This window comes from Euleptes europaea, chromosome 7 (genome assembly GCF_029931775.1).
Source record: "Euleptes europaea isolate rEulEur1 chromosome 7, rEulEur1.hap1, whole genome shotgun sequence".
In the NCBI taxonomy this organism is placed as follows: Eukaryota; Metazoa; Chordata; class Lepidosauria; order Squamata; family Sphaerodactylidae; genus Euleptes; species Euleptes europaea.
In genome coordinates, this window is record NC_079318.1 from 95359730 (window position 1) to 95503908 (window position 144179).

Below are 144179 nucleotides of genomic sequence, written 5' to 3' on the forward strand. Positions count from 1 at the left end.
GATAGATGCCAAATGTCTTTTTTTTTTTAATCATTTTTCAAACAAATATTACAAAACTTACAGCCCATTCCTGACCCGAAAGGAAGAAAGGCCTTAGGAGGCCAGGAAGGGGCTGTGCCGGCGTTCATGCCCTTTGCGCTGGCGCCTGTGCCACTTATGCCATCCAGGATGGCGTGGATGTGGCAGGGGGACCCGGACGCCATTGTCCTGGTGCTGCGGCAGCGCTGCTCAAGGATGCCGGCTGGGCTTTCCACCCCGGGGGTTGTTCCCGGGGAGTGCCGAGAAGCGGACCTGCTGGTTGGCAGTTTCCTGACCACTTTTGTTCCTGGATATGTTGATGGAGAGAGCAGCATTGCTGTGCCAGCTCTTTGCTGGCGCAGCCTCACTATTTTCAATGGGCAAAATACTCCGTTTTAAAAGCAACGCTGTTCATCCCGATAGAGTACCCAGGGCGAAAGGAAACAGGAGGCAGCCTGCCGCCTCTATAACTGCCCCTAAATTTTGCATCCCTTTTATCATATAGTCATTTCCCTGTTCTGTTTCAGTTTCATCCTGTAACAACAGTTTATAGATTATCCCTAACAAGCGACCTGAATCTCCAGTTATTAGATGTTCAAAATGTATTTTTCTCTCTCAAAAGTCTACCTTCTTTTTTAAATTGTTCTTTCGTTATTGAAACCATTTTGTAATATAACAGCCACTGAAAGCTCTTTCCTTCATCTTTAATCCTTTGCCAGGTTTTTATCTTGCCCCCTTTATCCATCATATTCTCAAAAGTCTTTCTGGTTCATGTATGAAAAAAAATCATGTAATTATATAGAAATTAACCATAAAACCCCAGTGCCTTAACATATCACTAAAACAATAATGTTATAGCAGGAAAACAAATTACTTCCTCACAACAGACGGTATAATGGTACAGTGACACAACAGCACAACAAGCTACGTCCAGGAAGAGAAAACTAGGGGGAATAGGGTTGCCAGGTCCCTCTTCGCCACTGGCAGGAGGTTTTTGGGTTGGAGCCTGAGGAGGGTGGGGTTTGGGGAGGGGAGGGACTTCAATGCCATAGAGTCCAGTTGCCAAAGTCGCCATTTTCTTCAGGTGAACGTATCTCTATTGGCTGGGGATCAGTTGTAATAGCAGGAGATCTCCAGCCATCATCTGGATGTTGGCAACCCTGGGGGAAGGGAGAGGCCTGCTAGATGGAATACTTATGGAATACTGTCACTGTCCTAAATAGGGTTGCCAACCTCCAGGGGGTGGCTGGAGATCTCCTGCTATTACAACCAGTTCCCCTGGAGAAAATGGCTGTTTTGGCATTTGGACTCTATGGTATTGAAGTCCCTCCCCTCCTCAAACCCACCCTCCTAAGGCTACACCCCAAAAACCACCCGCTGGTTGTGAAGAGGGACCTGGCAATCTAGTCGTCAACCATATGCCTGGTGGAACAGCTCAATTTTACAGGCCCTGCTGAACTGCTTTAAATCCCACAGGGCCCGAATGTCACTGGGTATTGCATTCTGCTAGGCTACGGCCAAAGCCAAAAAGGCCCTGGTGGAGGACAGCTGGATGTAGGGTTGCCAACCTCCAGGTGGTGGCTGGAGATTTCCCACTATTACAACTGATCTCCAGGCAACAGAGATCAGTTTCCCTGGGGAAAAAATGGCTGCTTTGGTAATTGGACTCTATGGCATTAAAGTCCCTCCCCTCTCCAAACCCCACCTCCTCAGGCTCTATCCCCCATATCTCCAGGTGATTCCCAACCCAGAGCTGGCAACCCTAGTCAGATGGTTTTTGGGCCAGGGATCATTTGCAGCCCTTCATAGGAACAGGTAGAATAGAAGTCAATTGAGCAAATCCAACAAATGAATGCCTTTTCCTGCAGATGTCATTATAACCCCACACACAATTTCCCCTATGTTCAGCATACTGTCCTGAGTGTTGACTACAACTATTTCCATCTTGACACAAAAGCACCTGAAATTGCTAATTGCATTTTTTACGTCCAAAAGGAAGACCTCTAGCAACACAAGTCAAATGACCTTGAAACAGCAGTGTGTGACGAATAACAACATTCCTTCATCATGGAGTCCTCAGGAGAAGGACATTTAATATCCATTCAGCGTAGGTATCTTATGTTAAAATGACTTCTCTATGTGCCTTCTGGTGTTGGAATTACAGCGTTACTAACTGAAGATCATTTTAATCATATACTGCAAGAAAATGGCCCCGTAATGAGAAGCATGACTTGAGTCAGGAAGCAGAAGCATACAGGCATGTGGTCTACATGGTGAACGAAGAATCCATCATTCCATAACCATGACTCATTTCCTAAGGGGAAGAGCAGACAGTATAAAAGGGTACCCCTCTTTCCAGAGTTCACTGTTCTCTCCACTGAGTTCACTCCTACCATAGCTGTTTCCTGCACAAGGTAAGTTGTATTGGATTGATGATTATTGATATGGCAAAAAGTTGCCTTTTTTCATAGAGCTGGAGCTTCTTTGGATCCAAATTATTGGTCTGCTTCATGAATGCGTGTCTGAAGATTTTCTGGGAGTTTTTTACTGGAGGATGAAATGGACTTTTTCAGAGGATTTTTGTTGGGTTGTATCCTGCTTCTAACAATGGCACCTCCCCTTGGAAAGAGCTTCTTTGAATCTGGGGAAGGTTTCTTCTTCTGAAGAAGGCACCACCATTAGAGCGATGTATCTGAAGGATCCAACACAGTATTAGGATGGACAAGCTAAGGATCCAAGAGGAAACACAGGAGTGGAAAACAATTTGGAAGTCTCTCTGATCACAAGATCCCTTCTCCAGTTGTCTATCTCAGGAGTTTGGGCATACTAATGAATCTTTTGTAGGGTTGCCTGCTCCAAGTTGGGAAACACCTGGAGATATTTTTTTTTGGGGGGGGGGAGCCTAAGGAGGGTGGGAGTGTCTTCACTTTTATCCCTCTTTCATAATACCAGAACACTGGGTCATCTGCTGAAGCTGGAGGGTGAGAGATTCAAAACTGATAAAAGGAAGTATTTCTTAACACAATGCATAGTTAAATTCTGGAACTCCCTGCCCCATGATGTTGTGATGGCTGCCAACTTGGAAGGCTTTAAGAAGGGAGTGGATATGTTCATGGAGGAGGGGGTTATTCATGGATACTAGTAAAGATGGATGCTCGTCGTGATGCATACCTGTTCTCTCCAGGATTGGAGGAGCATGCCTAGTATATTGGGTGCTGTGGAACACAGGCAGGATAATGCTACTGCAGTCGTCTTGCTTGTGGGCTTCCTAGAGGCACCTGGTTGGCCACTGTGTGAACAGACTGCTGGACTCAATGGGCCTTGGTCTGGTCCAGCATGGTTTTTCATATGTTCTTATGTACAATGGGGTATAATGCCATTGAGACCACCTTCGAAAGCAGACATTTTCTCCTGGTGCACTGATCTCTGTCTCCTGGAGATCAGTTGTAATAGCGGGAGGTCTCCAGCCACCATCTGGAGGTTAGTGAACTAAGGAAAAAAGAGACCTCTGCTGAGGTTGGCAACCCTAATCTTTTGATGGCCTGGTTTCATTCCTTTCATGTAGTATGGGGATCATTCACTTTACTTTCAGATGTAATGATTTTACATCCAAATCTTGGCCTCCCCTAATGCAGAGTAGTGACACCAGCGTGGTTTTTGCACTTCTAGAGATTTGTTTTGTTTTCAACCAAGATTTTTTGTAAGGCCCATGCATCCATATCTCCATGACCCTGACTCAGGAAAAGTGCACCCATGTGGCAATACAGACACAATAGTAATAATGGGAAAGAAAACAATATTTTTATTATAAATGTACACCTTTGAGACCATGTCTATGGTGCCTATGGACACTGGAAGTAAGTGTTTTCTCCTTATATTCTGTTCCTTGAAACTTGTTGGAAGATTGTTGGGGTGAAAGCCTAGGAATAGAAAGAGAACATCTCCTACTTGAGACAGGACTGGAAGAACACACTCATCCTAACTAGTAGCTGTGATTTTTCCTCCCTATGGTCTTTCTCAAGGTGGCAACCATATGTTCAAGTCAAGGACATAGCTGGTTGAGCAACTTTTTGGGCTGCAGGGACTCAAGAAGCAGGTGCTAGGAAAGAGCTTTCTCTGCCTGAGAACATGGACTCACAGTCGAAATAGGCAACACGTAAATATGCAACGCCTAGTTGGCCACTGTGTGAACAGACTGCTGGACTTGATGGAATTTGGTCTGATCTAGCATGGCTTTTCTTATGTTTTTATGTTCTTATGATTACGTTTCAGGATGGTCACCTTCATCCAGTCCCTCAGTACCCACAATCCATGGTTCTGAATTTCAACCACCTCCATGCACTTGGATTAAAAGGAGAGATAGACTAGGGCAGGGTTCCCTCATGTAACGCCCATGGGTACCATGGTGCCCGCGGACACCTTTTCTGATGCCTGCCAAGTGTTTTTAGGAAGTGGATGGGGCCAGGGAGGGCTTTTGGAGATCTGATTGGCTATGCATATATTTTTTTAAATGTTGCTTTGGTGGGAGCTGCCACCACAGCACAAGGATCTACATGATATTACTGAAGTTAAGCTGTAACAGTCATTTTGTGGCTGGCTCTTGCAGAAACAATTTTGTGGCAGCCATTTTGTTGCTGTGCCCACCATGCCGTGTCAGAATTCCAAATGTGCGCGCAGGCTTAAAAAGGTTGGGGACCCCTGGATTAGGGTGCCATCAGCTCACTGACGACGATGATCTCTCCGAATAGTTCCACATCCTGACCTCCTGTAGTCATTATCTTGATCATCGTGCTTAAAGAACAGCTCAGAATCGGAGTCCAGTAGCTCCTTAAAGACCAGCAAAATTTTCCAGGGTATAAACTTTCATGGATCAAGTCTCGCAATGTCCAGAAAAGTTCAGGCGTTGGTCCCTCTTTTTTTCATCTAGCTGTTCACTGTTCACAAATATATAATAAGTTAACAGACCGGACACATGAAGCTGCTTTATACTGAATCACGCCATCAGCTCATCAAGGTCACATTGTGTACTGGTGCTAGCAGTGGCTCTCCAGGGTCTTTGGCTGAGACCTTTCACATTGCCTACTGCCTGGTCCTTTTACCTGAAGGTGCCAGGGATTGAACCTGGGACCTTCTGCATGCAAAGCAGAGGTTCTTTCACTGAGCCACAGCCCCTCCCTAAGTCAATGTCTCACAAGGGACTCAGGAGATGGCTGGATTCTCATCTCAACAATGTTGCTGAGGACCTCAGCTGCCACAGTGTGCTTTATGTGGAGTTCAGGGGGTTCCATTGATAGTCTTTTCTCCAAAGTCAGCGTGGTGTAGTGGTTAAGAGCGGTGGTTTGGAGCAGTGGACTCTGATCTGGAGAACTGGGTTTGATTCCACACTCCTCCACATGAGCGGCAGAGGCTAATCTGGTGAACTGGATTTGTTTCTCCACTCCTACACATGAAGCCAGCTGGGTGACCTTGGGCTAGTCACACTGTCTCAGCTCCACCTACCTCACAGGGTGTCTGTTGTGGGGAGGGGAAGGGAAGATGATTGTAAGCTGGTTTGATTCCTCCTTGAATGGTAGAGAAAGTTGGCATATAAAAGCCAACTCTTCTTCTTCTTGTTCTTATTTTTCTCCTTCTCCTTCTTCTTCTTCCTTAATACAGTGTGAAGAAAGATCGCTTGTTGATTCATGTGAAAACTTTTATTTCTTTCAGCTTTCTTGTTGCCCTTTAGTTCTCAAAGATGGGCAGTGGCGGGTCTTCCGGTGGCGGCGGCGGCGGAGGTTGCGATTGCTGTGGTGGCGGCGGCGGCGGCTCAGATATCATCTGCTGTGATGTGCCCGCCGGCTGCTGCCCCCAGGGTTGCTGCAAGCCCTGTTGCCCGATGAAGTGCCCCCCAAAATCTTGCTGCGGCTGCAACTGCGGTGGTTGCGGAGGAGGAGGAGGAGGAGGAGGCTGCTGCTGAGCTCGCAGGCTAAAGCGGGTTCAAGTATTCATCCAGTGGAAGTTTCCCTAAGTGCGGCACCGTTCCCTTCTTCCCCTTTGCCTCTTGAGCTTTGCAACTTTGCCAGCTGAGCTGCTCTCCTTGGTCGCCATCCCGAGCTTTGCTTCTCTCTATGCCATACCTCGAAAAACTGCTGTAACAATGGGAACTGTAAATACGCGTCTTCAGCCTGCCAATTCAGCGCCTGATATCGACATCCTCATCCACACTGATGCAGTGCATGCTGGCTAGCTTCCGATGTCCATCTTGCCAAGTTGGGCATATGAAGCTTAGCATCTCCCTCTTTATTCTGATCCTCTCCCGCCCCAACACCCCCATGCTTGCTTTTCTTCCCTTTAATTATGGAAACATCTAGCGATGACGATATCCTGAAAAATTGATGTCGCTTGCAATGGCTAGATGGATCTCTTTGCAATTCTCTTCTCGGAAGTGGGGGTTTCTTTCCTCTGTCGCTTCGCCCTCCAACTGGATGTGCCAACCACAATAAAAAACTTTCAACAGCAAAATACACAGCTGGTGTTAAGCAATTTTTTTTTTTAAAAAAATGCTACTTCTCACAACATACACATTAACTAGGGTTGCCAGGTCCCTCTTTGCCACTGGTGGGTGGTTTTGGGGCTGGAGCCTGAGAAGGGTGGGGTTTGGGAAGGGGACAGACTTCAATGCCATAGAGTACAATGGCCAAAGCGGCCATTTTCTCCAGGTGAACTGATCTCTATCGGCTGGAGATCAGTTATAATAGCAGATCTCTAGATAGTACCTGGAGGCTGGCAACGCTAACATTAACACTGTTTTGCTTATTGAAAATAATTGGTAGGCCTCTTCTTCATCAACATTCCCAAAGAAGCTCTCAAGATAGGTACTAAATGAATGACAGCCAACAGCAATAAACAGGTTCAGCTACTAAAATAACAAAAAAGTTGGAAAGCTAGCTGAATACTAATTGGCCTGAACCAACCAGGACATGCTCAGTATTTCTAAAGGGTGTTCAAAGGGCAGTCCCATGTAAAGGGTACTGTAGTAATCAAACCTAGAGGGATCAGAACATTGATAACTCTGCCCAGATTTTGCGCTTTGTTGACAAAGTTTTGGACACCAACTGGCAATGCTGCCCTAAAGCCATAATGAAAGAGATAAGCAGGAGTATTTATGAAGATGAAGCCACCTTGGTGATGCTAAGAAGGTTTGTTACTGGTCAATGCATGGATCATAGGCCTGTTTAGGAACCCCAATGTAGAACCAGTGCGGTGTAATGGTGAGGCCTGCCAACAGCCACCATGCCCCCCCAATATAAGTTTGACCCCTCTCAAACTTGATCCAAAGTTTCTCCCTCTGAGTCATTCTGCTAGTGGTTGGAATATCAGACCGGGGCTAGAGAGACCCAAGTTTAATTCTCCTTCCTTAAGGCTTACTAAGCAATTTGGACCCGTCCCCTTTCTACCCTAGCCTACTTCCGTGGCATTTTACAAGTAGGTTTGCCAAGCTCTAGGTGGGGCCTGGGGATCTCATAAAATCAGAACTGTTCTCCAGATTACAAAGATCAGTACACCTACAGAAAATGGCTGTCTCGGAAGGTTGAACTGTATGGCAATATACCCCTCTGAGGGTCCTCCCCAGATCACCAGGATATTCCCAATCCAGAGTTTGTAACCTTAATGGCAAGGCTGAGATACTAGAGGAAATGATAGGATTAAAATATAAGGGGGGTATATACTGCTTTAGTTCTGTGGGAAAAGATAGTATATAATTGAAAACATCCTAGTAATTTTTCCTGGCATGGCTGGTCTCCTCCAAGAGCATGGGGAACAGGCTTCTCCAAGAATTTGGGTCTTAAAGATGGCTGAAGATGAGAAAATAGGTGCTTACTGTGTGTACACAAAGTACCGCTTATCAAAAAAATGGCATTAAATACAACTATGGAATTCTGACATCAATCTCTTTAAATTAAACAAACAAAACAGGTTGAGATGTAATCAAAAGAGTTTCCGTCTAGACATTAGGAAGAATTTTCTAACAGTTAGAGCAGTTTTTCAGTGGAACAGGTTTCCTCGGGAGGTGGCGGGCACTTCTTCCCTGGAGTTTTTAAAGAAGAAGTCAGATGGCCATCTGTGATTCTATGACCTTAAGCAGATGATGAGAGGGAGGGCATCTTGGCCATCTTCTGGGCATGGAGTAGGGGTCACTGGGGGTGTGGGGGTAGGTAGCTGTGAATTTCCTGCATTGTGCAAGGGGTTAGACTAAATTACCCTGGTGGTCCCTTCCAACTCCATGATTCTATGATTCTATAAAAAAAAATACAAGCTGTAAATTCCACAGGTAGAGTTCAGGTTCCACATTATATAATAAGAATTTATTTTATATATCATACACAGGGTTTTATTCCAAGACACTGAAAGACTGGACAATTCTACCAACTATTTTGTCAGATTGCACAGAGAAGCCATTGAAATTCATAAACATCAGCACAACTTTAACAGAAAAGAAGAGAGTTTAAGAATGAATAAGGCTTGGCTTCCTGTCCTGAAAACCTCCAGACTAACAAAGACTACATTCCACAATAGCCATGCGGATTAGCTTTGAATTCCACATGTTAACAGATCACTTCAGGATACAATGGTTCCACATTAACATACCACACCCTCATTAGCACATTATCTTGATACTTACAGGACAATTCACAGTGTATCTGAAGAAGTGAGCTGTGGCTCACGAAAGCTCATACCCTACCAGAAAATATTTTTGTTAGTCTTTAAGGTGCTACTGGACTCTTGCCCTTTTTTCCTACTAGTTCTACCAGAAGCATCTTTGTTCCTTATCTTCCCAAGGAATTTCACAGCTTCTTGTATACAAAGAACTAGAGATCCATTCCTGTTTGCACAACTTGCAAAAACCGCATAGCTCACTCCATTCATAATGTTTTTATAGGGTCTCTGGCCAGCAGAGGCTATCATATTTTGGTCACATTATGAAAAGACCAAAGTCACTGGAAAAGACAGTCATGCTAGGAAAAGTTGAGGGCAGCAGGAAAAGAGGAAGACCCAACAAGAGATGGATTGACTCAATAAAGAAGGCCACAGCACTCAATTTGCAAGACCTGAGCAAGGCTGTTAAAGATAGGATGTTTTGGAGGACGTTGATTCATAGGGTCGCCATGAGTCGGAAGTGACTTGACGGCACTTAACACACACACACTCTGCCCAGCACACTCTGTGGGCTAATCCCAAAGGAGGCATTCAGTCATATTTTTTTCCTCATATGATAAGCATTTTCAACATATCTTTGACAAAACGAAAATGACTACCCTGTAAAATAGATCAGTAAGAATGCCTGAATTTAATAACACACTGCATTTGGGTGTTATTTATTTCAAATGTTACACGTTTTTGGTATAGAATGTAACCTAACAATTCAGTTTAATAATACATTAACAGAGAGGCAGATGGATACCCAAATCCTTTTATTATTATAGATTGCAGGCCAAATTAGGCTTGAGTCTGTACGTTTCACCGGATGGGGAGCAAGAAAATTTCTGTGCATTCTAGAATGGCTTCTGGTTTCCCCAACAAAAAGCAAAAGCCAGTAAAATATTCAAAAGGGCACCACAGTCAAAGGGTTGTTGGAATCTGTCAAACAGCCAAACATGCACAAGCATCTCGGGAGGTGGTAAGCTCTCCTTCCCTGGAGGTTTTTAAGAAGCGGTTAGATGGCCATCTGTCACCAATGCTGATTCTGTGACCTTAGGCAGATGAGGAGAGGGAGGGCATCTTGGCCATCTTCTGGTCACTAGGTGTGTGTGTGGGGGGGAGGTAGTTGTGAATTTCATGCATTGTGCAAGGGGTTGGACTTGATGACCCTGGTGGTCCCTTCCAACTCTATGATTCTAGTAACAAATGCATTGATTTTGAGAAGTAGAATGCTTCCTCAAACAAGGGTTGCCAGCTCCAGGTTGGGAAATACCTGGATAGGCTTCAATGGGGTATAATGCCACAGAGTTCACCATTGTAACGTGGACATTTTCTCCAGGTGAACTGATCTCTGTCACTTGGAGTTAAGTTGTCTTAGCAGGAGATCTCCAGCTATGACCTGGAGACTGGCAGCCCTACCTCAAACCCAATCTCATCTTTGAAGACTATGATCCATATTCTTTGCAAGGGAGACTATAACGTTATGACTATAGAGTTCAGGATCAATCTGGGATTGCCAACCTCCAGGTGGGGTGGGGAGATCTCCCAGAATCACAACTGATCTTCAGACTACAGAGATCTGTTCCTTTGGAGATGATGGCTGCTCTAGAGAGTGGACTCTATGACATTATACCCCACTGAGGTCCCTCCCCAAATCCCACCCTCCTCTGGCTCCATCTTCAAGTCTCCAGATTTTTCCCAGCCTACAGTTGGCAACCCTAGTTCAATCTCCAGTGTAAGGATCTCAACTATTAAGAATGGGAACAGCTTGGGGGAGGTGCTGAAAATGGAGACAACTGTCTGGATGGAATCAAGATGGAATCATAATCTTTCTTGATAGTTGGCAGATGCTTTTCTCTCTGGCACAGCAGCAGCCCTATGTACGTTTGATGCATAATATTTACAAAGGTTGTGCATATTGATATACCTGAACCAAAAATAAACCCGATATTAGCCATTTTGGCAATATTCGGGTTTCAGGTAGACCGAATATCAAAACCTGGGAATCTGCCCAAAGCCAAATAGGTGATCCCATAAAAGCTGAGTAGATATTCGGCTTTTTCGAGTTCGGCTATTCGCCTTTGATCAGAGGCACAGCTCAGTGCTTTCTCCCATTTTTCTATCTTTGACTGGCTTTGTTAGGGCCCCATAGTTGGGGTCGTGCAATCAGAGCCAACTTGGTCTGACCAACCATCATCATTCAGTGGGTTAATCTGGACCAAGCATAAGCGTTATTTAAAAGACGGGGCTCACCCAGTCCCGACTGGAGGAATATACCCTCCCACTAAAAAGAACTGGCTTCGACAGCTGCTCACACCACCAGGCTTCTGAAGGAGACTTCCTCACCTGTGCAGATGAGAAGTCTCCTTCAGAACAGCCCCCAGGGTTGAGACTTCGGCTTGCTCTGATATCACAACCCACCCCAAATGAAAATCTGCTTTCAAAAAGAAGGTCACCTCGAGTAGAGGCTTCATTTCCCTGCACTGTGATCATCTCTTGAAGACAGATTTTTGATGACTATAATAAAGGACTGTCCACAGGATGTCATTTGCTACCAAAAGAAATATTTCCCATGCTTTATTTTTCTTGCATTTAAGCCTTTTCCCTCCGTCTGGAAGCTAATTTGCATGGACATCATGGTATGCACCCTAGATACGAAAGGAGTCCCCAGACTTTGAGGCGCCAGCCTGCCAATCTCTTTCCATCAGTCCTCGGCAACGCTGAACTTCTGAACCTGAAAATCGATGGACAGCTCGGCTCACAATTGCCTGGAGGATGAAGGTGACCCCTTTGCTAGCCCATAAAATTGGGCCCTCTGTCCCAAAGTATCACCAACCTTCGGGGACCATCTAAGGAGAGTTCCTTGCTGCAAATTTGGTGACTCTACCACCAAAAATATTCCCATGGGAGCTTCAAAAAAATCCTCATAGACTATAATGGACCCAATTGTTTTGGGTAAACCCGGAAATAAAGTCAAAATACCTCTTTACCAGTATGGCTATTTGGCTTATTCCAGGTTTACTGGAAAAAAAATCAGGCCCAATAAATCCAAACCCAAAATTTACTATTTTTTGTTTGGTTTGGTTTGGTTTTTTATCACAACCTTAATATTTACTCTGGGCAGGCGGTCACCATGAGCAAGGTGAAAGGAGTAAGCAACAGATATGACAGTAACTCAGAACTGTGAGTCAACCCAAGTCTAAGACACTTGGGGTCAAAGAATCCCAATAAAACAGTTTTGCGGCTGTTGTAAAAACAGTTTCGTTAGTGCTGGGGATTTCTCTGAGGATTACTCTGTGATTATAAAAATATTATTTTGTTGATGGCGTGAAAATTCTTGACTGATGAGAAGTATGAGTGAAGTTAGAAAGCTTCAGCCAGAGGCTTATACACAGGATGGAACCATCGTAAACAGAGGGAACAAGGTAATAGTAATGGCAGTGGTGGTAGGGTTTCCAACCTCCAGGTAGTAGCTAGAGATCTCCGGAGATTACAATTGATCTCCGGCAGACAGAAATCAGTTCACCTGGATAAAACAACCACTTTGAAAGGTGGATTCTATGACATCATACTTCACTGAAGTCCCTCCCCTTCCCACACCCCACCCCATCAGGCGGCACCCCATCTGAATATCAGTAGATGGTTAAAAAAATCCACTTCAACCGGGGGTGGAAACAGTGGGAAATGACCAAAAACAGCCCCGAAGGATGGAATAGCGAGACAGGAGTCCAGTATATCCTATTTCATATTACTTTCATCAGTCGCCTTCCAATAGTTCCAATCATTCCTTCAGTATTTTGCTTCACCAATGCCAGGTATCCATATATGCTTAGCACAAATCTATAAAATGATGGTGATAATGCCACTCTTCCTCAACAAGCATCCTGATCGTTCCTCAACAAGCATCCTGATTGTAATATGAAATAGGACATACCAGGAAGGATGGCAGAAGTTAGTCAGCTCCCTAAAATGCTTCAGGCGAGGGACACTTCACAACAGCAGCAGAAAGTTATGTAGTGAAAAAACATGCTTTAGCCCATAGGAGATAACACAAAGTGGATCTTTAACTGGTTGAAAGATTGTACCCAAAGAGTGCTTGTTAATGAATCCTCATCAACTTGGAGAGGAGTGACAAGTGGAGTGCCTCAGGGATCTGTTATGGGACCTGCGTTGTTCAGCATCTTTATAAATAATCTGGTTGACAGAATACAGGGAATGCTTATTAAATTTGCAAACGATACTTAATTGGCAGGGGGTAGCAAATATCCGACTAGGTCTGTCCAGTGGCTGCAACTGAGAATAATATGCCATCTTGTTTGTTATAGTATGAAGTATAGAATTTTAAAGTCTGTTTTAATGTATGTTTTAATTGGTATTTTATGATGTTTTATAATTATGTTGTGACTCTCTCTGAGCCTGGCTTACTGGGAATGAGAGTGGGATATAAATACAACAAACAAACAAATAAATAAATGTAAAGTTCTGCATTTAGGTAGGGAAAATCATAGGCATAATTATTGGATGGGGGAGACTTGTCTTCGCAGTAGTATATGCAAAAAGGATTTAGGGGTCTTAATAGACTCCACAATGAAGATGAGTCATAGAATCATAGAGTCAAGCAGTGTGATGCAGTAGCTAATAAGGCAAATGCAATTTTGGACTGTATCAAAAGAAGTCTAATGTCCAGAACACACAAAGTAATGTTATCACTTTGCTCTGCTCTGGTTAGACCTCACCTAGAGTATTGTGCTCAGTTTTGGGATGGAATTTGTCCAGAGGAGGGCAATGAAGTTGGTGAGGGGTCTGGAGACCAAGTCAGACCAGAACCAACAGGCTGAAATGAAATCAAAAGAGTTTTGGGCTAAACATTAGGATGGACTCCCTGACAGTTAGAATGGTTTCTCAGTGGAACAGACTTCCTTGGGAAGTTTTAAGCAGAGGCTAGATGGCCATCTATCCATCTTGTTGGAAGACCCAACATTTAGTGATCTTGTTGGAAGACCCAACAAGAGATGGATTGACTCAATAAAGGAAGCCACAGCCTTCAGTTTGCAGGATTTGAGCAAGGCTGTCTAAGATAGGACATTAGGGCTGTCAATTCGGTTCGGCCCGAACTGAAAATCAGCCGAATTTCCCCTGATTCGGTGGTTTTTAGTTCGGGAGGAACCGAACTCTAAACTGGCAGGCAACCGGGGGGGCCGAATTCAGCGAGTTCGGGAGTTCGCAAATAAATTCGGCAAATTCGGCCGTCAGTAAGCAGCATTCTCCTCCCCCGGCCAATCGGTGGGCAAGCTGGGTCTTCTTCTGGCCAATCAGTCAGGATTGAGTACTGGAGGAATCAGCTGATGTGCGGCCCGGCCAGGGAGAGAGAGAGAGAGAGCGAAATCCTTGTGTGTGTGTGTGTGTGGGGGGGGTGCTTGTGCACATTCGCTCCTTTCTGTGGCTGCAGGGGGCGTATTTTTGGGGGTACAGACACAAAACTTTCACTGGAGTTTCAGACCAGTGTTCTTAAGATACCCCCCAAGTTTTATAAACATTGGGTCAGGGGCTCTCCCCCTTTTCCCTCCCCCCTTTTTCCATTTATGTGGCTGCAGGGGGCGTTTTTTTGGGGATATAGCCCCCAAACTTTTAGCATAGCTTCAGTCAATTATTCTTAAGATACTACTCAAGTTTTGTAAAGATGGGTTCAGTGGGGGCAGAAATATCGCCTCCCCCCTTTTCTCTTTCCATGGCTGCAGGGGGCGCATTTTTGGGGGTGCAGATCCCAAACTTTGAGCGGAGTTTCAGATCAGTGTTCTTAAGATACCCCCCAAGTTTTGTGAACATTGGGTCAGGGGGTCCCGAGATATGGGCTTTCCCCTTTCCCCTTTCCCCTTTTCCCTATTGGGATGAATGGATCAGCCGATCCTGTGCATCTCCAGAGCAAAACGTTCCGTGCCTAATTGGAATCATCTTGGATTACAAGTCCTCTTCAGCCCCTCTTGATGGAACAGAAGACAGCCACAGTAAGACCCCTTTGGGGGCTTTAATCTATAATTTTTCTCCTGTGTATGTGTGTGTGGGGGGGGAAAGCAGAGTCTGTGTGTGTGTGGGGAGGGAGCAGTTTCTGTGGGTGGGGGGGAAGCCAAAGGGGGCTTTCGTCGGTTCTGCCTGGGGTGTGTGTTCCCCCTCGAGTCTCTCGCTCCCTGGTTTGAGGGGGGAGGTTTCAGTTGTGTGTTGCAAAGGTGTTGTTTAACAAGGTTGTGTTGTTTTGCAGTTGTTTTGCAAATTTCTCCGCTGTTGTCGGGTCTGGAAGCTTTGTGCGTGGGCGGCAAGCTCTGCTGAGAGATGCACATTAAGGGTGGGGGGGACCCCTTTCAGGGCCCATATCTCAGCCCCCCCTGACCCAATCTTTACAAAACTTGGGGAGTCTTTCAATAAACGTCCTTTGAAGCTCTGCCGAAAGTTTGGGACCTCTAACCCCAAAAATGCCCCCCCAGAGCCGCGGAAAGGCGCAATTGTGTTTTTAATGGCTTTATTCGGCCGAATTTTTTTCCGAACTTTGAATTCCCGCCGAATTGAACGGATCTGAAGTGGGGGAGTTCGGACTTCGGCACGTACCGAACCCACAAGGGCCAAATTCGGCCGAATCCGAACTGTACCGAATTTTTTTTTGACAGCCCTATAGGACATTTTGGAGGACTTTCATTCATAGGGTCGCCATGAGTCAGAAGTGACTTGACAGCACTTAACACACACACACAGATGGCCATCTGACAGCAATGCTGATTCTGCAAACTTAGACAGATCATGAGAGGGAGGGTGGGGAGAGTTGTGTCAGTGTTTGGCTGTTGTGGTCCATTCTTACATGCCCAGGGTAATGCCAATAGCCACTTTGAGGTCAGGAAGCAATTTTCCTCAAGGCCAGATTAGCCAAGGATCCTGGAGGATATTTTTTGACCATTTTCTGGGCATGGGGTAGAGTTCACTGGGGGGTGTGGGGAGGAGGTAGCTGTGAAATTCCTGCATTGTGCAGGGGGTTGGACTAGATGACCCTTGTGGTCCCTTCCAACTCTATGATTCTATAACTAGAGGCTCAACTCGACAGGGCAGCCATATGCTGAAGGGTTAACATGGTCCGGGAATGCAGCAGGGCTGCTGGCTGTTGCTAGGCCAGCTGGAGGGGGGTTATCTGCACACGAGAGGGGGACATGTGCCATGATAATGTCTCGTCCAGGTTTACATAGAGTTTTTTTAGCTATGTGCTAGAGTGTCCCCATCACTTCTGGGGTAAATTCGGAAGTATTGTTATCACGGTGTGTGCTCTGCATGCGCATGGATCTCCCCTCCAGCCCCACTGCAACAAAGCTCCTGCTGGGGGCAAAAGGGCACCTAGTCAACCTATCTGTCTGTCAAAACAATGCCGTCACACCCCTTCCCATTTTGGGGCCGTGACAGCATGGTCACTGTGGATGCCAGCACATTCGCTGCCCATAGAGCCATGCTTCTGGGTTTTTTCCGGCTGCCTCCCTGCCTCTATTAAAAGGTAAAGGTTCCCTGTACAAGCACCGGGTCATTCCTGACCCATGGGGTGATGTCACATCCCAATGTTTCCTAGGCAGACTTTGTGTATGGGGTGGTTTGCCAGTGCCTTCCCCAGTTATCTTCCCTTTACCCCCGGCAAGCTGGGTACTCATTTTACCGACCTCGGAAGGATGGAAGGCTGAGTCAACCTTGAGCCGGCTACCTGAAACCAACTTCCGTTGGGATCGAACTCAGGTCGTGAGCAGAGCTTGGACTGCAGTACTGCAGCTTACCACTCTGTGCCACGGGGCTCCTCTATTAAAATATATAAATTTTAATATGGTGCACAATAAAGTTAAAAACATAAGGCCTACAAGATAGGCAAGTCAATCACAGTCAACAAATACATGAAACTCATACACATTTGATGTAAAATCTTACAATGACCCAAGTAGTACCAAATAAGGACCAAACACGTTTCGGCCTCAAAAAGATCTTCCTCAGTGGTCAAACATAGAATTGTAGTCTTGTACACATCCTAACAATGTAATAATATCATAGTGCACGGTGGAAAATACATACAAGCCCTTCTAGTATAATGAGGCTTCTTGTAAAATTATTTATTCCTCGTATACTAGAACATGGCTCCCATGTCCCACCTTGTGTTTCATACCGGGCTTCCAAGGATGTGTATACTTCCAACTATGTGATAGGTCAATGGTTAAGAGGGCCGGATATGACATAAATGTCACTTGTTTGGGCCGGCCCATGCCTCACCAGCCCAGATTGAGAGGTGGGGGGGTAGGATTGCCAGGTCCCTCTTCGCCACTGGCAGGAGTTTTTTGGGGTGGAGCCTGAGGAGGGCGGGGTTTGGGGAGTGGAGGGACTTCAATGCCATAGACTCCAATTGCCACAGTGGCCATTTTCTCCAGGTGAACTGATTTCTTTTGGCTGGAGATCAGTTGTAATAACAGGAGATCTCCAGCTAGTACCTGCAGGTTGGTAACCCTGGGGGGGTGGCTGCCTCGGCTGGCCGGAAAGAGCTCTCAAGGGGCTGGATCCAGCCCTCGGGCCTTATGTTTGACACCCCTGCTTTAGGGAGTGGACTAGAAGCACCACAAGTGTTCCAGCAGCCAGCCGCCAGGGCGGAAGGGGCCCTCAGGACTGAGCTGCCCATTTCTCATTCCTGTATCAAACAAGCAACATGTAATATTGTGCAACTTTATTATCTCGTTGGCTTCATTTCCGGAGACAGAGTCAACATCGTTTGCCGGTTGCCATTTCAGTTAATCTTTTTTCAAACAGCCTCGAGCTGTTTTCTCTCCGGTTAATCTTTGTAGCATGCAGATTTGCAATGCATTCAAAGCGAGGCATTCCAGACTTTCTGTTAAAGTCGCAAAGACAAAGTTAATGTGGCTACCAGTAATCCGCATTGCTGACAGATGGCCATCTAGCCTCTGCTTAAAAACCTCCAGGGAAGGAGAGCCCACCACCTCCCAAGGAAGCCTGTTCCACTGAGGAACTGCTCTAACTGTTAGAAAATTCTTCCTAGACCAATAGGAAAGTGTAATAGGAAGATGGGTTTTCCATGAAGCTTTGTGAAGATTCTGCATTGTTGCTGATTATCTTGTATGGATCCAGGAGTCTTCAGTGATAATGGCACGCCACTAGGGTTCCCAGGTCCCTCTTCTGAACCGACGGGAGATTTTGGGGGCGGAGCCTGAAGAGGGCAGGGTTTGGGGAGGGGAGGGACTTAGAGTTCAGTTGCCATAGAGTTCAGTTGCGAAAGCGGCCATTTTTCTCCAGGTGATCTGATCTCTATTGGCTGGAGATCAGTTGAATTAGCAGGAGACCTCCAGCCCCCACCTGGCAGTGGCTACATTATTGTTGGTTCTCGTAGGTTATCCGGGCTGTGTAACTGTGGTCTTGGTATTTTCTTTCCTGATGTTTCGCCAGCAGCTGTGGCCGGCATCTTCAGAGGAGTAACATAGGAAAGAAAATACCATGGTTACACAGCCCGGATAACCTATGAGAACCAATGAACTCTGACCGTGAAAGCCTTCGACTACATTATTGTAATTTGCTCTTTATAGGGATGCCCTTGAAGACAATCCAGGAATTTCACATGAACACATGAAGCTGAGTTATACTGAATCAGACCCTCGGTCTATCAAAGTCAGTATTGTCTACTCAGACCGGCAGCGGCTCTCCAGGGTCTCAGGCAGAGGTCTTTCACATCACCTACTTGCTTAGTCCCTTTAACTGGAGATGCTGGGGATTGAACCAGGGACCTTTTGCATGCAAAGCAGAGACTCTGCCACTGAGCCACAGCCCCTCTCCATTTCCATTGGTGCAGATCATTTGGTTATTAGCAGAAGCAGAAAAGTGGCATAGACATCGATACGCTATATAAATAACTCAATGACTACCGTATATAAATAACTCAGTGACTGTTTCCACCCTGATATTTTCTAAATGCTCTTATATTATTGTAAATTCCACCTGGGCTGGTCTAACAATTACAGTGTGGACGGGATTTGGGTGTGATCATCTGCAATAGGAAAACTGCTTTTTAATGATGGAAGTAATTGAATCAAGATATGTGATCTGGAAGCTGGTGTAGCTGAAGGACTTGTGCCTCGAAGATGAAGGAAGAATTTACCGTTCTTTGGTGATGTCTCACATCCCGGAAGAAGAGTCTGTGGAGCTAGATAAATAGGGTCCACCATTCCACACTGTTCAGTCACTTGGTTTCTTTTGCTAAGCACGGTAAGAGACATTTCACTGATGTTTTATTTTTTTGTGGGACTTCTAACGTGCTAGAAATTTGTGTTCTTATTCATCTACTCATTGGATTGGGTTAAGGAAAATTGTGGTAAAAGAGGTCAGAAATACAGTTTGCTATCTCTCTTAGGGTTGCCAACCTCCAGGTGGGGCCTGGGGATCTTCTGGTGTTACGGCTGATCTCCAGACGACAGAGATCTCTTCTGCTGGAGAAAATGGCTGCTTTGGAAGATGTATTCTATGGCATTATAACCTCCTGTGGTCCCCCTCCTGGATCTACCCCCCCAGGGTTGCCAATCTCCAGGTAGTAGCTGAAGATCTCCTAGGACTACAACTGATCTCCAGCTGATAGATATCAGTTCACCTGGAAAAAATGGCTGCTTTGAGAGGTGAACTCTATGGCATTATACCCCACTGAAGTCCCTCCCCTCTCCAAACCCCACTCTCCTCAGGCTCTGCCCCCAAAATCTCCAGGTATGTCTCAACCCGGAATTGGCAACTCTAGCAATAAATCCAGGTATTTCCCAACCCTGGGCTGGCAACCCTAATCTCTATTGGTTTGATTTCTGTAAAAATATATATACATCTGTATGGAGCTGTTTTGTGGGATAGTGAATGATGGTGAATGATGATTATTTGGCTTGGGAATTGATTGACATTTGTTTTGTGTTCAGTTTTGGGTACCACAATTTGAGAAAGATGTAGACAAGCTGGAACGTGTCCCGAGAAGGGCAACAAAGATGGTGAGGGGTCTGGAGACCAAGTCCTATGAGGAAAGGTTGAAGGAGCTTGGCATATTTAGCCTGAAGAGAAGACTGAGAGGGGATATGATAACCATCTTCAAGTACTTGAGGGCTGATATAGAGGATGGTGCCGAGTTGTTTTCTGTTGCCCCAGAAGGTCGGATCAGAACCAACAGTTTGAAATTAGATCAAAAGAGTTTCCGCCTTGACATTAGGAAGAATTTTCTAACAGTTACAGCAGTTCCTCAGTGGGACAGGCTTCCTCGGGAGGTGGTGAGCTCTCCTTCCCTGGAGGTTTTTAAGCAGAGGATAGATGGCCATCTGTCAGCAATGCTGATTCTATGACCTTAGGCAGTTAATGAGAGGGAGGGAATCTTGGCCATCTTCTGGGCATGGAGTATGGGTCACTGTGGTGTGTGTGTGGGTGAGGTAGTTGTGAATTTCCTGCATTGTGCAGGGGGTTGGACTAGATGACCCTGGTGGCACCTTCCAACTCTATGATTCTATGACATGACCCAACCACACGAAACTGGAGATGTACAATATAGCTGTAGAGTGGCCTGTAAGTATGGTTGCCAAACCTGAGTTGAAAAATGCATGAAAATTGAGGGGAGGTGAAGCCTGGGGAGGGTTTGGAGAAGTGGGGGACTTCAGTTGGGTCAGAGCCGTAGAACCAACCCTCCAAAGCAGCCATTTTCTTCAGGGGAACTAATTCCTGTAGTTCGGAGATAAGATGGAATTCTGGCAGATCTCCAGCCCCACCTGGGTGTTGTCAACCCAACCCATAAGTAGTCAGTTGGCCTTTTCTCATTTAAAATCATGCTATAGGGGAAATATGAATGAGACCGGGATCCTTGCAAATAGTGAGCTTGAAAATCAGATGTGCCCTGCTTGCAATGCCTGCATTCTATCCAGCTGATGATTTTAAAGTAGGATTGCCAACCTCCAGGTAGTGGCTGGAGATCTCCCACTATTACAACTGATCTCCAGCTGATAGAGATCACTTCCCCTGGAGAAAATGGCTGTTTTGGCAATTGGACTCCATGGCACTGAAGTCCCTCCCCTCTCCAAACCCTGCCCTCCTCAGGCTCCACCTTCAAAATCTCCAGCTATTTCCCAACTTGGAGCTAGCAACTCTATTTTAAAGTGAGCAGCACTTTAAAAATACAAATATCTAGGGGGACAGGGTTTGTCATTATATCAGGAGACATTCTAGTGATCCCCCTAAACTCTATGGTAAAACCACAGAGCAACACTGATTTCAGTTACATGACTAGAAGTGATGTCATGGTGTGGCACAATGTCACATGATGCATAGTCAAATCCCCAGAAGCTCCAATGGACCTTGGCTGTTAACCTTAACAATATCCAATGATAGAATGAGCCTTCCTATTGAAAGTTTGGAGATATTTAGATAGAGGCCTGGCTTGAAATAATGTTTAGACAAGACTCTGTTTAAAGAGGTGTTCAGTGTAGTGGCAAATATGATTGTCTTCTCCATGGACAACACAAGGCTAAAGTACATTAGAATAATGGCATGTATCCAGCCATGCAGTTCTTCTGATGTTATGGCATTTCCCTTCATGGAAGAGGCATGGCGATTTCTGTCATTTCCCCCTTCCCCCTGAAGATCACCCACTTTTTCCTCTGTGCTATTCCTCATGACCCCTAGGAATAGGATTGGCAGTAGGGGGGGTTGCCAGCTACAGGTTTGAGAAATCCTGGAGATTTGGGGACAGATCCTGGGGAGGACAGGGACCTCAGTGGGATGCGATGACATAACCCCCACTCTCCAAAGCAGCCATTTTCTCCAGGAGAGCTAATCGATTTAGTCTGGAGATGAGCTGTAATTCTGGGGGATCCCGAGGTCCCACCTGGAAGCTGGCATCCCTACCTAGGAACTACATGTTTTCAGGGTAAGTGGACTGGAGAAGGAAGAGGAAGTCCAATAGTCATGCTTTGCAAAGTTCTTGGATGGTTGGATACCCACCATATTGGATTAGCAAGTACCCACATAAATCTCTGTTGGTCGTCAACTTAGTATGGATACATTTTCTCATGGGAGTATTCAAAAACATCTGGGAATTTTCAGAGAACTCTCTCTTGACGCAGGATGTTAGCAGATGTGATATCAAGGCTCTGCATACATTATCTCATTAGCCCCTGGGAAAGAAGGTTTGGTTGCATACACTGAAGTACTTGAAGGACTGTCACTTAGAGGAGGGCTGGGAGCTGTTCCTGTTGACAGCAGAGGATAGGAATTGTAATAATGGGTTTAAATTTTAGCTGGAAAGGTAGGATTTTTTTTATAGAAGAGTTGTTTGACAGTGGAAACAGCTACTTAGGGAGGTGGTGAGCTCCCCCGTACTGGCAGTCTTCAGGCAGACTTGTCAGGGATGGTCTAGGCTGATCCTGCATAAAGCAGAGGGGTTAGACAAGATGGCTTGTATGGCCCCTTACAACTCTATGATTCTATGATTCACCATTCTGAGCTGAATGGCTGGGGGACCCAAGCCTTCCACGCTGGACGTGTTTATAGATTCCATTTGTGAAGAGTTATAAATAGCTAGGAAATCCCACCCAAGTACTTGCAGTGGGTTGACGGATAAACTCTGGTTTCTTTCAGCATTACCTGCATTCCACAAGATGGGCTGTGACTGCGGAAACTGTAATTCTTGCAATTGTTGTTCAGGCAAGGGTGGACGTCTGATCATCATTTGTTTCAGAGCACCCTGCTGTCGCTGCCGGTACTGCTGCTCACCATGCTGTACCCCTAGACGAAGGTGTTGTCCTCAAATGCGGTGGTGCTGTTGTCCTCAGCCCCAAAAATTTTCCTCCCCCTCTGCCCCTCCTCCTCAATCAAGCTGCCCTCCCCCTTGCCCTCCTCCCCAATCCTCAAAAATCCCTCCTCCCCAACCATGCTCCTCCCCCTCTGCCCCTCCTCCCCAATCCCCAAAAATCTCTCCTCCCCAACCATGCACCTCCCTCTCTTCCCTTCCTCCCCAACCAAGCTCCTCCCCCTCGGCCCCTCCTCCCCATTCTCCAACCGTCCCTCCTCCCCAACCATGCTCCTCCCCCTCTTCCTCTCCTCCCCAATCCCCAACCCTCCCTCCTCATCAACCCAGCTCTACTCCTGTGAAGGCAAGCTGTGACGCAGTTGAGAAATCTTAAGGGACATTTTCTGAGCATTAAACCCAGTCTTCAAACAGCTAAACCCAACAAGAAGAGTCATGCTTGCCACCAACAACCAAGGAACGAAGGCCTGCTGTTTTAATTTCCAGACCGCATCTCACTGAGAAAGCTCCTTGGGACCTCTCCATCCTCTTACTAAAATGTTCATCTTTCTAGTCTCACATTTAATGAGTGTAATCCTCTTGAAAAGTTGCATTGAGTGCTGATGGTAAGCTGCCTCCTCCATCTCCTCAATATGCTCTGGTTGCTCCTGCCTTCTATTGGATGCCAAGAACCTATAAACTTTATAGTAACTTCTTGTTGGTCTTAATCCCCTGCAAAGAGATCGACTAAGATTCAGCTAGCACTGAGAGAAGCCATGGTGGTCTGAGCACTGTACATTTGAAGTCACTTGAATCTGGTTAGCTTGTGATGGATTATCTTAGTATTTCTACTTTGGTGATCATTCCATTAATCTGTTAAGGTTTTCATCCTCTTCTTAAGGATCTACAACTTGAGATGTTTTATTGGATTTTATCCTGCTGTTCCCACAAGGATCTCAAGGTGGCATATGTAGCACTCTGTAAAAAAGAGAGAGACAGTAGAAAGGAATTATGAGGCCACATTGTCCTCATAATTCCTCTGACTGGGGACAGGGGCCCATATAATTACAGAGATAACAAGGGTGTTGTAATAGCATCTTATGTACCTACTCTTTAAACTGATGACAGAGACTCCCTGGAAGAGTCTATGCACTCCCAGCTCATATGAGCATAGGAACACATGAACTTGTCATTGACGCATTAGTCTCTCAAGCTCAGCATTATTTGCTGCCTGATTCTTGACCCGGAGATACCAATTATTGAACCTGGAATGTTCTGAGTGAAAAACACGTGGTCTACTAATGAATCACAGCCCATCTCCTATTTCACAAGCTCTATACAAAGGGGTGCCGAATGGGCTTTGGATTCTCCCATAATGTGGTTGGGAAAGAATCTTTTCCCATCTAGAACTGAGTTCAGTAGCACAACAGAGACCAACAAGATTTGGGGGGTATGCACTTTCAAGAGTCAAAGCTCCCTTTGTCAGATACTCTTGTAAGCTCCTCTCCCCCGAAACTTGTTGGTCTCTAAGGTGCTACATAGGATTACCAGATACCTGTGAATGGTGGGCAATTAACAGGCCTGCCCACCACCCCTGCGCATGAAAAGAAGGGCAGCTAAAGGGGGGGGGGGACAATTGGCAAGCACGTGCAGCGGCGTATGGCACAATAATGTCCCTTCTGGGGTAAACCTGGAAGAGACAGGATGCTCTAGCACATCCCTCAAAAAAAAATCTATGGAAACCATAGAGTTTTTGGAGAAATGTGCTAGAGCGTCCCCGTCACTTCCAAATTTACCTTGGGATATTACTGTGCGTGCCTGCTGTGTGCTCACGAGTCGCCTCCACCCCTCCACCCCACAGAAGCTCCCGCAAGTGGCAAAGGGGGACCTAACAACCCTAGTGCTACTGGACTCAATTCTAGCCGTTCTACTGCAGACCATCACGGCCACCCTCTGAAACAATCTTTTTTTCCCCGAGTGGATTAATAAATCATTTGACTTTGCTCTGATGTCCAAATTAATCCATTTGATGAAAATGAATTCAATAGACGGCTTCAAGATAAAATGGCAGCCATTATATGATCATTATTCATGTGCTCCAAACTTGTTTGTTCTTTAGTGAGTAAATATGAAGATTGTTTAATCAGTAATTAGCATCAGAAACCTGTAGTCTTAGCTCAATTGATGAAGAAATGTGTATGTATTATACTGAAGCAGCGATTATATGATCATTATATGATCATTACTCATGTGCTTCAAACTTTTCTGTTCTTTAAGGTGTAAATATGAAGATTGCTAATTCAGTATAGAAACCTGTAGTCTTATTACCGTATATACTCGTGTATAAGCCGACCCGCATATAAGCCGAGGTGCCTAATTTCACCCCAAAAATGGGGAAAAATTAGGCACCCGTGTATAAGCCGAGGGTCGGCTTATACAACGGGTCGCCCTCCCGCCCGGCCTCCCGGGCCCTCCAGACCAACCCCAGTGCCACCTCCTCCCGGGCCCTCCAGACCCACCCCGACCCCAGCGCCACCCTGGGGGGGGGAGGGGGAAGAGCCCCTGAACCCCCAACTTACCGGGAGAGGTGGGAGGAGGAGGCCCGCTGATCAGCTGGAGGCGGCAGCGGAGCCCTTCCAGCGCTGGAGCCGGTGGCGGCGGCTGGCCACTTCCAGGCGCTGGCCACTTCCCCGCTGGCCGCTTCCAGGCGCCCAGAGATCGCGCCGGCCGGCGGCGGAGGCGGCGGCGGGGCCCAGCCTGCGCGCAGGCAGGCCCCGCTGGCCGCTTCCAGGCGCCCAGAGAGCGCGCCGGCCGGCGGCGGAGGCGGCGGCGGGGCCCAGCCTGCGCGCAGGCAGGCCCCGCTGGCCGCTTCCAGGCGCCCAGAGAGCGCGCCGGCCGGCCGGCCGGCGGTGGGGGCGGCGGCAGGGCCCAGCCTGCGCGCAGGCAAGCCCCGCTGGCCGCTTCCAGGCGCCCAGAGAGCGCGCCGGCCGGCGGCGGGGGCGGCGGCGGGGCCCTGCCTGCGAGCAGGCAGGCCCCGCTGGCCGCTTCCAGGCCGCCCAGAAGTCATGCGGGCCAGCGGCGGCGGTGGCGGCGGTAAGTTCCACTTCCCTCCTTCCCTCCTCCCACCTCCCCCCTCCCCCCTCCCACCGTATTGACCCATGTATAAGCCGAGTTTTGGTTTTTTCAGCCCTTTTTTTGGGCTGAAAAACTCGGCTTATACACGAGTATATACGGTAAGAGCCTGATGAAGAAATGTGTATGTATTATATTGAGGCTCGGACACAGATATGGATATACCTTTTTTGACTCTTCCCTTTTTCTTCTTTCTGTACCCCATTATATAAAAAATAAATAAAAAATATATAAAACATAAAATTTACAAACTGCAACAACTGCTTTCTGTCTGAAATTATGGCATTTGTTATTCATCAGCAGGGGCTTCAAAAAAAAGCAAGTAAGGCTCCTTATCTCGATCCTGACTTGCCTCTCCTATGGAATAAAATCTGGGATTTCCAAATGTGTAACTGGCTTTCATTTTTCCTGGGTTAGTTAGGAGGTTCTATTAACAAGGAACAAAAATAAAAATAAAAAGCAACAACCCATCCAAAATCTGTTTAAGAGAGGCCCACTCAAACCAAATGTAATGGTTCATGGAATCATGGAAAAGTTCACACATTCATAAATATCTTTCACCTATTGTAGGAAGTCAAGTGAGTGTGAATGAGGCAATCATTTATTCAAGGGATAATTACCAAAGGGTGTAGAAAATGAACACAGCTTCATCTGAAGTATTGTGTCCAATTCTGGACACAACAGTTTAAAAAGATATAGACAAACAAGAATGAGACCCAAATAAAAGAAAGCATTGGAATTAGGAATACCAGACTCCAGATGGGACCTGGGGATCCTCCAGACTGCAGAGATCAGTTCCCCTGGAGAAAGTGGATGCTTTGGAAAGAGGGCTCTATGGCATTGTACTTCACTGAGGCCCCTGTTCTCCCCAGGCTCCATCCCCAAATCTCCGGGAGTTTTCCATCCTGGACCTGGCAACCCTACCCCCATCCCTCGCCACTTACTGGGGAGGGGGCCCCTGACAACCCTTGTTGGAATGGAACTTCCTATGTGGAAGGGCTGAAGGAACTGGGAATGTTTGGCTTGGAAAAGAGAAGACTGAGAAGAGACATGGTTATGCTCTTCAAATAACCAGAGGACTGTCACATCAGAGACAAGGGCTTCTTCTCTGGTGCTCTGGAAGGCAAGAGTATATCTAACAGGCTTAAGTTATGGTTAACTTAACTGATTATTAGCAGAAAATTCCTACTTATTAGAGCAAATCAGTAATGGGACCTATTACCTGGGAGACAGACTGTGATCACTCCCTCACTGGAGATCTTGAATCAGTGGCTGAACTGCCATTTAACTTTGGATTTCCTACATGGAATGAGGGCTTGATCTAGATGGCCTAGATGGCCATTCCCAGCTTTATGATTCTATGAAATCAGTGGGTAAGCTAGTCTTCTGCATTCCTCTATCAAACTGCAGGGTGACTACCTAGAAGAGATAGGTTACATGAATTATGGGTTTTGTGCTGTGTTCAACTGAGGTGTATACGCACTCAAAAAAATTATTCAAAAGGAATCTTGATATGATTGTGTGATATTTCCCCCGCAAACAATCGGTAAATATTGTTTTAAAAACATTGTGCAGACAATTGAGTTGATGCTTTCAAACATTTATTATCTTCCAAGTAAAATTGGAGGTGGAATAAAATGAATAGAATATTTACAGTCTAGAGATATTGGGAGTGTCCTTATAATATTTATTGTACATAACAATATAAAGCTCAGAACGTCACACCTTACATAAAGTGGGTATCACCATGAAAGTGGATTGCAGAGATTTCAAGCATTAAAGTCGGTAACTTTAATACAAATCAGGAGGGGGAAAAGCATATTTGAAGTCTCAGGAGATAAAAGTTATCTGAATTTTTTTTTTAGATAGAAAAGTGTTGAGAAGATATCCATTTGGTTGAAACGAATAGAGCTGAAATTATTGTCGAAGGCTTTCACGGTCAGAGTTCATTGGTTCTTGTAGGTTATCCGGGCTGTGTAACCGTGGTCTTGGAATTTTCTTTCCTGACGTTTCGCCAGCAACTGTGGCAGGCATCTTCAGAGTAGTAACACTGAAGGACAGTGTCTCTCAGTGTCAAGGGTGTAGGAAGAGTAATATATAGTCAGAAAGGGTTTGAGCTGAGTATTGTCCTGCAAAAGTAATGTGCTAATCATTGTCCTGTAAGTATCAAGATAATCTGCTAATGTGCCATATTAACATACCATACCATCATTAGCACATTATCTTGATACTTACAGGACAATGATTAGCACATTACTTTTGCAGGACAATACTCAGCTCAAACCCAACCCCTTTCTGACTATATATTACTCTTCCTACACCCTTGACACTGAGAGGCACTGTCCTTCAGTGTTACTACTCTGAAGATGCCTGCCACAGTTGCTGGCGAAACGTCAGGAAAGAAAATGCCAAGACCACGGTTACACAGCCCGGATAACCTACAAGAACCAAAGAGCTGAAATTCCTTTCAATGATCTTGATCTAAACCTAAATTGGACATATTAAATTTGAAATGCCAAATTTCCAAACGTTGTTAGTCCTTACAGTGAGGCTGGAAACTAACACAGACTCCCCTCTACGGACTGAACATAGCCTGTTGTGGCAAAAATAGAATTTGGTTTGTATTGTGGCAACTTATTGATTTGCAGAATTTTCCTCCCAGCACAAGATTTCAGCAAGGACCCGACTCATCTTGGAGACAAAGTGGGCTATTGTCCATCAAGATTTATATGCTAGGATTTTTTTTTTAAAAAAAGATTTTTCCCCTCAAAATTTCACAAGATTTCTGTTAGATTTCGAAGTGCAAGCTTCAAAGATTGAATGCAGACCTTTGAAAACCAGATATGCATATGTTACAAATCACAGTGCAAAATCCACAATATTTGGCATGAAAATCAGCTCTAGTCTTCCACTTTGTGGCTCCCCAGAAGGAAGTTACTTCAAAGACTGGATGGGATATGCATAGGCTTGCTTATATTGCGAGTACATTGGATAGGACTGAAGACAGCGCTGTGTAGGGAAATATCTTTCCCCTCCCCCATGATGGCAACAAGATCTTGAACCACAGCAGCAGCATCCTGAACTATGATGGGAAGATCTGTGACAGCAACCTCCACCTCCATAGTATCCCGACTGCTTCTCCATACAGACTTCCTGGCTGTGGGATCCATGACAATGGGAACCTCTGTGGCAACAGGAGCTGTCTCCATGGCAGCCCATCTTTCTGTCCTCAAGGTGATGCTGAAAGGAACAGTCAGAATTCAGTGGTGGGGTAGTTTGAAGGAGAAGCATCCCAGCCCTTTTGACAAGTGTTATTTCTGCAGAATTCATTATAATGCATTGTGTCGCTCTACGGCTGTTGTTGGCGTTTTGACAGAATTTTTTTTGGCTTCTACCCCATTCTTGCAGAACAGTTCTGAATTCAGGTTTAACAACAGGTAAACCCACCAAATACACTTCAGTAGCTTGAAAGCATTGTTAGAGCAGGACAGAGTTAGGCAAAGACTACAATTAAAAACAATTGAATTAACATATTGTCGAAGGCTTTCACGGTCAGAGTTCATTGGTTCTTGTAGGTTATCCAGCCTCTGAGATTGGGGACGGCAGGGGACGATGAACTGCATGCTGGGCTCCAAACCTCGGAGGTGGCGGTGGCGAGGACTCAGCCAGCAAGTAAGTGAGGAGGAGTAAGGGATGGAGGAGGAGAAAGAGAAAGGGAGGGAGGGGGGAAATGGCAGCAGGGCCAAAGTGGCATTATTTGGGATCTGCTTTCCGTAATTGTAGCATGCCTCGATTGTTAATTCAATTGGTTCTTGTAGGTTATCCGGGCTGTGTAACCGTGGTCTTGGAATTTTCTTTCCTGACGTTTCGCCAGCAGCTGTGGCAGGCATCTTCAGAGGAGTAACACTGAAGGACAGTGTCTCTCAGTGTCAAGTGTGTTACAAAGGCTACAGTCAACAATAGCCATGCAGATTAGCCTTGGATTTCACACATTACCAGATCATTTCAGGATACAATGCTTCCATATTAACATACCACACTCTCATTAGTACATTATCTTGATACTTACAGGACAATGATTAGCACATTACGTCTGCAGGACAGTACTCAGCTCAAACCCAACCCCTCTCTGACTCTTCCTACACACTTGACACTGAGAGACACTGTCCTTCAGTGTTACTCCTCTGAAGATGCCTGCCACAGCTGCTGGCGAAACGTCAGGAAAGAAAATTCCAAGACCACGGTTACACAGCCCGGATAACCTACAAGAACCAATTGAATTAACAATCGAGGCATGCTACAATTACGGAAAGCGGATCCCAAATAATGCCACTTTGGCCCTGCTGCCATTTTCCCCCTCCCTCCCTTTCTCTTTCTCCTCCTCCATCCCTTACTCCTCCTCACTTACTTGCTGGCTGAGTCCTCGCCACCGCCACCTCCAAAGTTTGGAGCCCAGCATGCAGTTCATCGTCCCCTGCCGTCCCCAATCTCAGAGGCTGCAAGGGACGCCAATCTAAGTGCTGAGCTGGAGCCCAGTGCACAGTTTGCTGTCCCCTGATGCCCTCAATATCGGAAGTGGCAGGGGACACTGATCTAAGCGTTGGGCCATCTCTGAAGTCCAGGTGTCGCAGGACTGATCCATCCATCCATCCATCCATCCATCCATCCATCCATCCACCCACCCATCCACCCACCCATCCATCCATCCATCCATCCATCATCTATCTATCTATCTATCTATCTATCTATCTATCTATCTATCTATCTATCTATCTATCTATCTATCTATCTATCTATCTATCGCTGTCAAGTCACAGCTGACTTATGGTGACACCATAGGGTTTTCAAGGTAAGTGACATTCAGAGGTGGTTTGCCATTGCCTGCCTCCGTGTCATGAGCCTGGTTTTCCTTGGAGGTCTTCCATCTAAATACTAGCCAAAGTTGACCCTGCTTAGCTTCCGAGATCTAGGTAAAGAAATGTGATTCTAGAAATGTGATTCCTCTGCTGGTATACTAAAGTCCATTCCGTTTCAGATCTCTGCTACCCTCCTCTGTACTACATACATAGCCTTGATGTTAAAGAATTTAGGTTCAGGTACATATATGGACCAGACCCTATTGTTTTGTATAAGGCATACAAATATGGTTGGCTTAGAAGTTCATTGTATGAGAGGCAATAAGTGAAGGGCCTGCAGGTCATATAAGCCAGGATCCTCTCTTAGTCTTCTGTTTACTTGTTTCACGTTAAGGGAGGGAAGGCTGGTAGCAGCAACTCACACACTGCCTTAGACATGTTTCCTTTTGCAGATCAGCCATTAATAGTTAAATAAACTAGTTAAACATATTTTCATCTCTTGTGTCTTTACTGGGGGGGGGGGGATCTGATAAAAAAAAATCCTGCATAAAATCTGGCATTTGAGATGTGGATACTCATTGTCCTCTTGCAATCTGCTATTATAACACCATTGATTGATTTTCTTTTTTATGCTCTAAGCAATACCCTTGGGAAATCATCCATTAGGATTCTTCAGGCAATTATTTTGTTGCCTCTCAGTTCTCTACATGCTTTTTATATTCTAATGTTATCAGTTTGCCTTTTTTTTTTTACAAATTTCCTCAAGTGAAGCTGATTACAAATAAACAAGAATACATATCCAGTTCCAGTGATACAAGCAGGCTATCAGGATATGTTACAACAAGAATCGTCAAGACAAGTAGAGTATAAATGCAATATATTTTTAACAATGTCATTCAACACTCGAGAAAATAATGTAACCCTTGCTTTTTTCACCTGGCATTCTCTTTTAAAGTAACATTGCTGTAATTAATGGTGAATATCAAGATCTAAATGAAATTATTATTGTTGTGGTGGTGGTGGTGGTGGTGGTTGTCATCGTCGTTGTTGCTGTTATTATTATTATTATTATTCAAAATTGGGATAGTTATTATCAAGTGGCATCATGGTCCCTCATAACCAAGATGGACCCTTCAAACATGTGTAGTACCTAAACATTAAGAGATTATTTCAGTCAAGGTTAAACACAGACATGAATTTGCATTCTGAGCTGAAAGACACAACAGAGAACTTTGAAATACAATGGGATAGATTCAATTCCGTGGACTGCCAAAAAAACAAATCAGTGGGTTATAGATCAAATCAAGCCTGAACTGTCCCTAGAAGCTAAAATGACTAAACTGAGGCTGAGGCTGTCGTATTTTGGTCACGTCATGAGACGACAAGAGTCACTGGAAAAGACCGTCATGATAGGAAAAGTTGAGGGCAGCAGGAAAAGAGGAAGACCCAACAAGAGATGGATTGACTCAATAAAGGAAGCCACAGCCTTCAATTTGCAAGATCTGAGCAAGGCTGTCAAAGATAGGACATTTTGGAGGACTTTCATTCATAGGGTCGCCATGAGTCGGAAGCGACTTGACGGCACTTAACACACACACAGATTCAATTACTCTCTTCCACTGTGCAGGACTCTTCCTCTTATGGAAGGAGTTTCCCTCTCTTTAGAAGAAGGAACCCACTGGTTGCAATTTCTGATTGCTGATTTCTAAAGTCATAAAAAAGCAGAAATCCATTCAAAAACTTACCTGGTTCAGAAACTGTGGAGCGTAAACACAAAGGGTTCGGAGTGAATTGACTCCATTGTGGGACATGACTCCTTTTATATGATACCCCTTCTTTCCCCCCAGGATGTGAGACATTGGTCCTGAAATGCGAAGGTCATTATGCGCCATACACCCAAAGCCACTTTGTCGTCATCTGATATTTGATTCTTGACTCATTATTTTTAATGGAATAACAATTTAGTTCATATTATGAAATCAGGAGCATCTTGTAAACATTTATGGCAAGCGTTCTCCCAACTGTGTTGCCAAAGCAGTTTGGAAGTATTTTTATTAGTGACGTTGCCAGAATTGAGCAAGGACAAGATCTTCATAGTTGGATTTTGGTCGACAAACTGTGTCCTTCTTGATGGAGGTAAGTCGTCCAAAAGCCTTACAACTGAAATTAAAGGAACTATTGCATGTATTCCACATTCCCAGTTTATATTTATTATTTATTACTTATTACGTTCGATTTCTATCCCACCCTCCCCATCCAAAGTCAGGCACAGGGCAGGTTTTTGTACTTTAGAATTTAAATTGATTGTTTGTTAAAAGGCTCCCATATTTCATAAATCAGCCGAATTTCCCCTGATTCGGTGGTTTTTAGTTCGGGACGAACCAAACTCAAAAATGGCGGGCAACCGGGGAGCCGAATTCAGCGAGTTCGGGAGTTCACGAATAAATCCGGCAAATTCGGCCGTCAGTAAGCAGCATTCTCCTCCCCCGGCCAATCGGTGGCCAAGCTGGATCTTCTTCTGGCCAATCAGTCAGGATTGAGTACTGGAGGAATCAGCTCATGTGCGGACCGACCGGGGAGAGAGAGAGAGAGAGAGAGAGAGAGAGAGAGAGAGAGAGAGAGAGAAATCTTCGTGTGTGGGGGGGTGCTTGTGCACATTTGCTACTTTCTGTGGCTGCAGGGAGCGCATTTTTGGGGTACAGATACAAAACTTTCAGCAGAGATTCATACAAGCCTTCTTAAGAGACCACCCACGTTTTGTAAACATTGGATCAGGGGGTCCCGAGATATGGGTTCCCCCCTTTTTTCTTTCCATGGCTGCAGGGGGCACATTTTTGGAGGAACAGACCCCAAACTTTCAGTGAAGCTTTAGATGAGCCTTCTTAAGATACCCCCCAAGTTTTGTAAACATTGGGTCAGGGTGTCTCGAGATATGGGCTCCACCCCTTTTACCTCCCCCCTTTTCCATTTCCGTGGCTGCAGGGGGCGCTTTTTTGGGGATACAGCCCCCAAACCTTCAGCATAACTTCAGACAATCCTTCTTAAGATACCACCCAAGTTTTGTAAAGATGGGTTCAGTGGGGGCAGAAATATCGGCTCCCCCTTTTCTCTTTCCGTGGCTGCAGGGGGCACATTTTTGGGGGTGCTGATCCCAAACTTTGAGCGGAGCTTCAGACAAGCCTTCTTAAGAGACCACCCAAGTTTTGTAAACATTGGGTCAGGGGGTCCCGAGATATGGGCTTTCCCCTTTCCCCTATTGGGATGAATGGATCAGCTGATCCTGTGCATCTCCAGAGCAAAACATCCCGTGCCTAATTGGAATCGTCTTGGATTACAAGTCCTCCCCAGCCCCTCCTGATGGAACAGAAAACAGCCACAGTAAGACCCCTTTGGGGGCTTTAATCTATAATTTTTCTCCTGTGTGTGTGTGTGTGGGGGAAGCAGAGTCTGTGTGTGTGTGGGGAGGGAGCAGTTTCTGTGGGTAGGGGGGGGGAAGCCAAAGGGGGCTTTTGCCGGTTCTGCCTGGGGTGTGTGTTCCCCCTCGAGTCTCTCTCTCCCTGGTTTGAGGGGGGGTTTCAGTTGTGTGTCTTCAGGTTTTCCCTCATTCATAAGAGCGGTTAGGTCTATTTGGATGCTTGCTCAAAACTGGTTTTCAAATGGTGACTTAAAGAATGCATTTGGAGTCCCATGCAAAAGGGGAAATTCCACCCCTGCTCATTATGCATAGCTAGCTGCCTCTGTCTCTTTCCATGGTTTGCAAACTCCCAGGTGTCAGGTGTTGCTTTGCCCAGCTGCAAAGGTGTTGCTTACAAGGTTGTGTTGCTTTTGCAGTCGTGTGCTTGCAGTTGTGTTGCAATGCTTTGCAAGCTTATCAGCTGTTTGTCGGGGCTGGGAGCTTTGTGCGTGGGCGGCAAGCTCTGCTCAGAGATTCACATTAAGGGTGGGGGGGACCCCTTTCGGGGCCCATATCTCAGCCCCCCCGACCCAATCTTTACAAAACTTGGGGGGTCTTTCAAGAAGCGTCCTTTGAAGCTCCGCTCAAAGTTTGGGACCTCTACCCCCAAAAATGCCCCCCCAGAGCCGTGGAAAGGCATGGTTGTGTTTTTAATGGCTTTATTCGGCCGAATTTTTTCCCCGAACTTTGAATTCCTGCCAAATTGCACGGACCCGAAGCGGGGGAGTTCGGACTTTGGCATATCCCTTATCTAAATGGGCCGAATTCAGCCGAATCCGAACTATACCGAATTTTTTTTTAAATTCAACAGCCCTAATATGCAGCATTAAGTGAGAATACATATAAACGTACACATGATTGATTGATGTTTCTTGGACTTCTTTCAAAATTTGTCAAATGTTAGACATGACAAGAAAGTGCTTTTCCAGTTTTGCTTCATATGAAATTTCCACATTTGCTCAAAATTTCTCACATATTAATTTATTGTTGCCATATGTGTGCCACATTTCAGATAAGATATTTCTTAACAACAATTCAATAAAAATTAAAAGGTTGATTTATCCACAAAGTTTATATTCTGCCTTTCTGCTCAATCAGAGCCACCATGGTGGAAAATGGAGGTATAAATGTTTCAATTAATTAATCAATAACGTTGTATATACCCATGTCATGTCCATTGCATGCAGAACCCATCCAACATGTGCACAGTTGTGGTTGTGGTTGTTGAATGGCTTCAGTTTCTCCACAAAAACATAAATTTTCTCCTTCTCTCATAATACTAGAACGGGGGTTATCTGCTGAAGCTGGAGGGTGAGAGATTCAAAACGGATAAAAGGAAGTCTTCCTTCACACAATGCATAGTTAAATTGTGGAACTCCCTACCCCAGGATGTGGTGATGGCTGCCAACTTGGAAGGCTTTAAGAGGGAAGTGGACATGTTCATGGAGGAGAGGGCTATTCATGGCTACTAGTCAAAATGGATACTAATCATGATGCCTACCTATTCTCTCCAGAATCAGATGAGCATGCCTATTATATTAGGTGCTTTGGAATACAGGCAGGACAATGCTGCTGCAGTTGTCTTGTTTGTGGGCTTCCTAGAGGCACCTGGTTGGCCACTGCATGAACAGACTGCTGGACTTGGTGGACCTTGGTCTGATCCATCATGGCCTTTCTTATGTTCTTATAAATTAATGAAGAAAGAAATTAAAAAGGGAAGGTTCACTTATCCCTAGCAGAGTTCCGTTCACAAGAGCCTGCAAAGGAGAGAAAGCAGAGCAGTTCAAGGAAACATAGTGGTTGGATGAGCATTTCGGAGCAGAAGTCATGAACAACATAACAACATGAAAACAATAATATATTTTTTAAAAAAAAACATTATCTTCTAACAAACACAGTTGCGTGGTAATGAAACGAACACACTGCTAGAATCCAGGAATTCTCAACGCTGTGCCAATGTTGCACTAGAAGCCCAATTAATTTGTCCTATGTCTTCCCAACATTTCTGGGAAGCCATCCTAAGTCATTATTTTAATCCCTTGTAAGGAGTAAAATGGCCTGAGATGCAAACATAGTGGAAAGTCAGGTCTTCTGCAAAGGGGCAAGAATGGTTGGATTCTAATCATAGTTTGGTCCATGAGTCACCACGATGCCATAGCCAACTGACAAGGGATCCTTGGGGAACATACATTGTCCCAATTATTGTATCACCGCTGGTTTGAAGCAAAGCAAGCATCATTGGCTCCCATATCCCCATGTTCCAAATTGATATTAGCATGCCTTCGTTGCAAGAAGCAAGATCCCAATGGGTTCGTTGGCTGATGATGCAATTCAAGTGGTTATTATACCAATCATGAGTCAATATGATAAACACTGGACTGGCGGAGAACTAAATAGTTGTGGCTGCACTGAGAAATAACATATCTATTTTCAGTTGAGTATCTCATTATCAAAATGAGGGTTTAGAGCCGTTTAAAAGGGACACCAGCTCTTCAAATGTCCAGCCTCCTGTTGTTGGTTGAGCCTTGTCTGCCTGTCCATCCATAGGGTAAGTCAGACAATATAAGACAGCTTTCGCCAGCACAGTGTAGTGGTTAAGAGTGGGAGACTGTAATCTGAAGAACCGGGTTTGATTCCCCACTCCTCTACATGAGCTGTGGACTGTAATCTGGTGAATTGGGTTGGTTTCCCCACTCCTCCACATAAAGCCTGCTCGGTGACTTTGGGCTAGTCACAGTTTTCTCTGAACTCTCTCAGCCCCACCTACCTGACAAGGTGTCTGTTGTGGGGAGTGGAAGGGAAGGTGATTGAAGCCGGCTTAAGACTCCTTAAAGGTAGAAAAAAATCGGGCTATGAAAACCAACTCTTCTTCTTCTTTTCTTTCTCTTCAACTCTAATAAAACTAGAGTTTGCAGCAATTCCAGCTACTCTGGAAGTTAGCTCTAGGAATGACCAGAAACTCAATGGTAAAGCCATTGAGTCAATGGTAAAACCATTCCTTTTTTGAATGCAACAGCTGCGCACACACAAGATCTCACAGGTTTACTCCCATAATAAATCTGGGTCTTTCTTAGCCTGTGGAAAGTCTTGTCAGGTGCCCACAAGGTTTGCCAGGGGTCTCTAGCTATGGCAAGAGACCTCCTGGCAATCTTCTTTCAATGTCTACTGGCACCTCAAAGGTTAGAGGGGAGAAGTTTTTGCAGGGGGCAATCAGGGACATTTTCCCCTTCCAGATCCCACTCCAAAACAGCTCCTGGCGAGTGTGCATCTGGCATCCCTATATGTAGAAATCTGGCAATGACATCTCACAAGACTTCTGGCTCCCTACTTCTATTGTCATCACAACCATAGTGTTAATCATATGGCCACACCACTGGCTCTCCTACTTTCCTTGAAATCAGCACAGCTTTTTGTTGCATCCCCACCTAAACTCCCACCCCTGGTGACTTGTTGCCTCTGTGTGGGGATGTGATAGGGTTGCCAGGTCCCTCTTTGCCACCAGTGGGAGTTTTTTGGGGTGGAGCCTGAGGAGGATGGGGTTTGGGGAGGGGAGGGACTTCAGTGCCATAGAGTCCAATTGCCAAAGCGGCCCTTTTCTCCAGGTGAGCTGATCTCTATCGGCTGGAGATGAGTTGTAATAGCAGGAGATCTCCAGCTAGTGCCTGGAGGTTGGCAACCCTAGGAGGAGAGGACATTAATCTCGGTGACCACTTACCCAGCACATGTGGATTAGAAATGCACTTCCTAACCTGATGCGGCTTTCAATCAGTTTGTACATGCAAATGAGCTGTTGTGCTGAGAGGGGTGTGTACATGCGCGAGAAATAATTTAGACCTGCATAAAGAAATAAGCCATTGCACATGTAGTAAGAACTAAGAGGGAACGAAGAGAGCACACGTTAAAAACGACAACTAAGCTGGAGAACTAAGACAAAGAATTCAGAGCTTCTTAAAGTCCCTGAGCTCTTACAGAAGCCAGATGGTGTGGATGTTCAGCTACACACACACAAAACGAGGCTAGGTGACAAATGCAAATTGTTTTATACACTTCATAACAACAGCATTGCCATAAAACACATACCAGACATCAAAGCATTGCTGTCAGTGGTTGCATTATGCTCCTAGAATGATCTAGGGCAGAGGCTAATCGCATGGAAGGGATTTGATTAAGAAGGAGGGACTTCAGATTTACAACAGACCAGAAAAAAAATGGGATAATTACTTCAAGTTAAACGATGCAGACAATGTCAGCGGGATATTGAGGGAAACAGAAAGACAAAAGGGGGTTAATTTAACATTAAACTCCCTCTCGGACTTCCAGATGGGTTTGAAGACCTGTGTTTTCCAGATGTGAGTAGTAGGTCAGGGTGTCTATGGAGAACACCATGTCGGAATTTTGCATTTCCTATCAATTTTATGGCATTTATTGACGCTTACTGTTTTGGACTGAATCTTTATTGCGCTGATTTGGCTCTTCTTTGATTTTACTGCTTTGGGCTGCATTATAAAGTTTTATAAGAGCATTTAGATGAAACTAAAATGACTAAACTGGAATTTGAAATGTGGGATTGGAGGAGAGTATTAAAGGTAAAGGTAGTCCACTGTGTGAGCATGGGGTCAATGATGACCCATGAGGTGACGTCACATCCTGATGTTTACTAGGAAGACTGGGTTTACGGGGTGATTTGCCATTGCATTCCCCAGTCGTCTACACTTTACCCCCAGTAATCTGGGTACTCATTTTACCGACCTCGAAAGGATCGAAGGCTGAGTCAACCTTGAGCCAACTACCTGAAACTGACTTCCGCTGGGATTGAACTCAGGTCGTAAGCAGAGCTTTTGACTGCACTACTGCAGCTTACCACTCTGTGTCATGGGGGGAGGAGAGTATTTCCACCTCCAAAAAGACAAATCAGTGAGTTCTAGATCAAATCAAGTTTGAATGCTCCCTGGACACTAAAATGACTCAACTGAGGCTATTGTACTTCGATCCCATCTACTGATGCTACTGAATTTCAAGACCTTAACTTTAAAAAAAATCATTTCATTTACACTTCCCTCTTGTAATTTAAATCTGATAGTATATTTCCATATGCATTCTCTTTCTTTATGCCCATTTTTTTCATGTTAAACTTTACAGTTTTTAACCTGATGTCAGACTGATTCATAGAGGTTAGACAGATGGAAGATAGGTTCATCAGTGGTTAGTAACCATGGTGACTAAAGGGAACCTCCACATGCCGAGGCAGTAAATCACTGAACACCAGCTGGGCTGCTCTTCAGAGCAAAATGAAAAAGGTTCATAGCATCAGCACATAAAGACGTGAAAATCACTATACATTTCTGAGAAATCACTTGGGCAATGGGGAGCCAAACTCTTTTTTTGTGTGCCATCAAGTCACAGCTGACTTATGGCAACCCCGTAGGGTTTTAGGTCAAATGGCCTAAACCCCACAGGGTTTTCAAGGCAAGAGATGTTCTGAGGTTGTTTGCTTTTGCCTGCCTCAGTGTCACAACCTTGGTATTCCTTGGAGGTTGCCCATCCAATACTAACCAGGGCCGACCCTGCTCATTGATTGGGGACATAAACACTTGGGGTGTCTAGTTGCTGGTGGCTGGAAGATGTCTAGAAGCCCAGAACTACATGGTAAGGGTCAACAGTTGCCAGATCCAGAGGGAAAGGCTTAAATGGCTGGCCCCTCATGTTTATGCACTCCCAAATGCCGCATTTCAGCTTCATAAGCAGCTACCTGCAAACAACGCCAATGGAGGTTCCCTGAGTAAGAATCATTCTCCATCCCTTAAGTGTATGGCATAAAATAGACAATCTAGTATAGTTTTGGGAGTGTTATATTTGGTGCTTTTCATGGAAGCAATGTATTTTTCATCTACATTCCAAGAAATGGTTTATTTGGTGTGCTTTCCCCCCCCCCCCAGACTTTTCCAGCCCATATAATGATCTGCTCATCTGGGATGGAATCCTACTTCAACTTGAACTCCACATGGTACGATCCTGCAGGTTTGTGGCTCGATAATCGGCGCACACCATTCTGTTATGTCACCAACACAGCCTGTGTGCCATGTAGCAAAAACTGTATCCCCAGAAGAGGAGGACATGATTATCGCTACTATTGTGGTCAGCCTCTCTGTACTGGCTCGGCCTTCGACTACTGCTGTTGTGGAGGGTAATGTGGTGTCCGGCGGCCTTCGGGAAGATGCCGTGATTATTGGGGCCGCCCTGTTAGCAACGGTCAGAACAACTGTTCCGACTGCTAAAATGGCTGGAGACCTAATTGTGCCATGCGTTGCTGTGAACCACAAGCAGAATGACATAATGCTTAAGAACATAAGAAAGGCCCTGCTGGATCAGACCAAGGCCCATCGAGTCCAGCAGTCTGTTCACACAGTGGCCAACCAGGGGCCTCTAGGAAGCCACAAAGAAGACGACTGCAGCAGCACCATCCTGCCTGTGTTCCACCGCACCCAAAATAATAGGCATGCTCCTCTGTTACTAGAGAGAACAGGTATGCAGCATGACCAGCTTCCATTCCAACTAATAGCCATGAATACCCCTTTCTTCCATGAACATGTCCACTCCCCTCTTAAAGCCCTCCAAGCTGGCAGCCATCACCACATCCTGGGGCAGGGAGTTCCACAATTTAACTATGTGTTGTGTGAAAAAATACTTCCTTTTATCTGTTTTGAATCGCTCACCCTCCAGCTTTAGCAGATGACCCCATGTTCTAGTATTATGGGAGAGGGAGAAAAACATCTCCCTGTACACTCTCTCGAAACCATGCATAATTTTATAGACCTCTATCATGTCTCCCTTTAACCACCTTCTTTCCAAGCTAAACAGCCCTAAGCGTCTTAACTGCTCCCCATAGGGCCGTTGCTCTAGTCCCCTAATTATTTTGGTTGCTCTTTTCTGCACCTTCTCAAGCTCTGTAATATCCTTTTTTAGGTGTGGTGACCAGAACTGTACACAGTATTCCAAGTATGGTCTCAACATAGATTTGTACAAGGGCAGTATGATATCAGCAGTTTTGTTCTCAATTCCTCATCTAATTATGGCCAGCATAGAATTTGCCTTTTTTACAGCTGCCACACACTGGGTTGACATCTTCATTGAGCTATCCACTACCACCCCAAGATCCCTTTCTTGGTCTGTCACTGCCAGCACAGATCCCATCAGTGTATAAAGCTCTGTGTATTAAAGCTCTGTGTGTACGAAGGGATGTCAGCGTGTTTCCTGAGAATGCTACAGTAGTGTCTTCAGTCTGATCTTAGAGGCAGGGCTAAGTTTGTTCAATAATAGTTTCAACAAACATAGTGCTTTAAGGTCATGGAGGTATTCTTTTCTCTCACTGGCTTATAGTGGTATATCTCAGGAACACCCAATGAAGTTTATTAGCAGTAGGTCAACCTCTAAGGAATACCAGCGCCATGATGCAGAGGCAGTCAATGGCAAACCACTTCAGAACATCTCTTGCGTTGAAAACCCTATGGGGTTGCTGTAAGTCAGATAGGACTTGACGGCAGAAAGAAAGAAAGAAAGAAAGAAAGAAAGAAAGAAAGAAAGAAAGAAAGAAAGAAAGAAAGAAAGAAAGAAAGAAAGAAAGAAAGAAAGAAAGAAAGAAAGAAAGGTGCAAGACAAAGAAAACAAAGTGCAAACAAATTAAACTAGTGGAATCCACAAGAGGGAAAGTTGTGAGATATAGTGATGGCTAGGGTTGTGCAAAAAAATATATGGGGTAAATTTCATGTTCGGGTTTATAGCGCCCAAATTCCCCCACCCCACCCCCCACCCCCAGTAAACCCAAAATAAGCCAAATACCCATGCCGGTTTCCCAAAAAAATTCGGGTCCATTATAGTCTATGGGGAAAAAAATTGAAGCCCCTGCGGGGGCATTTGTGGAGGTAGAGTTCCCAAATTTTCAGGGTAGCTTCAAGGGTCTCTCCTTGCATGAACCCTGTAGATTGGTGAGGGGATCCAATTTTATCAGGTCCCGAAAGGGTCATCGCCCCGCATAGAGAATCATTGTAAACTTTACAATGGCCCCAAAATGTCCAGGTATTTCCCAACCCGGAGCTAGCAACCCTAGAGAAAGGGCCGCGAGAGCCAAACACTGATGCAACCCTTCCTGCCCTCCTTCTCACGATCAGCCTAAGTTCACAGAATTGGCATTGGTGACAGATGGCCATCTAGCCTCTGCTTAAAAACCTCCAAAGGAGAGCCCACCTCATCCTGAGGAAGCCTGTTCCACTGAGAAACCCCTCTAACTGTCATAAAGTTCTTCCGGATGTTTAGCCAAAAACTCTTTTGATTTAATTTCAACTTGTTGGTTCTGGTCCGACCTTCCTGGGCAACAGAGACAACTCCACACCATCCTCTCTATGACAGCCCTTCAAGTACTTGAAGATGGTTATCGTATCCCCTCTCCGTCGTCTTCTCTCCAGGCTAAACATACCGAGCTCCTTCAAGCATCCTGTAGTACCATGATGATTATCATTACAATATTTCCACATTCCCACCTGAAATTCACAAGAAGATATGAATGAGCGTCACTAGCAAAGATCCCTGCTTCAAATTGGTTGAACCCGTACTCTCCAGGAAGGGAAGAGTCTAGCCTCTCTTACCAATGATTAAAGTGGATGCTGGAGGTTGTTAGGGAGGGAACCGACACTCAGTAGCTGCCAAGTCCTTAGGGCTATTACAAGCAACAACATGTTGTAAGTGAACACTTCCTGAACATAGGCCTGGGTATATTGGTCCGTGTGATCTTTCAATACGGCCTTATCTGCCGTCAACATTGTCAACCATGGTTCATTTGGCCTGCGTTTCAAAAGTGTAGTTTAGCGGCTATTTATGTGGCTGTTGTCCTGAGTAGCTTTTGTTAGCATGTAAGAAGAGCTATTTTCATAGCCTTCTAGTATAATAAATATCACGTATGGGACTGATACATTTTCACATTTGTACCTGGAACATTTTTATTCCACCCTTTATCTGAGGACCTGAGAACAGCATATGTGGCTCCCTTTATTCCTTTTATTTTAACAATCCTTTGAGGTGGGTTTTGTTAGGCGTGGGCAACTTGGAATCATGGAACCATAGAGTTGGAAGGGGCCAGACAGGCCATCTAGCCAAACCCCCTGCTCAACGCGGGATCAGCCGAAAGCATCCCTCACAAGTGTGCGTCCAGCCGTTGTTTGATGACTGCCAGTGAGGGGGAACTCACCACCTCCCTAGGTAGCCGATTCTGTTGCTGAACAGCTCTTAATCCCAGATATCCAACCGGTACCTTTCCATCTGTAATTTAAAGCCATTATAGTGAGTGAGTGCTGTCCTCTGCTGCCAACAGGAAGAGCTCCCTGCCCTCCTCTAAGTGATGGCCCTTCAGCTACTTAAAGAGAGCAATCCCTAATGTGCACCAGAAACTACCTATCAGTAAAAGCACTTATAACAGGGGTCCTCAACCTTTTTTGAGCCTGTGGGCTAGGGTTGCCAACCACCAGGTACTTAAACAAAAAATTGTATCAATGTTACTAGTAAGTTAGTTGTAGAAAATAGAGTACCCACTCAATTGCTAAACAAATCCACCAAATTCACAATTAAATCCAAAACAAATCACAAGGTTTTATATAATGTGCAAATGTAACAAATCACATAAACATACAAGTTGCAACCTAACACTATATACAATAGTCTAACAGCCTCATAAACAGAGGAAGATGTTCATATATACATACAAAACAATTAGCAATGGCTTGAAAGCCTCCTTTAAGCACAAAGATTCTTCCAAATTACATACAACCATGTATTGAACAAGGAAAGGTGATGCTTGCAGAAACGACAGGGGCAGTTGAAACTGACGTGTGAAAATGGATGAGAGATTGTGAAAGTAACTCCTTGTAACTTGAAGGACATTTTGCTATTAAGGCGAACCTTGGCTGAAGAAGCCCACTTTGTGTGGTGAAAACGCCTGCAATCCGGAAAGGCGTTTCCGCCTGCGCCCCGCGCCTCTGCGCTTTGCGCACCGCGCCCTGTGCTTTTGTGCCTGGTGAGTCGCCTTTTCTTGTTCGATACACTGTTGTATGTAATTTGGAAGAATCTCTGTGCCTAAAGGACGCTTTCAAGCCATTGCTAATTGTTCTGTATTTTTGTATATATGAACATCTTCTGTTTATGAGGCTGTTAGACTATTGTATATAGTGTTAGGTTGCACTTGTATGTTTATGTGATTTGTTACATTCGCACATTATATAAAACCTTGTGATTTGTTTTGGATTTAAGTGTGAATTTTGTGGATTTGTTTAGCAATTGAGTGGGTACTCTATTTTCTACAACCACCAGGTACTAGCTGGAGATCTCCTGCTATTACCACTCATCTCCACCTGATAGAGATCAGTTCACCTGGAGAAAATGGCTGCTTTGGCAATTGGACTCTATGGCATTGAAACCCCTCCACTCCCCAAACCCCACCCTCCTCAGGCTTCGCCCCCAAACCTCCCACCGGTGACAAAGAGGTCACCCCTAATGGGGTGGGGGTGGGGAGTGGGGGGAGGGGCTGACCACAAGCTGCTTTGTTTGGGAGTGCCCTTGCCACTGGCTGACCTCCACAGGTAAGAATGATGAGGGGTGAACAACTAGGGTTGCCATCCTCCAGGTGGTGCCTGGAGATCTCCAGCCGATAGAGATCAGTTCCCCTGGAGAAAATGGCCGCTTTGGCAATTGGACCCTATGACATTGAAGTCCCTCCCCTCTCCAAACCCCACCCTCCTCTGACTCCACCCCCCAAATCTCCAAGTATTTCCCAACCCGGAGCTGGCAACCCCACAAACAAGAGTGGGCAATCTGCTGTAGGGAATTGGGTGGGTCTCTGCCCACACAATCTAGCCCATGCCTGCTACTTGCCTGACTGTCAGGCAGCACTAATGGTGGCAGTGGGGGGCATAGGGACTGGTCTAGGCCAGATGCTGCCCCCCACAGTGATTCTGGGTCCCCGCTCCCAGGTTTTCCCCAGGTCCCAGAATCATTAAGATCACCCATTGATGATAACACACCATTGAAGAGTTAATTGTTTAAGGGTAGAGTTGCCAGCTCTGGGCTGGCCAATACCAGGAGATTTGGGGATGGAGCCTGAGGAGGGTGGGGTTTGAGGAGGGGGAGGGGTATAGACTCCACCTTCCATTTTCTCCAAGGGACATGATCTCTATTGCTTGGAGATAAGTTGTAATCTCCAGCCACCACCTGGAGGCTGGCAACCCTATTTAAGGGCCAGTGTGGTATAGTGGTTAGGTGTGTTTCGGCTCCTATCTGGGACACCCGGGTTCAAATCCCCACTCATGCCATGGAGGCTCACTGAGTGATCTTGGGCCAGTCACACTCTCTCAGCCTAGCCTACTCACAGGGCTGTTGTGAGGATAAAATCAAGGACAGGAGAATAATGCCAGCCACCTTGGGTCCCCAATGGGAAGAAAGGAGGGGTACAAACAAGTTGTTGATGATGATGATGACGATGATGATGATGATGATGAATCTTATAAAGTTTAACCTGATACCCAAATATGCTGGTGGTATTTCTGCTCAAACAACAAACTTCCAAAGTTTTGTCTTCTTTCATATCTCTATTTTTCATATTGGGCATATTGTAATTTTTCTAAGTAGAGTTACACTCTTCTAAGCCTGTTGGTTTCAACGGACTTGGAAGTATATAACTAAGTTCCAAACTGTGCTGTATTTGTGAAATCCACAAATATGCAAAGTGGTATAGTTTTATGGGTGAAGTCATAAACGATGCATTTTATTTTGTTAAAGGAATAAATTAAGTTTGATAACAATATAAGTACTACGTGTTTCAAATTTTGCCCAACATTTCGACTAAAATGAATCCTCCTCCACCCAAGAGGCACATTTTCAGTGGCTTCAAAATTTGTGGGAAAAAATGTCATCTCTGTTCAGGATCTCTCTGGTTATTGGGTAGGGCCTGGACTTCTTCCAGAGTAACAACTGACTGCCAGGCAACCAAGATCAGTGCCCCAGGAGGAAATGACAGCTTAGTAAGGAGGACTCTATGGAATTATTCCCCACTGAAACCCTCTCCTCCTCAAACCCCACCCCAACTCCACCTCCAAATCTCCAGAAATTCCACAACCCAGATTTGGCATCACAACCCTGCAATATAATTCTACAGACTCCACAGGCAAACCTTAATCCCTTTATTTTAATAATCTGCAGTTACAGCAAGAACATGAAGTGAATTAAATTAGGTGGTCCAAAGGAAAATGTGTCAAAGCAATGGAATATAGAAAGAGTCCAGGAGCTAGAGGAAAGCAAGTGGAACTCACATACTCCTATAGTGCTAGATTAGAGTCTAGGAGTACCCTAGAGACCAACAACATTTTGGGGGAACAAGCATTCGGGTGTCAAAGGGCCCTTCGTCAGAGATTCCTGGAAGTGTTGGCATTCCTTTTTTGCACTGCTACTTCTGCGGTGGACGCATAGACTTGCTTGGCTGTTTCATTTGCTGCTGCTGCTGGCAAGGAGGGGGGCAAGCGATGCTAGGGGGGCAGCATGGCACCCCGGTGGGAGGTGGCGGACGCACCTGCTTGCCGACCTCAACTTTTGGCTTGCAGCAACAACATTCCCCACAGGAACTTCCGCAGCAGCTTCCGCAACATGAAGAACTACAGCACCCACTTTCCTGACGAGAGCACATTCTCTTCCTCAAGTTCGAGGGCGTCCTGAAAGGAAGGAAGAATCCCTCGATGAAGGACGGGACACCCTAAAATCTCACTTGCTTTTGTTGAAAAATGCAGGCACTTTATACACATCCTCCAAACACATAGAATCATAGAATCATTGAGGTGGAAGGGACCACCAGGGTCATCTAGTCCAACACCTGCACAATGCAGGAAATTCACAACTACCCCCCACACCCTAAGTTACCACCTACTCCATGCCCAGAAGATGGCCAAGATGCCCTCCCTCTCACGATCTGCCTAAGGTCATAGAATCAGCATTGCTGACAGATGGCCATCTAGCCTCTGCTTAAAAACCTCCAGGGAAGGAGAGCTCATCACCTCCCGAGGAAGCCTGTCCCACTGAGGAACCTCTCTAACTATTAGAAAATTACTCCCAATGTCTAGATGGAAACTCTTTTGATTTAATTTCAGCCCAATGGTTTTGGTCCGACCTTCTGGGGCAACAGAAAACAACTCAGCACCCTCCTCTATACGACAGCCCTTGCAGTACTTGAAGATGGTTATCATATCCCCTCTCAGTCTTCTCCTCTTCAGGCTAAACATACCCAGCTCCTTCAACTTTTCCTCACAGGACTTGGTCTCCAGACCCCTCACCATCTTACATAAAGCCTCTCTCAGTCAATTTCAGGGGACTCTTTTCACACTAGTTGGTGTGCCAGAGAATTATTGAATTTCTTGCCATTGTACTTCAATGTAATTTGCAATATTTAGAGCAGGGTCCCCCCAAATTAGTGTCCATGGGCACCATGGCACCCACCAGTACTTCTCTTGGCACCTACCAAGCTCTTCAGAAAGCACGAAGGGCCATCGTAAGACAGGGAATGTAGTTGGATGCCCTCATTCAAATGATGTTTTCATGGGAAGATCGAGAGAGCTGCGAAGCACCTGAGTTTTTCTTAGTGTGTGGCTCTGTTCCCCCTTCAGGATTTCCTTCTTTCCAGGAGGTGTGAGGAGAGAGAGACTCCATTTGGTTCTCCCTCCTGTGGTAGTCATTTTGAATCCGGCTCCACTTAGGGCTGCGAGGTCAATCTTCACCACCAGCAGGAGGTTTTTGGGGCAGAGCCTGAGGATGACGGGGTTTGGGGAGGGGAGGGACTTCGCCACAGAATCCAATTGTCAAAGTGAAAGCACGAAGTGGCCATTTTCTCCAGGTGAACTGATGTCTATCACCTGGAGATCAGTGTTATAGCAGCAGATCTCCAGGGAGTACCTGGAGGTTGGCAACCCTAGCTCCACTCCCGTTGGCAACCATTTTGGGCTGTCGCTCACCACCCCTCTTCAAGATTCAAAAGATGCGCACAGGTTCAAAAATAGTTTTTGAAGGGGGGCTCACAGAGAGGATAACAGTAAGAGTCTCCTGATCACCCTCCTTATAATTCTTCGGTTATAACACACAGTGGGAATCAGTTGCAATGGACTGGAAGTCTTTTGGGAAAGTTCTTCAACTGCTACTAATCATTAGGATCACCAACCTCCAGGTGGTGGCTGGAGATCTCCCGCTATTACAACTGATCCCCAGGTGACAGAGATCAGTTCACCTGGAGAAAATGGCCATGTTGGAAGGTGAATTCTATGGCATTATACCCCACTGAAGTCCCTCCACTCCCCTAAGCCCACCCTCCTCAGGCTTCACCATCAAAATCTCCAGATATTTCCCAACCTGGAGCTGGCAACCCTGGAAAGGGCCCGACAGGTTTACAGGGAGTCTTCAGGCCTCTTCCTGCAAAATTCCTACCCCAGCTATATTCTGGGGAGAACTTCTAATAGGAACTCAGAGGGATCTCTCTCTCTCTCTCTCTCTCTCTCTCTCTCTCTCTCTCTCTCTCTCTCTCTCTCTCTCTCTCTCTCTCTCTCTCTCTCTCTCTCTCTGTGTGTGTGTGTGTGTGTGTGTGTTTCTCGTTTAATTTCCATTTTAAAAAAATTTGCAAATAAAATTTGCATTCATCCACCCAGTATGAAACAAAAAGCTTAATTGAAAGGACAACTAGTCAATTTGTAAGGAATATGTTCAGCTTAATTTGGAAAGATATTTGCAAATAAAATCTGCATTCTTAGATCCCCTACAAAAAAGAAGACATAATTGAAAGCACTAGTCAATTTGAAAGGAGTACATTCAATAAAGTAAAGGTGGGAACAATACACTGAAGAACTATACAGAAGAGATGAAAGGATAAAAGATTCTTTCCAAGAAGAATCTTTTGAAGAAGAACCTACAGTTTTAGAAAGTGAAGTGAAAGCTGCATTGAGAGCAATCGGGAGAAACAAATCACCAGGAGCAGATGGGATATCAATAGAGCTATTCCAAGCCACAGAAACAGAGTCCATCAAAATCTTGACAAGAATATGCCAACAGATATGGAAAACAAAACAATGGCCCACAGACTGGAAACGATCCATTTACATTCCAGTTCCCAAGAAAGGAGGCATCAAAGATTGCAGCAACTATCGGACCATCGCATTCATTTCTCATGAAAGTAAAGTGATGCTCAAAATCTTACAGCAAAGGCTGTTACCATATATGGAACGAGAAATGCCTGATGTTCAAGCTGGTTTCAGAAAAGGGAAAGGTACTAGAGATCATATTGCAAATATACGCTGATTACTGGAGCATACGAGAGAATTTCAGAAGAAAATCAGCTTGTGTTTCATAGATTACAGCAAAGCTTTTGACTGTGTAGATCATGAAAAGCTATGGCTGGTTTTAAAGGAAATGGGTGTGCCACTACATCTGATTGTATTAATGCTCAACCTGTACTCTGGACAAGAGGCCACAGTTAGAACAGAATATGGAGAAACGGAATGGTTTCCAATTGGCAAAGGTGTCAGACAAGGATGTATTTTATCTCCCTATCTCTTCAATCTATATGCAGAACATATAATTAGGAAAGCTGTATTAGATTTAGATGAAGGTGGAGTGAAAATTGGAGGGAGGAACATTAATAATTTGAGATATGCTGATGACACTACATTATTGGCAGAAAATAGTGAACATTTGAAACGACTACTGCTGAAAGTTAAAAGAGAAAGTGCCAAAGCAGGACTACAGCTGAACATCAAGAAAACAAAAGTAATGATTACAGGAGAATTACACAACTTTAAGGTTGACAATGAGGAAATTGAAATTGTTCAAGACTTTCTATTCCTTGGCTCCACCATCAACCAAAAGGGAGACTGCAGCCAAGAAATCAGAAGGAGATTGAGACTGGGAAGGGCAGCCATGAAGGAGCTAGAAAAGATTTTGAAGTGTAAGGATGTGTCACTGGCCACCAAGACTAGATTAATTCATGCCATCGTATTCCCTATTACTATGTATGGGTGTGAAAGCTGGACAGTGAAGAAAGCTGATAGGAAGAAAATAGATTCCTTTGAAATGTGGTGTTGGAGGAGAGGGATACGGATTCCGTGGACTGCCAAAAAAAACCCAAATCAGTGGGTTATAGATCAAATCAAGCCTGAACTGACCCTAGAAGCTAAAATGACTAAACTGAGGCTGTCGTGTTTTGGTCACGTCATGAGACGACAAGAGTCACTGGAAAAGACAGTCATGCTAGGAAAAGTTGAGGGCAGCAGGAAAAGAGGAAGACCCAACAAGAGATGGATTGACTCAATAAAGGAAGCCACAGCCTTCAATTTGCAAGATCTGAGCAAGGCTGTCAAAGATAGGACATTTTGGAGGACTTTCATAGGGTCGCCATGAGTCGGAAGCGACTTGACTTAACACACACACATTCAGCTGAGTTTGAAAAGATATTTGCAAATAAAATCTGCATTCTTCAATCCACTCCTCCCCAAAAATACTTAATTGAAAGAACTAGTCAATTTGAAGGAATACGTTCAGCTGCATTTGCAACAAGACTTACCTCGAACACCAACAGGAACCCGTACGGCTGGAATGAAGTCAACACAATAAGGAACACTGTGGTGGGAAAACTTTATATACACCATTTTTTAGCCCTCCACCCCTGATAAGAAATCATGATTGGCATAGTTATGAAAGAATGCTGCCTCTAATTATTTCACCATTTTCAAAAATTATTTTGATTCATCTCCTCTGCTCGGAATCTAATTATTTATGTCATTAGTTCACAGTGTGTTACTAAAAAAAAGATAATTAAGTACGTCTCATCTTTTGGAATTTTAATAGCGGAGGTGGACTTACATACAAACCAAAAGAGGATTGAAATCTCAAAACAACTTGGGTATGTTTTGTTCCATGTGTGGTAATGATGCCAGGAAAAATCCATTTGAATAAATTAGCTTTAGGACAGAAGTAGATGCTACCAAAACAGAGTCTCTGTCATGTGTCTAGCTGATGTATAATGTGTCACCAAGTTGTATCTCCTCTATAGCAGCCAATGAAGATACACCTCCTGTCTCAAGACTGTTTGTTTTCTCCAACAGAAACTCTTTACCAGCGTGGTGTAATGGTTAAAAGCAGTGGTTTGGAGCGGTGGGCTCTGATCTGGAGAACCAGGTTTGATTCCCCACTCCTCCACATGAGCGGTGGACTCTAATCTGGTGAACCGGCTTGGTTTTCCCTACTCCTTCACATGAAGCCAGCTGGGTGACCTTGGGCTAGTCACAGCTCTTTTAGAGCTCTCTCATCCCCACCGACCTCACAGGGTGTCTGTTGTGGGGAGGGGGAGGGAAGGGGATTGTAAGACAGTTTGAAAGTCAGAGTATAAAAACCAACTCTGATGATGATGATGATGATTAGTAGTAGTAGTAGTAGTATTTAGCCTGCTCTTCCTTCCATCAAAGAATTCACAGTGATGCTCTCCTAATATCAGTATTGCTTATGGCTAAGGTGGGATTTGAACCTATGAATTCCCTGCTCCACTGAGTCCTGTACAGTCCATTAGGCATCCCCTTCTACTATTTTAACTTGAGACATACAAGGCTTGCCCTCTGCCCGTTGGATTACATTGCACGGATTGTCTTTCTGCTCCAGTGGTCATGTCAGTGGAAAGTGCTATCAGAGCTTAGAAGCAAAGCAGGATTGACCAAGGTCATTTCTTAGATCGTAGACCACCAGGGCGGTCCAGGATTGCTGCATAGAGGCGGGCAATGACAAACCACCTATGTTTGTCCCTTGCCTATGGGCTCACCATAATTTGATTGCGACTTGACAACACTTTCCACCACAGCCTTTCGTTTAAGCAGTTAATGGGCACTGAAACTATAATCTTGGGGATAGACCAAAGAACAGATTCTATCTATGTATAACAGCCCAAGCTCTTTCTTGGGAAACACTGGGAAAGATTCCTTTCTGCCTAGGGTTGCCAACCTCCAGGTACTAGCTGGAGATCTCTTGCTATTACAACTAATCTCCAGCTGATAGAGATCAGTTCCCCTGGAGAAAATGGCAGCTCTGGCAATTGGACTCGATGGCATTGAAGTCCCTCCCCTCCTCAAACCTTTCTTTCCTCAGGCTCCACCCCAAAAATCTCCAGGTATTTCCCAACCTGAAGCTGGCAGCCCTAATCCCTAATTTACATGCCTGTATGACCAAGATGTTCTGCCAGTAGGGTTGCCAACTTCCAGTTACTAACTGGAGATCTCCTGTTATTACAACTGATCTCCAGCCGATAGAGATCAGTTCACTTGGAGAAAATGGCCACTTTGGCAATTGGGCTCTATGGCATTGAAGTCCCTCCCCAAACCCCGCCCTCCTCAGGCTGCACCCCAAAAAATCTCCCGCTGGTGGTGAAGAGGGACCTGGCAAGCCTAATTATACCCCATTGAAGTCCCTCCCCCGTTTCAAGAATATTTCTTCAGCCCCAATTCAATTCAATTTTACAAAATGTATTATGTATCATATAATCAGTTAGCTGGTTCCCGTAGGATACTCCCAAGTGTAGTAGCTAAGCTCGTATAGAATCCACCTGACATTCACAGCTGGATTCTATACGAGCTTAGCTACTGTACTAGCTTAGATACTATAAGAGCTTAGCTATACGATGCCCTTGATTATAAATCATCGGTACGGCAGTATGAGAAAGTGTTGGTGCAACGTGGTTATCCTGGACAAGTAATAAAAAAGGCTAAACTCAGAGCCCAACAAAAACCTAGAAATGAGTTAGTTTTGGAAGCTAACAGTTCAAGAGATGCACGGTTAACTTGTGTATTACAATACACTTCAATGTCTCCCTTGATTAAACAGGTAATTTACAAACATTGGCACCTTGTGCAACATCTGCCTGGATGTAATTTACCACCCCGTATCGCATACAAGCGCACTAGATCCTTAAGGGACATGTTGGTACACAATGTGCCCCAAAAGGTTATGGCTTATCACTTACTAAATGGCAACTTTAAATGTGGTTCCTGTCAGAGTTGCAGGTTTATGCTGACAGTAAAAGATATTACTAATCCTGTTACAGGAAAGAATTTCTCCATCTGCAGCTTCAACAATTGTGACTCACGTAACCTTATTTACTGTATAATGTGTGCCTGCCAATTTTGGTACATTGGCAAAACTTCCAGACCTATTAAATATTGCATCAGCGAACATAGGTCCAGGTTAAGGAATAAGGTTTTGGAGTATCCTTTAACTCCTCATTTCCTTGAGAGAAATCATTCTGATGAAGAACTGTCATTTTTTGTGCTGTGGTGTTATACCAGCACACATAAATATGAGAAAGCAAATATTGATCTGATTTTACGTCAAGAATCTAAATACATACACTTTTTAACACAGTGTACCCAAAAGGATTAAATACTGCACTAGACCTGGCATGCTACTTGTAATATGTTATTATGATTTTGTGACTCTGTAAATAAAATGATGAATCTGTAACCTTAACCATCTAACAGCTGTAGTGAATTGCATTGTCATGTGACTAAAGCCCTTAAAAAACGGGGCGTTAGCGTTTGAAATTTGCCAACGCATAAGCAGTGTGAATACAGCTAGCGTGTGAGTATATGATTGTATATATGATATTGTTGATTCTTTGTTTATGCCGTTCTGTACTGCATGTTTATTTTTGCCTTATATTTAGTGAGCCCCTGAGGAAGGCTGACATAAGCCAAAACAGAAAGTGAACCGGACTCCTGTAGCATTGACTTATTACCTTACCTCTTGAAGAGAAAAGATGCTCTCAAGCCCAGGACTGTAAATATTCCCTGCAGTGGCTTCAATTGTATATAGAATTTACTTGGCTGGACATTGTCCATGTTTGTTGTACCATATGTATGGTGCATGATTATTTGTTGTTTAATACAAACTTGTATTGTTTTGCAGTTTGAAGCTGTTTCTTTGTTTGCTAACTAACTTACAGCTTGCTAACTTGTGTGTGCCCATGCTACCTGAAGGTTGGCAACGTCAGTACTTGGAAGATTGAGGTATGGAGGCTGCCTGTGAACATGGAGTTTCATTCGGAATGTGGTACTAGAGGAGAGTTTTATGGATACCGTGGACCGCCAAAAAGACAAATCTATGGGTTCCAGATCAAATCAAGCCCGAACTCTCTCTGAAAGCTAAAATGACTAACCTGAGGCTGCCGTACATTGGTCACTCACTTACCAATGACTCACTCCCTCTTTGCCACCGATGGGAGATTTTTCTCTATCGGCTGCACATGCTAGTGACTTTGTGGGTACTCTGAAGGAGACACACACAGATACCTGGTTTGAAGAGAGGCAGTCAGCCCGTAGAAGGATTGCCAGCTCTGGGTTGGGAAACACCTGGAGGTTTTCAGGGCAGAGCCTGAGGGCAGCAGGGTTTGGAGGGGGAGGGACTTCAATGCCATAGAGTCCAATGGCCAAAGTGGCCAATTTTTCCAGATGAACTGATCTCTTATCAACTGGAGATCAGTTGTAATAGCAGGAGATCTCCAGCTAGTACCTGGAAGTTGACAGCCCTAGCCGGTAGAGAAGGTAAACCAAAATAGTCTGAACAACAAACGTGGAACCATGAAGATAGTTTTGCCTTCCTCTTTAACATCTTAGAGATAATTTGTAGACCTAGGAGAGAAGCATGTGTTCATCCCTGTTTAATTTTTCACATGCTCAGATGATTGCAGTCTTTTGCTGTTCAGCTGTAGGCCTTTACTTGTGGTATCCATTGCTTTTATACTTAAAGGTAAGGTTTTCTTTTCTGAAGTTAGAGTAATTTGGCTTTTGCGGTGTGGGAAAAGGACTAATGCTGTAGCTCATATGTATCAAAGTGGGATATTAGTAGGGTTGCCAACCACCAGGTACTAGCTGGAGATCTCTTGCTAATACAACTGATCTCCATCCAATAGAGACCAGATCACCTGGAGAAAATGGCCACTTTAGCCATTGGACTCTATGGCATTGAAGTCCCTTCGCTCCCCAAATCCCTCCCTCCTAAGGTTCTGCCCCAAAAATCTCCCTCCGGTGGCAAAGAGGGACCCGGCAACCCTAGCTATTGGCGATATCTCTAGCTAGTGATATTTCCAGAAGTTTTCCCTACTACTTCCATGTTGGCTGAATGAAGGACGGAATTCTGATCCCTCCCTGCAGTGTCTGACTGCAGACAATAAGATTGCAATTCTATTAATGGGCAGCTGGTGGCAGTAAACTCTATTTGTAACAGGGAACGCGAGATATAAAGCTCGAGGTGTGAATTCTTCTTTGCAGTCTAGCAGCTTGAGACCTGGGCCAAAGGAGTAAATCCCTCATTTTCAGTGGTAAAAACAAGGCCTTGAGGGGTTAATTTACAACAACACAAAAGGTTTTGTGAAAAAGGCAGTGCAGACTGTGAAAACTGCGCTAAAAAAAGGTTGCAGGTAAAAACTTAAAGGCTACCAGTGCATTCCTGAGCGGAATGCCTGTGCCGGGCTTAGGAGGCAACGTGGCTGCGCTGCCTCCAAAGGAGGTTTCAGCCCTGCTGAAAACTCCTCCTGACGCAGAAGGTGGTCTATCCCTGCAAAAACAAAAAGGGGCGTTCCCAGCCCGAAAGGGCTTTGGAGGCCACCTAAAGTCGGCTCCACCCTGAGGCCGGCGCTGTTACGCCCCGAAAACGCCTCCTAGAATGCCGGCGCAGCCTTTGCCAGTGTTCAGCCACTGCCGGAAGACACTGTCAGCGTCTCACCGGCCAGCGACCGGTGTCCGGGCTTTACCGCCAGCGCTGGGGCCACTAATGGCGGCGTAAGTTGCCTGTACGCTGGCAAGGGGGGCCCGGATGCCATGGCAGCCCCTTCCCAGCCTCCTAAAGGGCTTTTGTCCTGGACGCCAGTGATCCTCAAGAATGCACTGTAAAACTTCCGTTTTCTTGCTGAATATTGGACAACACCACATACCACTATTAAAAGGTCCTCGATTGAAATTATTTGAGGGATGGACCGTGGCTCAGTGGTAAAACATCTGCTAAGCATTCAGAAGGTCTTAGGTTCAATCCCCGGCATTGCCAGGTAAATGGCAGGATCAGCCTGAAGCATCCCTGACAAGTTATAGTTATAGTCTTTCTTTTTCTTTTTCTTCTGGGGTAATTGATTTAATTTTAACTACTGTCATGATTTGGCTTTAAATTTTTGTTTCCTTTATGTTCTGTTTATATTTATGAAAAAATATATTTTATAAAAAAAGAAATTCAAAGAGAGGAAGGGAGGTTCTACAAGATTTCAGAATTTCATTCTGCAGTGGCTCAGAGGCAAGCAATGTCTTTCCAGTCTTTCTTGCTAGAGCCCCACCCTTTGATGTGTAACATCATTTTTTTAAAAAAACTTTTCAAGGGCTGTAGTTACAAAAGGGTACCCAGAGGTTTTACTAAAATCAACAAAGAGAAATCAAAGACAAATGGAAGAGAAATTCTTTATTTGAAAGCAAATAAGAGAAATCAGTGGATATATCTAAAAACATGAGTTTTGAAGGGGGGGGCAGATAAATTCTCCTCCCTATAACAGTGCTACTGCAAATACACAAAGGCCATTTATGCAGGGGTATTTACTTCACAGTCCCTGCTGGACTGTTTTGAGGCTTATTTTGCATTATTCATGATTTCACTGACCTTCAGACATGACTTCGCTCTGGTCTCATTCTTCCCATGCAGTTCTAGGATCCTGTTTTAGGACGAATTACTGCTTCAAGGCAAGAGCAATGCAAATTCCCCCCAATTTCATGCATAGCTCTTAACTTTGGGTTTCTCTCCCCGCGCCCGTTTTGGCTTCTCCCTCCCGCATGCCTGTCCCTCCTATCCAGCCCCTTCCCTCAAAGCAGAGCACAAAAGAGGGAGTTAAACCTTCATGAAATGTGCAGGAAGACACCAAAGAGAGGCTGGAAAGGTTGGAAGGCAGCTCCCAGCAGGGAGCTGTTTAAGAAAGGTGGGGGAGGAATACCCAGCAAAAGCACACACAGCCCCTTTAAGAGCTGACCCGCCCCCTCCAAGTAAAGTGCAACAAGGCTGGTTTTTCAGGGTGAGGGACTCAGAAACTCCGTGATTCACTGGGGAGGCCTAATTAATCACAATTTACTCCTGGATTTTTTTGGGGGGCGGGGGAGCCCTCATGCATATGATGTTTGAGAATTCAGAGCAGAAAACTGTGCAGCAAACCAAATGCAGATTTCCCCTGCATAAATGACCAAAGGGACACGAAAACTTGAAGCAAATATCTATTTAAGGACCTTCATTGGCCACTTAAGGATTAAGTAGGAAACAGATTGTACTAAAGCCGTATCACGGAGAGGATGAGAAGCCCATGCATTTCCAAAGCAACCAAAGAAGAGCGCTGTTACAGTTATTTTTGATAGGACGATAATGTTATGGAGCCAGAATGTTGAGGATGCTTGAGCAGAAGATGATCCAGCAAGAAGGTGATCCTGAATCATATATTTTTTCTTCCGTTGTCTACTTTAGCTGAGAGGGCCATTGGGGAGGCTGCTTGACCTGTTGCCTCACCTGGGGCTGGAATTGGGGTTGTTCAGGAGGCGGGATAAACACACCAGGTGGTTGTTGGCAAGGAGGCGGGATAAACACACCAGGTTGTTGTTGTTGGTCAGGAGACGGGATGAACACAGGAGGTTGTTTTTGGCCAGGAACTGGGACAAATACTGCAGGTTGCTTTGACCAGGAAGGCGTAGGGTTCACAACATAGCCGACGTTATCCCTGGAGCCACAGCAAGAAGACCTTTCTTTGTCTCCGCAGGACCTTTCTTTGTCTCCGCAGGACCTTCTACCCCCACATGAGGTTTCCTTAGGAGCACGGCAGGAATCTTTGTCCTGACGAGAACACATCCTTCTAGTCTGTCAAGTTAGGAATCCTGAAAGAGAGAAAGGAACAACCCATCAATGATTGTTCAACACACGAACTGGGTGTCAAGTTCGTGTTTTAATTAATGTGTTCCACAAGAAGCAATTAGTCCAAGGTATGTCTGTACGACTAATAGAAAGCCATTTCCTAACTTCTTAACTATCATGGCTTCCGTCCAAGAGAGCTTGAGAAGAGTAATTTCTAATGAAGAGGCTGGAAACCCTGAAGAAGGAACGTTCAACATTTCCACCAAATTACAGTTATTTCCTTAAAAGTTAAAGAAAGTTGGCATATAAAAACCAACTCTCCTCCTCCTCCTCCTCTTCCTCCTCCTCCTCCTCCTCTATGGAGGGGTACCATTTTATCAGACTAAACTTGTCCTGTGGATGCAGCCTAAAACATAGGTGACAATACTGTTATGACCCAAAACATTTTAACCAGGATGTCAACTGCTCTGGGGTTGGTGAAATTCTCACAACATTGTTCAATTTAAGTTGTTAAGTTAAAGAAAGTCGGCATATAAAAACCAACTCTCCTCCTCCTCCTCTATGGAGGGGTACCATGTTTATCAGACTAAACTTGTCCTGTGGATGCAGCCTAAGACATTGGAGAAAAGAGTTTCAAGCTCAACCTAGGTGACAATACTGTTATGTCCCAAAACATTTTTACCAGGATGTCAACTGCTTTGGGATGGGTGAAATTCCCATGACATTGTTCAATTGAAAAGGGCAAGAGTCCAGTAGCACCTTAAAGACTAACAAAAATATTTTCTCGTAGGGTATGAGCTTTCGAAGCTCATACCCTACCAGAAAATATTTTTGTTAGTCTTTAAGGTGCTACTGGACTCTTGCCCTTTTCAATTGAACAATGTCATGGGAATTTCACCCATCCCAAAGCAGTTGACATCCTGGTAAAAATGTTTTGGGACTCTTGCCCTTTTCTACTACTGCAGACAGACTAACACGGCTACCCACTGTGAATTGTTCAATTGAATTTGTGAAGTTCTAACAGTTTAAAATAAAAATTTAGAAAAGAATCTTTCTGGGGCTGATTCGACCATCAGTAGACAGTGCCAGAAAAAAGGCCGGAATATTAGACAAAATGAGAGAAATTTGAAACAACGTCTACTGGAGTTTCAATGTACTCCATTGTGTCTTTCTGTTATTCCACAGGGTAGGGTTACCATTTGCCCAATGGGGGTGGGAGATAACCCACCCCCAGCTCTCAATGTCCACTGCTGCCCCAGCAGCCAGTGCGAGAAAACCAATGAAAAGCATTGTTATCGGTGCAATGGTGTTACGTCACTTCCAGGGAAAACTCAGAGGTGACATCATGCTGCTTTAGGAATTGTTGTTGTGACATCACTTCTATGTTTTCACCAGAAGTGATGTTACACCGTCATGCTGACGGCGCCTGCCCCATTCTCACTGCCCCCTCAGACTGCCATCAGTTGCCAATCACTGGCCCGGCAACCCTACTAAATGGGTGTTGAAACCATCACTTTCCATTCCATCCCAAGCTTAAGACTTCTGACAGTGTAGCAGAAAATATGATTCTTCCTCCCATCCTGAAAGAAATGTTACCTAGATTAAAACCATCCATTGATAGGGCATAGATATAAGTAAGAAAAGGATAACCACTTGCGGTCTGGGGCTCTGTAATTCAAGAATAGGTACAGCCAATTTTTGAATTTCAACCACATCTATAGCAGTAGAAAAGAGCAAGAGTCCAGTATTACCTTAAAGACTAACAAAATTTCTGAATGTATCTGGAGAAGTGAACCGAGACTCACGAAAGCGCTCTGCGGCTCCCTGACACTTCCGTGTTTGCTCCCGGGATGGCATAAGTGCCCCTTATCCCATGTTAAAGGGGCACTCATGTCAGCGCAGGGTCACGCTGGCTTCGCTTCCCCCCATTCAGGGTGGCAGCCTTAGTCTTTAAAAACAGATAAATATTTTTCAGGCAATAAAATAAAATGAAATCAGAGGAGCTTTGTGGAAAGCCAAGCTGGTTTCAATGAACAAAATGCCTCAAGAGTTCTGTACAAATCGTTATCAAAGAGAAGAACAGAAGGCAGTCGCAGACTTACCCCAATTGCCAACAGGAACTTGTGTGGTAGGAGGAGACCTCAAGTAGATGCCCAGATCCTTGGACTGTGAGATCTTTTATATGGTTCGAAAGGCTTCCGTCAGGAAACTAAATTCCTCACTGAGGACTTAATGAGGATGTTTGGCTTTTCTTGAGATGATGAACCACATTTCATTTGATTGGCCTCACCTTATGGAAATCTTCCAAGGTGCTATCAGGAAAGAATGGAAGCAGTTTTGCAATGTGGTCTTTCATTGTCTCGTAGGGGCTGGTTTGTGTTGTATAATGGACTTATACGTGCCGGAATCCCATGTATGAACAAACACTGGTCAACATTGCAGTTGAAGAAAAGCATGTTCAATAAGATACGGATATGAGTTTCTGAATTCTTCAAAGCCACCTCATGGTGAAGATTGTTTGGTGACATGTAGCTCAAAGATACGCAAGAGAGCCACACATCCAATGATTTGAAGCAGGGACGAATCAATCTCATCTATTTATAGCATCTGCCTAGAATCCTGTTCCTGCAGAAGAACCCGCAATGCTGGAATATGGGAACCTCTCTGCCAATGAAGATTAATGTTATAACAGGGGAGATTAATGAAGATTAATGTTGTAACAGGGGAGATAGACTGCTGTGATGTGGGGAAAGAAGACAAATATGAAGAGCATAGATTAAACTAGCTGAAGGCTTAATCAACCCAAGAAAAAGATAACCACAAGAGAGCTTTTCTACACAGGTAATAGGGTTGCACTGCACGAAGTGGTGTACAAAGTTACTTAGATAAATGATTAAGCATAGTGTTGTGCATATCGATAAACCCAAACCGAAAATAAACCCAAAATTAGCCATTTCGGCCATATTCGGCATTTGGCTTTACAGAATACCAAAACCTGGTAATAAAGCCAAATCCAGATAGGCGATCGCCAAATCAGCCAAATACCTATTCAGCTTTTTTCGGCTTTCCCCAGGCTTTTCCCTATGGGCATTTTTTTAATGAGCTCTGTGGGGGAGATTTTTGGAGGTAGAGTTCCCAAATTTTCAGGGTAGCTTAAAGGGACCCTCCTTGCATGAACCCCAAAGTTTGGTGAAAATTGGGTGAGGGGGTCTGATTTTATGGGGTCTGGAGGGGGTCACCCTCTCCTCCTTAGGGAAGCATTGCAAAAGTTACTATACTTTTCTATGTGCAGGCTCATTGCAAGCATTCATGGGAGAGGAATGAACACATGAAGCTGCCTTATACTGAATCAGATCTTTGCAGTGCAATACTAAGGGGAGGTAGTTGCGGTGGGTCCAAGGACAGCTCAGCCATGCAGAATCTTGAGTGGCTTGCTGGCCTGGCCAAGCAAGCCAAAGATGTTATTTTTCAAACAACCCATGAAACTGGGCTGCACCACCATTTTAGCCACTGCAAGTCAGCACGGGCAAAGGGGGCATTCCTGGAGTGAAAGAGCTCAGGGAGCTGACTAAAGTCAACCCCCAGGAATGCCCCCTTTAGCGTTAGTGTGAGCCCTTAAGCCAGAGAAATGCTCTCGAGGTGGCTGCTCCAGCGCCTATGCGTGGCGCTGCTGCATGGCTCCCCATCACCGGCATAAGTGGCCTTGTGCCAGCGTTAGTGCCCATCTAGCTGGCGCAAGTGGCACTAATGCTGACGTGGGTGTTAAGTCAGCTCCTGATGCCATTCGCTCCCCCCTTCAGGATTGCTTTGTCCATCTATCGGCCAGTATTGTCTACTCAGACGGGCAGCGGCTCTCCAGGGTCTCAGGCAAAGGTCTTTCATAGGGTTGTGCAAAAAAAATAAAATAACGGTAAATTTCGAGTTCAGGTTTATGGGGGCTGATGGTTTTTGTGTGTGTGTGTGTGTGTTTTTTTTTTTTTTTTTTTTTGTAAATCTGAAATAAGTCAAATGCCCATATTGGTAAAGGGGTATTTGTCTTTATTTCTGGGTTTACCAAAAAAAAAATCAGGTCCATTATAGTCTATGAAATTTATTTTCAGGGCTCGGGGGGGGGGGCTTTTTTAAGGCAGAGCTACCAAATTTGCAGCATAGTTGCAAGGGACTCCCCTTAGATGGACACCAAAGTTTGGTGACGTTTTGAACAGGGGGTCCTATTTTATGGGCCCACAAAGGGGTCGACCCCATCCCCCAGGAATTTGTAAGCCAAGCTATCAATCGGTTTTCAGGTTCAGAAGGTCAGCGTTGCCGATGACTGGTGGAAAGAGCCAATTGGCAGGCTGGCACCTAAAAGTCTGGGGGCTCCGTTCATGTCTGGGTCGCTTTGCATGATGTTCATGCAAATTAGCTTTCAAACTGAGGAAAATGGTTTAAATGCAAGAAAAATAAGGCACTGAAAACATTTCTTTTGGGGGCAAATGACTTCCTGTGAACTGTGCTTTAATATAGTCATCAAAAATCTGATTTCAAGAGATGGTCATGGTGTGGGAAACGAAGCTACTACTCGGGGTGACCTTCCATTTGAGAGCAGGTTTTCATGGGAGAGGGGTGATATCAGAGCCAGCCGAAGTCATGACCAAGGCAACTCTTGTGAAGGAGGTTGCTCATCTGCTTGGGTGAGGAATCTTCTTCAGAAGCCTGATCAGCAGCTGTTAAAGCTGGTGCTTATAGTTGGAAGGTATATACCTCCGGAAGGGACTGGGTGAGCCCCGTCTTTTAAATGACACTTATGCTATCCAGATCCATCCATTGAAGGGTGATGGGTAGTTTGGTCAGAACAAGTTGGATCCAATTACACAACTCCTACCTCAAATGTGGCCCAAGTATGAGGTCCTAACAAAACCAGTCAAAGATAGAAAGCACAGAGCTGTGCATCAGAGCAAAGGCCAATAGCCGAAACCTGAAAAGCTGAATATCTATCTATTCAGCTTTTTGAGAATCACCTATTTGGCTTTGGGTAGATGCCCAGGTTTTGGTATTCGGCTGAAACAAAACCCGAATATTGCTGAAACAGCTAATTTCAGGTTTATTTTCGGGTTGGGTTTATCGATATACACAGCCCTAATCTTTCCCATCACCTACCGCCTGGTCCTTTTAACTGGAGATGCTGGAGATCGAACCTGGGAACTTCTGCATGCAAAGCAGAGGTTCTTCCACTGACTAGTGTATCGTGTTAATCCGTATACTTGATTTCTTGGTTTCTGGTTGGTTCCAGACATTCACAATCCAAATCCTATCACATTATTTGTTGATTGCCTTGACTCAATTCCGTGTAATCTGCCTTGATTCCCAGTGAGAAAAACAAACAAACAAATAAATAAGGATTCCCTCTGCTCTGCTTCCTATTCCTCCTGAATCCCAGTTAACTCTGCTATTGGTGCATGGTCACTTCCCCACAGATTACAATTCTCCCTTTTCATTCTCTTCAATACCATGCATAATTTTATAGACCTCTATCATGTCTCCCCTAATCCGCCTTCTTTCCAAGCTAAACAGCCCTAAGCATTTTAACCACCCCTCATAGGGCAGTTACTCTAGTCCCCTGATCATTTGGGTTGCTCTTTTCTGCACCTTCTCAAGCTCCGCAATAGGCTTCCTTAGGTCTGGTGACCAGAACTGTACACAGTATTCTAAGTGTGGTCTCACCATAGATTTGTACCATGGCAATATGATAGCAGCAGTTTTATTCTCTATTCCTCGTCTATCAATTTCATGGTGCAATAATTCCGCAACTTGATGCCTAAGAAGGCCATGGTTATGAGAATGAACATTGATCAAGGAGTTTGTTGACACCTGGCAACGTTGATGGGCTTGGGCGTGGGAGGAGGTGCTCATTGAGATCTTCAGCTGATATGCCACTTTGTTGGAAAAAGTAGTGGCAGATACAGAGCCTGAGGAGGGTGGGGTTTGAGGAGGGGAGGGACTTCAATGCCATAGACTCCAATGGCCAAAGCAGCCATTTTCTCCAGCTGAACTGATCTCTATTGCCTGGAAATCAGTTGTAATAGCAGGAGATCTCCAGTTAGTACCTGGAGGCTGGCAACCCTATAACCATGCTGAAAAGCTGGATCCAGGAGGACTCCTAAATGACAAACCTGATCCCTGACCCATATAGGCCAACAGCCGCCCTCTGTCACCAACTTGATTTATCTAGATTGATCTTCAGTTTGTTGGCCTTCATCCAGCTCATTGCTGTCTCTTGATTCATAGAGTCTGGTGCCTCACTGCGATTTGATAAGGAGAGTGATCATTATTCCACCCACAATGAAATGTGGAGCTAACGTGTGAGGGTGGGTGTTTTTGTGTGTTTGGAAACCACTTCCTCCTATGAGGAGACCAAGCCCTATGAGGCACCTGGAGACCAAGCCCTATGAGGAAAAGCTGAGGGACTTGGGAATGTTCAGTCTGGAGAAGAGGAGGTTAAGGGGGGCATTATTGCTTTCTTTAAGGATTTGAAGCGCTGTCACTTAGAGAAGGGCAGGGAGCTGTTCCTGCTGACAGTGGAGGATAGGACTCGCAATAATGGGTATAAATTACGGGAGGAAAAGTACCGGCTGGATATTAGAAAAAATAATTACAGTAAGAATTGTTCAACAGTGGAATCAGCTTCCCAGGGAGGAGGGGAGCTCCCCCTCACTGGCAGTCTTTAAGCAGAGGCTGGACAAGCACTTGTCAGGGATGCTCTAGGCTGATCCTGCATTAAGCAGGGGGTTGGACTAGTTGGCCTGAAGGGCCCCTTCCAACTCTATGCTTCTATGATTCTATTTGAAAGTTTGCATGCATTAAAAATAATTGTCCAAATAATTGACATTTTCTCCCCCTGTCCTACAAATAATTTATAGATATGAAAGGGTGTACCCCACATGGCTTTGACTTTGTCAGTAGACATCTATTGATTAGATTTTTCTTGCTCACCTTTTTTGTATCAAACCCTTTGAATAAAATATGTGCATCCTAACATTGGAGGGGGAAGGGAAGTAGTTCTCATGTATGGACTTTTTCTGGCATCACAATGGAGCTGTTACTAGGGCTGTTGAAAAAAAATTCGGTATAGTTTGGCTTCGGCAAAATTCGGCCCGTTTTTATTCGGGCCGTGCCGAAGTCCGAACTCCCCCACTTCAGATCCCCGAAATTCAGGGGGGATCCGGAGTTCGGGGGAAAATTCGGCCCCCCGCGCGGCTTCAGGGGGATTCCCTGAAGGCGCGAGGGGGGCCCTTTAAACAGATCTGCACCTCCCAGCTGGGAGGCGCAGATCTGTTTAAAGGGCCCCCCTACAAGCCCCTCTGCGCTGTCTGCACAGGCAGCGCAGAGGGTTTCCAGACCCCTCCCCAGCCCTGCTGGGACTCCCGGCAAGGCTGGCGGGGGGTTGTCAAGCCCCTTTGCGCTGTCTGCGCAGGCAGCGCAGAGGGTTTCCAGAGCCCTCCCCAGCCCTGCCAGGACTCCCGGCAAGGCTGGCAGGGGGTTGTCAAGCCCCTCTGCTCTCTCTGCGCAGAGAGTGCAGAGGGTTTCCAGGCCCCCCCCAGCCCTGCTGGGACTCCCGGCAAGGCTGGCGGGGGTTGTCAAGGCCCTCTGCGCTCTCTGCGCAGACAGCGCAGAGGGTTTCCAGACCCCCCCAGCCCTGCCGGGACTCCCGGCAAGGCTGGCTGTGCTCTCTGTGCGAGGGGCCCTTTAAACAGATCTGCGCCTCCCAGCTGGGAGGCGCAGACCTGTTTAAAGGGACCCTTCCCCGCGCCTTCATGGAAGCCCCGTGAAGGCGCGGGGGTGCCGAATCTGCCAAATTTATTCTCCGAACCCCCTAAGTCGGAAATTCGGCTCCCCCATTTCCCGCCTTTTTTTAGTTTGGTTCATCCAAACCGAAAAACAGCCGAATCAGGGGAAATTTGGTTGTTTTTTGGTTCGGCCCGAACCGAATCAACAGCCCTAGCTGTTACTGGAGACAATAGATAAAGCTGCCTTATACTGAATCAGAACATTGGTCCACCAATGTCTACTCAGGCTGGCAGTGGCTGTCCAGGGTCTCACGCTGCAGTCCTTCACATCACCTACTGCCTGGTCCTTTTAACTGGAGATGCTGCAGGGGACTGAACCTGGGACCCTCTCCAGGAAAAGCAGCTGCTCTTTCAGTGAACCACAGCCCCAATACAGATGAGCTGTGGTTCTCCAGGGTCTCATGATGACCTCTTTCACATCACCTACTGCCTGGTCCTTTTAACTGGAGATGATGCAGGGGATTGAACCCTCTCCGTGCCTAGCAGATACTCTTCCACTGAGCCACAGCCTTTTCCTAAAAGTCCAGTTATCACATGCTGGTGGGCAGAGGTGCCATAAGTAGGATTCTGAACATATGAAAGTGCCTTATTGATGAGGCAAGGTCAATGCTATCTCCTCTGACCAGTAGAAGGTCTCAGGCAGGGGTGATTCATGTAATCTACTCCTTTTACCTGAAGATACCATAAATGGAGCTTGGGACCTCAAGCCATGGCCCCACCTTGTTGGGCTGGACTGTAATTATGGGGGGAGAGGATCAAAAGAGAATGGATGATGGATGAGAATGTGGGATTAACGTTGGTATTTCACGGAGGCAATATAACGGTGTAGTGAAGGACCCGGTTATCTTTGGAAGTCGCAGGTCTGACTAGAAGGTAAAATGGTATAGTAGACACTGTCTGTGAGCATGTTGGATGGTCGAACTTACTGTGTTTGAAGGTAGCAATGAGATGCGAGCTGGTAACTTGGCCTGATTGGTTCATGTCAAGCAGCTGTATGCCTGACAATCTAGTTTGCATTGGGTTTTCCAAAACTGTGCATGCGAAAGGACACTGCTGTTTCAAACTGATCGGCAGCCATTAGCGTCACTGAGAACTACTTAAAAGAACACCAAAGAGTAGGATATTATTGAAACACAGTGTTTAATGATGGCTGCTTTATATGATTTGTGAATTATCTAATTGTCTATTTAAAAACAATTGCTTGCTGAGCCGAGCAGTTATGCATCAAGGATGGGGAGTAGGGTTGCTAGGTCCCTCTTCAGCACCGGTGGGAGGTAGGGCTGTTGAATTAAAAAAAAATCAGTATAGTTCGGATTCGGCCGAATTCAGCCCGTTTAGATTCGGGATATGCCGAAGTCCGAACTCCCCCACTTCGGATCCGTTCAATTCGGCAGGAATTCAAAATTCGGAAAAAAAATTGGCCGAATAAAGCCATTAAAAACACAATCGCGCCTTTCCGCGGCTGTGGGGGGGCATTTTTGGGGTTAGAGGTCCCAAACTTTCGGCAGAGCTTCAAAGGACATTTATTGAAAGACTCCCCAAGTTTTGTAAAGATTGGGTCGGGGGGGGGGCTGAGATATGGGCCCTGAAAGGGGTCCCCCACCCTTAATGTGCATCTCTCAGCAGAGCTTGCCGCCCACGCACATAGCTCCCAGCCCCGACAACAGTTTGCAAAGCAACTCAACCTTGTAAAACAACACCTTTGCAACAGGGAAAAACCAGAAGACACACAACTGAAACCTCCCCCCTCAAACCAGGGAGCGAGAGACTCGAGGGGGAACACACACCCCAGGCAGAACCGACGAAAGCCCCCTTTGGCTTCCCCCCCACCCACAGAAACTGCTCCCTCCCCACACACACACAGACTCTGCTTCCCCCCCCCCACACACACACATACACAGGAGAAAAATTATAGATTAAAGCCCCCAAAGGGGTCTTACTGTGGCTGTCTTCTGTTCCATCAAGAGGGGCTGAAGAGGACTTGTAATCCAAGATGATTCCAATTAGGCACGGGAGGTTTTGCTCTGGAGAAGATGCACAGGATCGGCTGATCCATTCATCCCAATAGGGAAAAGGGGAAAGGGGAAAGGGGAAAGGGGAAAGGGGAAAGCCCATATCTCGGGACCCCCTGACCCAATGTTCACAAAACCTGGAGGGAATCTTAAGAACACTGGTCTGAAACTCCTCTCAAAGTTTGGGATCTGCACCCCCAAAAATGCGCCCCCTGCAGCCATGGAAAGAGTAAAGGGGGGGAGGCGATATTTCTGCCCCCACTGAACCCATCTTTACAAAACTTGGGTAGTATCTTAAGAATAATTGTCTGAAGCTATGCTAAAAGTTTGGGGGCTATATCCCCAAAAAAGGGCCCCCTGCAGCCACATAAATGGAAAAGGGGGGGAGGGAAAAGGGGGAGAGCCCATATCTCAAGACCCCCTGACCCAATGTTTACAAAACTTGGGGGGTATCTTAAGAAGCTTCATCTGAAGCTCCAGTGAAAGTTTGGGGTCTGTACCCCCAAAAATGCGCCCCCTGCAGCCATGGAAAGAAAAATGGGGGAGCCCATATCTCGGGACCCCCTGACCCAATGTTTACAAAACTTGGGGGGTATCTTAAGAAGCTTCATCTGAAGCTCCAGTGAAAGTTTTGTGTCTGTACCCCCAAAAATACGCCCCCTGCAGCCACAGAAAGGAGCGAATGTGCACAAGCACCCCCCCACACACACACACGAGGATTTCGCTCTCTCTCTCTCTCTCTCTCTCCCTGGCCGGGCCGCACATCAGCTGATTCTTCCAGTACTCAATCCTGACTGATTGGCCAGAAGAAGACCCAGCTTGGCCACCGATTGGCCGGGGGAGGAGAATGCTGCTTACTGACGATTATGCTGCTTACTGACGGCCGAATTTGCCAAATTTATTCGCGAACTCCCGAACTCGCTGAATTCGGCCCCCCCCGATTGCCCGCCAGTTTTGAGTTCGGTTCCTCCCGAACTAAAAACCACCGAATCAGGGGAAATTCGGCTGATTTTCAGTTCGGGCCGAACCGAATTGACAGCCCTAGTGGGAGGTTTTTGGGGTGGAGTCTGAGGAGAGTAGGGTTTGGGGAGGGGAGGGACTTCAATGCCATAGAGTCCAATTGCCCAAGTGGCCATTTTCTCCTGGGGAACTGATCTCTGTCAGCTGGAGATCAGTTGTAATAGCAGGAGACCTCCAGCTAATACGTGGAGGTTGGCAACCCTAATGGGGAGGTAATAGACCTCAGTTGGGCTGAGTAGGAACATCCAAGAGCAAAAAGACAATTGTGGTATTCTATATGGTTAGCAGCCCTGTGGCACAGAGTGGTAAGCTGCAGTACTGCAGTCCAAGGTCTGCTCACAGCCTAAGTTCGATCCCAGCGGAAGTCGGTTTCAGATAGCTGCCTCAAAGTTGCCTCAGCCTTCCATCCTTCTGAGGTCAGTAAAATGAGTACCCAGGGTACCACTTCTGAAAGCCTCTTGCCTTGAAAACCCTGTATGGTTTGCCGCTAGTTTTGCCCCCTTTCTGATATACAGCTAGCTTTGGGATACTTTTGATCCTGTGCGGGCCAGAACAGCCAGGCGTTTGTTTGACTGGGACTTTGGAGCTATCTAGGACTCAGTTTTGTTAAGATGACATCTAGATTGGGAACACTGCTCCTAAAAGAGCTTGGTGATGGTGGTGGAAACTGCTGTCGAGTCACCTCTGACTTATGGCTACCCTGTAGGGTTTTCAAGGCAAGAGTCATTTGGAGGTGGTTGGTTTGCCACTGCCTGCCTCTGTGTGCTGAGAGATTTCTGAAAGAACTGTGACTGGCCCAAGGTCACCCAGTAGGCTTCAAGTGGAGGAGTGGGGAATCAAACCCAGTTAGAATCATAGAATCACAGAGTTGGAAGGGGCCATACAGGCCATCTAGTCCAACCCCCTGCTCAATGCAGGATCAGCCTAGAGCATCCCTGACAAGTGTTTGTCCAGCCTCTGCTTAAAGACTGCCAATGAGGGGAGCTCACCACCTCCCTAGGTAGCTGATTCCACTTTTGAACAACTCTTACTGTAAAAAACTTGTTCCTAATATCCAGCCGGTACCTTTCTGCCCTCAATTTAAACCCTCCTCTGCCCTCAATTTAAACCCTCCTCTAAGTGACAGCCCTTCAAATGCTTAAAGAGAGCAACCATGTCCCCCCTCAGCCTCCTCTTCTCCAGGTTGAACATTTCCAAGTCCTTCAGCCTTTCTTAGTAGGGCTTGGTCTCCAGGCCCCTGATCATCCTCGTTGCTTCTCCTCTGCACCTGCTCAACTCTGTCCACATCTTTTTTGAAGTGAGGCCTCCAGAACTGCACACAAAACTCCAGGTGCGGCCTGACCAATGCAGGGTACAGCGGAACTATGACATCTTGTGATTTGGATGTTATGCCTCTGTTGATGCACCTTAGTATCGCATTAGACTTTTTTGTCGCTGCATCACACTGGCTGTTCATATTTAACTTATGGTCCTCTTATACCCCAAGATCTTGTTCACAGACACTGCTACCCAGAAGTGTATTTTCCTTCCAGTATGTGTGTCCCTCGTTTTTGTTACCCAGATGTTGAACTTGGCACTTATTCTTGTTGAATTGCATCTTGTTCACATCTGCCCACTTTTTCAGTGTGTTCAGATCTCGTTGGATTCTATCTCAGCTCTCCAGGTTAAAGTCTGCTACTTTTAACCACTAAACCACACTGGTTCTTAGGTTAATTTTTTAGCTTTATTATTTGTATCCTAAAATTATATATTCCTGCAGAATATTTTACTAAATCATTTAATTATATTTTGTGATGTTCTTGAACTCTGGGGCTTCGATCTGAGTCCAGTTCGTATGCCTACATTGGCTACTGTTACCAAAGTAACTTATTTTGAAACTTGCCTTGGAAGTGTACAACTTTGCAGGGAGGACTTTCTTAATCTTACTCCTGGGAGGATTGGAGGCTTCATCTCTTTGTCTTTAGCTATCTGGGTTGTTAAGGTTAACTGGTGGCAGTTCTACTCTGGGGTGTACGGACTCACACTTCAGCACTTTAGTTTTGTCTTGCCCATCCTGTCTCCTTTAAGTGGAACCTTGGTTTTTAAGGTTCTATGTCAGTGACCTGATTCAGATATTGATCTGCCTGGAAGTCACATGGGTAGGGTTGCTAACCTCCAGGTGGGGGCTGGAGATCTCCTGCTATTACAACTGATCTTCAGGTCTCCAGCAATCTCAGTTCACCTGGAGAAAATGGCTGCTTTGGAAGGTGGACTCTGATCTGTCCAAATTCACAGAATCAGCCTTGCTGTCAGATGGCCATCTAGCCTCTGCTTGAAAACCTCAAATGGAGGAGAACCCACCACCACCCAAGGTTGCCTGTTCCACTGAGGAACCGCTCTAACTCTCAGGAGAAATGGCAATAGTTAAATTGTGGAACTCCCTGCCCAAGGATGTGGTGATGGCTGCCAACTTGGAAGGCTTTAAGAGGGGAGTGGACATGTTCATGGAGGAGAGGGCTATCCATAGCCACTAGTAAAAATGGATACTCATAATGATGCATACCTATTCTCTCCAGGATCAGAAGGAGAATGTCTAATATATTAGGTGGTGTGGAACACAGGCAGGATGCTGCTGCAGTCTTCTTGTTTGGGGGCTTCCTAGAGGCACCTGGTTGGCCACTTTGTGAACAGACTGTTATGTTGACGCACCCCAAGGGAGGGGCTGAGGCTCAGTGGTAGAGCCTCTTCTTTGCATTCAGAAGGTCCCAGGTTCAATCCTTGGCATCTCCAATTAAAGGGACTAGGCAAGTAAGTGATGTTAAAGACCTCTGCCTGAGACCCTGGAGAGCCACTGCCGGTCTGAGTAGACAATACTGACTTTGACCAAGGGTCTGATTCAGTATAAGGCAGCTTCATGTGTTCATGTGTGTTCATGTGACTGCTGGACTTGATGGGCCTTGGTCTGATCCAGCATGGCTTTTCTTATGTTCTTATGCTCTCTGGTTTAACCAGGGGACTTTATGAAGAGCCATTCTTACCAACCCAGACATCTCTTTGCACTACTATTGCCCCAGCTAACCTGTGACACACCCTGTCCTCTTCTGAGGCTTCCGACCTGATCAAAAAGGCAATTGCTTTACCTTGTGCTGCTAAAGACCATTTCTGCCTTGGCATTCCTTTGTGACTTCCTCATCCTGCCCCGCCTGCAGCCTGAGGCACCTGCATTTGTTTATTGTCTCATAAAATTGATGCTGTTTCTAATAGCCAGCAAGGGAGAAAGTGAGAGACAAGATAACGTGGGAGCTGAAGTTCTCACAAAGCTGGCTTGGAGCTTCCAAGGTTAAATTAGCAGTTTTAAGAAGCTTTCCCTTGATTCTGGCTTTCCCCAATTTCTCTCTGAAATCCAACACTTAGTTTCTTTTTCTCTTTTCTTAGGGAATCCTGATTCTGCTTCAGATCAGTTCCATTTTGATCAGAAGATAAATCCAAAGAGAGGAGAAGCAGGAAGGGAGGTTCTACACCATTTCAGAATTTCATTCTGCAGACACTCAGAGGTAAGAAATGTCTTTCCATACCTTCCTGCTAGAGCCCCGCCATGTGGTGTGTAACATCATTAAAATGTGTGGGGTAAAGTTACAAAAGGGTGCACAGAGGTTTAACAGAAAACAACAAAGATAAATCAAAGAGAATTTTTTTTCATAGAATCATAGAGTTGGAAGAGACCACAAGGGTCATCTACTCCAACCCCCTGCACAATGCAGGAAATTCACAACTATCTCCCCAGTGACCCTTACTCCATGCCCAGAAGATGCCCAAGATGTCCTCCCTCTCATGATCTGCCTAAGGTCATAGAATCTGCATTGCTTACAGATGGCCATCTAGGCTTTGCTTAAAAACCTCCAGGAAAGGAGAGCTTACCACCTCCCCAGGAAACCTGTTCCACTGAGGAACCGCTCTGACTGTTAGAGAGTTCTTCCTGATGTCTAGATGGAAACTCTTTTGATTAAATTTCAACCCGTTGGTTTTGGTCTGACCTTCTGGGGCAACAGAAAACAACTCGGCACCCTCCTCTCTATGACAGCCCTTCAAGTACTTGGACATGGTTATCATATCACTTCTCAATCTTCTCTCCAGGCTAAACATACCCAGCTCCTTCAACCTTTCCTCAAAGGACCACTCACCATCTTTGTTGCCCTCCTCTGGACACGTTCCAGTTTGTCTACATCCTTCTTAAATTGTGGTGCCCAAAACTGAACACAATACTCTAGGTGAGGTCTAACCAGAGCAGAGTAAAGCAAAAGAAAATAAGAGGAATCAATGGGTATATCTAAAAAAAACCCATGAATTTCAGGAAAAGGAAGTCCACTCCCCAAACAGTGCAACTGCAGATACACAAAGGAATTGCAGGTAAACAAACAAACATGAATGTTTGAAGGAAATATATATTTTAATGATCCTCGATGGCTATGTTATAGTTAAGTGGGGAGGGGGGAGGTTGTACTAATGAAGTATTACAGAACAGATAAAGGGGGTATGCATTCCTGAAGCAATGAAAAAAGCTCTGTTACAATCTTATGATAGGAAGATGATGTTATGGAACCTAGAATGTTGAGGATGGTTGAGCAGAAGACAGTCTGGCAGCAATTTGATCCCAAATCACATTTTTTTTCCATCTGTTATCTACTTGAGCATAGAGGGCCATCGGGGAGGTTGCTTGACTTGCTGCCGCATGTGGGGCTGGAATGGTGGTTGTTCCGGAGTCGGGATGTACATGGAAGGTTGGCTTTGTCCAGGAGTCGGGGTGTACATGGAAGGCTGGCTTTGTCCAGGAGTCGGGGTGTACATGGATGGTTGGCTTTGTCCAGGAGACGGGATATACGTGGAAGGTTGGCTTTGTCCAGGAGTTGGAATGAACATGGAAGGTTGTTTCGGTCCAGAAGGTGGGATATACATGGAAGGTTGTTTTGGTCCAGAAGGTGGAATATACATGGAAGGTTGTTTTGGTCCAGAAGGTGGGGTATACATGTAAGGTTGTTTTGTTCCAGGAGTCGAGACAAACACAGGAGGTTGGTAAGGGGCAGGATATGGGACAAAAACGGGAGGTTGGTAATGGACAGGAGGCGAGACATACACAGCAGGTTGTTTTAGGCCAGTAGGTGGGTAAAACATTGTAGGTTGCTTTGACCAAGAAGGGGCAGGAGTTACACCACAGCCAGCCTTATCCCTGGATCCACAGCAAGAACGTCCCTCCCGACGAGAACACATCCTCTTGTCTGTCAACTTGGGAATCCTGAAAGAGAGAAAGATTCAACCCATCAATGATTGTTCAATACATGAACTGTCCGCAGTGTTCTTCTCTTAATTAATGTGTTCTACAAGAAGCTACAAGTCCCCGGTAATGAGTATACAACAAACAGAAATCCATTTCTAAACATCTTTACTATCACGGCTCCAATCCAAGAGAGCCTGGGAACAAAAATTCCCAATGAAGAGGCTGGAAACCCTGAAGAAAGGACCTCCAACGTTTCCACCAAACTATAGTTCTTAGGGTTTTGAGTTTTATTTTGAGGTGCCATGATAATCAAACCACATTCTGATTGGTTTAAATTTTGTCCTATGGATGCAACATAAGATACTGGAGGAAATAGGTACAAGATCTTTCTGTTTGACAATATTATTACATCACAGTATGTTTTATGGATGTCAGCTGCCTTGAGATTGGTGAAGTTCCCACAACACTGTTCAATTTTCTTTGTCAAACTGTAACATTTAAAAGGAAAAAACCTTCCTGATCTCCTCAGGGAGATCTCATGCTATTACAACTGATCTCTAGCTGGCAAAGATCAGTTCACCTGGAGAAAATGGCCGCTTTGGCAATTGGACTCCACAGCATTGAAGTCCCTCCCCTCTCCAAATCCCGCCCTCCTCAGGCTCTGCCCCAAAAACCTCCCACTGATGGTAAAGAGAGACCTGGCAATCCTAATTGGTTGGGTGTCTAGGCTCTTTTAAGAAACAAGCAAGGCCTTGAGTTCTGGGGCTCTCTAAGAGAGCTTTGATATTGCCTACTCTAGAATTTTAATGATATCCTCTGTCTTCTCTGGCTTTCAGAGTTTGGGTTAGATGCAAAGAGCTGACTGTGTGGCAATTCAGCTCACAACTATCCAAAGTTTGTTTATCTGTTCATTATATCATTTATACCTTGCCATTCCTCATGGTTCAAGGTGGCTTACAATAACCACTTTAAAAATTCCAATTGAAAGCAGTATGAAAAAACAAACCCCAAATCTCTCCCTCCCCCCTTAAAAGATGCCTGTCTTTCCTTGCAAACACAGAGGCCTTGCAGTGCCTCCTGAAGATCTCCTGGGGGCTCCCCATACCTTTTCAGGGAGACTCTTCCACTAGGGTTACTAACCTCCAAATGATAGCTGGAGATCTCCTGCCATTACAACTAATCTCCAGGCGACAGAGATCGGCTCACCTGGAGAAAATGGCCACTTTGGAAGGTGGACTCTATGGTATTATCCCCCAGTGAAGTCCTCCCCTCCCCAATCCTCCCCTTCCTCAGGCTCCACCCCAACAATCTCCAGGTACTTCCCAACCTGGACGTGGCAACCGTACCTTCTACAGAGCAGGAGCTGTGATGGAAAAGGCCCATGTGCAAGAACTGCAGTTCTGAATTGCACATTTAAGAAAATGCTTCTCCGAACTCCAGAAGAAACCAACATATTCCAGTAATCCCTTGCAACTTTGATCCAAACTTCATCTTAAAAGTAATGAATAGGCGAACAAAAAGCAGCTTTGCACTTACCCCAATTGCCAACAGGAACTTGTGTGGTAGGAGAAGATCTCAAGTAGATAGATGTCTGGATCCTTGGACTGTGGGATCTTTTATACGATCTGAAAGGCTTCCTCCTGGAAACTAAATTCCTCGCTTGGGACTTAATGAGGATGATAGTGTGTTCATAAGATGATGAACCATGTTGTGTTTGATTGGCCTGACCTTATGGAATTCTTCCAAGTCACTGTCAGGGAAGAATAGAAGCGGGTGTGCAATGTGACCTTCCATTATATTGTAAGGGTTGGCTTTGTAATGCATAATGGACTTATACGTGCCAGAATCCCATATACCAACAAACGTTGACCATTATTGCTGGATGAAGGGAAGGATGTCCAATGAGACAATTCTTTGGGGATATGAGTTTCTGAATTCTTTAAAGACACCTCACAATGAAATTATTTGGAGACACGTGGCTTGAAGATACACACAGGATCTATGAATCCAAAGTTTGCAAGCAAGCTCTAATAGAGCTCATGCATTTAGAGCATATCCCTGAATTCCCCTTTCACAGAAGACCCCAAATTCTGGAATGTTGGACCCTGTGCTCCAATGAACAAGTTGTAATTGGAGAGTTGCCCTCACCTGGATGGCCCAGGCCTTCTTGGAATTAAGCAGGGTTGGCCATGGCTAGGATTGCCATCCTCCAGGTGGTGGCTGGAGATCTCCTGCTATTACATCTGATCTCCAGATGACAGAGATCAGTTCACCTGGAGAAAATGGCCACTTTGGAAAGATGACTCTATGACATTATACCCTACTGAAGGCCCTCCACTCTGAAACCCCCACCCTCCTCATGCTCCATCCCCCAAATTTCCAGATATTTCCCAACCCAGAGCTGCCAACTCTAGTCATGGTTAGTATTTGATGGAAGACCACCAAGGAACTCCAGGGGCATTATGCAAAGGCCGGCAATGGCAAACCTGCTCTGAACATCTCTTGCCTTGAAACCCCTACAGAGTGACCATAAACTGGCTATGACTTGTTGGCATTTTATACACACACATATACAAAAAGAGGGAGTTAGAATGCTGTGATGTGGGGAGAGAAAACAATGGGTGCAAAAAAATTCTAAATATGGTAGGGTTGCCAACCTCCAGGGAGCAGCTGGAGATCTCCTGCTATTACAACTGATCTCTAGCTGATAAGAGATTAGTTTGCCTGGAAAAAAATGGCTGCTTTGGCAATTAGTAGGGTTGCCAAGTCCCTTTTCGCAACCAATGGGAGATTTTTGGGGTGGAGCCTGAGGAGGGCAAGGTTTGGGGAGGGGAGGGACTTTATTGACATAGAGTCCAATGGCCAAAGCGGCCATTTTCTCCAGGTGAACTGATCTCTATCGGCTGGAGATCAATTGTAATAGCAGGAGATCTCCAGCTAGTACCTGGCAGTTGGCAACCCTAGCAATTGGACTCTATGGCATTGAAGTCCCTCCCCTCCCTGGACCCCTTCCCCCCCAAGCTCCACTCCCAAAATCTCCAGGTATTTCCCAACCCGGAGCTGGCAACCCTAAAATATGGGAAGCACAGACTAAACTAATTCAAGGCCTTAAATAATGCAGCAAAACCCAAGAAAAGATATATAGGTAGAAATTAGAGACACAATCTCTTTTTAGCCATTGTTCCATGGATTCCCTCTGCCTTGCTTCCCACTCTTACCGAATTCCACTAATTCTGCTATTGGCGCATGGTCATTCCCACACAGATTACAATTCCTTTCATTTGCTGAAATATTTCTCCTGATCAATCAATTGCATCTGCTCTGCCAAGTGTGAAGTGTTTTCCTGATGAAATGGCCTCTTCTGCTAGCATTTCCATTGTCTGGGAGAACATAAAACCATGAGCAGAATGTGAGTGGATTTTGAATCCAAAAGAGCCATCGCAAATGAATTTAGAACCTATGTGGCTGATGGAATAGATGTCTTATTAGACTTTCACACCCAGGTCTAGTGTTCTGAAGGAACCTTCTTCATAGTATCTTCTCACTGAGAAACTCCCCATCATCTTACACTAAAAAGGGTAGAAGTTAATAAAACAAGAGAATAAAACCAATATCAAATTCATGGTGTAATAATTTGGCATCTAGGTGCCTTAACAGAAGGCCTATGCGGTTATGAGAATGAGTTTTGATCAAGGAGTTTGCTGATTCGAATCTCCCCGAAGCCACCAATTCATTTTAGAAGTCCTTAGGTGGTGAAGATGCTTATTCTGAGGCTTACTCACTTGTTTACTCACTCCCTGACCCAGGATGTAGTGATGGCTGCCAATGTGGAAGGCTTTAAGAGGGGAGTGGACCTGTTCCTGGAGGAGAGGGCTATCCATGGCTACTTGTCAAAATGGATACTAGTCATGATGCTTACCTATTCTCTACAGTATCCGAGGAGCATGCCTATTATATTAAGTGATGTGGAACACAGGCAGGATAATGCTGCTGCAGTCGTCATGCTTGTGAGCTTCCTAGAGGCACCTGGTTGGCCACTGTGTGAACAGACTGCTGGACTTAATGGGCCTTGGTCTGATCCAGCAGGGCTTTTCTTATGTTCTTATGTTCCCTGCATTGTGCAATATCAGTGATATGTTAGGGTACTTTGAACACAAGAAGAGTATGAAATGGCCAGTACAACGCCATTATTATTCAGTGAGGCCATTAAAAACTTCAGAAGACAGAAGTGTTTGATCTGTCTTTTGAAAGTCAACTGGACTTATGTGTTCCAAAATGGAGCACGATGACGGGAAAAGATAAAGCTCATCCATTGTTTCCCAATGTTGATAGCAACTGAAAATCATTTGTGTGGTGTGTGTGGGTTTGGGTGGGTGACAACACACAACCCGATGGGGAAAAGTAGCCTCTTCGAATCCCCACTATTTTTCTCTTGATGTTGCTGAACTGGGTTGGGGTATTTCCCAATCATTGCCCCCATGATTCCTAGTAAGCTCTTCAAGATAAGAGGAGGAATAATAAAAAAAACAATAATTAGCACTAGGACTTCTTTAACATATTTAAGATGATTCACCTACATTGTCTCAGTCTTCCGAGCTGTAATTCAATTAGATATTATCTCTTATCTAGTACATTTTTATCCTGCCTTTCCTCTGAGGAACTCAGGGTGGCATACTTGGGTCTTCCTTCCCCACCCCGTCTTGTCAACAACCCTGTGAGGCACGTGAGGCTAATACAATGTGATGGGCCTAAGGTTACGTGTCCTTCATGAATCAGTCTAACCCCTTTTGACATCTACTATGCACATCACCACCGCTATGTCCACTGGCAGTGAATTTCACAATTTAATTACTCATTGTATGTCCTTGAGTTCCAGTAGTATCAAAGAGACTCAAAAAGTGCCATCTTTCCACTTTCTCTACCCCATACATAATTTTATAAGCCTCTATCATGTTCCCCCTTAGCCATCTTTTCTTCCAGACTAAAAAGTCCCATATTCCAAGCCACAGAGAGAGAGTCCATCAAGGTCTTCACAAGAATATGCCAACAAATCTGGAAAACAAAACAATTGCCCACAAACTGGAAATGGTCAGTTTCCATTCCAGTTCTGAAAAAAAGGAGATGTCAAAGACTGCTGCAACTATTATACTGTTCCATGAATTTCTCAAACAAATAAACTGGTACTCAAAATCAGATAACAATGATTATTACTATATATGGAATGAGAAATGCCAGAGGTTCAAACTGGCAGAAAAGGAAGAGGCACTAGAGATCATATTGGAATTGTACATCGGTTAATGGAGCATACTAGAGAATTTCAGAAGAAAATCAGTTTGTGTTTCATAGATTACAGCAAAGCTTTTGACTGTGTGGATCATGGAAAGCTATGGTCAGTATTAAAGGAAACAGGTGTGCCACAATGTCTGATTGTTTTGATGCACAACTTGTACTCTGGACTGGAGGCTACTTGTTAGGACAGACTATGGAAAAACAGAATGGTTTGCAATTGGCGAAGTTGTCAGTCAAGTATGTATTTTATCTCCCTATCTTTTCAATCTGTATGCAGAACATATCATGAGGAAAGCTGGATTAGAGTCAGATGAAGGTGGAGTGAACATTGAAGGAGGGAACCTTACCAATTTGAGATATGCAGATGACATCACATTGCTGGCAGAAAATAGTGAAGACTTGAAACAACTCCTGATGAAGCAGAAAGCACCAAAGCAGGTATACAGCTGAACATCAAGAAGACAAAAGTATTGTCTACAGGGGAATCACACAACTTTAGGGTTGATGATGAAGAAATTGGAAATTGTTGATGATTTTCTATTCTTTGGCTCCATCATCAACCAAAAGGGAGACTGCAAGCAAGAAATCTGAAGGAGATTGAGACTGAGAAGGGCAGCCATGAAGGTGCCAGAAAAGATTCTTAAGTATAAGGATGTGTCACTGGTGAACAGAAACAAGATAATTCATACCATAGCTTTCCCCATTACTATGTATGGGTGTGAAAGTTGGACAATAAAGAAAGCTGACAGTAAGAAAGTTGATTCATTTGAAATGTGGTGTTGGAGACGTTTTACAGATACCATGAACTGCCCAAAAGGCAAATAGATGGCTTCTAGAGCAAATAAAACCTGAACTCTCCCTAGAAGCTAAAATTACTGAACTGAGCCTATAATGTGTGTAAAGTGCAGTCAAGTCGCAGCCGACTTATGGCGACCCCTTTTTGGGGTTTTCATGGCAAGAGACTAACAGAGGTGGTTTGCCAGGGCCTTCCTCTGCACAGCAACCCTGGTATCCCTTGGTGTTCTCCCATTCAAATACTAACCAGGGCTGACCCTGCTTAGCTTCTGAGATCTGACAAGATCAGGCTAGCCTGGTCCATCCAGGTCAGGGCGAGCCTATAATACTTTGGTCATATTATGAGAAGACAAGAGTCACAGGAAAACACAATAATGCTAGGAAAAGTTGAAGGCAGCAGGAAAAGAGGAAGACCCAACATGAGATGGATTGACTCTATAAAGGAAGCCAGGGCCCTCAATTTGCAAGACTTAACAAGTCTGTGAATGATAGGACATTTTGAAGGTCATTCATTCATAGGGTCACCATAAGTTGGAAGTAACTTGTCGGTACTTAACACACACACAAAAAGTCCCAGACTCTTTGGCCTTTCTTCATAGGGAAGGTGCTCCAACCACTTGATCATCTTTATTTATTGTAGAACTTGAGAAGGTGCAGAAAAGAGCCACCAAAATGATCAGGGGGCTAGAGCAACTCCACTATGAGGAGTGGTTAAAATGCTTAGGGCTGTTTATCTTAGAAAGAAGGTGGTTAAGGGGAGATACGATAGAGGTCTGTAAAATTACTCATGGTATGGAGAGAGTGGACAGGGAGAAGCTTTTCTCCCTCTCTCATAATACTAGAACGTGGGGTCATCTACTGATGCTGGAGGGTGAGAGATTCAAAACAGATAGAAGGAAGTATTTCTTCACACAACTCCTAGTTAAATTGTGGAACTCCCTGCCCCAGGAAGTGGTGATGGCCACCAACTTGGAAGGCTTTAAGAGGGGAGTGGACATATTCATGGAGGAGAGGGATATCCATAGCTACTAGTCAAAATGAATACTAGTCCTGATGCATACCTATTATCTCCAGTATCCAGAAGAGCATGCCCATTATGCTGCTGCAGTCATCTTGTTTGTGGGCTTCCTAGAGGCACCTGGTTGGCCACTGTGTGAACAGACTGCTGGACTTGATGAGCCTTGGTCTGATCCAGCATGGCTTTTCTTACGTTCTTATGTTTCCTTCTTTTGTGCCTTTTCCAGCTGCACAATATCCTTTTTTGAGATATGGTGACCAGAACCAAACGTAGTATTTCTAATGAGGGCTCTCCATTGCTCTATAGAATGGCCTGCTGAGGTGGTCAGGATGGCTTCCACTCTTCTGTATTCCCTCCTGCACCATCCCAGGACATGGTGTTGGACCAATATCTGAAAGACCCAATTTTGATTCCCTCCTTGTACCATGAAAGCTCACTGGGTGATTGTGGGCCAGTCACACAACAATGTAAGCTGCCTTGGGGAGAAAGAGGAGGAGGAGGAGGAGGAGGAGGAGGAGGAGGAGGAGGAAGAAGAAGAAGAAGAAGAAGAAGAAGAAGAAGAAGAAGAGGAGGAGGAGGAGGAGGAGGAGGAGGAGGAATTGGTTTTTATATGACAACTTCCTCTCTTTCAGACCTACCTGCCTCACAAGGCATCTGTTGTGTGTGGGGGTGGGGAGGGGAGGGGAGGGGATTGTAAGCCACTCGGATACTCTAGAGAAAAGAGGGGTATTAAGACCAGCTCTTCTTCTTCTACTTTGATGGACCAATGCTTTGATTCATTATTTTCATTGGTATCCCAAATAGGAAAGATGTCTAGACTGATGTTCCTATTTCCTCTGCTATGGGAAGGCCCAGAGATGATGGGGCATTAATGAGTGTGAGTGTGCTGGTATAGTCTGCACAATTATACTTGCACAGTCATCTCAAGAACATTGGCAATTTTTTGTGTGGGCACCCTGGTGTCAATCTGTGAGAAAAGGATCTTGGGGTCTTAGTAGACCAAACATTGAACATGAGTCAGCAGTGTGATGCAGCAGCTAAAAGGGCAAGTGCAATCTTGGGCTGTCTCAACAGACGTATAGTGTCCAGATCATGTGAAGTGATGGTATTGCTTTACTCTGCTCCATTTAGAGCACACCTAGAGTATTATGTTCAGTTTGGGGCACCACCATTTAAGAAGGATGTAGACAAGCTGGAACGTGTCCAGAGGAGGGCAACAAAGATGGTGAGGGGTCTGGAGACCAAGTCCTATGAGGAAAGGTTGAAGGAGCTGGGTATGTTTAACCTGAAGAGGAGAAGACTGAGAGGGGATATGATAACCATCTTCATACTTGAAGGGCTGTTATATAGAGAATGGTGCTGAGTTGTTTTCTGTTGCCCCAAAAGGTCGGACCAGAACCAATGGGTTGAAATTAAATCAAAAGAATTTCCGTCTAGACATTAGGAAGAATTTTCTAAATCAGAGCAGTTCTTCAGCGGAACAGGCTTCCTTGGGAGGTGGTGAGTTCTCCTTCCCTGGAGGTTTTTAAGTAGAGGCTAGTTGGCCATCTGTCAGCAATGCTGATTCTATGACCTTATGCAGATGATGAGAGGGAGGGCATCTTGGCCATCTTCTGAGCATGGAGTAGTTTACTGGGTGTGTGTGGGGGAGGTAGTTGTGAGATTCCTGCATTGTGCAGGGGGTTGGACTAGATGACCCTGGTGGTTCCTTCCAACTCTATGATTCTATGATACTATGACCTTGCCATGTGATAGGATAGTCTTGCTGCATGTCTGATCCATTCCTTGAACAAGAGAGTCAATATAAAGAGTTGTCTTCTCCTGAGTCAATTGCTTGATCTACCTTTCACAGACCAGTGGAAGACTCTATCTCAGGTCTTTCCCCTTTCCCTCAGAAAAGGGTACATCTATCACTGGATGCCAGCCAGGATAACACAGTGGTACATCTATATTCAGTCTGCCTCCGACTCCCAGATATTTGGGACATACAGAGAAAGAAAAGGTTCTGTAGCTTTCATGCCTTCATGGGGACTTCCTGGAAGCACCTGACCAGCCCCTATTTGGAGAAGGGATGTGGCTCAGTGATAGAGCATCTGCTTGGTATGCAGAGGGTTCCAGGTTCAATCCATGGCATTTTCAGCTGAAAGGGTCAGGTGGTAGGTGAAGAAGAAGAAGAAGAGTTGCTTTTTATACCCCGCTTTTACCTTTTAAAGAGAATCAAACCGGCTTACAATCACCTTCCCTTCCTCTCCGCACAACAGACACCTTGTGAGGTAAGTGGGGCTGAGAGAGTTCGGAGAGAACTGTGAGTAGCCCAGAAGGCTTCATGTGGAGCAGTGGGGAAACCAAACTGGTTCGCCACATTAGAGTCTGCCACTCATGTGAAGGAGTGGGGAATAAAACCCGGTTCTCTAGATTAGAGTCTGTTGCTCTTAAGCGCCACACTGTGCTAGCTCTCAGCATGGGACCTCTGCCAGAGACCCTAGAGAGCTGCTGTCAGTTTGTGTAGACAATATTGACCTTAATGGATCAGTGGTCTGATTCACTATGAGGCAGCTTCAGGCGCTGCTATGGTCATTGGAAACAGAATGTTGGACTGAAGTTGGACACCTGTGTAACATCTTAGCAGTCTGTGAGTCAGAAATCCAACAGCTGCTTCTTTCTGAGAGCCAGCGTGGTGTAGTGGTTAAGAGTAGTGGTTTGGAGCGGTGGTCTCTGATCTGGAGAACTGGGTTTGATTCCCCACTCCTCCACATGAGTGGCAGAGGCTAATCTGGTGCATTGGATTTGTTTCCCCACTCCTACACATGAAGCCTGCTGAGTGACCTTGGGCTAGACACTCTCAGCCCCGCCTACCTCACAGGGTGTCTGTTGTGGGGAGGGGAAGGGAAGATGATTGTAAGCTGCTTTGTTTCTTCCTTAAGTGGGAGAGAAAGTCAGCATATAAAAAAAGAACTCTTCTTCTTCTTCTTCTTCTTCTTCTTCTTCTTCTTCTTCTTCTTCTTCTTCTTCTTCTTCTTCTGGCTTAAGGACAGCTGAAGTAAGCTCCACCTGGTGAACTGCATCTCTGTCAAATGCAAGGAAAATGTTATAGCTTCAGCATATGAGATTTTTTTCCCTAATAAAAAATTATTTCCGTTCCTCCCATGATCAATATGGATGTCGTGCCTGAGTAGGTCCAAAACAAAGTAGGGATGAATGGATGCTCCTTATCTTGTTCCTTTCAAAAACACCCACATTTCGTTCAAGGTTTTAATCCTTCACACTTAACTTCTGAATGGAAAATATAACCCTTTTGGGCTGGGTATCAGCATCCCCATTGTATAGGTTCACTTCTAGCTTGAAATGTGCTAGCTTGAAAAGGGAGTTTATAGTTGTAGTTTGGCTTCCAGAAGCACCTGGACAATGCATTCCTCTTCCTCTTTGGCTTCCTATACATGTGTGCATGAGTGTACCTATCCATATTTTATCTGACGCTTTATTAGCTCTCCACTAACCCTCAGCATCACAACACCCGGTTGATCTGCGATACTTCACAGAGCCAGTGTGGTATAGTGGTTTAGAGCAGTTGTTTGGAGCGGTGGACTTTAATCTGGAGAACCGGATTTGATTCCCCACTCCTCCACATGAACGGCAGATGCTAATCTGGTGAACCGAGTTGGTTTCCTCACTCTTACACATGAAGCCAGCAGGGTGACCTTGGGCTAGTCACAGTTCTCTTCGAGCTCTCTCAGCCCCACCTACCTCACAGGGTGTCGGTTGTGGGGAGGGGAAGGTAATTGCAAGACGGTTTGATTCTCCTTCAAGTGGTAGAGAAAGTCAGCATATAAAAACCAACTCTTCTTCTTCTTCTTCTTCTTCTTCTTCTTTTGTATTCTTGACCTATCCTCTTTCAATTTGTTGGCTCTCATATCTTGGCACACATCTCATCTTCAAGAATTGCTCAATTCAGGCTGCAATCATTTATAAAACACTTTCCTGAGAGTAAGGAACACTCAACCAAATGGGACTGGCCTGCTTATGATTGCTCCCCAACTGGATGGAAAAAATAAAACCATCAGACAAAATGTACAGTACTCTTCTCGACATCTGTGATCCACAATTGCGAAATGGAACAGTTAAGGATATACCTCCAAGCACCTGACTCTAGAAACAGACAACAAAGTAAGGTTCTCAGGGAAATGTGCCTGACCTTCTCCAGGAACTCTATCCCAGATGCAACAGATGTGTTCTTGGGGTCAAGGGGTCAGATTAGGGATGTCTCCAGGTAGGATCTGGGGACCCCCTCAGTATTACAGCTCATCCCCAGACTACAGTGACCACTTCACCTGGAGAAAATGGATGCATTGGAAGGTGAACTCTGTGGCATTGTACCCAACTGATGTCTCTGTCCTTTTCAGGCTTCACCTCCAAATGTCCAGGAGTTTCCCAGTCTAGATCTGGCAACCCTATCCCCTCCATCCCCTGCCAGATCAGACAGAGATCCATCAAGTCCAGCAGTCTGTTCACTCAGTGGCTAACCAGGTGACTCTAGGAAGCCCACCAACAAGATGACTGCAGCAGCATTCTCCTGCCTGTGTCCCACAGCACCTAAGATAACAGGCATGCTCCTCTGATCCTGGAGAGAATAGGTATGCATCATGACTAATATTCATTTTGACTAATAGCCATGGATATCCCTCTCCTCCATGAACATGTCCACTCCCCTCTTCAAGCCTTCCAAGTTAGCAGCCATCGCCACATCCTGGGGCAGGGAGTACCACAATGTAACTATGCGTTGTGTGAAGAAATACTTCCTTTTATCAGTTTGGAATCTCTCACCCTCCAGCTTTAGCAGATGATCCCATGTTCTGGCATTATGAGAGTGGGAGAAAAGCTTCTCCCTGTCCACTCTCTCCATAGCATGCATAATTTTATACAACTCCATCATGTCTCCCCTTAACTGCCTTCTTTTGAAGCTAAACAGCTTGGTTTAATGTCTAATGTATGATAGAGATTTCTTGAGCTATAACACACACACACGCACACATCTAGGAGATTTTTTAAATTGTCAGTATCAATTCCTGAAGAGACTTGATTACAGGTTTCTTAGTAACCGTGTTTAATCACTGCCCACAGAGTTTTATTTTCTGACTAAAGTTGCTGGCACGTTTAGGTGTTCTTGCTTCAGGGTGACCCAGGATTCCAGGAAATTCAGGCAACCGACTGGTTAAACCTAACTCTCACTAATTGTTGGAATGCACAGCTGCTTTGATCAGAATCAACAAACTGCCTCTGGATTCTGGAGCATCCCGTCATTCAGGTGCGAGCTTAAACATGCCCCAGTTTGCCTGGGGTTCCAATAATGACTCACCTATTTAGTACCTGAGTGAAACACATTAATTGTTTCTAGCAACTGAGACCTACCCATGAAAGCTCAACAGCGCCATCTCATGGTCACTAGCACAATCCAAACTTTTTTTTTAAAGTAGGACTAATCCACTTAGGAGCCCCATGGCGCAGAGTGTTAAGCTGCAGTACTGCAGTCAAAAGCTCTGCTCACGACCTGAGTTCGATCCCGACAGAAGTCAGTTTCAGGTAGCCGGCTCAAGGTTGACTCAGCCTTCCATCCTTCCGAAGTTGGTAAAATGAGTACCCAGCTTGCTGGGGGTAAAGGGAAGACGACTGGGGAAGGCACTGGCAAACCACCCCGCAAACAAAGTCTGCCTTGGAAACATCGGGATGTGACGTCACCCCATGGATCAGGAATGACCCGGTGCTTGCACAGGGGACCTTTACCTTTACCTAATCCACTTGCTTCCAGATATCAGGGCCCCACTTTCTCAGACGATGGGAACAGTGCTCATTTTGAACACCAGAGGGAGTAGGAGATGAAGACGTCATGAAAGAAGCTCCGAAAAAAATGGGTTGGCCACAGGTTGTCCTCCTCTCCTACCAGATAATTTGCTTTATTTTTTTAATCGTGCTTTTCTGCATTCTAATTTTCCTTGCTTGTAAGTTCCTGTTTCTTGGGGGTGGGGGGAGGTTTCCTATTTCACACATGTTGTACTCCCTCTAGTGGTCAATTCAATATTACACCAATTTGTTTCCAATGGAGTAAAATTGGGATCTCATAAAATTGGACCCCCTGACCCAATCTTTAGCAAACTTGTTCAGTAAATTTTGTTTATTGGGCCCAAATTTTGGGTAAACCAAAAATAAGTCAAATACCCATACCGGTAAATGTGGGTGTTCATCTTATTTATGGGTTTCCCCCCAAAAATTGGGCCCATTATAATCTATGGATTATCCCCTGCTCCCGAAGATCCTGTGGAGGTATTTTAAGAGATAGAGTCACAAAATTTGCAGCATGGCTGCAAGAGATTCTCCTTAGGCAGACACCAAAGTTTGGTGAAATTTGGGACAATGGGTTCCAATGTTATGGGCCCACAAAGAGGATGCCTCCATCCTCCAGGCATTTGCAAGAGCTGAGCTGTCAATCAGTTTTCAGGTTCAGACGGTCAGCGTTGCTGAGGAGTGGCAGAAAGAGCCAATTGGCAGGTTGGTTCCTAAGAGTCTTGGTACTCAGTTTGGTTTCTGGGTTGCTTTGCACGATGTCCATGCAAATTGGCTTCCAAACGGAGGAAAAAGGCTTAAATGCAAGAAAAATAAGGCACGGAAAACATTTTTTTTGGTGGCAAATGACGTCCTGTGAACAGTCCTTTAGTACAGTCATCAAAAATCTGATTTCAATATATGGTCATGTTGCGGGGAAACAAAGTCAATATTCAGGGCAATCTTCAATTTGAAAGCAGGTTTTCAGGGGGGGGGAGTGATATTGGAGCCAGTTGAAGTCTCGACCATGGAGGCTGCTCTGAAGGAGATTGCTCAACTGCATGGTTGAGGGAGTATCCTCCGGAAGCCTGGTGGTCAGCAGCTGTGGAAGCTGGCATTTTAGTTGGAGGGTATATCCCTCCAGACAGGACTGGGTGTGCCCCATCTTTTAAATTACCCTTGTGCTTTGTAGACTAGTCTTCAGTTGGGTGCTGTACCTGGAAGGTTGGTCAGACCAAGTTGGCTCCAATAATACAACCCATTCCTCAAAAGGGCCCCCTATGGGGCCCTAACAAAATTAGTCAAAGATAGAAAAATGGGAGAAGGCACAGAGCCCTTCATCTGAGCAAAGGCGAATAGCCGAATCCTGAAAAAGCTGAATATCTATTCGGCTTTTCGGGAAACGGCTATTCAGCTTCAGGCAGATTCCCAGGTTTTGGTATTCAGCCAAAACAAAACCTGAATATTGTGAAATGGCTAGAATCATAGAATCATAGAGTTGGAAGGGAGTGACCACCAAGGTCATCAATGCAGGAAATTCACAACTACCTCCCCCCCACACACCTAGTGACCAGAAGATGGCCAAGATGCCCTCCCTCTCATCATCTGCCTAAGGTCACAGAATCAGCATTGCTCACAGATGGCCATCTAACCTTAAAAACCTCCAGGGAAGGAGCACTTACCACCTCCCGAGGAAGCCTGTTCCACTGAGGAACCACTCTGTTAGAAAATTCTTCCTAATGTCTAGACAGAAATTCTTTTGATTTAATTTAAACCTGTTGGTTCTGGTCCTACCTTCTTGGGCAACAGAAAACAACTCGGCACCATCCTCAATATGACAGCCCCTCAAGCACTTGAACATGGGGTTATTTGGGGTTAATTTTTGCTTCGGGTATATTACTATGCACAACCCTATAGGACACACACAAACATATTATGGGGCGAAAGGACCAGTTTTTATAACCAAAAATGGGTCCTGAGGCATAATGAGGTGTTCAGGCAGGAACCCAGAAACAAAAAATTGTTTGCTTTTTTGAGCATTCAGCAAAAGAGTAGGAGAGGCTTAATGGGTCGTTAGGTCTCAAGAGAAAGCCTTGAATACTGATTGATTGGAGATCTGGGTACAGATACGGTAGGTATCGACCTTGGGGTGACACAGTGGGGTTTAGCTAGCCCCACTGTCAAACCAGGCACAGCTTTAAGCTAGGGGAATAGGTCAGTCGCCAGCCCCTTCCTACCCAGGCTTGAAAACAACTAGGTGCTCTGAGGGGCATCCTTTTTGTGGGATCAGTGCCCTGTTCTGGTGCCAGTCTTTGAGACCCCCCTGGCCTCCATGCAGCCCTTTAATGGGAGGAGGGGTCTGACTGCTCATACCTCCTGCTTGGGCTTTGGGTGAGTTCTGGGTCAGCCTGGGCCCAGAGGAGTGCTTTTCTAGGGCCCTTTCGTCCAAGTACACCCCTGCTCAGAAGTGTGTGGCTAGCTTGTTGCCTTTGGGCCAAGCAGAAATTCAGGGTGGCCCTTTCTGATTGGCTGTTGAAAGATTGGCTTTTCCCTACCCACATGACTCTACTGTGTCCTGGGGTAGCTAATCAGAGGCCATGTTCCAAGAACTGATATCTGGCAAGCACTGTGAAGCACCTCTGGATGGGGTAGCTTTAGGGGTTGCCAACTTCAGGTGGGGAAATTCCTGGAGATTTGGGGGTAGAGGCTGAAAAGGACAAACCCCTTTCTCTCAAATCAGACCAGATTTCACACTCCATTAAAGTATGTTCTAAGGACTCAAGCTGAGCAGATCCACATTTACAAACTGTGTCCAAATATGCTATGCTTGCGAATTGGACATCCGGTATGGCAGAGGGAAAAGAATTTAACCAAGCGAGCATGAAGGTTCTTCTATAATGAGCTTGTATTGCAAACAAGTCACCCACACAGTTGGGGAGTGACATACACTCCCTGGCTCTGTGTAAATCACAGTTGTTCAGAAGTAACCCATAAGGTGCCCATTTTATTGTGAAATCTGCCCACCCAGTTTTCCATGTGTGGTGCATGGCAGAGGGTTTGTTTGTTTTGTGACGCACATTCCTCTTAATGTACTACTACCCCTCTGCATATCACACCTAATCCATTCACACCTACAAATGTCATTTACCTACCACTGACATTTACATGCTATTGCCATAGGGTGTCTGAATTCACTCTTCTCTACTTAATAATATTAATAAGAGTTCGTTTTCATATGCAGACTTTCTCTACCTTTTTTAAGGAGAATCAAACCGGCTTACAATCTCCTTCCCTTCCTCTCCCCACAACAGACACCCTGTGAGGTGGGTGGGGCTGAGAGTGTTAGAAGCAAACTGTGACTAGTCCAAGGTCACCCAGCTGGCTTCATGTGCAGGAGTGTGGAAACCAATCCAGTTACCATAACTGACTTTGGAAAATAACTGCAGCTAACACTTATTAAGATGGAAAACGAAACTATGGTTAAGAAAATAAAATGAACCTTTCTGGCTTGACACCCCCCAAAGAGACTTACGCTCTACCAACAGTAATCTGCTGGTGGTCACCTTGTTTCCTTAATGAGGGCCAGGTTTTTTTTGGCCCTGGCCCCAGCCTGGTTGAATAGTCTTCCTGGTGACATCAGGACCCTGCGTAGGGTTGCCAACCTCCAGGTACTAGCTGGAGGTCTCCTGCAATTACAACTGCTAGAGATCAGTTCACCAGGAGAAAATGGCTGCTTTGGCACTTGGACTCTATGGCATTGAAGTCCCTCCCCAAATCCTGCCGTCCTCAGGCTCCACCCCAAAAATCACCCGCTGGTGGTGAAAAGGGAACTGGCAACCCTAGCCCTGCAGGATCTGTAAAATGGAACTATTCCACCAGGCCTATAACTGAGTGGATCAATTATTACTTGCCTCACCATCCCTCCCCCTTACTCTTGACCTCTGGGGGGGGGTGACCTGCTGAAATCATGTTACATGGTGGCATCTGGGCAATTTTAATTTATGATTGTATTACAATGCTTTTATAGATGTGGATGGTTTTATGTGTTTTAATGACTGTTACCCGCCCTAAGCCTGGCTCGCTGGGAATGAGGGTGGGCTATACATTTGAAAAATATATAAATAAATACCGCTGCCCGTTTTCAGGAGGAAGTCTATTGCTTATACCACTGAGCTGATTGTCAAACTTGCCATGATCCAGCACCTTCTCAGCTTGGGAAGTCTGTGATAAACAGCTGCCATGATAGCCATTTGAGCTACACAGTCATGGCCCGGTCACGCCTTGGTAAATAAGCTGTGGTTGCAATGTATGTATTCCCTACTTTGCTTTAGGGCAATAAGCACAAGGTTCCATCCTCCCATTTTATAAACGGACCAATAAATAATCTGTTTAGAACATTTCTATAGGAGTGCACAGAGTTTAAAAAGAATACAATAAATGCATTAAAAAGCAACATAAAATTATCAACATTGGTGCAAGATAAGAAAAGCTGGTGGTGTGCACCCCCCAAAAAAAAAAAACCCCTCAAATAATATCATACCTGGGATGGGGGGATTTTACTGTGATTGCTTAATTTATAGTAAGGCATAACTGGTTCTAGATTCAAATGTGTGCAGTTTATTTTCATTTTTAGTTTTGGTTGGAATCTATTTTCAACGGGGAATACTTTTGAGGGTCTGGGCTAGCTGGTTATAAATATAATGGCAAAAAATTTGGATAGAATATAGCCCTCCCTAAAGACGTAAAGGACTGGACAAGAACAGAAAATTTCAGCCCTCCCCCCTGGTCCCCCCCCCCCCAGTTTTTCCCAGTGAAAAAATTGGAATTTTTTTTGGCGGGGAGATAAGATTCACTAGAAATGACAATCATGCTAGGAAAAGTTGAAGGCAGCAGGAAAAGAGGAAGACCCAACATGGATTGACTCTATAAAGTGAGCCATGGCCTTCAATTTGCAAGACCTGAGTGAGGCTGTTAAAGATAGGCTATTAAGTAGTTCGTGTTGCTGTCATCTGCCCTGCAAGTATGTATTATATCATACCTTGTGGTGTTTTAAATACGTTTCTTTTTAAAACTTCTTTGTTTTGTTCATTTGTAACTTTGAGAACTTGTTCCAATAGGGAAAAAAGAGAGAGAAAATAAATAAGTGCAAGCAAATTGAATCACATTCATTGTACTATGACTGTGTGGCATCAGATAACTGCTTGTAAATGCTCAAGCACCGTCCCAGATCCACAAAAGGGGTTTAAAAAAATATTTGTTGAAATAAGTGGTTTGGGAATGAAATTGTCTTCTGGTGAATCAAAACAATGGACCTCCTACCCTGGCATTTTCTACTCTGACTAGAAACAAATCTCTAATGCCTTTCTCAGTTCTCTTCTGAGATCCTAGTGTTATGACAGAGAAATGCAGGCTGCCTTGATTAATACCCTGAGAGGGAAAAATGAACATGGGAACCAAGCGATACATTTCTCAGGTTTCAGCAAACAGGTAGCAGTTATTCTTGTGGTTTGTTTCTTTTTTTCCTTGTTCTGCAATACTTCCGTTAATGTTCTGATACTGATCTCTCCTGTGCATCTGTGCTTCTGTTTAATAGAGATGTGTGTTAGATGAATAAAATCTTATCTTCTCTACTAAAGATCTCGGACGGTGACCAATGCTCTTGCCCAGACATCTGGACATTCATCCATACTAACACAAAACCCCTGAACTTGTTATGGCGTTAGCGGGCAGGAGGAACAAGGGTGTAGCAGTTAGCTTATGCATGTACATTGCCTCTGTCACTGCCTCAAACCGCTGATAGCAAGGGTGGCAGACAAGTCTGTCTGGTGGTAAGCTACTGGATGAGAGCCAGTTTGATGTAGTGGTTTAGGATCTGGGACACTTAGATTCAAATCCCCATTCATACTTGAAGCTTGCTAGGTGACCTTGGACAAGTCACACTCTCCCAACACTGACCCTGGCTAACATTTTGTTGGGAGACCTCCAAGGAATACCAGGGGCGTGATGTGGAGGCAGGCAATGGCAAAACACCTCCGAACACCTCTTTCCTTGAAAACCCTACAGGGTCGCCATAAATCAGCTGTGACTTGATGCTACTGGACAAGAGCAATAGGAAGGATCTATGGAGTTTAAACCCTCTCATAAACAAAGAGATTCCCACTGCCTCACAGGTACTCACAGTCGAGGAGAGTTTGGAGTCTGGTGGGTCACAACATGGTGGTAGCGGTGGGATCAAAGTGAGAGTTTGGCACAGTCTGCCTGAGACCCCTGCTACCTGAGACCATGGAGGTACCAGGGATTGAACTTGGGACCTTCTGCATGGAAAGTTGTTGCACTTTTGCTGAGATATGAGCCCTCCTGCCACTTTAGGCCGCTGCCTTAAGCCATGGACTCCAGTGGTAAATCGAATTCAGTACTGTACATAAGGACTTTCCTGACCCCACTATCGGAGATCTTTTGAGCTGGAGAGGTCATAGATTGATCTTGTGACCTTCTAGATGTAAAGTAGTTGTTCTACCAGTGAGTCCCAGACCCTCCTCAGCCATCTAATGCCTTCACGTGTGCGCTTGAACACCCAGGTGTAAATCAGCTTGGTGAACTGTGTGTGGTGCATACATAGTGTTGAAAGCTCGATGAAAGGAAGGTGGAGCTGGTAAAATCAGTATTAAATGAGGCACAGGATGGCCAGATAATGGTGTGATTGAGTAAGACAACCAACAAATTCATTCTGAGGTAAGCTTTATTATTTGCCATGCAGTAATGAAGAATGAAGCAGGAAATCAATGGGTGGTGTTGTCATTAACCACTTTCCACCCCAAGGACCATGCAAACAATTACATAAGTCAGAATGTACAGAAACACACTGAATATGAAAAGTGCAGAGAAGTGAGAGGAATGCAACATGCAAAGTGCTATCAGCTTAACATGACAACATGAAGACGAGGTGTACATTCATGAAGATACTTTTTCTTTGTTGCTTGAACAATCATTCCAAACAGATCTTACTTTAAGTGTTGTGGCAATGAAACAGCCTGCTTGGTTTGCCCCATCATAGGTCCATAAGAAGAACCACCAGAGGAAACAACAATGGTCCCCCCACTAGATCCCCCTGTACTACAACAAGTTGCACCACTTCCTCCATCACTTGATACTACAATAGTTTTCCCACCAGAACTTCCTCCAGAACCAAAGCCTCCTCCGCTCCCCCCAGATCCTATTACCTTAACCCCACCTGTGCCTCCACTGCCGCTGCCACTGCTAACACACACGGTTCCACTGCCACTGCTAGCACACACAGCTCCTCCACTGCCACCAGACCCGCCGCCTACAACCTTAACTCCACCATCACTGGAGCCCCCGCCTACAACCTTAACTCCACCTTGACTGGGTCCCACACCTACAACCTGAACTCCACCATCACTGGACCCTGATGAAGCACAACAGGAAGCACCCCCACCACTACCACTACAGCAAACTGCTCCTCCGCTGCCACCACCCATGGCCATTACGGGCACTTTTTGCTGGGACATGCCACCACCATAACCATAACCAGACCCAGACCCAATGCAGCATCCAGAGGACTGCCCGCCATAACCCCCAGATGGTACCACTATGATCTGGCCAGATTGTCCCATGCCACCGCTGCCGCAGCAGACGGCACCACCACCCCTGCCGCCGCTGCTGCAACACACTCCGCCGCCACTGCCACTACTGCAGCAGACTGCACCGCCACCACTACCACCATAGGACCCGAGTCCAGATCCTGAAATCTGTTGAAGGCCGCCATAGCCACCCCTGCCGCCACTGCCGCAACACACTGTGCCACCACTGCCACTACTGCAGCAGACTGCACCTCCACCGCTACCACCATAGGAACCGAGTCCAGATCCAGAAATCTGTTGAAGGCCGCCATAGCCACCACCACTGCAGCAGGATGATCCTTGGCCTCCTTGGACTACGATGATACGTTGTCTGGATCCACCGTATCCTCCACTTCCTCCTGCACAGCAGCCTGAGGAACCCCCTTGCATTTGGAAACCTCCACCAGAAGAGCTCCCGCAGCCGGATCCGCCTCTGCTCCCTCCTCCACTACAGCAGGAGCAGCCTGAACCTCCACAACAGCAGCTGCTTCCGGTCTGTCTTTGCTGAGACATCTTTCTGTGGTTGTCGGTTTGGATGGGTTAAGCCTGAAAGAGGACAAAGTGTTGTAAGAGCTGTCATTAGGACTAGGACCTCTAGTCCCAGTTTTGTTTTTTGTTTTTTTACCAAGGAGGTAAACTTGTGCCTGGGCTCAATGTACTAGGGAAGAGATTCTATTTTGCAAGTTGGCTCACTCAGAGCCCAGGTTTGATTGTGCTGATCCTTTGGCAGAAACAAGCCTGTAAACTTTTATTTTTGCATACACACCCACACATAAATATGGTGCATAAATGACATTAAAAGATGCAGAAGAGTAATTGATGGTAACAAAAATAAGATGTACTGCAACGGGCAATACTGATTTATGGAATCAAAAGGAAACAAAAGACATAGATCATCCATACACTATGGAACTTCAATGTGCAGGTGAGTGAACTTCATCATTGAATTCTTCTACATGGCAAAAGAAAAAAAAAACACACCCCTACATAAAGAAATTGGGCACATCAATGATAAGTGTTCTAGCCTAGCCTTGTCCGTAAGGTGACATTTTTTCTGTCTGAAGTACTGTGGAAGTGAAGCTATGGAGACTCCCACTATGAATCCATAATATTATGATTCCCATAATAACTTGATTCAAAATAGGCCTTTCTTTCTTTCTTTCTTTCTTTCTTTCTTTCTTTCTTTCTTTCTTTCTTTCTTTCTTTCTTTCTTTCTTTCTTTCTTTCTTTCTTTCTTTCTTTCTTTCTTTCTTTCTTTCTTTCTTTCTTTCTTTCTTTCTTTCTTTCTTTCTTTCTTTCTTTCTTTCTTTCTTTCTTTCTTTCTTTCTTTCTTTCTTTCTTTCTTTCTTTCTTTCTTTCTTTCCCCACTCTCCTTAGCTTCTATGACCACAGAGTCATTATCTAAAGTGATCTCCCTTTCTCTCTCACCAACATGTGCATACTTTGGCCTGTGATGTAGCCTCCAGTTGGAAACCTAGATGACAAGTCAGGGATGTGACTTAAGAAATGTTAATGTCCCTCCCACCACACCCCAGTTCCTATTCAGCTTGAGAAAGTTCTCCAAAATATCATTTCAAAGGTTTTTGGCAAAATGTCAGTGGCAACCTTGTTCCAAACAAGACCTTTTATGATCAGAATGCAATGGTCTAGCCCCTAGCCCCCATTGTATCAATGAATGAATCAATATATTAATTATGTTGAAGCAGCTATGAGGAGCTCAGTCAGCCACCATCCTGACTTAACAGTTGAGGGGGCCTATGACAGGGGACTAGGGTTGCCAGTTCTGGTTTGGGAAGTTCCTGGAGATTTGGAGGTGTAGCTTGAGGAGGAGGGAGTATTTTGGGGAGAGGAGGTAGCTCAGCAGGGATGGGGTGCCATCAAATCTACCATCCCAAGCTGCCATTTTCGCCAGGGGTACTGATCTCTACAGTCTGGAGATCAGTTGAAATTCCAGTCTTTAAGCAGAGGCTGGACAAACATTTGTCAGGGATGCTCTAGGCTGATCCTGCATTGAGAAGGGCATTGGACTAGATGGCCTGTATGCCCCCTTCCAACTGTATGATTCTATGATTCTACAGACCAACACGGCTAGCCTCTGAAACAGCCAGGAGAAGTAATGATAAGCACAGATCACTGTAAAAAGGGGCTAGACAGATCATTGGAGAAGAGGTCCATCAGTGGCTACCAGCCATGGGGACTAAAAGGAACCTCCACATTCTCCTTGGCCTACCTGGAGTTTGGCAATCCTACTGGGTGGTGAGCCTCTGTCTCCATTACTTTGTCCATATGAGAAAACACATTCAAACCCATTGAGATCCATGCTGAATCTTTGTCATAGACATTACAACTGGACCGTTTTCCCTAGCCACGCTCAGAATTTTGCTCGCTGCCTGTTGGAAACCTGACTCCTTTCAACATGTAGGCCAGATAGTAATCTGAAGACGTGACACAATTCTCCTGCTAAAGGAAAGCAGGTGCACTCTTTGAAATGAGAGCCTGTGGGTGAACTTCAGCTGACAGATTTATCCGATAAATGATTCAGGTGCTTCTCCCAAATAAGGGAGTGGCAAAATCTTCCACTCAAGAAGAGAGAAGATGAAGAGGAAACCCTAATTAATGTATCATACCTATGTACAGTCAGCCACGACATAAGATTGTTCTCTATGCCCTTGAAAACATGGACAACACCCCAAACTCAGCATGCCATTCAAAAATCATTAGCGAAATCCAGACAATGGATGGAATAACTCCAGCATCCACAATCCTTTATCCCTTGAAGATACCAAAAATGAGAAAGAAGAATTCCTGAATCCTTTAAGGAATTCTAGACAGCATCACTTCCCCATGCCCCATCAGCATCTTCAGACAATTATTCTGATATTATCTGCACCTTTGATCCTCTGAAAATCCCTTGGTCAATGGAATTCAAGAAAGAGAAAGAGCTTCAAGTCGCTTCTCTTGGGCTTACCTTCTTTGGCAAATGTGCTCGAACCAAGTGAGAAGTCGTCTCGATTAAGTGAATGAAGAGCTTGGAGCAAAGGGATCTTTTTATACTTGTCCCTGGGCCTCTCCTACGGGAAATGAGACACCCCCAGGAATGGTGAGTGATACATTTACTCCCTTTCTAACGACTGGCCTCGTGAAGCCGTAGATGCCAGGCAAGTCATATGAGATCCATATCAATCTTTGAGATCACTGGTTATTTTATGAAGCATAAACAGCTTAATGAGGAGCCCCACCTAATAGGTGAGTTCCTGTGATGCTGTTTCATAGCGGTGCTCAGACATCAAAGGGACATTGGGTAGATGCTGGATCCAGGGATTGGAGAGATGAAATTTTGAGGACACCATCAGTGGTCCCCCCGCAACCTGCAGTCACACACCAGCCAAGAATTTTCTCATGCAACCTCTGACCACCTTGGTTGGATCCATGCAACATAGCAAATGGGGAGTAGGGGGTCACTGGGGGTGTGGGGGGGAGGTAGTTGTGAATTTCCTGCATTGTTCAGGGGGTTGGACTAGATGACCCTGGTGGTCCCTTCCAACTCTATGATTCTAGTATTCTATGTCAGTCTGTCCCAATATTATTGACCTTTGATTAGGGAAATGGGTGCTGGTGATGACAGTGAATGGACCAAAAGGTTTCTGTTGGGAGATAACTCACCAATTACCACCCAGATTGCAAAATACTGCGCAGTAGCAATGCCTTAATGTGCCCCTTTGATCTGTGGAAAAGTAAAATTGGGTAATTCCTAATTTTGTTGCCCTTGGTTGCAAACATATACTTTGTATGATCAGTTTCTGTTTTACCTGTTTTATCTGGCATAATAGCCGCAAACAAAATTGATTCATTGATTATTATATGGCCACCAGGCAGCTAATGGATGAGGACTGTCCCTGGAAGCAACTTTCTCGGTCTCCTCCAGCTCTACTTTTCATTATTTGGAAGACAAGAGGACCAGTGGTTATTGAATAATGTTTCATGAAGACAGCTAAGAGCACTAGCTTTATGAGTTTACTGCAGGCAAAGGAACGGAGTCTTGCGGTGCCTAAAAGGCTGCAGATTTATGCAGCAGATGCTGTTCTGAACCAGAGTCCCTTTTGACACATGCATCTCGGAAGCTTATGCTACAGTGAATGTGTTAGACTGAAAGGTGCCACTGAATTCTTTTCCCCATAAAGGAACATGAGTGTTATCATACAGTATTCCTAAACTAAACAAATCCACATATATATATATTTTTTTAAAAAATTCTTAATTTGCACTTTTAGGCATGCTTCTTTGAGAGTAAGCCACAGCCAGAGATAGTTAAGCCTCCCTTTTGAGTACAAAGAAATAGTGCTGGTGATCAAGTTGCAGCCGACTTATGATGACCCCGTAGAGTTTTCAAGGCAAGAGAGGAACAGAGGTGGTTTGCTGTTGCCTGGCTCTGTGTAGCAACCTTGGACTTCCTTGGTGGTCTCCCATCCAAAAACTAAAAAGGGTCAACCCTGCTTAACTTCCAAGATCTGATGAGATCAGGATAGCTTGGGTCATCCAGGTCAAGGCAAGAGACAAACAGAGGTGGTTTTCCATTGCCTGACCCTGTGTAGCAACTCTGGACTCCCTTGGTGGTCGCTCATACAAGTACTAACCAGGGATGCTTAGCTTCCAAGATCTGACCCTGCTTACCTTCCAAGATTTGACAACATTGGTCAAAGCAAGAATAGCACTAGGCAGCATATATGTATGTATATTGATATAATACATTGTCCAGGTTATCACCATAAAATCCCAATTAATATTAGCCATTCTAGGTGTATAGGAATTAGACTGTACTAAGCAAACAAACAAATAAAACATGAGTAGAAAAGGGCAAGAGTCCAGTAGCACCTTAAAGACTAACCAAAATATTTTCTGGTAGGCTATGAGCTTTCATGAGCCACAGCTCACTTCTTCAGATAAAATATGAGTGATACATAGAATCATAGAATCATAGAACCATAGAGTTGGAAGGGGCCATACAGGCCATCGAGTCCAGCCCCCTGCTCAATGCAGGATCAGCCTAGATAATCCCTGACAAGTAATAGTCCAGCCGCTGCCTGAAGACTGCCAGAGAGGGGGAGCTCACCACCTTCCTAGGTGGTGAGCAACCTTGACAAATTTTAATTTCAAAAATTGCTCACCGTTTCCTTTTAATAACTATATTGTTAATAGTTTGCATTTCTAATTAGTTTTTTTTTTGAAGAAAAATATAATATTTTGAAGAAATATTATAAATTAAGTAAACTAAACCATGGACAATTTTTCCCCAGTGTGAACCAAGACATTTCATTAATTGATTGGGCCCATGTGTTTTATGTCTTCCAAGTAAGTGTCAGTGCAGGGAAGACGAAGAAGAGGAAGAAGAAAGAAGAAGGATTGGTTTTTATTTGCCAACTTTCTCTACCACTTAAGGAATACTCAAATTAGTTTACAATCACCTTCTTTCCCCCTCCTCACAACAGTTATTCTGTGAGGTAGGTGGGGCTGAGAGAGCTCTAAGAGAACTGTGACTAGCCCAAGGTCACCCAGCTGGCTTCATGTGGAGGAGTGGGGAAACCAACTCAGTTCACCAGATTAGCCTCCACCGCTCATGTGGAGGAGTGGGGAATCAAACCCAGTTCTCCAGATTAGAGTCCACCACTCATAACCACTACACCATGTTGGCATATAGTGCGCTGAATTTGGACCTGGGTTTAAATATAATTCCTGACATCAGGTTACCTGGGGGATCATGGGCCTGTCATTCTTTCATCCAACCTACCTCACAGAGCTGTTGTGAGAACAAAGTAGGAGAACACCACACACTGAACTCATTGGGGAAAAGGGTGGGAAACAGATGAATACATGAATAGCTTTGATTCCCAGCAAGCTAGTCTATAAGGCAAGAAAATAACACATTTTGTCTTGTTGTTGTGTCATTTTTTTTACTGTTTATGCTTGCCAATGATTTTAAGATGTCCCATCATACCTACTATGCTATAATGTAGCATTTCTCCATTTGCCCATAACTATAGGAGTCCAGATCACTATGAATAGCCATTTTAGTATGACGTCTGAGAGGAGACTACTGAGAGGGGACATGATAACCCTCTTCAAGTACTTGAAGGACTGTCATATAGAGGAGGGTGCCAAGTTGTTTTCTGTTGCCCCAGAAGGTCGGACCAGAACCAATGGGTTGAAATTAAATCAAAATAGTTTCTGTCTAGACATTAGGAAGAATTCCTCAGGTTTCCTCAGGAGGTGGTGGGCTCTCCTTCCCTGGAGGTTTTCAAGCAGAGGCCAGATGGCCATCTGTCAGCTATGCTGATTCAATGACCTTAGGCAGATCGTGAGAGGGAGGGCATCTTGGCCATCTTCTGGGCATGGAGTAGGGGTCACTGGGGGTGTGGAGGGGGAGGTAGTTGTGAATTTCCTGCATTGTGCAGGGGGTTGGACTAGATGTCCCTGGTGGTCCCTTCCAACTCGGTGATTCTAAGTCTCAGTGAGCATTATTACTGATCAAGAATTTGAACCGGGTCTTCCTGGTTTTCCATCATGATGCCATGTTGGCTGTTTGTGACAGAAATTTGAGTTTTGGCTACCAGGATTTCTTCTCTGTCTGCACTGCCTAGATTTGCTTTTTTTAAAAAAAAAATCCTTACCCATTGGTTTTGTCATTTTTATGGCTTTTAAGCCATACTGTGTGATGCTTTGCAGATCTGTGTGGGTCAAAAAGTAGGTCGCTTGACATCACTACTCACAACGTTAATGAAGATTTTCTTTGGGATAGTGTATGAAATGTATGAAAGGGAGGGGCTGTGAGCAAGTGTTCCCTATTTCAAATTTTTAATACAAGTTTTATATTTTGCACCAGCCATTTTTGGTTGTCTGCCATTCCTTGTTGATTTCATAGAACTATGTGTACGCATATTGTACCAAAGGGTACATGCAGCACACACTATTTATATGCACATATATACCGAGAGCCAGCACTGTGTAGTCAGATTAGAGTGTTAGTATCTAGGCAACCCAGGTTTGAATCCCCACTCTGCCACAGAAATAGGGTTGACACGCCCATGTTGGAAAGATCTGGAAATTTCATTGGGTGGAGCCTGAGGAGGGTAGAGTTTGGAGAGGGGAGGGACCAATACACTAGAATGCTATGGAGCCCACTTCCCTAAGCATTTTCTCCAGGTGAACTGATCTCTGTCGCCTGGAGATCAGTTGTAATAGCAGGAGTAGGGTTGCCAGGTCCCTCTTTGCTACCGATGGGAGGTTTTTGGGGCAGAGCCTGATGAAGGTGTGGTTTGGCGAGGGAAGGGACTTCAGTGCCATAGAGTCCAATTGCCAAAGCGGCCATTTTCTCCAGGTGAATTGATCTCTATCGGCTGGAGATCAGCTATAATAGCAGGAGACCTCCAGCTAGTACTTGGAGATTGGTGATCCTAAGCGGGAGATCCCCTGCCACCACCTGGGGGTGGGCAACCTTACATGGGAAGCTTGCTGGGTGACCTCAGAAGGTTGTTGTGAGGATAAAATGGCAGCGAGGAGATCGATATATGCCACTCTGGGTCCACATTGGTTAGAAAGGTGGGGTAGAAATGAAGCAAGTTAATAAACAATGAATAATGCATTTTCCAGATTTATTGCGGTGCAAATGTTGTTGGGAAAATGTATATATTATGCCAAATATGCCAAATCATCCATAATAGACTCCAGGTGTTGGCATTGTTCAGGAACACCTTTGAGTAGGTGGGACCAGTTTACTAACTATACCCTTTCCTCCACAGGAATGCTCGAGCGACAGTTACACACTTCCTGGTGACCTCCTTGATTATACTGCTGAAAAATGTCCTACAAGAAGCTACATGAAACACTTTTCAATGGTGCCCGGAAGCTGCAGCTGGCTGGAAAATGGGCTATCAGGCTAGTAAAAGGGGCTAGCCGCCTGGGGGCAATGGAAGCAGCTCATTGTCTTCAAGCCGGGTGTTCGTCAATGCGACAGGTCAGGTCTTTAAAGCCTGGAATGGCCTGGGTCAGGCTACCTTCAATGACCACCTCCACTGATATCTTTTTTTTTAAAGCTCCCCAGATGTTGAAATACTCCTCAGAATAATCTTTCCATGATCCAGGTGAATTTTCTCTTGATTTTGGCCACAAATCTCCTGGTATACTCCCCCTTCCCCGAAGAACATTGAGATCATCTGACAATGATTTACTGGTGGCCCCTGGCCCTAAGAGCATGCGGCTTCCTTGACAAGAGCCAGGGATTTTCGGCCCTGGCTTCGGCATGCTGGAATGCTCTGCCAAGGAATATCAGGGCCCTATGGGACCTCAAGGAATTCCATAGGGCCTGCAAGACAGAGCTTTCCCACCAAGCCTACAACTGAGGGCAGCTGTGAATACCATCTTTGCTGGCATCCCCCACCCCTCACTTTCATACGTATGAAATGGCATAGTGGAGGGGCAGCCGCCTGCAGGAGTTCTTACAGCAAAGGGGAGTTTAGGTACCATTTTCGATTTGTGGTTTTAAATTAAATTTGAATGCTAGGGTTGCCAGGTCCCTCTTCACAACTGGTGGGAGGTTTTTGGGATGGAGCCTGAGGAGGGAGGGGTTTGGGGAAAGGAGGGACTTCCATGCCATAGAGTCCAATTGCCAAAAGCGGCCATTGTCTCCAGGTGAAATTATCTCTATTGGCTGGAGATTAGTTGTAATAGCAGGAGATCTCCTGCTAATACCTGGAGGTTAGGAAAGAGAAACAGCACGCGGCTCAACAATAATGTAGTCAAAAGACTATGAAGAATATATCACCTGTGATCACAATCACTATATTTCAAACTTCACAAATATATACAATACAACATTACAAAGATCCATACATTTAAGTAGACCTCTGAATTTCCTCAACGGAATGGGTTCTTTGCACACAGTCCTAAATCTTTGCACACAGTTCTAAATCTTACCCGCACTTTCACTGATTTACTTAGGATTGGGATTTAGAACTGTGTGCAAAGATCCCATTCCGTTGAGGAAATTCAGAGGTCTACTCAAATGTATGGATCTTTGTAATGTTGTATATATTTGTGAAGTTTAAAATATAGTGATTGTGATCACAGGTGATATATTCTTCATAGTCTTTTGACTACATTATTGTTGAGCCTCCTGCTGTTTCTCTTTCCTTACGTCCCAGTTACAGCACAGGTGTCTGTTTGTTGTTTACTATCTGGAGGTTGGCAACTCTATTTAATGCTGAATTTATTATTATTGTTAGTATTATTTGTTTATGTGATTGTTGGATTTTGAATTGATGTTACCCGCCCTGAGCCGGCTTGCTGGGGAGGGCGGGGTACCAATGCATAAATAAATAAATAAATAAATTGTTGACCAAGATACACTGTTCTGGCACTTTGAATAACCACTCAGATCCAAGGGCAGTATCTTCTCGCATTGCCGATAGAGAGCATTCAGAAAGCACTGAGGAATTATTGTCCAAAGGGAAGACGTCACCACATGAGGCTCTGTTTGAATCTGTGGATGAATATCTGCCTCCCATAGAGAATAGGTATGCATCATGACTAGTTTTCATTTTGACTGGTAGCCATGGATATCCCTATCCTCCATGACTATTGATATCCCATGAATATTGATATCCCAGAAATGACATCACTACATTGAATCATTCTCTAGGAATTTCCTCAGTCTCTATTGTCTTTCTAGAGCATTACTCAATGTGGTTGTGCCGCTTCTGGATCTTTACTTGTGTCAGACCTCAGCACCTTGGAGGTAATATCAGTACATCACACACAGTACATCACACACATTCCCCTCCCACCATGCCCCAACCCTAGAATATCTCAGGATTACCAAGCACAAGCCGGCAGGCTTGTTGAAAAGTTTACCACAAAATATGGTTTATGAAAATCACATTGCTCAAAACATTTATATACATTGGTTTAAACCACCCAAAGTACCATCTAATCTGCGAGGTGTATTTTTTTTTAATTTAGATACTGGAAAAGTTTCTCTAACCACTCCAAATGACTAGAAGAGATTGGAGAAATTAAAGGGATGTGTACAGCTAAGTAAACTAATTAAAGGGATGTGTACAGCTAAGTAAACTAACCTGTATGTTGCAAGGTAATAAATTTGATAAATTTGATAAATTGAATGTTATTCTGACTAGGATGATGAATGGACTTGAATCACATCTGTACAATTTGTATATAGAACAGAACTCGTAAACCTTTGTATACAACTTTCTTTTTAATAAAAAAATTTATGGAAAAAAAATGGTTTCACCTTTCCACCTAAATCAAAGTCCCCAAGACAGTGAACATGAAAACATTCCAGCATTAAAACATTTCGACCATTAAAGCACCATTTTAAAATGCATGCACACACACACAAAGTTTAAAACAATTAAAACAGACAAACAGGGAAGAGTTAGTGAGGGAACACAAAAAAAAAAAAAAATCCACCAACCAGTGGGTGACAAAAATAGTGGGAAACAGACAAATCTCCCTGAGGAGTGAGTTCCAAAGTTTTGGTACCATGACCAAGAAGGTACTTTCTCGAGTTGCCACCTGTCTTGCCTCAGACACAAAGGCAGAAGCAAAGCCTGTGAGGATGACCAGAGCGTTCACACAGATTCATTTGGGAGTAGGTGATTCTTAAATTATACTGGCCCCAAGCCATATAGAGTTTTAAAGGTCAATACCCGAACCTTGAATCAGGTTCAGATGCAAAGTGGGAGCCAACATCTGTTACCCAAATGGCCCTAATGTGAATATACATTGACCAAAGAAGTGTCCTCCTTCTGAGGGGTCAGAAGCCTATACACACCTGTGCTGAGGGCAAATATTATTGGGACAATATTGCCTAATGTATACCGAGGTTCAGGGTTGATCTGATGCCTCATAAGGGTGTGCAGATTCTTAGAATGAACAGACATTGGTTTAACGTTAAAAATTTTTGGAGAAAAAGAATAATAGACAAGGGAATCAGCAAACTGAAGACAGTGTTTGGAAAAACAGGTGTATACACACTCTAAATAAATGTTCTATAAATCCTAACTTCTACTAAACCCTAAGCTAAACAAAAAATATTAATTAAAAGAGAATCTAAAGAGAAATGGGGGGGAAGTTGGAGGGAGAAAGATATACTAGCCTGTCCTGGTGAGTGAAGTCTTGTAGAGTTTGTCAGAGGAAGGAGATATTAGGGTGGGAGAGTGCAAGGTGGAAAAGCTGAACATGAACTTTGCAGACACCTGCATTGGGATAGCAGGGCCAGTGCAAAGTAACACACACCTTCTCCCTCAAGAAATGTTTTCACCCAGGAGTTTGAAGCGAGTAGCTGGAGACCATTAGTGACATGGGATCCAACAGTTGGAACATGAACCTAAGATTCTTGGGGCTAACTTCATATCCCAAAAATGTGAAGATAGAGGAAGAAATAAGATGCTCCTCAAAGCAGATTGGGCTGGAGTGAAACGTTTCAAACTTCACTGGTGGATCAGTAAGAGAACAAGGTGGGGGAAGTTGGGGATATTAATGACTTCTTTGATGAAGTTTATGGCCCAGATGATATAACAAGCTTCGGTTATATGTTCACCATTTGTTTGGACTGAATTCTGGGTGGAAAACATAATGAGAGAAATGTGTGTGTGTGTTAAGTGCCGTCAAGTCACTTCCGACTCATGGCGACCCTATGAATCAATGTCCTCCAAAATGAGGGAAATAAATATATCAAAATCAAATCAAATCTTTATTTTGATACAAGATCAGCTCTGAATAAAGATTAAAAGTTAAGTTAAAATAATAAAATATGTTGATGATTCTGGGAGAGATGGTTTGCAGAGGGGGAGGAAAAATCATCTATGGGATAAGTCAGCCGTTTACGAATCCCACAAGACCAAAGACAAAAAAGACAACTTGAGTGGTTATCTCCCGAGAGGAGCCTGCTAAGAAAATATATCAAAGTCAGGGACTGATGAGTTTATGTGTCCTTGCCAACTGATAGACGGATCCTGTTAGTGTTCGTGGAATTTATTTTATTTTTTTAATTTTATTATTGAATGTCTATCCCTCCTCTTCCCGACAAGTCGGGCTCAAGGCAGTTTACATCAATGTAGTCGACCATGCCGAATGTAATTAACCGAGACACTGTTTTTACCATTGAATGATGGGGGGGATGAGCTCGCTCACATTTGTCTTTTCTCAAGCATGGAGGCAATAGCATTACATCATCTCTTGGAAGTGGTATGATTTGCTGTACAGAGCAACCCTTCTGCCCCCGGATTAGAGACATACATTCTAATCTACTATTCCAAACTTTGGTAGAGGCTGAATTAAGAAATGAAATAAAAAGGATGCATTGCCCTTCTGTGGGATCAGTGAAGGGATCCCATTAATGGAGTGCCAGCATGATGTAGTGGTTAGGAGCAGTGGACTCTAATCTGTAGAAGCGGGTTTTATTCCCTGCTCCTGCACATGCGCAGCAGACTCTAATCTGGGGGACCAGGTTGGTTTCCTCACTCCTACACATGAAGCCTGCGGGGTGATTTTGGGTGAGTCACCGTTCTCTCCAAACTCTCTCAGCCCCACCTACCTCATAAGGTGTCTCTTGTGGGGAGAGGAAGGGAAGGCAATTGTAAAGTAATTTGAGTTTCCTTAAAAGGTAGAGGAAAATCGGATTATTAAAAAGAAACTCTTCTTCTACTACTACTTAAGCCCTGATCTGAGAGCCTGCTCATGGGGTAATATGTAGATGGAACAAAACTGGAGTAACATGGTCCTGTAGTCAACAATCTGCTGCAGCATTCTGTACCAACTGTGGCTTCTGGACAGTCTCGAAGGGCAGCCCCACTTAGACCATATCACTGTAGTCTAAACTAGATGTCGCCAGGGAATGCACCACAGTGTTGACATCTTTCTTGCTCTGGAATGGCCACAGCTGGCTCATCAGCCAAAACAGGTGAAAGTCACCCCTGGACACTGCTGCCATCCCAGAAGACTTTGGGTTCAGCGGCAGCCCCAAGCTATGAATATATATCTTGATCTTAGATAATATATCTTGATCTTAGATCCTTATAAAATGACATTTCAGGAGCACGCATGCTAGAGAATCAATAGGACCAGAAGACCATGGGCAGGTAGGTTCATGTATCTACCTAATATTTTCTTTTGGTTCAAGAGAGAGCTGTGGAAACGCTCCCTACAAATGAATGTGAAACTTATTTGAACACATGAAATTGTCTTATACTGAATCAGACCCTCGGTCCATCAAAGTCAGTATTGTCTACTCAGACCGGCAGCGGCTCTCCAGGGTCTCAGGCAGAGGCCTTTCCCATCACCTACCTGCCTAGTCCCTTTAACCGGAGATGCCGGGGATTGAACCTGGGACCTTCTGCATGCCAAGCTTGGCTTTACCACTAAGCCACAGCTCCTCCCCTTTTCCCCTAAATGCAATAGCCTAGGGAAAACTCCCATGAAGAAAGGCATACTGGGACCAAACTGAGCCAATCCCCTGACCTAAGACAGGCCATTCTGTGCTTCCAGCTGTCCAAACCAAGGCTGCTATAGTTGGGTCCCCAGAACTGTTCTGTCTCTGCCATTATTGAAACTGTCTCTGCCATTATTGAAACTCTCTTGGGTTCCCTGATATTTCTTGGGCATTTTTTTGGGAGCAGGTATCACCAAATCTGTCCAAAGTTTCACTTTAAGCAAAGTTCAGTTGAAATTCCATTGAATATTTTCCAAATAGTCCATGCACGTTATTGTTTTTTCTTGTAAGCGCTGAGTGATTCAACACTGAGATCCATTTCTTATTAAGCATAGTATGCTACAAGTATCCCAATAGTGCTATTAATGGATTATAGGGTGTAGAGCATGAGCATACCATAAATACCTTCCAAAGCCTCCATCTAGGAATTCCTTTTTCATGAGGCCACTAATGCGTTTGATAAAATTCACATCATGTAGTAACATTAAGGACCTGGATTCTTTAGATGTTTCACTGGAGCGGGACCTGCCAAAGTGGTTTTAAAATTTCACTTTGTGAAAAATTCAAGGTCAAGCTAGTTATTACTGTTGGAGACATGAGCAAATCTCATGTTTTTCTTTTCCCTCGAAAAAAAAGGGGGGATGAAAATTATTTTTTCTTGACGCTATAATGAGAAAAGTTGCCACATCTCTCATGCAATTAATCAGTCTAGTTGACAACAGATAACCCAGTGTCCACAGCATGGTGTAGTGGTTAACAGCAGTGGTTAAGAGCGGCGGACTCTAATCTGAAGAACTCTCTCAGCCCCACCTACCTCACAAGGTGTATGTTGTGGGGAGGGGAAGGGAAGGTGATTGTAAACTGGTTTGATTCTTTCTTAAGTGGTAGAGAAAGTTGGCATATGAAAAACAATTCTTCTGCTTCTGCCTCTGCTTCTGGGCTTCGATCTACCTGTTCTACTGCACAAAAACCCTGTGAGGTAGGTTAGGATAGTCTATAAGTATGTGACTGGTCCAAAATCATCTAGTGAATTTCCACAGCAAGATGGGGATTCAAACCCGCATCTTCCAAACCCTACTCTGAAGCTCTAACCTCTAGACCCCACTGGTTTTCAAGGGGTGGCTGCTGTTGAATAATAGCAAGCAGCCAGGGCTAGTTCTGTCATGCAAGTCGAGTAGTATCAAGTCACTCAGAGATTGCTACCAGGCCTAGAGTTACCAACCTTCAGGTGGGACTGGAGATCTCCCAGAATTATAACTGAACTCCAGATGATAGAGATCAATTCCCCTCGATAAAATGGCTGCCAGGCCTTTTGCTTTAGCTTCTTGGTAGATAAATAGGGTTGCCAGTAGGGTTGCCCGGTCCCTCTTCACCTTTGGTGGGAGGCTTTTGGGGCAGAGCCTAAGGAGGGTGGGGTTTAGGGAGGGAGGGACTTCAATGCCATAGAGTCCAATTGCCAAAACCGCCATTTTCTCCAGGTGAACTGATCTCTATCGGCTGGAGATCAGTTGTAATAGCAGGAGATCTCCTGCCACCACCTGGAGGTTAGTGCAGGAATCTTGGGCTATAATTAATACAACACAAATGAGTGAAACATCAAAATGTAATCAATGCATACAATAGTGGAAAAGGACAAACATACAACTATATACAATAGTATTTCAATAATCCACAAAGGTATGTATAAATATATTTTCTTCAATAGTCCATAAGGGTACATAGATCCAAGAAGATTCCAATAGTTGGTCACAAGAACTCAGCAAATGTGTAAAAGACTATTATGAAAGGAAGACGATCGTTTCATTCTTCATCAGTTTCATTCCTATGTTAAAGATCATTATATTAAAATATTGCTGCTATCCATAATGGATCAATAAATATCAATAAATATCAACATTGATATTTATTGATCCATTATGCATAGCAGCAATATTTTAATATAATGATCTTTGACATAGGAATGGAACTGATGAAGAATGAAACGATCGTCTTCCTTCATTGGGGACGTCATTGTCATAGAGTCCAATTGACAAAGCCGCCATTTTCTCCAGGTGAACTGATCTCTTTTGGCTGGAGATCAGTCGTAATAGCAGAAGATCTCCAGCCAACCCCTGGAGGTTGGCGACTATAGATAAAATTCCTGGCAGTCAGAAGCAGCAAAAGAGGATCGGTAGACATGATATTCCCCACTTCTGTGCGCATTCATGCTCTGAACACAACCACTGATACACTTAGTAAAAAATGCAAGGTCAAGTTACCTATGACTATTGCCATTCCTGCCTGGGAATTATGGTCACAGGGCAAAGTCCTCCTGGCTGTTCCACCAATCCAACAGGCTCATCTGGTGGACATGCAGGAGAGGGCCTTTTCGGTGGCAGCCCCTCAATTAAGGAACAACCTCCCCAGGAAGTCGTGCCTGGTCCCACTCTCGATCTTCAGGAGGCAGTGGAAGATAGTTTTATTTAGGACTGAATTTGATTGAGTCAGGTTTTTCATTATTGGAAGTCCTGATGGGAGTTTTAAAATTGTGCCTTTCAATGGGTTTTATAATGGTTTCTTTTGTTGTTGTTTTTTCCTCTCTAATGTTTAATATATATCCTTAGCTGCCTTGAGTTCCGAGAGGGAGAAAAGCGGCCAATAAATGTTCTAAATACATAAATAAATACACCACTGGGCACACCAGGAAATATGCATGTCTGGCTCCCTAGGAGACTATGGGATGTGGTATCTCCATTGTTACAGAAAGAGCACCCCATGTCTGGTTGAGCCAGTATTAATATCCCAGTTTACAATCTGTTGTGTGACCTGTAGAAAAGAACTCATGAAAACATGTGCCCATAGAAGTGGGATCAGGAAGAAAAAAAATACACAAATAATTGATACAAAGAAAGCCTGAAAAGGATGTCCCATAAAGTCCCGTGAAGATGAAGAACTTTTTTTTGGCCCTCAATTCACAGCTGATTTATGGAAAACCCATAGGGCAGAGGTGTCAAACCCATTTGTTACGAGGGCCACATATGACACAAATGTCACTTAGTCGGACCGGGCCATGCCTTGCCAGCCCAGATGGATATTGTAAGGGGTTGCTGCCTCGGCTGGCTCACAGGCCAGATAACAGCTCTCAAGGGGCTGGATCCATCCCGCGGGCCTTACGTTTGACACCCCTGCCGTAGGGTGTTCAAGGCAAGAGGTGTTCAGAGGTGGTGGTTTGCCATTGCCTGCTTCTGCGTAGGAACGTTGGACTTACTTGGTGGTCTCCCATCTAAATATCAACTAGGGCTGACACTTCTTACCTTTTGAGGTCTGACTAGCCTCAGCTACTTAGGTCAAGGCAGATAAAGAACGACGTCCCAGAAAAATAGCCCAAAGCTTGGTTTGACACCTGGGCTCTAATATCAAAAGATCCTTCCATACAGTGTGGTCATGTGGGAGGGAATTCCTGAGCAGATGCGAAGGAGCAACCAACCCCATCTCCCCATCTGTTCAGAGATTAACATCTCTTGTCTGTCCATGACCAGTCGAGAATAACTTGAGGAGCTGCATCAAGTGGTTTCTGGAGGATGGAGGGATCATATCTTGGCCAACTGTAATAGTCAGTGTTGCACTGTAATCTTCTAAGGAGGAGGGACCTGCCTTTTTTTGGTGATGTCACTCTACAAAAGGACAGGTTGGTTGATGGGGCTCTCCCTCGTTCCAGTCTGGAGCTATGTGTGCTAGTATGGGGATCCTTTTGACTAGGGATTGTGCCATAGTTCAGGGGTAGAGTATCTGCTATGCATGCAGCATCTGCTATGCATGCAGAAGGTCACAGGTTCAATCCCCAGCATCTCCCATTAAAATGATCAGGTAGTAAGTGATGTGCCCTGACCAGGATGACCCAGGCTTGTCCAGTCTTGTCAGATCTCAGGAGCTAAGCAGGGTCTGCCCTGGTTAGTACTTGGATAGGAAACCATCAAAGAAGTCCAGAGTTGCCACACAGTGGCAAACTGCCTCTGTTTTTCTCTTGGCTTGAAACCCCTATGAGGTTGCCATGTGTCAGCTGTGACTGGGCAGCACTTTCGATCATCACCATTCCAACCACAACCAAGTTTTATTTGTCTTCTGCACAACTGGTTCCATAGTCAGTTTACTCCTACTGTTGGGAGGCAATGTGTCTCAGTGGCGGAGCATCTGCTTGACATAGAGAAGAAGAAGAGTTGGTTTTTATACCCCGATTTAAGGAGTCTCAAACTGGTTTACAACCACCTTCCCTTCTTCTCCCCTCAACAGACACCTTGTGAGGTAGGTGGGACTGAGAGAGTTTGGAGAGAACTGTGGCTAGCCCAAGGTCACCCAGCAGGCTTCAGGTGTAGGAGTGGGGAATCAAACCCAGTTCCCCTGATTAGAGTCCACTGCTCTGAACCACTACACCACAGAGGGTCCCAGGTACATTCCCTAGCATGCCCAGTTGGAAGGACCAGGTAGTAGGTGATGTGAATGACTTCTGAGACCCTGGAGAGCTGCTGCTGGTCAGAGCAGACAATACTGACCTTGATAAACCAATGGTCTGACTCAGAATAAGGCAGCTTCATGTACTCATGAATGTATTCATGTAACTATTGGCCAGAAAGAGAGAGATTTTCACTGCCAAGGCAGAGAGTGTAGGATCAGCTGAAGAAATAGTCTATTGGCAAGAGTCTCCAATTTTCGATTCAACAATTATATGATCAGCCTATAGCTCAAGTAAGATGTGGTCCATTCAGTGAACTGACTAGAGCTATTGTATTGAGCAAATGAGTGAAGCAAGTATGTAGACTCATTCCTCTGTTATTTAATTTGTATATCAATGATCTAAGCTCTTATATTTCCAGAGGTGAATTCCATCTGTCTTACATAGCTCAAGTTAAGTTTCTGTGCCTTTTGTATGCAAATGATACAGTTCCCTCAAGATCACTGGCTAGCCTACCATATATACCCGTGTATAAGCCGACCCGCGTATAAGCCGAGGTGCTTAATTTCTCCCCAAAAATGGGGAAAAATTAGGCACCCGCGTATAAGCCGAGGGTCGGCTTATAACCCCTCCCCCCCCCCCCGCAGGCTTACCTGGGCTCCCGGCGCAAGAGCAAGCGGCGCGGTCCTGGCGGCGGCGGCACGACCGGGCGAGGGCCGGGGCAGCCTCCCTGGAGCTGCAGAAGGCCGCCCCAGGCCGCTCCCGGCCGCCAAAAGCGGCGGCGCGGCCGGGCAAGGGCCGGGGCCGCCGACCCAGGTCGCTCCCAGCCGCCAGAAGCGGCGCCGCGGCCGGGCGAGGGCTGGAGCCGCCGCCCCAGGTCGCCCCAGGCCGCTCTCGGCCGCCCGAAGCGGCGGCGTGGCCGGGCGAGGGCCGGAGCCGCCGCCCCAGGTCGCTCCCGGCCGCCAGAAGCGGCGGCGCGGCCGGGCGAGGACCGGAGCAGCCGCCCCAGGTCGCTCTCGGCGGCCAGAAGCGGCGACGCGGCCGGGCGAGGGCCGGAGCCGCCGCCACAGGCCGCCACAGGCCGCTCTCGGCCGCCAGAAGTGGCGGCGCGGCCGGGCGAGGGCCGGGGCTGCCGACCCAGGTTGCTCCCGGCCGCTCCCGGCCGCCAGAAGCGGCGGCGCGGCCGGGCGAGGGCCGGGGCTGCCGACCCAGGTTGCTCCCGGCCGCTCCCGGCCGCCAGAAGCGGCGGCGCGGCCGGGCGAGGGCCGGGGCTGCCGACCCAGGTTGCTCCCGGCCGCTCTCGGCCGCCAGAAGCGGCGGCGCGGGCGGGCGAGGGCCGGGGCTGCCGACCCAGGCCGCCAGAAGCGGCGGCGCAGCTGGGCGAGGGCCGGGGCAGCCTCCCTGCAGCTGCAGGAGGCCGCCCCAGGCCGCTCTTGTAAGCAGGAAGGGGCGTGGGACCGGCGGCGGCGGCAGTAATTTCCCCCCTCCCCCCTCCTCCCCCCTCCCAGACCCTATCGTATTGACCCGCGTATAAGCCGAGTTCGGCTTTTTCAGCCCTTTTTTGGGGCTGAAAAACTCGGCTTATACGCGAGTATATACGGTATGTAAATTTATTAGGGTTGCCAGATCCCTCTTAGCAACCGGCAGGAGGTTTTTGGGGCAGAGCCTGAGGAGGGGAGGGACTTCAATGCCATAGAGTCCAATTGCCAAAGTGGCCATTTTCTCCAGGGGAACTGATGTCTAGCAGCTGGAGATCAGTTGTAATAGCAGGAGATCTCCACCTAGTACCTGGAGGTTGGCAACCCTAAAACCTACAGAGTCCTTTTTTGGCGTATTGGCCCAAAGAGGGCCTAACTATGAATGCTTTTAAGTCAAAGGTCCTTCTCTTTAGTTTAAAAAAAAAAGGAGAGAGAGAGAGAGAGAGAGAGAGAGAGAGAGAGAGAGAGAGAGAGAGAGAGAGAGAGAGATGAGGAAATATAATGAGCATTGACAGGTCAGTCTAAGGAGCAAGTAGAGCAATTCAAGTATTAAAGAGTTATATTTCAAGCAAATCTTTCTTGGAAGGTGCGTCTGAACTATTGTTATAAGAACACCCATGAGAACCAACCCCTGCACAATGCAGGAAATTCACAACTACCTTTTCCTCCCACACTCTCCCAGTGACCCTGTTCTATGCCCAGAGGAAGGCAAAAAAACCCTCCAGGATCCCTGGCCAATGTGTCTTGGAGGAAAATTCCTCCCTGACCCCAAAGTGGTGGTAGGCATTACGCTGGGCATGTAAGAAAGGGCCATGAGAGCCAAACACCAATGCAGCACTTCCCTCTCTCCCTCTCATGATCTGCCTAGGTTCACAGATTCAGCATTGCTGTCAGATGGCCATCTAGCCTCTGCTTAAAAACCTCCAAAGAAGGAGAGCCCACCACCTCCCGAGGAAGCCTATTCTACTGATGATCTCTTTTGTTTTAATTTCAACCTGTTGGTTTTGGTCTGACCTTCTGGGGCAATAGAAAACAACTCTGCACCATCCTCTATATGACAACCCTTCAAATACTTAAAGATGTATTGGAATAAGGTTTGGAACGGAGAGTCTGGCTGATAGGTCTGATGTGCTAAGCTCAATGGATCCTTTCCCTTTGGCAACGGCATTTAGGAATCTATATTCCTGGAGTTGTGTCATTGATCTCCTTGCGATGTGATGACTTGCCACCGGATTTCTCGTGGCACGAGATTTCATAGGCCCAAGCCTGCTGCATCCGAGCCTGCTGCATCCGGCACATGATCAAACCATGATCGCATACATCACACCCCTGAGAAACTGGGGAGGTGTCAGAGCTCGTGTTTTGCACATGCAAAATCCCCGGTGTGATCCCTGGCATCTCTTAGCAGGTGCTGTTAGCCTGCTGGGAAGGGATTTTCCCTGAGGGTATTGGGCTTAATGAGCCAACGGTCTGATTCAGCATAAGGCTTGCTTGTATGTTACTCATGCCTGAATCAACTGACTAATTTTTCCCCACAGTGCAACTGTACTTCGTATCTGATGAAGGGGGCTCTGGCTCTTGAAAGCTTATACCCCGAAAATCTTGTTCATCTCTAAGGGGCTCCTTGACTCAAATCTAGCCACCATGGTGTAGTGCTTAAGAGCAGTAGACTCAAATCTGGAGAACTGGGCTTGATTCCCCACTCTTCCACATGTTTAGTTTATTAAATACAGCCATTGACCAGCATAACTCCTCCACACGAGCGGCAGACTGGTGAATGGTGAACCTGGTTGGTTTCCCCCCTCCTACACATAAAGCCTGTTGGGTGACCTGGGCCAGTCACAGTTCTCTCTGAACTCTCTCAGCCTAACATACCTCACAAGGTGTTTGTTGTGGGGAGAGGTAGGGAAGGTGATTGTAAGCCAGTCTGAGACTTCTTTCAGTAGAGAAAATTGGGGTATAAAAACCAACTCCTCCTCCTCCTCCTCCTCCTCCTCTTATTCTTCTTATTCTAGACCAACATGGCTACACTTTAGAAAAAAATACTCCCCACTCCTACACATGAAGTCAGCTGGGTGACCTTGGGCTAGTTACAGCTCTCTTAGAGCTCTCTCAGCCCCACCTACCTCCCAGGGTGTCTGTTGTGGGGAGGGGAAGGGAAGGTGATTGTAAGCTGGGTTGATTCTTCCTTAAGTGATAGAGAAAGCGGCATATAAAAAAAATAACTCCTCCTTTTCCTCCTCCTGTTCCTCCTCCTCTTCTTCTTCTTCATCATCATCATCTTCTTCTTCTTCAAGACCAACATGGCTACGCTTTGGAAAAAAAATACTCCATTGAGTTTGACACAGCAAGCAAGCATTTCTGACTTTGTGGAATATATCACTTTGCGGTTCACCGGCTATTTCTGTTGGTGTCCAAAGAGCTAATTTCAGAAGATAATATGATGTTAGATAAGTACAAAGGTCCATCGAGTCCAAGATTCATTTCTTTTCAATAAATTATACTTTATGTAATGATGAATTGGTGGGAACAAATTCAGAACTGTGTAGAAGGTTATAAGTACATAAGAACTTAAGAAAAGCCATGCTGGATCAGTCCAAGGTCCATCAAGTCCAGCAGTCTGTTCACACAGTGGCCAACCAGGCCCATGAACGCACTAGCAACTTACCTTGCAATTTCAACGTGTCCAGAACACAACAATCCAACTCGACTTCAAATTTCTGTTCCCACCGCGCTGCCTTTCTTCGCTGCATGTGATAAGCCGGGATCAACGGGCTCCCACACATGCCCAGTCGACGCTGGAAGCAAGAGGACGGCGATTGGTCCAGCTTCCCTTAGGGAGGCGGGAAGAGTGGGGTGGTTGGCTGGCAGCAGGAAGTGGATTCAACACTGATTGCATGTTCCCACTGTAAGGCTCCCGGTGAGGAAGACTGAAAAAAATTGGTCCATTATAGTCTATGGTTTGTTTGTTTTTCAAAGCTCCTGTGGGGGCATTTTTGGAGGTAGAGTTCCCAAATTTTCAGGGTAGCTTCGAGGGACTCTCCTTGCATGAACTCCAAATTTTGGTGAAGATTGGGTAAAGGGTCTGATTGTATGGTGTTCCGAAGGGGTCGCCCCCTCCTCCATAGAGGAGCATGGTAAAGTTTACAATGCTTCTCTAAGGAGGGGGTTGACCCCTTCAAAACCTCATAAAATTGGACCCGCTGTCCAAAACCTTACCAAACTATGGGGTTCATGCAAGGAGAGTCCCTTGCAGATAAATTGCAAATTTGGTGACTCTACCTTGAAAAATGCCCTCCAAATTTTTTTTAAAACTACTTACTTTTATAGTCTGTAATGGCCGCTTCTGTCCTTACCCATGACTCATGGGAAAACTCAGTTTCCCATTAATGCTTGCAATGGGCCCTCACAAAGCTATGGATAGAAATTTGGGAACTCTACCCAGAACTCTTTAAAAAAAAAATCCCATAGGGAAAAGCCTGGGGAAAGTCGAAGCCAAAACAGGCTGAATACCTATTCAGCTGATTCTGTGAATGGCTGTCTGGCTTTGGCTTTATCCCCATGTTTTGCTATTTGGTAAAACCAAAACTCGAATATTGCCAAAACGGCTAATTTCGGGTTTATTTTAGGTTTGGGTTTATTGATATGCACAACTCTAGAGATCAAATCACCTGGAGAAAATGGCTGCTTTCGAAGGTGGCCTCTATTCTATTATACCCCATTGAAGTCCATCCCTTCCCCAAATCCCACCTTCCTCAGGGTCCACCCCCAAAATCTCCAGGTATTTCCTAACCCAGAGCTTACAAACTTAATGAAAAGTGAACCTTCACTAGCTCCATTTAGGAAGATATGTAGGACGGTTTGATTTTAAAGGGCCTTGGGTGGAAGTCTGATCTGGCTAGGGTTTCCAACCTCCAGGTAGTGGCTGGAGATCTCCCACTGTTACAACTGACCTCCAGACGACAGAGATCAGTTCACCTGGAGAAAATGGTTGCTTGGGCAATCAGACTCTATGGCATTGAAGTCCTTCCCCTCTCCAAACTCTTCCCCCTTCAGGCTCCATCCACCCACCCCAAATCTCCAAGTATTTCCCAACCCAGAGCTGGCAACCCTAGATCTGGCTGTTTTGAATATGTGGATTATTTAGTTGACAGGCTGTTACACATTTTTTTGCCCTTGCAATTTGTTGGCATGTTACCCTCCTTGTGACTAAGTAGATAAAAGCCCTGTTTGCATGTTACAGTGCATGCATGCATATCCTGCCTGTACATGTGTACATATGTTTGTAAGAAAAAGCCAATGCGTGCTCACATTGCCAATGCAATGAGGAGCAGTACTTGGAAGTGAGGTTTCAATCACACATTCAGCTATCCGGATGTTGAACATAATGTGAGAATGTCTCAGTGCACTTATAAAGAGAAATCAAGTGTACACTGTGCATGGATTATGCTTGTGCTCACTGTAACTTAAAAGGGGATAAGATAAGGTATAAATATTAATACGTTCATGATCTTCCCCTCCTCACAAGCTTGCAATGTAAATTTGGCTAATAGAGAAATTAGACCCAAATCACTCACTAATCTTCAAGGGTGAGTATTACTACACCACACCAGCACCTCCAGGTAAATGGGACCTCCACGTTAAAAACCTCTGCAAACTACCTGTGGATCAGGCCTCTTCCATTTATGCTGTGCTTGTAGGATTCCCAAAACCACATAGATGACAGGAAGGGTTGTGTGTGTCAGTGCTTGGCTCTTGTGGCCCTTTCTTACATGCACAGGGAAATGCCGATTGGGGCGATGGGGTCAGGAAGCAATTTTCCTCCAGGCCAAATTAGCCAGGGATCCTGGAGGGTTTTTTTGCCATCTTCTGGGCATAGAGTAGGGGTCCCTGGGGGAGGGTGTGGGGCAAGTAGTTGTGAATTTGGAGATCAGATTTTGTGAAGAGTTGTAAAATTGCTGCTAGAACTCCCTTTCTTCTTTTTACAAGTTTGGTTGAGAGAGGTGGTGCTCCAAGGTTTGATTTTGCTTAAATTGTGGTGTAAACATTAGTGTCGATGCAGATAAGTATCATTTTGAGGACATCAAGTGCACCTTCAGAATGGTAATTAAGTTACATGTTCTATGAATGGGATTTGAACCAAATAGCACCTTAAGGCTGGATCTACGTATATGATATAGGGAGCTTCTTTATATTATTGATCCTTGTAGTCCAGTATTGTCTGCTGTGATAGACATCAGCTTGCCAGAGTCTCCATCAGAAGAAGGTCTTTCCCAGCCACTGTTACTTGAGATCCTGGAGACGAAAGGGATTGAAGCTGTCTTTTCTTCTACATATCCTGACTTGGATAGCCCAGGCTAACCTGATCTCGTCAGATCTCAGAAACCAAGTGGGGTTGGCCTTGGCTAGTACTTGGACAGGAGACTACCAAGGAATACCAGGGTCACTATGCAGAGAAAGGCAATGGCAAACCACCTCTGTTAGTCTGTTGCCTTAAAAACCCTTCAGGGTCGCCATAGGTTTGCTGTGACTTGACGGCACTTTACACCACACATTTTTCTATATGTGCTTCGCTACTGAACTGGGACCAGTCCCCCTACTGTGAGCTTCTTGTGTAAGTCCTGAAACTATAGTGTCGGCTGTACATTCCAGTCTGGAGATGAATGCATCCCACATTAAAAACTCCCTTGAAGCTGAAAATGAATTTGTCAAGAGGGGTTTTCTGCTAGTTTTCTACTATTGTGGAGTCCTACTCCCCCATGCATGAGGAAGCATTAAAAATGTGATTCTTCAGGTACAGTATGAAAGTCAAGGTTCTATCTTATCATCTCAGGGCTGAGTCACTACATTCTGTGGCCAGTGTAGGTTTTGTCTGGATCAAAGATTACATTGGACTGATGACAAAGAATTAAAGACAGCATAAACATTTTGCTTTTTAATCTTCAAGTCAGCTGTATTGTCTCCAGTGCATCATTGGAGACCGGAGCAAGAGTGGATGGAGGATAATACTAACCTCCTCCACCACAGAGGTATAAATAATCACACTTTTCAGATGATAGTACATGCAGTTAAAAAAAATACAAGAGAAGACAAGCTAGTGCTTGCAGAAAACCAAGACATGCAACATGCAAAGATTAAGTGGTTTCAGGTGATACCACAAGAATCTGAAATATGGACACGTAAATCTGATTCAACTCTGAAAGAAGACATGGTGCAAAAGAAGAGAATATATTTACTGCTTGCTTAGTGGCCATTGGCAGGACTGTTTGGTTTGACATATGGAGGATGGGATAACAAGGGGTTGTTTTTGCTGCATAGACTGGGAGCCCCCTCCAGAACCTCCTCCAATGCAGCATCCAGAGCTCTGGCCACCACTGCTGCCACCACCAGGTGACACTATGATGGTCTGGCCACCTGAACCACCTCCACCACTGGAACCTCCTCCAATGCAGCAGCCAGAACTCTGGCCACCACTGCCACCACCAGATGGCACTATGATGGTCTGGCCACCTGAGCTTCCTCCACCACTTCCTCCAATGCAGCAGCCAGAGCTCTGGCCTCCACTGCCACCACCACATATGATGGTCTGACCACCTGAGCTTCCTCCACCACCTCCTCCAATGCAGCATCCAGAGTTCTGGCCACCACTGCTACCACCTGATGGCACTATGATGGTCTGTCCACCTGAGCTACCACCACTCCCTCCTGTGCTACAGCATCCTGAACTCTGACCACCACTGCTACCACCACCACCTCCAGATCCCCCACCTATAATCTTAACACCACCCCCTGAGCTACAACCTCCTCCACCACCTCCAGACCCCCCACCTATAACCTTAACACCACCCCCTGAGCTACAACTTCCTCCACCACCTCCCGATCCCCCACCTATGACCTTAACACCACCCCCTGAGCTACAACCTCCTCCGCCACCTCCAGATCCCCCACCTATAACTTTAACACAACCCCCTGAGCTACCACCTCCACCACCACCTCCAGATCCCCCACCTATAATTTTAACACCACCTCCTGAGCCTCCATCTCCTCCACAACCTCCAGAGCCTCCACTTATAACCTTAACACCACCCTCTGAGCCTCCACATCCTCCACCACCTCCAGATCCCCCACCTATAACCTTAACACCACCCCCTGAGCTACAACCTCCTCCACCACCTCCAGATCCCCCGCCTATAACTTTAACACAACCCCCTGAGCCACCACATCCTCCACCACCTCCAGATCCCCCACCTATAATCTTAACACCACCTCCTGAGCCTCCACCTCCTCCACAACCTCCAGATCCTCCACTTATAACCTTAACACCACCCTCTGAGCCTCCACATCCTCCACCACCTCCAGATCCCCCACCTATAATCTTCACACCACCCCCTGAGCCACCTCCTCCACCACTGGACCCTCCACAAATAGAAGATCCACATCCCCCACTGCTTCCACCTGATGCTATAACCTTAACTCCACCGGAGCCTCCTCCTCCACAACCACATCCACTGCCTCCACTTATTATCGGAATCTTTTGTTGACATAATCCACCTCCTGATCCCCCACCAGAGCTGCCTCCACTGCAACATCCAGAAGACTGTCCGCCCCCGCCCCCAATTATTAATGGAATCTTTTGTTGACATGATCCGCCTCCTGATCCCCCACCAGAGCCGCCTCCACTGCAACATCCAGAAGATTGTCCGCCCCCGCCCCCAATTATTAACGGAATCTTTTGTTGGCATGATCCGCCTCCTGATCCCCCACTGGAGCCCCCTCCGCTGCAGCATCCAGAAGATTGTCCACCGCTGCTTCCACCTCCGCCACAGCTCTGTCCTCCTCCACCGCCACCTGAGACGATGATGACCTTTTGTCCACCACCACTGCTGGATCCTCCACCGCAGCAGCTCGATCCAGACCCTTGCATCTGTTGCATTCCACCAGATGATCCAGAGGAGCCCCCACCGCAGCAACTGGAGCCTTGGCTCTGTTGTCCTCCTCCACTACTTCCACCTCCACAGCAAGAAGAGCCTCCTCCTCCTCCTCCTCCACCACCACCACAGCAAGAGCTGCTCTGCCTCTGCTGCCCACAACTCATCTTTTGGTGGAAGATGTAATTTGTGTTTCCTTTGGGAGGTTGGGTACCTTTGCTCTGAAAAAAAGTAGAAGCATTTTGACCTTAGTATTTCATACAACCAAGTTTCACATGTGAAGATGTGGCGAATCTGAATCCATAGAGTCTCTTCCTCCTTGGCTATTAAAAGAAGAAGAAGAAGAAGGAGGAGGAGGAGGAGGAGGAGGAGGAGGAGGAGGAGGAGAGTTAGTTTTTATATGCCAACTTTCTCTACCACTTCAGGAAGAATCAAATTGGCTTACAATCACCTTCCCTCCCCCTCCCCACAACAGACACCCTGTGAGGTAGGTGGGGCTGAGAGAGAGAGAGTTCAGAGAGAACTGTGACTAGTCCAAGGTCACCCAGCTGGCTTCATGTGCAGGAGTGGGGAAACCAACTGGTTTGCCATATTAGCATATGCCGCTCATGTGGAGGAGTGGGGAACCAAACCCTGTTGTTCAGATCAGAGTCCACAACTCCAAACCACCAGTCGTAATCATTACACCATGCTGGCTCCCTGTGGATGATGTGGTAGAGAATCATTTAAGTCACCATGACCTTCAGAGGCCCTGCTTCGGGTGCCCCTGCCATCTGAACCTACATGGGTGGCAATCCAAGAAAGGGCCTTCTTGGTCATGGCCCCAAAATTGTCTGTCTTCCTCAATCACTGTCTTTCACCAGCAGGTGAAGACCTTTTTGTTCTGCCTGGCATACTGCCAATAACTGTGACTGGCCCTTCTAGAGTTGTTTATGTGTCTTTCATTGAACTGTTGTATAATTTTAACTACGTTTTAATTGCTCAAATGTTTTAATGTTTTGCATTTTTGTCAACTTGTGGACCCTGATCAGGTGGAAAGGCAGCATAAAAAAGTTTTAAACAAACAAACAAATGGCCTTGACACACAAGGAAATTTAAAAAGAATGCCAACTGTGTTATACGATCCTCCCTCCAAAAATAAACCAGATCTACGTAGGTATTCATCTTGTGCGAGACAAAATGAGCCACCCAAGCAAATTCTTAAAGACTGTATGACAGGGGTATGTTCTATGAAAAACCCTGTACCGTAACAATACTTTGCACATGTAAGGTCTTTGATTCAATACTGGTATATCCCATTAAAAGGATCTCAAGAATCCAGACTGGGAAATACTTGGGAGAACAGCTCCTTATCAGGTAAGATACCAGGCATGCTATGTTAGGGTTGCCAACCTCCAGGCAGCTGCTGGAGAACTCCTAGAATTATGACTGATTTCCAGGCGACAGAGATCAGTTGACCTGGAGAAAATAGCCACTAGAAGGTGGACTCTATGAAATTCCACTCCGCTGAAGTCCTTCCCCCAAGCCCCACTCTCCTCAGGCTCCACCCCACACATCTCCAGGTATTTCCCAACCTGGACCTGGCAACCCTATTCTATGGCAATGGTCAGATTCAGTATAAGGTAGTTTCATAAATGTTCAAATCTGCTTTGCCTCAATGCATCACAGTGCCACTTTTCTACTTCTGTGTAGACTCTCCTTCATCCTTTGGGGTAGCATGCCATTTTATATGCATTTGTCTTGAAAGTGTGGTAGCTAATTGTAGGCCACTCTATGACTGAAGCTGCTCTGGCTAATCTGGCGAACGTTGGCATCCTTTTGGGAAAGCCGATTCAATTGCCAATCTGAATGTGTCAGGCTGTGACAAAATCACCTCCTTGTTTGCGATACGTTCACTGAACAGTTGGAGTCAGGAGAACTCACGTTCGTATGCCACCTCCTGAAATATCACTACTGATCTGAAGAAGCAATGCTGGTTCGTCATGCCAGTAGAAAGCTGGCTGAAGCCCAAAAGAAGAAGGTGTGCCACTCAAAACAAGCTAACTAAAACTAGGGACAGGCAGATCCTCACAACAGACACCCTGTGAGGTAGGTGGGGCTGAGGGAGTGTGACTAGCCCAAGGTCACCCAGCTGGCTTCGTGTGTAGGAGTGGGGAAACCAACCCAGTTCCCCAGATTAGCGTCTGCCGGCTCATGTGGAGGAGTGGGGAATCAAACCCGGTTCTCCAGATCAGAGTCCACCACTCCAAACCACCGCTCTTATCCACTACACCATACTTACTTGTTTATTTAAAACATTTATTAGTCACCTTTCTCCCTTACAGAGCTCAAGGTAAGCATAAAAAAAAAATTAAAATCACTACTTGGGGCTTCTACTAAACTTAAACAAATACAGTCCTAAATCAGAAATCAGTTCACCTGGAGAAAATGGCAGCTTTGGAAGGTGGATTCTATGGCATTATACTCCATTGAAATTCCTCCCCTCCCCAAATCCCCCCATCCTCAGGCTTCTCCCTCAAAATCTCCAAGTATTTTCCAAACTGGAGCTGGCAACCCTATTAATCAACCTACTAAAGATCGAAAGTGAGGGAGCCAGGCGCACCTCTGCCGGGAGGTTGTTCCATAACCGTGGGGCAGCTTTTGAAAAGGCCCTGTCTTGTGTACCCACCAAATAAGCTTTTTTGATTGATGTGAAAGTCAGGAGGGCCTCTCCCTCTGATCTTAAATTCCCAGACAGGGACATATGGGAGAAGACGATCCTTCAGATAATCCGGTCCCTAGCCACGCACGGCTTTATATATGTAGAGCATATCTCTCCCTCCAAAATCTATAAATGTATTTGCCTTTGGAGTAAAAATATTGTTCCATCTAGAGGTGAGCCCAAGTTGTAGCCGGTCATGATTGAAGTTAAGTCTCAGGCAGGGAAAGAAGGTCTTCTTCAGGCTTGGAACCCAAGATCATTTAAACTGGGTTTATCAGGGCTTCCATTTGAGACCATTCACATGCAAGGCCTATCAGTGTCTTAAAATCTAACTTCAGCCCAAACTTAGCAGCAAGCTTTGGGACTAAGGATGCCCCTGTTCTTCTTCCAGAAATGTCACAAGATTTATCCAAAACGTTTTTTGCTCCCATCAAAACTGCTTGGATGTTATTCCTGAGCAAAACCTCCCCACTGAATTTCCATTTTCCTTTCTGGCAATATCCACCGGTGCCTCCACTAATATTTCCCTACCCAGGTCCTCCCATACCTATCTTGCATTAGAATATCGTCACATCTTAATTGTCCTTTAGTAGTTCTAGATTGCTTAATTGAACCTCATGCACCAAATATTATCATTTGGAATAAATTATTTAAATTTCATTGTCTTCTGCACTCTGCTCCTTAAACCCAAAGTACTTACTGATGCCATTAATATAACAAACAAACAAACAAAAACACAGATCTATGGATTCAAACTTGACTTACCTTTTTCAGCAGCTGAAACTAAAGCAGGTTGCCAGTGAATAAAGAACTTTGCAGGCTAGAGATCTTTTATACTGTTTCTCTGCCTCTCCTACAGGAAATGAGACACCCGCAAGAAAGCTGAGTTGCGTAGGTACTCCCATTCTAACCACTGGCCTTCCTAACCTTTGATGTCTGGAAAGATGTAAGAGATCAATATCTGTAATTTGTATCTTTTGGATTGCTTAATTAAAGAGGAGCTCCAACTAGCAGTGCAATTCTGCGCTTCTGCTTTGTTACAGTGAAAAACTTTTCTTGTATCAATTAATTAATTTAAATCACCTTTAATCTACCTTTCTTTTATGATGGACTCAAGGTTGGTTGAAGATAGGAATGTGGGAAACCTGCACACGGAACTTTATTTCCTGTACCTGTACTTTTGTTATTATGAATACTTCTTCAAAGTTGAGCCAAAAGAACGGGTGTCTCCAAGAACAGCCCTATTTTGCAATGTTACAAATTATCTTTTGAAAAGCAACACACTTTTTTGGGGGGGAAGAAACATTGTATTTTCTCTGAATGGGTTTTGTTGGTCCTCATTGACACTTCCGCATTTGATTCTCTTGCACGTTAAAGGAAGTTGGAAGGCAAATCTTTTGGCCATCATACAAATGTGCTTTCTTTGAAGTCCCAGCATGTGTGTGTGTGTGTGTGTATGTACTTCAGTCAAAAAAAGACTCACTTCACCCAGGATGGTCAGGACAGTTCTCTTTAGAACAGAGCTTTTTAAACTTTTTCCACTCGTGACACCTTTTTGCCCAAGAAATTTTTATGTGATCCCAGGTATATAGGTATATAAAATAGGACAGTTCTCTTTAGAACAGAGCTTCTTAAACTTTTTCCACTCGTGACCCCTTTTTGCCCGAGAAATTTTTACGCGATCCCAGGTATATAGGTATATAAAATAGGTATACAAATCAAACTTTTACTGATAATAAATCATAAAGACGTTTATTTTAAAACTATTATTTTACTGTTGCCAAATACTTCATGACCCCCACATTCAGTTACGCGACCCCATATGGGGTCACAACCCACAGTTTAAGAAGCTTTGCTTTAGAATATCAGTCTTGCCAGCCAATATCATCTCCATCATATCTGCCTTCCTTTCCCTAGATTTAACAGCCACTGGCTATTTACAAAAAGGGGGAAATGGAGATTAATTTTTTTCTTGACATTAAAAAGAAAAAAGTCGCCACATCTCTCAAGCAATTCATGGATCTACTGTACTTGATATCGGATAATGCATTATCTACTTCTCAGAAAGTTTCATTAGATTTTTTTATCCAGGGAGTGATATATTTATTTTATGCCACTTAGTTATAGCAATGGGCACAAGCTGATATGGCTACTTCTAGAGGCTTATATAAAGATATATAGAAGTGAGTGCCATTGGCACGGAATTCTAGATCTTTGGAAGAACTCATTCAAAGGCCATACATAGAAATTAAAAGAATAAGGGATAATAGGGATCCTTGCAAAACATGGGAGAACAAATCCCATACAGCAGATTCTCAATCTGCAATAGCAGCTTTTGGGATGTGGTCATCAAAGAATTAAAGCACCTAAGAGTCATTTCCTTAATCCTCACTCTAACCTCTAGACATTTTGTACTATAACCATCTATTAAGGCTGCACTGGGGATTAAGGAGAGCTGTTGGCCAAGATCTAACACAACTGGTACGGGATGCTCATCAATCACACCAACCAGAGCCATCCCTGTCCCCAAACCTGCTATTACTCTTGGGAGGAGAAGGAAACTGGGATCTGGATGAGGGAAGAAAATGTCAAAGGGCCTGCCAAGAGTTAAAAAATATAGCCACAAACAAGCTTTTGGGATATTTGCACATTGAAGGATCTTTCAGGAAATAGCCCTGTTTTTGACTCAAAAATCAAAATGGAAAGGATTCAGAATAGCCTATTTATGGATTGATTTCTCTTATTTATGTTATTTGCAGTCTACCTTTCTTTATTTTTTTTATTTTATTTTATTCCATTTATACTGTGCCCCTTCCCAACCCATGTTGAACTCAAGGTGGCTTCCAACAACATATGTATACACTAATTAAAATATAGACTAAAACGTAAAGTTAAAATATATACAATTTAAGAAGGCCATGTGATATCACTTGCTGCAATAAAAATGTCCCCAAAATGAGGAGAGCCCATCAGAGTCGTGGCAAAGGACCAGAGATGTAATGTAATGTCAGTCATCAAAGGAGAGGAGACAGAGGCAGGGGAATAAGAAAGGCCAACTGCTCTATTAACTGTTGGTGCCTCAACCATATGCCTGGTGGAACATCTCCATCTTACAGGCCTTGCAGAACTAAGTCCCACAGGGCCTGGATCTTGTTAGACAGAGAGTTCCACCAGACTGGGGCCAGAGCCAAAAAGGCCCTGGCCCTGGTTGAGGACAGCCGGATATTCCAAGGGCCAGGGACTACTTGGGTTGCCTACCTCCAGGTACTAGCTGGAGATCTCCTGCTATTACAACTGATCTCCAGCCGATAGAGATCAGTTCACCTGGAGAAAATAGCAGCTTTGGCAATTGGACTCTAGGGCATTGAAGGCCCTCCCCAAACCTCGCCCTCATCAGGCTCTGCCCAAGAAACCTCCCGCTGGCGGCGAAGGACCTGGCGACCCTAGGGGCCACCAACATGTTGTTCCGTGATGAGCGCAAGGCTATCTGGGGGGAGGGGGTATATTGGGAGAGGCGGTCCTGCAGATTCTCACAGGGACTCAAGGTGGATTACACAGTATAAACCAGCAGAATCAATCAAGGTGGAACCTCTAATGGACAAGTCTCCTCTTTTCTGTTAGAATGGCCACATATATCCCATGGACATTCGAACAATGGTTTCTTGCCTCTTCTAGAGGATTGAAACATCATAGTTAAATTGTGGAACTTTCTGCCCCAGTATAGTTAAATTGTGGAACTCCCTGCCCCAGGATGTGGTGATGGCTGCCAACTTGGAAGGCTTTAAGAGGGGACTGGACATGTTCATGGAGGAGAGGGCTATCCATGGCTACTAGTCAAAATGGATACTAGTCATGATGCAGACCTATTCTCTCCAGGATCAGAGGAGCATGCCTATGATATTAGGTGCTGTGGAGCACAGGTAGGACGGTGCTGCTGCAGTCGTCTTGCTTGTGGGCTTCCCAGAGGCACCTGGTTGGCCACTGTGTGAACAGGCTGCTGGTCTTGATGGGCCTTGGTCTCATCCAGCAGGGCTTTTCTTATGTTCTTGGAAAGGGGTGGTAAACTGGTGGTGGTGGGGAACCCTGTAAACTGGTGGTGTGTCTGTGTGTGGGAACCCTGTGAATGGTTTGGGGACATATTTGTCCCTTGCGTAAGGTCCCAAAGGCAAAGTGAACCACAGGAAGATGGAAGATGTCAACTCTCGTTTCCTTATGACAGAAATAGATGCACAGAGCCCAGTCAGTCTTCCCAAAGCCAGAAGGCAATGTGCTACACTGATACTGGCCTAGCTGAACGGATTGGGTCTCAGGTTCCCAAACGAAGGGAAAGAATTAAAATTACAAGATGTGATTATGAAGCCTGACTTGGAGGGGAACTGGAGGTGGGAAGGAAGCTGCCATGCAAGGCTTAGAAGCTGGGACTGGATCCTGTCACCACATCAATTAGCCTTTTATTCTTGTATTAAGGTGTTTATTTGTCTTCGGGGTTGGCAAATGTAGGCCAAGAAGTTCCTAGTCAAGTTTCTGTGTAGGTGTGTGGAATGGAAGGTTGGAAAATTGTACTTGTACAACTTTAGGGTGGTGGTCCCTCAAAGGCATTGCTAGATTTCCATCGTGGTGTGTCAGACCAGGAATGGGGGGATCAGGACTCAAATCCCACATTAAGTGATCTTGGGCTAGTCATATTTCCAGCAAGTTAGCATCAGGTCTATTATCACACAGCCTTTCTTTCTTGTGTGTAACTCCACCACATTCACAAGATAATGTAATTTCTGTCTGAAGGGTCGATACAACAATTTTGGCATCATTCCATGTGCATTTCTAGTCATTTTGAAGTTTTATAAGATCTGTAAGGAGCGTTTCCATGTTTTCTGCTTCGACATCCGATATGGCATTGCAGTTATCGATGAGAGCTACTATTTTGTGCCACACAGCTGACATTAACACAGAGACAAAAGATGTCACATAGAAAAAAAAAACTGCCTGGATTTAATTTCTTGTTTGGAATGACAGATTTAGTTATAGGAGGTCTTGCAGTGCTATTTTATTTCCAGGCAGGTGAGCTGCAAAAGGCTTTACACTTTCAACACAATCTGACCATCTTGTGTCAGACATACTATGAAGAGAACAGACTCTGCGGTTTTCAAGTATTTCCCAGAGCCTGGGACTGGAACTAAATAAGTGGTAGATAGATCACAATGGGTAGCCAGTGGGGGAACATTTTAACCTTCCAGGACATTCAGTTGCTGATTTAAGAGTAGCAGTTCTCTTACAAAGGAATTTCACAGGGAGATTAGAAAGAGAGACTGCTGAATTACAACTAATAATGAAGCTCAAGACTATGCATTCTCCAGGGCTTAATAGAGATCTGGGATTCTTGTCTCATTACCAATGCTTATTTCTCTGCACCTACTACCCCTCTGCATATCACACCTAATCCAATCACACCTGCTAATGTCATTTACTTGCTTTTGACATTTACATTGCCATTGTGCGTCTAATTCACTCGTCTCTACTTAACTGTAGATGGGATCACATTCTAGCTGTATCTGAGGAAGTGAGCTGCGGCTCATGAAAGCTCATACCCTGCCAGAAATTTTGTTAGGCTTTAAAGTGGTAGACAGTTTGAATTATTCCAAAAATGGTCATTGCTTCAGGTGTGCATTCAGCAGCATCATTTCCACATAAGTAAAGTGTGTGAAAACCGCAAGGTGAAAAAAATTGCTCTTGAACACAGTTCTTGTATTTTTGCTTGTTACACCATTGTACTTCCCAGACATATTTGTTCCATTGCCATAAGTTTTAGCTCTATAATCAGTGAGAGGAACAGCATGCTCTTTCAAAGTATCAGTTATCAACTGAGCAATTTCTTCCCCTCTTCCATTGCTACAATCTGCAACCTTTAGAAATCTTTCTTGAAGTTCATACTGTGTTTCTTTTAAAATTATGAATCTCAAAAAAAAAAAGTTATTTGTCCTCTGTGTGAGAAATCTGATGTGGCATCTACGATTACTGCGAAGTACTTTGCGGACTGCCTCTCAAGCAAAATATGTTGTTTCATAAGATTTGATCATTCTGCAATGAGTTTATTTTGTGAGTCAGGAGACAGATAATGAACTTGAAGTCGTTCACTCCTCTTCTGTGACTCCTCTACACTTAGCACATGCTCCTGAAGGACAGGGTCCCACCAGGAGAGTAGTTCTATGAGTCCTAAAAAGTTTCCATGGTTTGAATCACCAATGCAATGGAATGAACCACTAAAAGCCAGACTATGTTCGCCCAACAAGAGCACAATATCGATAGGGTTGCCAAGTCCAGGTTGGAAAACACTTGGAGATTTTGGGCATGAAGCCTAAGGACAGTGGGGTTTGGAAAGGGACTTCAATGCCATAGAGTCCAATTGCCAAAGTGGCCATTTTCTTCAGGGGAAGGGATCTCTGTCGCCTGGAGATCAGTTGTAATAGCGGGAGAGCTCCAGCCACCACCTGGGGGTTGGCAACCCAAAACATCAATGATGCGCTTCAAAATTGTACCATTTCACAGCTTCAGTTTGGATTGATGCTTCTAAGATGGTGTTAACTCCTGTCCCAGAAAGCAGGTGCCTTTCTAGTTCTCATCAAGCTAGGTAACATTCTCTGTGGCTATTTCTTTTTTCATGTTCTAGAATCCTGTTGCATAGTTTCCACCACTTCCCACTAGTCACAGGAACACATGAAGCTGCCTTATACTGAATCAGACCCTTGGCTCATCAAAGCCAGTATTGTCTACTCAGACCGGCAGCGGCTCTCCAGGGTCTCAGGCAGGGGTCTTTCACATCACCTACTTGCCTAGTCTCTTTAACTGGAGATGCCGGGGATCGAACCTGGGACCTTCTGCATGCAAAGCAGCTGTTCTATCACTGAGCCACAGCCCCTTCCTGTCATCCAGCCATTATTTGATGCCAGTACAGATTTAGATGCAGAGCTGCTAATGCTAGTGTTGCTGCTAGGGCTGTGCATTTGGTAAAACCCGAACAGAAAAAATACCGGGAAAAAGCCATTTTGGTAAATTTTGGGTTAGGGTTTACTTAGTCCCTCAAGCTGGGCAGGATGGCAAAGCCAAATTTGCAATCCCCGAAAAAGCTGGATAAAAATCTGCCTTTTTCTGAAACCACTTTCCACAGCTTCGGGGGGGGGGCATTTTTGCAGGTAGAGCCCCCAAATTTGCAGCGTGCCTGCAAGGGACTCTCCTTGCAAGAACCCCCAGGTTTGGTGAAGATTGAGTCGGGGGTCCAATTTTATGGGGTCAGGAAGGGGTCGCACCCATCCGATTCTCTTCCATAAAAAAGCAATACTGAAGTGCTGCAGTCAGAATCTCTATTATGAATGCTGCTTGGAGGAGCCGGGGAAACCCTCTGCTTTAAACAACGGACCGTTTAAAGCAATTGCTTTAAATGGCCCACAGCTCAAAGCAATGGGAATGCTTTAGGGAATGAGATGTGACCAGTGGTAACATACTTTTCTATACTTTTCTATTTCGGAAATTCAATTCCCAATCAGCTCTGATCATCGCTATATTACTTCAAAAAATTCCTGAGCCCGAACGTACAAAGTTTTTTTTAAAAAATATATTTTATTAAAGGTTTTTTGGGGTACAAAAATAAAAAGGGGGATGGGAAGGGAAAGAGGGAAAGCATTTGATTTTCTGTGCCCAAACTTTTCCAATACACTATAAACATGTCTCATAAATTAGTTTGTTTAAAATACACTCTTTAGTTTCTCATCATTAAGAAATATAGTATATCTTTTTCCTCTTTTTATTAGCCTATCATTAACACATGCTATAACATTTTATGCCAATTCCCCACCCCCCAATAATAATACAATTATCTCCTTTAAAAGCAAAAGCTAACTATGTCAACATCAGACTATATATAACAAATTAGCATATTAAATACAGTTGACAAAATCAGTTGTTGAACATATTTGTCATATAATGGTTGCCATTTACACTTGAAGTCATCTAATGATTGACTCTTTATCAAGCAGGTTAGTTTTGACATTAAGGCAAAGTCAAATAATTTGTAAATCCACTCGTTTTTTGTTGAGATCTTAGAGTTTTTTCCAGTAAGAAGCATACAAAATTCTGGCCGCAGTGGTTAACTTACGAAGTTTTAACATAAATAAACCAAAAATGTAGCCTAATGTCACTAGAGTAATTAAGGGAAAGTATTGGAACATACCTTCAACTTATCTGTCCAAAGTTGCTCTCTAAAGATTGATTTGGAATGTACCAACCCTTCCACTACAACAATGGCTACTAGCCTAAACATTCTGTCTGCCTGGCTGGAGAGTGGAAAGTCATGTGAGCTTCTAACTGGTACGTGCTGCCTTTAGTGGAAGATCTTGAGAACGCAATGTGGGGGGTATTAAAAATATTATAAAAGAGATTATTTTTGTATTCAATTTAGTTAACATAATCTGATTTTTTGTATTTTGTTGTATTTTTCTATTCTGTATTTTAAATCGATTTTCTTTGTTTTTTCAAATAATCAATAAAAATTAAAAAAAGGATATATGAAAATATACTGCTTAGGCCAACATAAGATATAAATACTTCATATGCAAATAGGGTTGCCAGGTCCCTCTTTGCCACCAGCAGGAGGTTTTGGGGGCAGAGCCTGAGGAGGGCAGGGTTTGGGGACAGGAGGGACCTCAATGCCATAGAGTCCAATTGCCAAAGCAGCCATTTTCTCCAGTTGAACTGATCTCTATCAGCTGGAGATCAGTTGTAACAGTGGGAGATCACCAGCTATTATCTGGTGGTTAAGTTAATGCAAAGAACAGCACCAAAGCTCAAAGAACAACAACTATTCTATATGTGTTTACTAACAACCAATATGCAAAACAACAATATGCAAAACATCAAAAATCACTTTTATGATGAATCTAACAGATAACGACTCCGTGGATTGCTTCCAAGAGAAGTGGCAGCCATTTTACACCTACATATCCAACACATAGACCAAGCTTTTCATTTTTAGTAATAGCTTCCTAGTAATATCAATATAAGAAAGTAGATAATATGATCAGTTACCTGTAAATTTGAAATGTATTTGGAATGTATACAAATGACCAAAAAAAAGTTTGTCTATTGCAGACCGATTGTTTTATCCCCTTCCCTTTTCTTCCTTTCCTGTATCCCAAAAATACAATAAAACTTTATTAAAAAATCACTTTTACTATAGTAAAGCTAAACACAACAATGCAATGTGTACATTCACAATAAATCATGTAATGCACAACAGCAATATACATAATCTATGTTCAAAAGGTAGACCTTTGCAATTTTAGTTCCTGCGGTGGAAAAAGGCAAGAGGTATGTAAACTGCTATGACTGCATGATTTCTAAACATTGTGTTGGAGAGTTTCCTTATGAGGAACTGAGGAAGAATACTGTATATTCGAAACGAGGATTTCTCGAGAAAAGGCATCATGTTCTTTGGTGACTGGCATACTCTCCTGTCAGGAAGAAAGGAACATCATTTATAAGGAAGAAACTTCATTTGTACTGAGTACCTATTTGGTCTCTTGAATTAGGGCTGTTAAAAAAATTCGGTACAGTTCGGCTTCGGCAAAATTCGGCCCTTTTAAATTCGGGCCGTGCCGAAGTCCAAACTCCCCTGCTTCGGATCCATGAAATTCGGCGCAAGATCTGGAGTTCAGGGGAAAATTCGGGGGGCCCGTGCGCCTTCACGGGGCTTCCCTGAAGGCGTGGGGGGGGGACAGATCTGTGCCTAACAGCTGTATATATATATATATATTCTATCTGCAGACGGATCCCTTATCCTCTTTTTTCCTTCTGTATCCCCTATTCAAAATAAATTAAAGAAAGAAAGAACAGGAGACACCAAGATTCATTATGTAACATGAGATAGTGAGTCATTTAATGGAATGGAATGGAATGGAATGCGTCTCCAGATACACTTGTTACGACATCTGCTAAAGTACTGGAGAGGACATTCATGTTAGTTATTTAAGGCATGCAAGTCCTTCACGAGTGGCTGATTTTCAGAGAGAGTACAGTCTTTTATTAAAAAAAAAAAGATAAGGAGCACTGAGACGGTGTGCCCACTGATGGAAAGAGATCCCCACCGCAGACTACTTGTCCCAAAAAAACCCAAAATCTGGAACAGGCATTGCATGACCTTCAGGGTGTCATTCCTGTGGGTTTCCCAAAGCCAATGGAAACATTCCGAGGACAAGGACATTCAGTCTTTGGGTGAAAACGCATGGTCGCTTTAGCCTCCTTTATTCCCTGTTTCAGCCAGGATTCAGCCAGGATCTAACGCATGTGTTTCCCCGAACGTGCGTTTGATCCAGGCTGAATCCTGGCTGAAACAGGGAATAAAGGAGGCTAAAGCGACCATGCATTTTCGCCTTCTGAAATACTCTTTGCTGTGCTTTCTCTGCTTCTTCTCAATTGATCTGATGACTCATTCAAAATTCTGATGCATCAAAAATGTACCTACTCAGGGACTGTTCCTTGCCCCACCCTTCCTACATCAGGTTTGGTTTATTTAATCCAACCCCTCTGTCTTGTTTAACCACATGCTATTGTGAGTGCGTAAGCTACTGCAGGTATGTTTTATGCCAAGGGATTTTCTCTTTATGTTCTGCTTGGTGTAAAAAGATAATATTGTATTTCATACTCGTAGCCACCAGCTGCTTAACATACCTGAGCATCATCAACAGGAGCACATTTTCTACCACAAGCTTGGATTTCCTGCTTGATGGCACCACTTCCTGTCTACCAGTCCTTCTGTTCGTTCTCCATTGCCCCATCCTTCCTACATCAGATATGTTTTATGCCAAGGGATTTTCTCTTCATGTTCTCTTAAACTCTAATTGTGTAGACCTCATCTAAATAAAACACCCTTACATGTTGGTTTGTTTTTTTAACGTAGATCTACAGAATAAGAGTAAAGGTCTTCCATCTTCACATTTACAAGTGATAGCTTATTTTTGAAATGCTGGAGCCCTATAAGAGTCCTTGAGGTCTCGTCCGGGGCCTCAAAAACCAAGCTATCCTCCGGGGCCTCAAAAACAGATGAAACCAATAGTTAAAGGTACGTACCCAGGCACAAGCTTCTATTAAGCTAAGATCAAACTCATAACGATAGGCTGATGATGAAATGCACCTGGGGAGCCCTCCAATTGCTCAAATGAATTAGGACTGCACTCTATTTATGGAATTGTCTACAGCAGAAATCCATATAGGGGAACCCTACAAAAGTTGCAATGTCACTATTGAGTTAAAGACTCTAATAGCTGCTGGGATATAATGTGCCCCATTAGAGAGAGAGAAATCGAAAATTGCCTTCAAAGTAGCCATAGACTTCTGAGTGGCCAATTGTTGGTAACATCTCCAGGACACGGTGGAATGAAATAGGACACCCAAATGCCTAAACGAGGACACCTGGGAAATCTTCCGCCCATTAATTTTCCATGTTCCCCGTAAAACACCCTTAAACAGTGTTGCCAGTTTACAATTTTTGAAAGTATAACTGTTAATATTTCCCATCAAAGCTAGGCTATTTCTGTATTAGCATTTCATAACCATCTTTTTACACAGGCTTAAGGGCCCAACCAAGGCAGAACTAACAAAAGGCATCTCAAAGTGGGACCTATGCTTTGGCATAAGCAACTCAGGGTGGTTCCAGAGGTCCTGTTATTAATTCACTCTTCTGTTGATAATCTGATCATCACCAGCGTGGTTTAGTGGCTAAGAGTGGTGGACTCTAATCTGGAGATACGGGTTTGATTCCCCAGTCCTCCCCATGAGCAGCGGATTCTAATCTAGTGAACAAGGTTGGTTTCCCCACTCCTCTACATGAAGCCTGCTGACTAACCTTAAGCTAGTCACAGCTCTCTCCGAACTCTCTCAACCCCATCTATCTCACAAGGTTTCTGTTGAGGGGTCAGAGTGAAGGTGGTTGTAAGCTGGTTTGATTCTCCTTTTGAAAAGGTAGAGAAAAATCAGGGCATAAAAACCAACTCTTCTTCATACTAGAAACATCTTCTTGCTGAAATACATCATTGTATCTCTATATATGTGTGCAGATTTTAGAAAAGGTTTTAACTAACCCACTGATGAAGGCCCTAGAGGCCGAAACGCATTTGGGTTTGTGATTACAGATATCAACCTTACGTTTGGCCATTGTGCCATTTTAATGCTTTTAAAGAATTTTAAAATCTGTATAGCACTTCTTATAAAATATATTTGTAATATTTCCACATAGACTTACATAAATTTTCCTCTCACCCAACCCCGGGTACCCAGCTTTTGTTTTTAGGTTGGGTTTCATCTTTTTTCTTCTATATCTATTGCGTGGCCACATTTGGAACATTGTGTGCAGTTCTCGTCACTGTATTTCAAAAAGAGCATTGCAGAGCTGGAAAACCTACAGAAGAGGGCAACCAAGATCATTATGGGGTTGGGCACCTTTTTTATGAGGAAACACTGAAGAGTCTGGGACTTTTTATTTTAGAAATGAGAATACCAGTGCTAGGAGGCAATATCAGGAGAACTGGTTGGCCACTGTATGAGATAGGATGCTGGACTAGATGGACCGCAGATCTGGTCCAACAGGGTTCTTCTTACGTTCTTATGATGGTCTTTGGAGATGTCAAGAAGATATGGAGTGAACTGAGGATGAAATTCATTGAACCACCAGGACATCATGTGAAAATGGCAACTTCCTGCTTGAGAGCCAGCATGGTGTAGTGGTTAGGAGCAATGGACTCTAATCTGGAGAACCAGGTTTGAATCCCTACTCCTCCACATGAGCGGTTGACTCTAATCTGGAGAACAGGGTTTAATTCCCTACTCCTCCACATGAGCAGTGGACTCCAATCTGGAGAACCAGGTTCAATTCCCCACTCCTCCCCATGAAGCCTGATGGGTGACCTTGGGTTAGTCACAGTTCTCTCTGAACTCTCTCAGCCCCATCTACCTCTCAAGGTGTCTGCTGTGAAGGGGGAAGGCGATTGTAAGCTGCCTTGAGACTCCTTATGATAGAGAAAAGCAGGGCATAAAAACCAACTCTTCTTCTTGAAACTACTTCTGGTTCTCTTGCATGTGTGTGTCTGTGCTTCAAATGATCATATTTTTTTTCTGTGTGTGTGAAAGTGGTTTGGTGTGTGTGTGACGTGAGTGAAACTGACACATGAAACACATTTGGCAGACCAAGCAATGGAAGGTTCAAACTGTGACATCCCAGCCAGCAAATCGGAAGTCACATATGACATGGTTGGGTTAAGAAATAAGAGTCAGAACGGGTTCACCCTTTCTCATCATATCAATGAATCACAAGGACAAGCAGAGAAATCCCTCTTTTGTTGAAGGAAGCTGTGCTCCCGTTATATTTTCACCACAAACCACATTTTTCGTTCATAACACATCATTAAAGAAACACCTCAGAGCTACGGTGTTAATTAACTTTCGGAGGAAATTTCCAGAGGTGACCTTTTTTGGGAGAATGCTTGAAAGTGACTCAATACCCTCTCCAAAAATAATGATGGCTTAAAGTGTGTATATTTTTGTCACTATACATTTGACAAGCTGAAGGAACACGTTATCAAAGAGAAAACCATCGTAATAGAATTCACATGCAAGTGAATTTTAGCGGGTTAATCGGGGGCGGGGAGCAAAAGAAGAGAAGAGGAAGGTCTTCATCTATACTTCAGCTCAGCTATCACCCTTCTCTTCTTTTCTCCAGGAGATGTTATTTTGGCCCTATTGGGCTCTGTGGAGGAGGCTGCTTCTTCTGTGGACCTTGTGGTGACCCACAACTGGGTGAGCATTGGTCTGGGGTCTTCTTTGGTGGGCTTGTTGCCGAGCAATCTGTGCTGGGTGGCGGCTTAGTTGGGCAATGTGTTTGCTGGGAAGACATCCTTTCAGCAAATCCTGAAAGATACATAAATTATTCTTTTTGTTTGTTTTATTTCATAGAATCATAGAATCATAGAGTTGCATGGGACCACCAGGGTCATCTAGTCCAACTTCCTGCACAATGCAGGAAATTCACAACTATCTCTCCCCCCCACACACACCCCTCCAGTGCCCCCTACTCCTTGCCCAGAAGATGGCCAAGATGCCCTCCCTCTCATCATCTGCTCAAGGTCACAGAATCAGCATTGCTGACAGATGGCCATCTAACCTCTGCTTAAAAACCTCCAGGGAAGGAGCGCTTACCACCTCCCAAGGAAGCCTGTTCCACTGAGGAACCGCTCTGTTAGAAAATTCTTCCTAATGTCTAGACAGAAACTCTTTTGATTTAATTTCAACCCATTGGTTGTGGTCCGACCTTCTGGAGCAACAGAAAACAACTCGGCACCCTCCTCTATAGGACAGCCCTTCAAGTACTTGAAGATGGTTATCATATCACCTCCCAGTCTTCTCCTCTTCAGGCTAAAGCATTTAAAAGCATTTTTGTTTAAAGAAGAAGAGCTGGTTTTTATATGCCAATTTTCTCTATGTTTAAGGAGAATCAAACCAACTTACAATCTCCTTTCCTTCCTCTTCCCACAGCAGACACCTTGTGAGGTAGGTGAGGCTGAGAAAGTTCGGACTCAGAGAGTACTGTGACTGGCCCAAGGTCACCCTGCTGGGTTCATGTGTCAGAGTGGGGAAACAAACCCGGTTCACCAGATTAGAGTCTACCACTCATGTGGAGGAGCAGGGAATAAAACCTGGTTCTCCAGATCAGAGTCCACCACTCCTAACTGCTACACCACCATTAACCCTTTCTGTCCCAAGAATTTAGGGCATGCCATAGCCGTTGCTTGGTTTGTTTTAAATGAGAAGGGCTGTTCCCATGAGTATTTTACTAGTTAGGTTGTAAACTGGTTAATTGGTCAGTTTTCCTGCTGGTCCTAACTTTTGGTGGAGTGTGTGCAGTGTTGTATTTTAATGCTGTTTTCTTGATTGGATTTGGAACATATTGTGGATCGTTTTGAGAACTTTGCTTAGCCAGGTTTGTATACATATGTTAATTAAATACATAGATTAATAAATTGGGGAGAGATAAGGAAGCAGCCAAGTCTCAACAGTAACCACATTGAGGGGCGGTGGCTTAGTGGTAGAGCATCTGTTGGGAATGTAGAAGGTCCCAGGTTCAATCCATAACAACTCCAGATAAAAGGATGATGTGAAGACCTCAGTCTCAGACCCTAGATAGCGACTTCCTGTCTGAGTAGACAACACGGACTTTGATGGACCAATGGTCTGGTTCAGTATAAGGCAGCTTCATGTTTTACAAGGACAGAAAATCCCAGGTTCTGCCCCTGGAATTACTACTTAAAGAATCATCAGAAGTGAGTAGTGGGAAACACCTCTCTCTACCCAAGACCCTGTAGAGTTGCCATCAACCAGAGTTAACAATATTGAACTATATTCTATTGAGGAGAGGCTGTGGCTTAGTGGTAACAGCTCATATTTTGCTAATGGTCTGTCTTGCAAGACAAGTTCATATCTGTAGAGCCAAAGTGCAGATGCTTTGCAAGCAGAATGTCCCAGTTTTGATTTTGAGTATCTTTAGTTTTAAAGCAGCAGGTTTTGGGGAAAAAAGACCCATCTCTCTACCTGAGAAGCTGCAATCTCGCTGACAGTCCAAGTAGACAATTCTGAGCTAGATAGGCTCAGTATAACATTTAGGGTGGCCGGGTGCCCTCTGACCACTGATGGGAGATGGAGGGTAGGGATGCCAGATCCAGGTTGGGAAACCCATGGAAATTTGGGGATGGGGCCTAGGGAGAACAGAGACCTCAGTAGGGTACAATGCCACAGAGTCCACCCTCCAAAGCCTCCAGTTTATCCAGGGTACCGTAACTGATCTCTGTAGTCTGGAGATGAGCTGTAATTTTGGGGGACCCCCAGGTCCCACCTGGAGTCTGACAGACATCCCTGATAACATCACTTCAGTAGCATCTTAAGTTCCAGTTATTGGCAGATAAAAAGGGCTACTGGCTTCAGTGATGGGAAACTTTCTTACCTGCCTGCAATCCTTTGCTACCTGCCAGAGCAGACACCACTGAAAGAGATGGATCAAGGGCAGGGTTGCCAGGTCCCTCTTCACCACCAGCAGGAGATTTTTAGGGTGGAGCATGAGGAGGGCAGGGTTTGGGGAGGGGAGGGACTTCAATGCCATAGAGTCCAATTGCCAAAGTGGCCATTTTCTCCAGGTGAACTTACCCCTATCGGCTGGAGATCAGTTGTAATAGCAGGAGATCTCCAGCTACTGCCTGGAGGTTGGCAACCCTAATCAAAGGTCTGGCTTCCTGTAAGACAGTTACCAGTTTTCATTGTGCAGAACTTTTGGGGAAGGGTTTGTGGCTCAGTGGTAGAGCACCTGCTTTGCATACTGGAGGTGCCAGGTTCACTCCCCAACGTCTTTAGTTAGTTGGATCTCAAGTAGTAGGTATCAGGAGAGATATTTCTCAGCTTGAGACCTTGGGGATCTGTTAACATAGATGCACCACAGATATACCAAAACTGGATTCATTAGGATACATCTCCACCAATAGTTAAGGACTGTAAATACTGTTTGTTGATTAATGTCAACTACAAAACAAACAAGAGGATCCATATTGAGGCTGATCCGTCACATCCCTTCCCATCCTGTTGGGATTAAATAGGGATCAAGCAAGGTGTATAACTAGGCAAAGGCTCTTTGATACGGAACGGCAAAATGAGCTCATGAATTCCCCAGCGTTTATGGCTCCCTCCAGAAACAGATATATTCAAGCACCAGCTGACTATCTTTCTTCGAGCTAACCAAGCAAAGGAGAGCCTTTACATTAGAAAGTTGCTCTGCTTTACCATCGGTGATTTTAGAAGGTTGATTTAAGAAGCTTCCGAAAATGGACTGGGTAAGTCTGGTGAACTGGAGGAAATAGAACACGTCCTGTTCAGGCACTCTTTTTATGAGGAAGCATCGTAATCATTCCCCTACTCAGTCAAATCACAGCTAATTCAGCGGGAGGGAGAACTAACAGCTCATTCCTGACTTCTGAAGACAAAAGTCTTCAGGAGGCCAGGAAGGGGCTGTGCCAGCGTTGGGGCCCCCTACGCCGGCGTCCGGGCTACTTACCCCACCGTAAGTGGCCCAAAGCCAGCAGGGAGGCCCAGACGCCCGTCTCCCCACTTTGCCATGGCAGTGCCACCCTGTGACACCAACGGGGCCTTCCGCCAGTGTCCTATTGGCGTAAAGTCCTGCACCAACAGTCTGGGAAGCATCCTAGCATCTTCAGGGACATCCCCGGGGTGTGCCCCCAGGGTGTGCCCTGTCCCCTTTCAGCATGGCACACCAGCAGCACGAATGGCAGTGCTGCACCTGCTTTTTAGCAGGCGCAGCCTCGCCATTCTCTATGGGGCAAAAAGCCTCATATAAAATTTAAAAAAGCATTTAAAAGGCTTTTTTTGAATTTTCGGCACCAGGGAAATGAGTTTGTAGATGCTGCAGCAGCGCCTCCTCCCCGCCATCCCCGAACGCCGAAAGCTCAGGAATGCACTGTATGAGTCTCCTTGGGAAGGAAAAGCTCAGATGGTAAAACAGGTAGCTAAATTCTGTGCAGTTGCATATAAAGTCTGCCACTTAAAGCTGGGTCATCGCAACTAGATTAATTAAAAAAAATAAAAAAATAGTGAATTTTAGTTTATTAAATATTAGTCAATAATTTTAACCAGGTGTCTTTTTTAAAATCTATGCAATCTTTTATCTGATGTATAGATGATGCAAATGTTTTACTGGCGCATGCCGTACTAATAAATCAGATTCTGATCCCTCCCCATCCCACAAAAAAAGCTTCAGCAAATTTCAGCTGGGTTTAAATAAATTATCTTGATGATAATTTCAGATTAATGCAAGAGCTGTCCTGCTGGAGCAGATGAAACCACATGCAAAGAAAGTAGTCTAGCTAGAGCTTCCATCTTTTAGGCAGACACCTAAATTATATCTCTGTGCTGGTGGAAGATTCTCTTTATCTACAGAAAGAGATACACACACGCATGTACATGATTACAATTATTATTCTGTTATTCCAGTGATCCATAAGGGATCCCCATAGTCAAAACTCACCTGGTTGCACAAGGAGTAACAGAACAAGTCTAAAAGCCTGGAGGTGAAATGTGAGGGTTTTTGCAGAATGCAAAATGCTTTTATAGGCATTTAAAGCCAATCCAGAGCATGAGATACCCCCTTTTACACATGGATACTGAATTAGATACCTGTGAAAACCAGATTTAATTACACCTTTTTGCTCAGCTTATCATTTTGACATAGAATTGTCCCGTATTTTTGTGTCATATATTTGGCCCTAGATATTACAATGATATATTTGGTGCTAGATATTACCCACCCAAACAAAAATCACAATGTTATGTCTGCTAATCTTACACAATGTTGCAAAAGAGGATTGTTGGGGTGTTTTCTTCCTCCATAACAATATATTATGGTTAATAAGTACCTTGCGAAGATTGAACAAACATGGAATTCACAGCCAACAATTTAGATATTTTCCCAATATAGATCCACTGTCAGTTCAAGGCATTCTTCAAGAGTTTGTTTCCATATTTTTTCGGTGTTGGAAATAAGATATCTGAGAGAGCCGGAATACCAGTTACAGAATTTATAGTAACACCCAGCTGGACACACTTTGTGTACTTTTTGTACTGCTGGGCATGAAGAGTATAATAAGCCACGTTTCATCACACTGAATTTTTCTCCAAAAAGAATATGTTTCTGCCTGCTGACCACTTGGGGGTCACGCAGGCAGCCCGGGGATTTGGCAGGCAATTGCCCGCCATCACCACGTAAATGGGAACTCTAAGTGAGATCTAGATTAAATCCCCCTTCACTTAGGATACTCACTAGATGTCTTCGGGCCATTCATTCTCTTGGCCTAGCCTAATTCACTGTGGTATTTTGATGGTAAAGCAGGGGAGAGGAGAGCCATTATATATAATTAATAATTCAAAAACGACATCTATCTTGCTCTCAGTGCCGAAGAACAATAGCATTTCTTTTGGATTTAGAGATATCATTTGATAGCTATTGGTGGACGTTCCCCTACGATCACTCCCCCATTCCCTGCTGACACCCACTGGAGCAGTGAAGGAAAAGGGGGGATGGGCATCGTTCAATGCATTGGCGTCCCTTTCAGGTGGAGACCCCAAAGTGATGTTGATGTGACAAGTGATTCTTTTGGAAACCCCCCCCCCCCAGTCTCTATGGTCTTCAACACAGACATTGAGGAAACTCCTAGAACATCACATGGCATAAAGACATCACATGCGGTTCTTCACTCAGAAGTGACATCGCTGCATCAAGCAATAATGATTTGGTAAGTCTCTACCCGCCCAATCTCTCACTGGTAGCCAGTGAAGGGCTAGTAGCCCTGTTTGGATTTCTTCTCAGTAGCCACCATAAGTGCATGATCAAAACTGACAGGATTGCTGAGATCAATGGCAATTGCAATTTTTTCAACCTTCTATTTCTGCTGTTATTGCCTATGGGGGAATTTAGGGA

General features: G+C 45.0%; 1 protein-coding gene across 1 annotated transcript; it reads right to left on the reverse strand.

The window, feature by feature from the left end:
* Positions 1–5739: 5739 nt before the first annotated feature.
* LOC130480901 (loricrin-like) lies at positions 5740–120702 on the reverse strand. The gene is made up of 4 exons (XM_056853523.1): positions 120698–120702; positions 120509–120546; positions 93938–94931; positions 5740–5983 (listed from the first exon to the last, which is right to left on the reverse strand). The coding sequence occupies exons 1-4, from the start codon at positions 120700–120702 to the stop codon at positions 5740–5742; spliced, it is 1281 nt and encodes a 426-aa protein (XP_056709501.1).
* Between the last annotated feature and the right edge of the window lie 23477 nt (positions 120703–144179).

Coding starts and splice junctions, on each gene's coding strand:
- LOC130480901 (XM_056853523.1), bottom strand. Junction 94,932..120,508: donor CTGCTGCATTGGAGGAAGTG/GTGGAGGAAGCT, acceptor GCTGCTGTGCAG/GAGGAAGTGGAGGATACGGT. Junction 5,984..93,937: donor TCATTGCCACAACACTTAAA/GTAAGATCTGTT, acceptor AACCCGCTTTAG/CCTGCGAGCTCAGCAGCAGC.